A 137,112-nucleotide genomic window follows, 5' to 3' on the forward strand; every position below is an offset into this window, starting at 1 on the left:
TCAAAATGGGATTGTTATTTTTTCAAACTCGGCTGATGATGACACAACATTAAAAAAAAAAACCACCAAGAGGTACAGTGAACTGCGGTTTAGATCTTGATTGATTGAGATCTTGGGGACTTATAAAGAGGAGGTAATAACAGGGACAGCAGCACCTTGGAGTAACGTAAACCAAGGAGTATTAATCACGATGACACAACAGATTCAGAGACGCAAGATAGTCCCCATCCTTGTTCAAAAAACACATAAAAGTAAAATGTATTTTCGTTTTTATTAGCTCGTTCAGCATTTTTTTTGTTTTTCATTTTTACTTTGTTAGCAAAGGGGAACAACTGAGCCAATGCTATCTAGCCTTTTTTTTCCTCTTTTCTGTTAGAGCACTATGCAAGTTAATAAGAGTATCGACACAAAATGGGTGTTGTCCATAATTGATAGTAAAATTTAATTTTTACTTATGTTAAGTACATTTCAAAGTCTGGACTTAATTCAATTTTACACTTCTACTTATAAGTAGAGCGTGTGAGTACCTGTCTAAATGTAGGGAGATACATTTTCTACAAAATATCACTGACTTTGTCTTAAAATAACTTTTGAAGGGATGTATTATTATTCAATAAGAACTGTCAGTGGGTGTGTTTGTCTGGAAAAGCAGCGTTGTCGTTAGGGCTGACAAATCTTATTGCTCTTATCTTACGTGGAACGAACAGCAATGTCGTTTGACCTCACTGTTGACTTTGTTCCTATATAATGCCTTGTATTGTTGCACAGTGACTTATCGCCCAGTCACGCGTTCCACCCACATGCTGCAGTCCAAACACACTTTGTATATAAATGAGCCACGGCGCGGGAGTGTGAATTTAATTCACAAGCCCACCTCTGGACAGATTGGATCCGTTTGGGGGATTTCGGTGGAGCTTTGTCTGCTTTTACCTTGCACTTACTATTTTCCACACGCGTAGTGACTGCAGCGGCAGTGGTTGGACACAGGGGGACGACCAGGTAACGTGACGATCCAAACTAAAAAGGCAATAGTACAATACAGAAGTTGACAGTGTTGTGTGTTCAACATACACACCATCGTTAACTGTTGTAGTGTGCCTCATTTCCATGTTAATTATACTACATGCGATAGCCTACTAGTACTTGAAACACATAGGAGAAATTATTTTGGTCAGTCAACAACCACAATCTTTGTAATGGTTACTTGCTTGTCCTTCTGCCTCCCCATCCATTTCATGTTTCCAGATCTCATCTGCCACTCATTGCAGCAACTTTGTATTGTTTTACTGGAAACGATCACCCTTTTGATTAAACCCACGGGAGGGAAGGGGGGTTATGGTTGTGGGGACTACAAATACTACTAATAAATAGATTTTATATACCGGTAGGATAGTTCATTATGCAAAACATAAATGGTTTCTTCTACTTTCTGCTCCGTGTCGAGGTCTGATTTTTGAGCATATTACATTAATGATCCTCAAGTAACTGCTTTAAAAATGGATAGTTTACCAAAGATTGTTCTTGCTTTGGTTTTAAATGGGGACATGGGATTCGGCTGCTGTTCAGTGCAGGGGCGATTCTAATCTACATGGATACAGGGCTGGTGACTACTCCAAAATCTTGAAAAATCCTAAACTATTTGTTTTATCGCCTTCAACAGAAAGCTGTGATGTAACAATTTTTGAAAATAGCTGCAATATTTAAACAACTTATTCGCTTGACTGATTAATTTTAGCGTGTTTAATAAATTAAAGTTGAAGAATTTCAAAGTGGCCCTTGCATCTTTCGATTTTTACTGTGTGTGGCCCTTGGAGAAACAATTTTGGACATCCCTCTATTGGCTAAAGTAAAATATGAAATGTATGTATAATCCTGTACTTTACTTGAAAACCCATTCTCTTTTCATCTTGTCTCTCTGCCATTATGAAATTAATGTGGTATTTATGTACAAAATTGAGTTTTTTCAAATTTTTACAAACCTATAAAACAAATTTACAAAGAGTGAATCTGAGTGAAAGTGTCGATACAGGAAGTGGTTGTATGACGCTGTGTAAATCTAATGTCCTAATTTGTTGTAAAACAGATATAACAAGAAAACTAGATACACCAGTGAGCTGCAGCAGCCTTGATAACCTATATGCCTACATAGTGGCCATGTTGGTGGGGGCCACATTCCCATCAAAGGCAATGCACGAACATTGAAAATAAGTCATAATTTGCTAATTTCTCAATTCATTTTCATTAGGTTACTTTTTTTGTCAATGCCAAAGTGTGTAATATCAAAACAGAACATTTGAAAGAATAACTCCAAAAATATTTTTGTCTGTGAAAGGTTATTCCCAGTTCCCTTGTTGTGATTGTCCCACATTTTGTGCAACTGTATGTAGCACAATTCCGGCCTTGTTATTTGGGTTTTTGTGCTGCTCACAAACCTGGAATCCGCCAACGCTTTGCTCCCAATAGCTTTACATTGCTGTAGGCACGCAGCTCAAATGGGAGTGTTGTAGCTACCTATTGTTCATATATTTAAGGTTGTAAATCGATCCATATTGCCTTCTATCAGAGTGTACAATATTGTTTCATGGAGAACAGCTTTGTCAGTCAACCAACAAAATGGTGTACTGTGGCTAATATTTGGATAGATTGATACCGAGGTAAAGCATGTTTCCACAAAGCGCAAAGCAATACACATTCTGATTCTGATTCATTTAAATCAAATTACAATATATTTTAATGGCTAATTAAGCGATTCAACTTTGGCCTGCATACATCAATCAGATTCAGCTCAGAGAACATATACCTTATAATTAGCTGACCAAAACATGAACGTTAAATAATAAATACTGTATGTTTGTCTCCATTTGACATTTGTTGGCAGATAATTTTCCACATAGATATGAAGAATAGGTGGATACGAAACTCCCATTTGTGCTTCGTGCCTACGGCGATGCTAAGCTGGTGGGGGCAAGGTGTCAGTGCATTCCATGTTTGTGGACAGTGCAAGAAACAAGATACTGACATTGTGCAATCACAACCATGGAACTGGGAATAACCGTTCATACTGTAGATAATAGTAGTTTTTGGCTCTTTTTTCATTATTAAATCTTGTTGAGAGCTTCACTCTATGAGAGCATCACTAAGTACAGTACTTGACTATGAGCAAAACACTAATGTCAACTTGCAGCTGGACAAGCAAATACCAGAAGATGAATAGTAACTGAAACATAGTTGAACAGTATAAGCAGTAATAGTAGTAGTAGTAGTAGTAGTAGTAGTGTTATAAATAGCCATTACAGTCAGAGAACTAGTATCAGAATTTGTAATCCAATTGTATCCAATTTGTTTACAAGTACTACCACTTACTCAGGGACACGTACAACAATTTCAATGTACCTGTTTTTAATTTGTACAAATGGAAATAAACTGTATTCTGTACTACAACCCAATTCCTATAAAGTTGGGACGTTGTGTTAAACATAAATAAAAACAGAATAAGATTTGCTAATCATGTTCAACCTATATTTAATTAAATACAATACAAAGATGGCGGCACGGTGGGTGACTGGTTAGAGCGTCTGCCTCACAGTTCTGAGGTCCGGGGTTCAATCCCTGGCCCCGCCTGTGTGGAGTTTGCATGTTCTCCCCGTGCCTGTGTGGGTTTTCTCCGGGCACTCCGGTTTCCTCCCACATCCAAAAAACATGCATGCTAGGTTAATTGACAACTCTAAATTGCCCATAGGTGTGAATGTGAGTGCAAATGGTTGTTTGTTTTTTTATATGTGCCCTGCGATTGGCTGGCAACCAGTTCAGGGTGTACCCTGCCTCCTGCCCGATGATAGCTGGGATAGGCTCCAGCACGCCTGCGACCCTAGTGAGGAGAAGCGGTTCAGAAAATGGATGGATGAATGGACAATACAAAGACAAGATATTTAATGTTCAAACTGATCAACTTTATTGTTTTTAGCAAATAATCATCAACTTAGAATTTTATGGCTGCAACACGTTCTAAAAAAGCTGGGACAGGGTCATGTTTACCACTGTTACCTTTTTCTTTTAACAACATTCAATAAACGTTTGGGAACTGAGGACACTAATTGTTGAAGCTTTGTAGGTGGAATTCTTTCCCATTCTTGCTTGATGTACAGCTGCAGCTGTTCAACAGTCCGGGGTTTCCGTTGTCGTATTTTACGCTTCATAATGTGCCGCAGATTTTCAGTGGGAGACAAGTCTGGACTGCAGGCAGGCCAGTCTTGTACCCGTACACTTTTACGAGGAAGCCACGCTGTTGTAACACGTGCAAAATGTGGTTTGGCATTGTCTTGCTGAAAGAAGCAGGGGCATCCATGAAAAAGACGTTGCTTGGATGGCAGCATATGTTTCTCCAAAACCTGTATGTATCTTTCAGCATTAATGGTGCCTTCACAGATGTGTAAATTACCCATGCCATTGGCACTAACACAGCCCCATACCATTACAAATGCTGGCTTTTGAACTTTGCGTCCATAACAGTCCGGGTGGTTCTCTTCCTCTTTGGCCCATTTCAAAAAAAAACTTGAAATGTGGTCTCGTCGGACCACAGAACACTTTTCCACTTTGCATTAATCCATCTAAGATGGGCCCGGGCACAGAGAAGCTGGCGGTGTTTCGGTGTGTTGTTGATAAATGGCTTTTGCTTTGCATAGTAGAGTTTCAAGTTGCACTTACGGATGTAGCGCCGAAATGTATTTGCTGACATTGGTTTTCTGAAGTGTTCCTGAGCCCATGTGGTGATATCCTTTACACATTGATGTCAGTTTTTGATGCAGTGCCGCCTGAGGGATCGAACGTCACGGGCATTCAATGTTGGTTTTCGGCCTTGCCGCTTACATGCAGTGATTTCTCCAGATTCTCTGTACCTTTTGATGATATTATGGACCGTAGATGATGAAATCCCTTAATTCCTTGCAATTCTACGTTGAGGAACATTGTCCTTAAACTGTTCGACTATTTTCTCACGGACTTGTTCACAAAGAGGTCAACCTCGCCCCATCTCAATGACTGAGCAATTCAGGGAGGCTTCTTTTATACCCAATCATGGCACCCACCTGTTCCCAATTAGCCTGCCCACCTCTGGGATGTTCCAAAAAGCTGTTTGATGAGCATTCCTCAATTTTCTCAGTCTTTTTTGCCACCTGTCCCAGCTTTTTTGGAACGTGTTATAGCCATAAAATTCTAAGTTAATGATTATTTGCTAAAAACAATAAAGTTGATCAGTTTGAACATTAAATATCTTGTCTTTGTAATGTATTCAATTAAATATAGGTTGAACATGATTTGCAAATCATTGTATTCTGTTTTTATTTGTTTAACACAACGTCCCAACTTCATTGGAATCGGGGTTGTATCTCCACAGTGTTTGTTTCTACATACAGTACATGCATATAAACAGATAGTGAGAGAGAGAGAGAGAGCGTGAGAGAGAGAGAGAGAGAGAGAGAGAGAGAGAGAGGGAGAGAGAATAAGGGTGGGAGAGAGTCAGTGGAGAGAGACAAATGAATTAATATACAGTAAATGATTATTTGATTGATTTTACAATAAAATATTTCAATCTAAAAATACTTTATAATACACTTACATACATACACATGTAGACTTATAAACACACACTCACAAACATAATAATACACTTTATAATTTATCATAATTATGTTCATATTTTCTCGATATATTTATCTTTATGTTTTTATACATGAAACTAAATGTATCTATGAAGATACATACTTTTATATGTATATATAATTTATTATCGCTACCTACCCTTCCTATTACATTAGCTCTTTGTAATTTTGTATCTCTGTTTGAGTGGTTACACTCCTTGGCCACCTTAATTGTAGTTAGTATTGACTGACTGTCATTGATTTGTGTAAGTACTATATATAATTCAGTGAAGTACTGGTTTATGAACGCTGAAAAATATTAATACTGTATTCAGATGACAGGTTACTTACTTTAACCCCCTAAATTGTTAAGCGAAGTTTTGCACTTTTTGGGTTTAAAGAAATTATGAATCAATAACAACTTGATAGCTTCCCTTCACTATTAGCCTTAGAGGTGTGTGACAACATGGACATATAAATTAAGTAAAATGAATGTTGAATGAAACAATGTCAACAACAGACAATCTAATTTTGTGCAAAATCAAAGTCATTTATTCAGAAGTGTTTTCAGCTCTTGTTCATTGTAGAAAAATACTTCACCATCAACAATGGCCACCCTCAGCATCTCAAATACAACCTTTGCTCTGGAGCTCCTCCGCACCCTTAGCCAAAGAAACCCTACCGGAAACATCTTTGTCTCTCCGCTGAGCATCAGCTCAGCCTTAGCAATGGTCTACCTGGGAGCCAAAGGAGAGACTGCTGCACAGATGGCACAGGTAAACATCAGTTCTTCCATTCAATTAAGTACTTTCTTATTGTTTCTGATTCAAGACAAAAGTCTGTGCTGTAAAACTCTCCCCTAGGCCCTGTCATTTAAAATGACAGGGCCTAGGGGAGGTGAATGTGTCCATGCAGAGTTCCAAGCTCTTAATGCAGACGTCAATTCACCCTCTGCTTCTTACATCCTGAAACTGGCCAATCGTCTTTATGGAGAAACGACTTCCCATTTCCAATCCGTGAGTTTTTGAGGGGTTCTGGCAGTTATTTAAGCAGAAAAGTTATGCACTAAATTTATGAGCCATTATTTCCTTGCAGCAATTCCTTGATACCACACAGAAGTACTATAATGCAGATCTGCAAACTGTTGATTTCATCGGGGCTCCAGAGGCTTCCAGAGCAGAGATTAACAGCTGGGTGAAGCAGCAGACAGAGAGTAAGACCTCTGAAACAATGAATACTGTACATATACAGTACTAAGTCATGAATGTAAAATTTATGTGTTGCTTTGTTTTGCGTTTTTCCACTCAGATAAGATTAAAGATCTTCTCAAACCAGGAACTGTCAGCAATATGACAAGATTGGCTTTGGTCAATGCCATCTACTTCAAAGGCAACTGGAAACACCGCTTCGATCCAGCAAACACCAAAGAGATGCCATTTAAAGTCAACCAGGTGCAAACTCATTTCTGTTGTCTGGATCACTTATCATCACTAATGTCTCCGGTGAACTGGTGCCAATCCCACCTGACTTTGAGCGAGAGGCAGGGTACACCCTGAACTGGTCACCAGCCAATTGCAGTGCACATATCGAAAAGCAACGATTCACACTCATATTCACACCTAGGGATAACTTAGAGCCTTCAATTAAGAAACTTGTTGGGAATGTGGTGGGAAGACACTCAAAAATGTGTCCATCATAACGGGTGATTTCATGTAAAGTTCTCTTATCTCTTGATGTTTGTCAGAATGTGACGGAAACGGTGAATATGATGCATCTGATGAAGAAACTGCCTTACAACTACATCTCTGAGCTGGGTCTGCAAATCCTGGAGCTGCCATACATAGACGATGAGCTCAGCATGATCATCCTACTTCCAGAGGAGCCAATTGACGGCACTGAGCCACTGCTGAAGGTACACAACCTAACAGTAACTTCCTCCATAATTCCATCCAATTTGTAGCTCTCACAAAGAGTGGCAGTTCTGAGGGGTGGGCACTGGGACCCCACCCACTAGGTACAATTAAGGCCTCTTTGTACTCCCGTGCTCGCGCGGCCGACAGCGCCCGCATTGGTCACATGACCGACGCATTGGGCTGCGCTGCCCCGGTGCGGCACTTGACGCGCACACAGCACACAGCACAGAATGCCGCGGAGATCATCTCTCGTGATTGGTCTGTTTTAGTCACATGCTGTGATGACGTACTCAGCTTTCCCTTGGTTCCACATATCACCTACGCCACCGCCTTCTTGATCGATTTTGTAGTATAATTAAACTTATCATCTGGTCATCTAGGTCCATTTGTTCTAGGAGACACTTTTCCACGGTCGCCATTGCTGTTGCTTTGTTCCTTGTTCCGGAAAGGAAAGGAAAGGAAAGGAAAGGAAAGGAAAGGAAAGGAAAGGAAAGGAAAGGAAAGGAAAGGAAAGGAAAGGAAAGGAAAGGAAAGGAAAGGAAAGGAAAGGAAAGGAAAGGAAAGGAAAGGAAAGGAAAGGAAAGGAAAGGAAAGGAAAGGAAAGGAAAGGAAAGGAAAGGAAAGGAAAAACGGCTCCCGGAAATGGCCATAAAATGCAGAGGAAACTCCACCCTGTGGTGCCCTAGCCAATACCAGCCGTAGCGACACCCTTGACTTGGAGGAGAACTGAAGCACATTTTCAAAACAACTCGCGTGGGTTGCGCTTGAGTATAAAGGAAATCTGCGTGTGGGATAGCCGCAGTGATGTCAGTGCGGTCGCCGCCCATGCAAGTATAAAGAAGCCTTTAGTCTTAGTCCCTGGTCAGGCTTTAGAATGCAATGAAAGAATCTACTGAATACAATAAAAATACAATAAATTAATGCAATAAATAAATACCATGAATAAATACAGGGAAGTAATTCAGACATTACGTGTGTGTGTGTGTGCATGCGTGTGTGTGTACGTGCGTGTGCGCATTTAAAACTTTGGCCCTCTGAAGTCAAATCGACAATGGTGAGTGCTAACTACTCAAAGCGTAACAGTGCAGTGTGAACAGTATTGTTTCCTCCAAGCAGTAACATTTGTGATGCTTATTTATGGATAATGTCAGCACCCACCACTGTACTGCAGCCCAGCTATCATCCATCCATCCATCCATTTTCTGAGCCGCTTCTCCTCACTAGGGTCGCGGGCGTGCTAGAGCCTATCCCAGCTTTCATCGGGCAGGAGGCGGGGTACACCCTGAACTGGTTGCCAGCCAATCGCAGGGCACATACAAACAAACAACCATTCACACAGTCACACCTATGGGAAATTTAGAGTCTCCAATTAATGCGTGTTTTTGGGATGTGGGAGGAAACCGAAGTGCCCGGAGAAAACCCACGCAGGCACGGGGAGAACATGCGAACTCCACACAGGCGGGGCCGGGGATTGAACCCGGGTCCTCAAAACTGTGAGGCTGACGCTCTAACCAGTCGTTCACCGTGCCGCCAACCTTTTAAAGTGGGGTTGGTAAGAAGAAAATGCCTGCAATATCTCAATATTTTTAAGTGAAGCCAATTTGGAATTTTGGTATTTTAGCAAGAAACACAAAGTCGCTGCACACTCTCACAGGCCACCAGTTTGACAGCTGTGCTCTATAACCTCTGAAGTTTGTTGTTGTGCTGACACCCCTTTAACCTGTTTGAATGTGATTGGTTAATTCAGAAACAGGTACATCTCAGTCATATGAGGGTTTGCACACTTGTAACCACATTATTTCAGTTGTTTATTTTTACTTCTCCTCTAGATAAGACTTGGAAAAATTTAATTCCATTGTACAGGTTATAGGTCACAAAATGGTGGAAACATTTTTTAAATGGTTTATCGTAGTCTCATTTTTGAATATCACAAAAAAAATGGCCATTTGAAGGGCTCCTTATATCCACTGAAACATAATATATCATATAAATATTATATATATTGGGACGGTGTGCTGCAGAGGGGAAGTGTACGCCTTGCAACTGGAAGGTCTTCAGCTCGTATCCCCGCCGAGCACATGTCGTCGTCGTGTCCCTGGGAAAGACACTTAACCCACATTGGCTATAGTAATGAATTTGGTTGTTAGCTGATTTTACTACTGACTGCTTGTTGGTCAGAATGTCACTAAATTTACTGGCAATACTTTTTTGACACAACACATTTTAACTAGTTATGCTGATGTATGTTGGTTTCACCTTTTCTGTGTTACAGTATTTCAGAATCTGAACTCAAGGTAAAGTATGTATTATTTTCTTATTTTATAGCTGGAGAAGGAGCTTACACATGTGAAGCTAGATGAGTGGACCAACAGAGAAACCATGGACATCCACTCTGAAGTTCTTGTTCATCTGCCAAAGTTCAAACTGGAGGAAGAGTACGAGCTGAATGAACCTTTGGCTGAACTGGGTATGACAGATGTGTTTTGTGCTGCGAAGGCCAACCTTTCTGGAATGAACGGCGAGGGAGGACTTTCCCTATCCACAGTGGCCCACAAGGCCTTTGTAGAGGTCAATGAGGAAGGCACTGAGGCTGCTGCAGCCACTGCTGGCATGGCAGCTTTCTGTATGCTGAGGGAGGAACACTTCACAGCAGACCATCCCTTCCTCTTCTTTATCAGGCACAATAAGTCCAATTCTATCCTCTTCTTCGGGAGGTTCTCCTCTCCTCAGTAGAGACAACTCAAATAAAATAAAATTTAAAAATGCAATGGTGTGTTTTTCTGACTACATTTTCTAACACAATTGGTGACTGGTTAGTACATCTGCCTCACAGTTCAGAGGTTCCTGGATTCGAATCCAGGCACCGGCCTTCCTGGCGTTTGCATGTTCTCCCTGTGCTTGTGTGGATTTTCTCAGGGTACTCCGGTTTCCTCTCACATTCCAAAAATGTGCATTGTAGGTTAATTGAAAACACAATTGTCTTGAGTATAACAGTATAACCTACCTTTTCAACCGAAGTCAGCAGGGATAGGTTCTAGCACCTCCGTGACCCTAAAGAGGATAAGCAATATAGAAAATGGATGGATGGAGTATGTTGTTTTTAAAGTGAGTTACTCATTTAATATACTCACTCTTGCATCTCTAATGATGTTTAATACTAAAGCTGTATCAAAAACATCTTTACAATGTTGGCAAGCAGTTTTAAAAGACTGTCAGAGAGATTTGAAACATCCTTCCCATATCTGTACAGCTTGTCATATAGCAATATATTTTAAGTGATAAAAAGAAAATAAGGAAGCACGGTGAAGGACTGGTTAGCACGTCTGCCACACAGTTCTGGCCTTTCCTGTGTGGAGTTTGCATGTTCTCCCCGTGCCTGTGTGGGTTTTCTCTGGGTACTCCGGCTTCCTCCCACATCTTACATGCATGGTAAGTTAATTGAAGACTCTAAATTGCCCGTAGGTGTGAATGTGAGTGCGAATGTTTTTTTTGTTTATGTCCCCTGCGATTGGCTGGTGACCAGTTCAGGCTGTACCCTGCCTCTCGCCCACATGGGCTAGGCTCCAGCACGCTCGCAACCCTAGTGAGGATAAGCAGTACGGAAGATGAATGAATGAAAAAGAAAATCATACAACAGTATTCGCAATAGAGTTGTAGCTGAAAAGTAATCTTAATACATCTGTTTAGATGTTTTAATATACACATTTTGAATACTTACTGTATGTGATTCAAATATTTAGTTTTCGTATATTTGAGAAATATGACATGGTCCTAATTATTATTATTATTATTTGTATATTTTTACTATTTTACCTTTGGAATCTTTCTGGAGAGTGTTTCCCCCCCCCCCCCCCCCCCCCATCCACCCACTCTTGTCCACAGTAGTTTTTGCAGTGTGTGCTCCAATTTGTTTAAAACGTTACCTTTCTGGTAACATATATATATATATATATATATATATATATATATATATATATATATATATAAGCTAACTATAGCTTGTTTCATTTATGAATTGAAAAATGCTTCTTAAATGGTTCCCCACGCCACACTGTACATACTTTATTGTTCGCTCTTTAACTTGTTTTTTTCAATGAAAAATGCAGTACCGTAACCTTTTTGTAAAGTTTAAAGAATCAAAATCCAAACTATCAAAGTATTGTAATCTTATCGCCATTACTCCAATGTTATTATTTTGAAAGCGGAACCGGAAGTGTTGATTTGGATGATGTCAACGCTTTATGGTTGTCGTGTTGTTAAACCACCGAGCTCGACTGACGGTTGTGTTTTGGTTTTTATCCATAATTTCGAAGATTTAGTCTTTGAGTACGTTCTTGTAGAAGAGGGGTGAAGTGATACGAGATTCTACACGGAGGTACACATTCTATGCTATCAGCTGCTGCCTAAAATGTCCAAATGCTAGTTAACATCTACTTTACGTGAAGTTAGACTTCAGTAAAGCCGATTTGCCTAAATACTGTATCGCTCAAGTTTTAATTCATTCATTCGAAGAAACTCGGTTGCTTTTTTTTTTGAAATATGCTAGAATTATTTACATTTCGTTCGTCGTCCTTAAAATCCCCCCTGCATTTCAAAATCATGACATGGTATTGACTAACATCAACTGGTTAATCAATGCCCGGCCTACTAAATTCTTCCGATATCACGCGATTTTAAAAAGTATTTCATCTCCTTATAGCTAATTGTGCTGTTTTGTGTTTGTCCAGTAGAGCTGTCAGTGGTCAGATGAGGGTTTTGGTGACTGGAGGCTCTGGCTTGGTGGGGATGGCCATACAACATGTGGTCAAAGAGGAAAGGGGGGGCTACGAAGGGGAAGAGTGGATCTTCCTCTCCTCCAAAGATGCCAACCTCATGTGGGCACAGACTAACTCAAATAATATTTGCATTGTTACGACTGAAAAACACAACCCCAAAGTTGCTCTGAATTGTCCTTATTCTTGATCTTCCGGTCTTTTAGGAGCATGAAAGAGACACGGGACGTGTTTAGGAAGCACCAGCCAACCCATGTTATCCACCTGGCTGCCATGGTGGGCGGCCTTTTCAAGAACTTGAAGTGTAACCTGGACTTTTGGGTATAAATCCATGAAACTGCACTTTTACAGTATGGACAGTAGTTTCTGCACATTTATGATCAAATTTGTCACTTCTGGCTACTGTTGTGTCTCTTCTTTTCAGAGGAATAACATCCATATCAATGACAATGTGCTGCAGGCCGCACATGAAGTTGGTGTAGTTAAGGTCGTTTCCTGTCTGTCCACCTGCATATTTCCGGACAAGACCACCTATCCCATTAACGAGACTATGGTAAGAGGCATTTGTGTATATGTGGTATACTACTTCCACTTTTGTAGTTTTTACCGCAACATAGTCTTATGATGGTTGTTTTGATTACATTACAAACCAACTTTTCAATCGGAATTTAAGCAATTATTAATGGGCTTTTTGGAAGGTCAGTCAGGTAGAATTAGCCTCACACATAATTACTACAAAGAGCTACTTATTGTTTTGCTATAAAACTGATTTCATTATCATTGAGGCACCACACTGAAACAGGGAAATGGAAAATTGACTGCAAAGTCACATTAATGCCAGAAAACGGCATAATTGCTTTTTATGATCAGACTTGAAAATAGAAAAAAACAATGTACCTCATCCCAGTTCCCCATTCCGATGTATTGCGTATATCCCAATGGCTATTGACAAGGTGTGTCAGAAAAGCTGCAGGACTGGTGTCACAACAAAAAGATCCTGCGGCATTAACATCGTTCAGTGCATGAGAAGAGGTGAGACTTTGTGGCAGGATCACTTCACCATGACACCTGCTCACACTGCCTTAAGCATCTGACAGTTCCTGGCCAAGAGGAACATCACCTTGCTGGAGTAACCTCCCTACTCACCCAACAGTGAGTACTCACCCCCCCTCAAATTTACCGTATCACACCTTATCATCAGAAAGCTTACTGCTTTCAAACTTAGTCCAACATTTCCTCCTCCACAGCAATAGCCTATGCAAGCGTTCATTCTCCACTTTGAGAAGCACGTTTTCAGACCACAGGTGCACATTACTCCATAAAATAAAAGGCCCATGTTGGTTCAGCAGGTGTTTCAGAGACGTGACCCAAAAGTGAGTGGAAGGACACCGTTGCCAGCCCATCACATATAGAAAAATGCCCAGTATGCCGACTCAGTTCTTCTAAAGCAAAGCGATGTGTTTAATTTATACCTTATGCCTCACGTCGAATACTTGTTTTATAACTCTTAATGTTGTGTGTGTGCGTGTGGCTGCTGTGGCATATACCGTAATTTCTCGTTTGTAATGCGCACCCATGTGAAATACGCACCCCTAAAGTTGACCTAAAAATTCTGGAAAACCCTTCCACCTAGGTATAATGCATTTTTACAATGCATGATTTTGCTTCTACCCATATGATCAAAACATGAAGTATTGTCTGTATTTTGTTAGTTTTTTTCAAAGAATTATTCTGAAGTGAAGCACTTTATTTGAACACATAATACTTTATTTTTATTTACTTGCTCTTTATTTACTACTTTTATTTAGTAAATGAGAAAACACACAGTTGTGCTCATATGTTTTATTACCCAAGCAGAATTTGTAAGATGTGTACAATTCTTTAAAAAGAATATGAAGGGCCAGGCGAAATACATTTTATTTAATAGTATTCAAGTTAAACGGTCAAGCATTTCAGAAAAGCATTATAATTAAACAAAACATAACCATAAAGGAATGAATGATGGTTGTCGTTCAGTCATATTTAAAAATATATCTATATTTTAGAAATTCTGCCAGGGTATGTAAACTTATGAGCACAACTGTACATATATGCAGTCATACGTACCTGTCATATTGGAATGAAAGTGTAGGCTACAGCTTTTTCATAACCTCTAGATGGCGGCATACATTTATAAAATGGGAAAGTTTTTTTTCCATTTTCCACTATACTCATCTATAATGCACATTATACACAATAAATTATGGTACCTGTTTTAATGTTGTGTGTGACTGCACAAGACACTGTGTCATACAATATGTATTTTAGAAAGCTTTAATGAATATGTGTGTGCGTGCGCGGGTGTGCATTTTTGGGGCTATAAAATCTTCCCCCTGCTCCAACTGAATGCCCACCCATCTCAAACACTGTCGCCCGACCTGGCTCTGGTGATTTTGTCCAAGCTCAAGAGGGTCATCAAGGTTTTGAAGACATGGACGACATCAAGATAGCCGTGATGACAGAGTTGCAGAGGATCCTTCCAGGAGTGCGTGAAGGTGTGGCAGAGAAGGCTGGAGAAGTGCATTCGACCCCAAGGGGGTATTCCAGGAAGTTGGTTATGTGAAAACTCTGATGAAGTTAACCTTGTTATGAGGGGAAATTCTGAATTATCCAGTGTACAGAGCCGCGCAAGTAAAATTTTAAGTCAGTCACCACAGTAACAGTGGTGTACCTAACCTGCTCGCTAGTGAGTTTTGTTTGTAGAGTAGGAGTGGCTAGCACATCCGCCTCACAGTTCAAAATCAGCTGGTATGTGCTCCATCTTACAGATGACCCTTTTGAGTGTAAGCGGTACAGAAAATGGATGGAAGAGGTTTTGTGTGGCGATGCAGAGCATTATGCATAAAAGCAAGTGTTTCTGCCGGTGAGTGACCCTCACAGTTACTGTAATTGTGGTCTTCCGTGGGCACAAACTTACAAGAAAAATCAAAAACTCCACAGGATTGCAAGTGATTAATGTACAGTGCTGTGAAAAAGGTATTGGCCCCCTTTTCAAATTCTTATATTTTTGCATAGTTTCACCTGCTTTAATGTTTATGATCATCAAACAAATGTAAATATCAGACAAATATAATCCAAGTGAACTTAAAATTATGTTTTTAAATGGTGATTTCAATTATGAAGGAAAAAAAATTACTCAGTTACCTGGCCCTGTGTGAAAAAGTAATTACCCCCCTTGTTCATTCATTAATTGTAACTCATCACAATAATACAATATAATTTTCACTGATCCCAAGCCTGATTACCTCCAGATCCAAATAAATTTCAGAAAAAGTGGGGAAATAAAATAATTGACATCTATCAGTCTGGAAAGAGTTACAAAAGTTGTTGTATACTGAAGACATTTGTGTTTCAGATCAAAAGATGAATATGAGACCAAACTTCAAAATTCCAGCTTTCATTTTATGATATTTACATCTAGATGTGTTAAACAACTCAGGACAGAGCACCTTTTGTTTGAAGTCACCCACTTTACAAGTGAGCAAAGGTATTAGAACAAACATTATTAAATTAAAGTGAATAACATGTAATATTTGGTGGCATAACCCTTACTTGCAAAAACTGCATCAAGCCTGTGACCCACTGACTTCACCAGACTGTTGCATTCTTCATTTGAAATGATTTTTCAGGCCTTTACTGCAGCCTCTTTCAGTTCTTGTTTATTTCTGGGGGTTTCTCCCTTCAGTCTCATCTTCAGGAGGTAAAATACATACTCTCTTGGGTTAAGGTAAAGCTATGTACGGCTTCCTTAATCTGGTCCACTGAACATTTACAATCGTCCTGTAATATTTGTTGCATTAATTTAGTGTTTTTTTCCTAAAATGTGTTAAATATACTTTTTTTGTTGTATTCATTTCTATTATTAAATAAATGATTGGTTTGATATTTTAAAAGTCATGTCACGTTTATTTATATGAACCTTAATCACAAAAGAGTCTCAAAGGGCTTCACAGGCCCACAGTTGACAAAGATCGGTGACACCCCGTGATGTAAACCCCCCAACCGGGCAAGGAAAACATATATATTTAATGATGTATTATTTTCGAAATAAAAAAATGGTTAATTATTTCTCATGTAATTAGAATCACAAATTTAAAATAAAATTATATTTCATTGATTATGATAAACTTACGTTTATTTTCTATTCATTTATCTAGTGAAATAATTGGTTCATTGATGTAAATAAAATGTTTTTATTATTAATATAAACCTTTTTTGATACGCAACTATTTTTTCCACCTCATCTACGAATGACCTGGCCCATCTGTCCATTTTTAAAATGTAATGTAGGCCTTGAGTACAAAAGTTTGCTCACCTCTGGCCTAATTACAGTAGATGTCATTTTGGCTTCCATCACTGCTCCTGCTGAAAATGTCTCTTGTTATATTGCAGCCATTTGCTAAAATAATTTAAGTTCATTTTCCTCTAATTATTATACACACAACACCTCATATAGACAGAAAAAAATGGAATTGTTTAAATCTTTGCAGATTTATTAAAAATGAAAAACTGAAATATCACACAGCCATAAGTATTCAAACCCTTTGCTGTGACACTCATATATTTAACTCGAGTGCTGTCCATTTCTTCTGATCATCCTTGAGATGGTTCTACACCTTCATTGGAGTCCAGCTGTATTTGATTATACTGATTTGACTTGATTAGGAAAGACAAACACCTGTCTACATAAGACCTTACAGCTCACAGTGCATGTCAGAGCAAATGAGAATCATGAGGTCAAAGGAACTGCCTAAAGAGCTCAGAGACAGAATTGTGGCAAGGCACAGATGTGGCCAAGGTTATAAACATTTCTGCTGCACTTAAGGTTCCTAAGAGCACAGTGGCCTCCATAATCCTTAAATGGAAGACATTTGGGATGACCAGAACCCTTCCTGGAGCTGGCCGTCTGGCCAAACTGAGCAATCGGGGGACAAGAGCCTTGGTGAGAGAGGTAAAGAAGAACCCAAAGATCACTGTGGCTGAGCTCTAGAGATGCAGTCGGGAGATGGGGGAAAAGTTCTAGAAAGTCAACCATCACGGCACCCCTCCACCAGTTGGGTCTTTATGGCAGAGTGCCCCGACGGAAGCCTCTCCTCAGTGCAAGACACATGAAAGCCGCCCGCATGGAGTTTCCTTAAAAACACCTGAAGGACTCCCAGATTGTGAGAAATGATTCACTGGTCTGATGAAACCAATATATAACTTTTTGGCTTTAATTCTAAGCGGTATGTGTTGCGAAAAACAGGCACTGCTCATCACCTCTCCAATACAGTCCCAACAGTGAAGCATGGTGGTGGCAGCATCATGCTGTGGGGTGTTTTTTAGCTGCAGAGACAGGACGACTGGTTGCAATCAAAGGAAATATGAATGCGGCCAAGTACCGGGATATCCTGGACGAAAACCTTCTCCAGAGTGCTCAGGACCTCAGACTGGGCCGAAGGTTCACCTTCCAACAAGACTATGACCCTAAGCACACAGCTAAAATAACAAAGGAGTGGCTTCAGAACAAATCTGTGACTGTTCTCGAATGGCCCAACCAGAGCCCTGACTTAAACCCAATTGAGCATCTCTGGAGAGACCTGAAAATGGCTGTCCACCAACCTTCACCATCCAACCTGACAGAACTGGAGAGGATCCCCAAATCCAGGTGTGAAAAACTTGTTGCGTCATTCCCAAAAAGACACATGGCTGGCTGTATTAGCTCAAAAGGGTGCTTCTACTAAATACTCTGCAAAGGGTCTGAATACTTATGGCTGTGTGATATTCCAGTTTTCCTTTTTGAATAAATCTGCAAAATTTCAACAATTAAATTTTTTTCTCTCAATATGGGGTGTTGTGTGTACATTAATGAGGAAGAAAATGAACTTAAAGCATTAGCATTAGCACATCCAACTCCAAGTGTGAAGTAACTTTCTTTTCTTATGTTTTCGGGATATTGGGGCTTAGCCGCAGGTGAGCGCTACTCAGACTCGATTGAACTAATTCAGATCGGGGGTATTCCAGCAAGCAGGTTCAAAAGCAGGTTTAATCGAAACCCAACTTCTGACTTGACTTACCCCGAACTCAAAAATTGTGATCATTCAGGTCCAGAAAAGTTGCTCTGAAAAGTCTAAGTACGCTCACTTTGAGCTAATCTCTTGGGATTTGAGGTGCTAATGTGATATGAAAATATATTCCTGAAAAAAAAAAGGAACACTGCTGTAGCAGTGATGGAAAAAGAACCAAATGATGCACAAGTGAATGCAGAAGTTTCAGTGCTTTGAATGCACTGACGTAACATTTAAACACATTTAAAGTTGCAGCATACAGGAATATATTTTGAATCACATCTGATTTTCATTTACCGTGTGTGCAATCCAGCGTCTAAACGTGTACTTGGAAGCATTTTATTGAAATATAAAAATATCAGTCAAAGCATACAGTATTTTGCTCAGCCATGATGACATTTTAAATAAAGTAAATACTCGAATAATATTCAACAGGTTTTTAGTCAACACAATTTTATTTACGTATTTGTCTTATTGATCTTTCGACCCAAATGTAGCGTATATACAGGAAATAAAACCTTTGATTTGTACTCTGCCAAGACAAAAAGATTGTGTGCGGGAGCAGTGATGGGATATGCATCACTTGTCCCATCCACCTCACCTTTGGAAGCCAAAATAACTTCCAATTAGACTGCATTTTTGTGTGCTCAAGGATTTTTAAAATGGACACATGACCCAGGTCATTTGTAGAAGAGGTCAAAAGAAATAGTGTATCAAAAATTATTTAATAAATAATAATAATAAAAAATTTTATTTTACGTAAAATAAATCAATCAACCGGCGGTATGGTGGCCGACTGGTTAGAACGTCCATCCATCCATCCATTCTCTACCGCTTATCCGGGTCGGGTCGCGGGGGCAGTAGCTTCAGCAGGGACGCCCAGACTACCCTCTCCCCAGCCACTTCATCCAGCTCTTCCGGGGGGATCCCGAGGCGTTCCCAGGCCAGCCGAGAGACGTAGTCTCTCCAGCGTGTCCTGGGTTGTGCCCGGGGTGCCCAGAACATCTCACCAAGGAGGCGTCCAGGAGGCATCCTAATCGGAGGCCCGAGCCACCCCATCTGGGTCCTCTCAATGCGGAGGAGCAGTGGCTCTACTCTGAGCCCCTCCCGGATGACCGAGCTTCTTGCAGCTTGCAGCCGTGGCCCAATGGTTAAGATCATCGTCTGCCACCGTGGGGGACCGAGGTTCAAGACCCCAACTGGACCATCCGCCAACATCCCCCGGCCTCACGGCTGTGGTGTCCTTGAGCAAGACACTGATACCCCGAAATGCTCCCCGGGTGCTTCAGCTGCCCCCTGCTCCAGTGTGTTCCACTAACATTTGTATGTGTTCACCGTGATGGGTTAAATGCAGAGAACAAATTTCGTGTGCAAGCATGCATGCATGTTCATGACAATCAAAGGTGGTGATTCTTCTTCTTCTTCTCGTGACCATAGGTGAGGGTAGGAACTTAATTTACAACCTGTTCCACGGCCAGGACGAAAACCACACTGCTCCTCCTGAATCTGAGATTCGACTTCCTGACGGACCCTCCTCTCCAGCACCCCTGAATAGACCTTACCAGGGAGGCTGAGCAGTGTGATCCCCCTGTAGTTGGAACACACCCTCCGGTCCCCCTTCTTAAAAAGGGGGACCACCACCCCAGTCTGCCAATCCAGAGGCACTGTCCCCGATGTCCACGCGATGTTGCAGAGGCGTGTCAACCAGGACAGCCCCACAACATCCAGAGCCTTTAGGAACTCCGGGCGAATCTCATCCACCCCCGGGGCCCTGCCACCGAGGAGCTTTTTAACTACCTCGGTGACCTCAAACCCAGAGATAGGAGAGCCCGCCTCAGAGAACCCACACTCTGCTTCCCCATGGGAAGGCGTGTCGGTGGAATTGAGGAGGTCTTCGAAGTATTCTCCCCACCGACTCACAACGTCCCGAGTCGAGGTCAGCAGCGCCCCATCCCCACTATACACAGTGTTGGTGGTGCACTGCTTTCCTCTCCTGAGACGTCGGATGGTGGACCAGAATTTCCTCGAAGCCGTCCGGAAGTCTTTCTCCATGGCCTCACCGAACTCCTCCCATGCCCGGGTTTTTGCTTCAGCGACCACCAGAGCTGCATTCCGCTTGGCCAGCCGGTACCCATCAGCTCCCTCAGGAGTCCCACAGGCCAAAAAGGCCCGATAGGACTCCTTCTTCAGCTTGACGGCATCCCTCACCGTTGGTGTCCACCAACGTGTTCGGGGATTGCCGCCACGACAGGCACCGACCACCTTACGGCCACAGCTCCGGTCGGCCGCCTCAGCAATGGAGGCGCGGAACATGGTCCACTCGGACTCGATGTCCCCCGCCTCCCCCGGAACATGAGCAAAGTTCTGTCGGAGGTGGGAGTTGAAACTCCTTCTGACAGGGGATTCTGCCAGACGTTCCCAGCAGACCCTCACAATACGTTTGGGCCTGCCACGTCGGACCGGCATCTTCCCCCACCATCGGAGCCAACTCACCACCAGGTGGTGATCAGTTGACAGCTCCGCCCCTCTCTTCACCCGAGTGTCCAAGACATGCGGCCGCAAGTCCGATGACACGACCACAAAGTCGATCATCGAACTGCGACCTAGGGTGTCCTGGTGCCAAGTGCACGTGTGGACACCCTTATGCTTGAACATGGTGTTCGTTATGGACAATCCGTGACGAGCACAGAAGTCCAATAACAGAACACCGCTTGGGTTCTGATCGGGGGGGCCGTTCCTCCCAATCGCGCCCTTCCAGGTCTCACTGTCATTGCCCACGTGAGCATTGAAGTCCCCCAACAGAACAATGGAGTCCCCAGCGGGAGCGCTCTCCAGCACCCCCTCCAAGGACTCCAAAAAGGGTGGGTACTCTGAACTGCTGTTTGGTGCATAGGCACAAACAACAGTCAGGACCCGTCCCCCCACCCGAAGGCGGAGGGAGGCTACCCTCTCGTCCACCGGGGTGAACCCCAACGTACCGGCGCCGAGCCGGGGGGCAATAAGTATACCCACACCTGCTCGGCGCCTCTCACCATGGGCAACTCCAGAGTGGAAGAGAGTCCAACCCCTCTCGAGAGGACTGGTACCAGAGCCCCAGGTGTGTGTGGAGGCGAGTCCGACTATATCGAGTCGGAACTTCTCGACCTCACACACCAGCTCGGGCTCCTTCCCTGCCAGAGAGGTGACATTCCACGTCCCTAGAGCCAGCTTCTGTAGCCGGGGATCGGATCGCCAAGGTCCCCGCCTTCGGCCACCGCCCAGCTCACACTGCACCCGACCCCTATGGCCCCTCCCACAGGTGGTGAGCCCATGGGAAGGGGGACCCACGTTACCCTTTCGGGCTGTGCCCGGCCGGGCCCCATGAGTGCAGGCCCGGCCACCAGGCGCTCGCCTTCGAGCCCCACCACCAGGCCTGGCTCCAGTGGGGGGGCCCGGTGGCCCGCGTCCGGGCAAGGGAAAACGAAGTCCATTGTTTGTCGTCATCATTAGGGGTCTTTGAGCCGTGCTTTGTCTGATCCCTCACCTCGGACCTGTTTGTCATGGGTGACCCTGCCAGGGGCATAAAGCCCCAGACAATTTAGCTCCTAGGATCACTGGGACACACAAACCCCTCCACCACGACAAGGTGACGGCTCAAGGAGGGGTGGTTAGAACGTCAGCCGCACAATTCTGAGGACCCGGGTTCAATCCCCGGCCCCGCCTGTGTGGAGTTTGCATGTTCTCCCCGTGCCTGTGTGGGTTTTCTCCGGGCACTCCGGTTTCCTCCCACATCCAAAAAACATAATTGGAGACTCTAAATTGCCCGTAGGTGTGACTGTGAGTGTGAATGGTTGTTTGTTTGTATGTGCCCTGCGATTGGCTGGCAACCAGTTCAGGGTGTACCCCGCCTCCTGCCCGATGACAGCTGGGATAGGCTCCAGCACGCCCGCGACCCAAGTGAGGAGAAGTGGCCCAGAAAATGGATTGGATGGATGGAAATCAATCAACCAACGATGATCAATTTTATGTATATATATATATATATATATATATATATATATATATATATAAAATGCACAAGTCAGTACAAACTGTAGGCCGGTCCCAAGCCCGGATAAATGAAGAGGGTTGCGTCAGGAAGGGCATCCAGCTTAAAACCTTGCCAAACAAATATGAGCGTTCATCCAAAGAATTCCATACTGGATCGGTCGTGGCCCGGGTTAACAACGTCCGTCAACCTGCGCGGCGCCGTTGGAAATTCAGCTACTGTGGGTCGAAGTCAAAGAAGAAGAAGAGGTGGAAAGCGGGTTCTTCGGCAGAAAGAGAAGAGGAAAACACAGAGCCTAGAACTGAATGTGGGGACTTTGAATGTTGGGACTATGACAGGAGTTGGTTGACATGATGATAAGGAGAAAGGTTGATATATTGTGTGTCCAGGAGACCAGGTGGAAAGGCAGTAAGGCTAGAAGCTTAGGGGCAGGGTTTAAACCATCTCCCATGGTGTAGATGGGAGGAGAAAGGGAGTCGGGGTTATTTTAAAAGAAGAGTTGGCTAAGAATGTCTTGGGGGTGAAAAGAGTATCAGATCGAGTGATGAGGCTGAAATTTGAAATTGAGGGTGTTATGTGTAATGTGATTAGTGGCTATGCCCCACAGGTAGGATGTGACCTAGAGGTGAAAGAGAAATTCTGGAAGGAGCTAGACGAAGTACTTCTGAGCATCCCAGACAGAGAGAGAGTCGTAATTGGTGCAGATTGTAATGGACATGTTGGTGAAGGTAATAGGGGTGATGAAGAAGTGATGGGTAAGTACGGCATCCAGGAAAGGAACTTGGAGGGACAGATGGTGGTAGACTTTGCAACAAGGATGCAATTGGCTGTAGTGAACACTTTTTTTCCAGAAGAGGCACGAACATAGGGTGACCTACAAGAGCGGAGGTAGAAGCACGTAGGTGGATTACATCTTGTGCAGACGATGTAATCTGAAGGAGGTTACCAACTATAAGGTAGTGGTAGGGGAGACTGTGGCTAGACAGCATAGGATGGTGGTGTGTTAGATGACTCTGGTGGTTGGGAGGAAAATTAGGAAGACAAAGGCAGAGAAGAGAACCATGTGGTGGAAGCTGAGACAGGACGAGTGTTGTGCAGCTTTTCAGGAAGAGGTGAGACAGGCTCTCGGTGGACGGGAGGAGCTTCCGGAAGACTGGACTACTGCAGCCAAGGTGATCAGAGAGGCAGGCAGGAGAGTACTTTGTGTATCTTCTGGCAGGAAAGGAGAGAAGGAGACTTGGTGGTGGAACCTCACAGTACAGGAAATCATACAAGGAAAAAGGTTAGCTAAGAAGAAGTGGGACACTGAGAGGACCGAGGAGAGACGAAAGGAATACATTGAGATGCGACACAGGGCAAAGGTAGCGGTGGCAAAGGCCAAACAAGAGGCATATGATGACATGTATGGCAGGTTGGATACTAAAAAAGGAGAAAAAGATCTATACAGGCTGGCCAGACAGAGGGATAGAGATGGGAAGGATGTGCAGCAGGTTAGGGTGATTAAGGATAGTGATGGAAATATGTTGACTGGTGCCAGCAGTGTGCTAGCTAGATGGAAAGAATACTTCGAGGAGTTGATGAATGAGGAAAATGAGAGAGAAGGGAGAGTAGAAGAGGCAAGTGTGGTGGACCAGGAAGTGGCAATGATTAGTAAGGGGGAAGTTAGAAAGGCATTAAAGAGGATGAAAAATGGAAAGGCAGTTGGTCCTGATGACATTCCTGTGGAGGTATGGAAGCATCTAGGAGAGGGGGCTGTGGAGTTTTTGACCAGCTTGTTCAATAGAATTCTAGTGCATGAGAAGATGCCTGAGGAATGGAGGAAAAGTGTACTGGTGCCCATTTTTAAGAACAAAGGTGATGTGCAGAGCTGTGGCAACGATAGAGGAATAAATTTGATGAGCCACACAATTAAGTTATGGGAAAGAGTAGTGGAGGGTCAACTCAGGACAGAAGTGAGTATTTGCGAGCAACAGTATGGTTTCATGCCTAAAAAGAATACCACAGATGCATTATTTGCCTTGAGGATGTTGATGGAAAAGTACAGAGAAGGTCAGAAGGAGCTACATTGTGTCTTTGTAGATCTAGAGAAAGCCTATGACAGAGTACCCAGAGAGGAACTGTGGTACTGCATGCGGAAGTCTTGAGTGGCAGAGAAGTATGTTAGAATAATACAGGACATGAATGAGGGCAGCAGAACAGCGGTGAGATGTGCTGTAGGTGTGACAGACAAATTTAAGGTGGACGTGGGACTGCATCAGGGATCAGCCCTGAGCACCTTCCTTTTTGCAGTGGTGATGGATAGGCTAACAGATGAGGTTAGACTGGAATCCCCGTGGACCATGATGTTTGCAGAATACATTGTGATCTGCAGTGAAAGCAGGGAGCAGCTGGAGGAACAGTTAGAAAGATGGAGGTATGCACTGGAAAGAAGAGGAATGAAGATTAGCCGAAGTAAAACAGAATATATGTGCATGAATGAGAGGGGTGGTGGGGGAAGAATGAGGCTACAGGGAGAAGAGATAGCAAGGGTGGATGACTTGAAATACTTGGGGTCAACCATCCAGAGATATGGTGAGTGTGGTCAGGAAGTGAAGTAACGGGTCCAAGCAGGTTGGAATGGGTGGAGGAAGGTGTCAGGTGTGTTATGTGACAGAAGAGTCTCTGCTCGGATGAAGGGCAAAGTTTATTAAACAGTGGTGAGGCCAGCCATGATATACGGATTAGAGACAGTGGTACTGAAGAGAAAATAGGAAGCAGAGCTGGAGGTGGCGGAAATGAAGATGTTGAGGTTCGCTCTTGGAGTGACCAGGTTGGATAAAATTCGAAATTAGCTCATCAGAGGGACAGCCAAGGATCGATGTTTTGGAGGCAAAGTTAGAGAGAGCAGACTTCAATGGTTTGGACACGTCCAGAGGAGAAATAGTGAGTATATTGGTAGAAGGATGATGAGGATGGAGCTGCCAGGCAAGGGAGCTAGAGGAAGACAAAAGAGAAGGTTGATGGATGTCGTGAGGGAAGACATGATGGCAGTTGGTGTTCGAGAGGAAGATGCAGGAAAAGGACGTGCTGTTGCCACCCTTAACGGGACAAACCGAAAGGAAAAGAAGAAGATAATATATATATATATATATATATATATATATTATATAAATTAATAAACATGAACACATTTTAACCAATAAAATAATTCTCAATTCAAATTTTTTTTTTTATTATTTCAATGATAATTATTAAAGCAATTGTTGAAATTTTCAAATGTATATGTAAATTTATTTTGGGAATTTCTTTTTTATTGGCAATAAAGAAAAAACTTTTATTTAGAATTAAGCTAGATTAACTTAATTATAAAAACCTTGTTAAAAGTATATATATTTAATTGTATTAATATTTAATCAACCAATTATAAGATAATTGATTACAAAATAGATAAAATCAAAAAGTATATTTTATCCCATTTTAAGGAAAATCAGCTTCATTCAAAACAACTGAGCGGGGCTCCTGAATTAGACTGGTCCCAGTCTGAGCCGCAGCATGTCTATCATGATTTAATTAATCATCAAATATGTTTTGATAAATGATTTCTACATCAATCACTTGCAATCCTGTGAAATAGTTTTTCTTAAATTGTTACAGTTCGCTGCGACGGTGACTTTTCTCATTGGCGGACACATGAATGTACAAAATTCGTACCGATGTCGGCACAATTCTGCCATGTTGACTGAATATAAAAATAAATAGTTTTCGATCAGAAATTGGTCTGGGAATATCATCATATAATTTTAAATTTAGTTTTGCCTAAATATCGATAGGATTGCAGCGAAACAGATAAGCAGTGTTTGCTTCAGGTGGGAGGAGACGTCGAACGTCAGGATAGAGCATACTGTTCACGCAGTCTGTTACCGCGGTGAATGAGTCGGAATTCCTCTTACCCAACTATTTGAAACGGATTGATCAGGCTTTTCCTCATCTCAGGGTCAACTTCCTCCAAGTTTTCACGTAACCTGCTTGCTGAAATATCTCGAGCTGTTCTGGACCCGAATGATTACGGTTTTCAAATTCAGAGGAAGTCAACTCAGAACTCAGGTTTAGATTATGAGTGTGTTCAACCTGCTTTCTGTAAAACCCCCAGGGGGATTACTTTGAACAGGAAAACTCTTCAGGTACTTTTCTGACACACTTCGTTCATGTAATTTTCAAGTGACACATACTGTATCTCAGGGGTGTTCGCGGGCCACATTCACCCCAATTTGATCTGAAGTGGGCCGAACCAGTATATCCGTGGCCTTATAAGCTATAAATCATGACAATTACATCTTTAAAAATTTTTTTGGGTGCACATAATTACATCATTTGGGAAAATAGTCACATTTATTGATTATATTGTTGCAAATCTTGTTTCAAATCACATGAGCAATCTCAAATGTCAAATGTGTTTCCTGAATACATGGAATAGCCTGCATGCTCATTTGCCCAAATTGCACATAAATAACGCCACAAGCATCAACACTCTGCAATGACAACAAATAAATAATCAAAAAAGCATAAATAATAATTAATTGCATCACTTTTCATTAGCCTCGGCTGACCATGAGGATAACCTTGCTATTACCTCTAATTTACCATATTTAGACCATACTAGTGGTCTATCTATGCTTTAGCTGTAGTTTGGATTCACAGCCGTTGTCTATCCAATCAGTAATTTATACTGCACAGGTATTGGTAGATATACAATATGTATCAGATTATAATCCACATTTATTTGAAAGAGGTCAGATTCCGATATCTGATATGTGATCCCATCGTTTTTTCGATCTATGCTGCCATGATGCATATCTAAATTGTCACTGGAACAATGCAGTGTAATTCCGCCTGAATTTGTGTTGTTTTCCCCAACAAATCTTTTCCACAGATCCATAACGGCCCACCGCATGAATCCAACTTCGGCTACGCCTATGCAAAAAGAATGTTAGATGTTCATAACAGGTAGGATAATCAGGTTTACACGACTGTTGACTTCATAACTGTGACTGGACTAGAGGACAATGACTTTGCACCATTGCAGATTTCTTGGCAGAGCTCATAAGGTTGCAGTTCAATATCAGAAGTATATTTCACATTGTCTGAGCCAAGCCCTACTGATATCCTATCAAAGACAATTTGTGCCTGCAGGTTTTGAGGGTTAGATAAGTTTTTTTCAGCCAGCTTTCTGCAATTTGCAATTGCCAACTAATTTTCTTCATTACTAATCAATGATTGCTCAGTGGGGACTATACACTGTTACATTGTCTAATAAACTGCACTGGTGTTGCACAGGGCCTATTTCGAGCAGCATGGACACTGCTACACTGCGGTGATCCCCACAAATGTGTTTGGTCCCCATGACAACTACAGTATTGAAGATGGTCATGTGGTGCCAGGCCTAATTCACAAAACGTACATTGCCAAAAGTAAGTTACATCTTTTTTTTTGTAGGTAAAAAAGGATGCACGGGTTTAGCACTTCTCTTGCACTGAAATTCATGTTGTTGTTGTTTTTACAGCAACATTTCCACAAAGCAGTACCGTCCACTTTTAGCTTGCCATGATTTGGGATAATAGTTTTGATCTGTTAACTCTGGGCGAGAGGCGGGGTACGCCCTGAACTGGTCACCAGCCAATCGCAGGGCACATACAGCAAGTACAGAAATTAAATTGTGTTATAAAAAAATGAAATGACACAGGTAAAAATATTGAACACATGAAGAAAGGGAGGCGCAAAAAGGCATGGAAATGCCTAAAATCTCTCAATAATCAAACACTAATCCGACGGCCCCTTGTCAGTGCAAATGAATATCAGCTGGTTCAGTCCCAATTGATGGCCTACACAAAGGTGTCATTGCCAAGGTGTGAGTCAAGACACATCTCATGATGGTTAAGAACAGAAAGCTGTCTCAAGACCATCGCAAACTAATTGTTGCAAAACATAACGATGGCATTGGTTACAGCAGTGATTTCCAACCTTCATGGAGCGAAGGTACATATTTTACAATTGAAAAATCTAGCATAAATAGATGAACAAAGATACATTATTTATTGTAAATATAATTTTTTTGAGCAATTAAGTAAAATTTTAATATTTCTCACAGCACACCTGAAGAGTGCTCATGCCATACTAATGTTCCATGGCACACTGGTTGGGAATCACTGGGTTACAGGCGCATATCTAAGCTTCTGAACGTTCCAGTGAGCACGGTTGGGGCCATAATACGAAAGTGGAAAGCCAATCATACCACCATAAATTTGCCTCGATCAGGTCCTCCTCTAAGATTTCCGACAGAGGAGTGCAAAGAATAATCAAAAGAGTTGTCCAAGAGCCAAGGACCACCTGTGGGGAGCTTCAAAGACCTGGAAGTAGCAGGTACTGTTGTCACAAGGAAAACAGTGAGTAATGTACTCCGCCCCTATGGCCTGTATGCACGCTCACCACGCAAGACCCCATAGCTGAGAAAAAAGCTCATTTAAAGTTTGCTGAACAACATTTTGACAAGCCAGTTAAATACTAGGAGAATATAGTTTGCTCAGATGAGAGCAAAATTGTAGTTTGGATGCCGTAATGCACACCACATTTGGAGGAGAAATGGCACTACTGTCATGGGTGTGTGTTATGGTTGTTGTCTTCCCCCTGCCTTGTACACACCTGCTCCTGAGAGCATCTTCCCCACCTGTGCCTCGTTTACCCTAATTACCCTATGCATTTAATCTTGTGTCTCATTCTTTCAGGTTGCCAGTTCGTTATACCTTGTTGTCACGTTCCAGCAATCCTTTTTTCCACGTCACTGACTCATAGTAAGCCTAGTGTACTGACTCCTCCCCGTTTATTAAACTACTCTTTTTTAAACTGTCCATTGAATTTGAGTCGTGCATTTTGGGTCCTGTCCTTTGTTCCGACCATGACAACTCCACATCACCCTAAAAATACCATACCAACAGTGAAGTTTGGAGGAGGGAACATGATGGTGTGGGGCTGCTTTTCAGCAAATGGTACTGGTAAACTTCACATTATTGAAGGAAGGATGAATGGGTAAATGTACCGAGATATTCTTGACAAAAATCTGCTGCCATCTACGAGGAAGATTAAAATAAAACGAGGGTTGACATTTCAGCAAAATAATGATCCAAAACATACTGCCAAGGAAACTCTCAATTGCTTTCAAAGAAAACAAATAAATCTGCTAGAATGGCCCAGCCAATCACCTGACTCCTGATTGAATCCAATCGAAAATCTATGGAAAGAACTGAAACTTTAGGTCCATATAAGAAGCCCACGGAACCTTCAAGATTTGAAGACTTCTTGTGTGGAGGAATGGGTCAAATTCACAACAGAGCAATGCAGCTAGTTTCTCCATACAGGAGACTTCTTGAAGCTGTCATTGCAAACAAAGGCTTTTGTACAAAGTATTAAATTCCAGTTGGCGTGTTCAATACTTTTTCCCTGTGTCATTTCACATTATTACACACAATGTAGTTTCTGATTTTATTTGTTTTACTTTCTTTGTATGTATGGATAACTTGGGTTGTTCCCAACATCTGGTGAAATTTTCACGTCAATAGCATCTTTGGAAATATATTCGAGAAAAATGGTGTTAAATATTTCAGCCGCTGTATAGACAAACAACCATTCACACTCATATTCACAGCTACGGGCAATTAAGAGTCTTCAATTAACCTACGATACATGTTTTTGGGATGTGGGAGGAAACCGGATTACCCGGAGAAAACCCACACAGGCACAGGGCGAGCACACAAACTCTACACAGGCGGGGCCGAGATTTGAGGCAATTTGAACCCAGGTCCTCAGAACTGTGAAGCGGATGTGCTAACCAGTTGACCACCATGCCGCCACTTTCGCAAATATACTTCTGAGAAAATCTAAATGCACATTGTTGTTTAACTACTGCCATACAGTCACTACTAGTTTTTCAGCAAATTTTGTCATAATGTGACTGAGTAAAAACTTTCAGACTTATTAGTAGACTGCCAGTAACGTCCTATAAGAATTTTGCAATCCTTATGCCCTGTTAAATCAAATTTGTGTGTCATTGTAAGGTTCATTCATAAGATCATTTTAGTTGTGATTTTTCTGTAGCCCTACGATTGGTCAGCGACCAATCCAGGGTCTACACGACTTCTCGCCCTAAGTCTCTTGGGATAGTTGGGATCACCTGCAGGCCAAATGAGGACAGGCGGTATAGAAAATGGATACATGGATGTTCTCTGGCCATGAAAATTCATCAGCTTTTGGACATTTTAAGTTTCATCTTCAGTACAGTGAACTCCAGTTTATCACAGGAGGTACTTAATAACACTTTTTTTGTAATTTTACCCCTCCTACACCCTTTAAACACACAAACTCATTAAAACACACATCCTTTGCTCCTGTTATCACAGACTCGTAAAACATCACTTTGAGGGAATGAAATGAAGACTTGCTCGCAGGTCTCCAAATTAGAGGAACCGTGTGCTTGCTTCAAGCTATTTGTCAAATCCTAGTTGTTTACAGTAAAAGTGACACAAAACAAAAAATAATTAAGCATTGTATATTTAAAACAAATGTTCATCCCAACCATATAAAGTCCACCACCAGAATCCTAATATATCATGCGAAACGCCATAAAAAGGCTAACGCAATTTAGCATCCGTTACTGCAACTACACTGAAGGCGGGCAACTCTTAAATTCAGTTGGTCTTTTGTGTGAGGAGTGTGTTTCTAGACCTGGTCCATCCGAAAGTGCCTTGAGATAACTTCAGTTGTGATTTGATGCTATATAAACAAAATTCAGAGCCACCTGTATACTGTAGACCTATAAAAAATTATCACTTCAAAATCCGCGAAATAGCGGGGGTGCAAAAGATGAACTGCAATATAATGGGAGTTCACTGCGCAGAGTATCCATACCTACATACCCACTGGACTCTTACAAACTAGATTTGTCCCATACATTCTTTTAAATTAAAAAGGGTTTATGAAAAGGAAATGAAAGGATTTTCCCTCTAATTTACCATTTCTAACCTTTGTAAAGAATAATAGTTTATTAAGTAAAAATTTTGTATATATATACATTCCAAGGTTCTGTCTGTTTGTAATCAACTCATAGACACTGAACTCTTTGTTAAACATGCAATTTTGTAGTCACGGAAAACCATAAAACCATTATTTTTATTATTGCTTGGCCACGGCAGGATACATCCAGAGTATGTTCTACATTCCTTTTGATGGTAAGGCCCCAAATATTGATTTCACTTATATTTAGTTGATTTATGAGTTTCATATACAACCCCAATTCCAATGAAGTTGGGACGTTGTTAAGCAGAATACAATGATTTGCAAATCATGTTCGACCAAAATTTAATTGAATACACTACAAAGACAAGATATTTAATGTTCAAACTGATAAACTTTGTTTTTAGCAAATAATCATTAAATTGGAATTTTATGGGTGCAACACGTTCCAAAAAAGCTGGGACAGGGTCATGTTTACCACTGTGTTACATCACCTTTTCTTTTAACAACATTCAATAAACGTTTGGGAACTGAGGACACTAATTATTGAAGCTTTGTAGGTGGAATTCCCTCCCATTCTTGCTAGATGTATAGCTTCTCTGTTGTCGCATTTTACGCTTCATAATGCGCCACACATTTTCAATGGGAGAGAAGTCTGGACTGCAGGCAGGCCAGTCAAGTACACACATTCTTTTACTACGAAGCCACGCTGTTGTAACACGTGCAGAATGCGGTTCGGCATTGTCTTGCTGAAATAAGCAGGGGCGTCCATGAAAAAGACGTTGCTTGGATAGCAGCATATGTTTCTCCAAAACCTGTATGTACCTTTCAGCATTAACGGTGCCTTCACAGATTTGTAAGTTACCCGTGCCATTGGCACTAACACAGCCCCATACCATCACAGATGCTAGCTTTTGAACTTTGTGTCCATAACAGTCCAGATGGTTCTTTTCCTCTTTGGCCTGGAGGACACAACGTCCACAATTTCCAAAAACAATGTGAAATGTGGACTCGTCGGACCACAGAACACTTTTCCACTTTGCATCAGTCCATATTCGATGAGCTTGGGCCCAGAGAAGCCGGCGCAGTTTCTGGGTGTTGTTGATAAATGGCTTTTGCTTTGCATAGTAGACTTCCAAGTTGCACTTATGGATGTAGCGCCAAACTGTATTTACTGACATTGGTTTTCTTAAGTGTTCCTAAGCCCATATACTTTATACATTGATGTCGGTTTTTGATGCAGTGCCGCCTGAGGGATCGAAGGTCACGGGCATTCAATGTTGGTTTTCAGCCTTGCTGCTTACATGCAGTAATTTCTCCAGACTCTCTGAACCTTTTGATGATGATATGGACCGTAGATGATGAAATCCCTAAATTCCTTGCAATTGTACATTGAGGAACATTGTCCTTAAACTGTTCGACTATTTTCTCACGCACTTGTTCACAAAGAGGTGAACCTCGCCCCATCTTTGCTTGTGAATGACTGAGCAATTCAGGGAAGCTCCTTTTATGCCCAACCATGGCACCCACCTGTTCCCAATTAGCCTGTTCAACTGTGGGATGTTCTAAACAGGTGTTTGATGAGCATTCCTCAACTTTTTTGCCACCTGTCCCAGCTTTTTTGGAGTGTGAAGGCAGCCATAAAATTCAAAGTTAATAATTTGCTAAAAACAATAGTTTATCAGTTTGAACATTAAATATTACATTGTAAATGTATTCAATTAAATATCGGTTGAACATGATTTGCAAGTAATTGTATTCTGTTTTTATTTATGTTTAACACAACGTCCCAACTTCATTGGAATTGGGGTTGTAGGAGAGTGTAAGTTGAATTCTTTTTACATGGTTTCCTCTTGAGGAACAGCCATGCCTCATGACACAAAAAAAGAAATGCATTGGGAATTCACAAAAACTTTAAAAGGCAAAAACCTGTTGACTGGATGTTCCTGATGTTGCAATTGTTTACAAACCAACCGATGATTCGGATGAGAAAAGCGAACTTCAGGTGTGAAAGCACCCTCAGTTTTACTTATGATTATGATCTCGTTTTCACAAGTCCCAGTAAGCTGTAGGCTCTTTTGATTTATGTGATATACTGTATACATTCGAAATAGACTTATTTAGGCCATTTTACCACAAATTAAAACCATTCTTAAGGGTTTCAAAGGTTTCTGACATGCAATGTTCAAAATACCTAAATGATCAAGAATTACATCACTCTTTTTAACACCCCTACAATTTAGTTTAGTACATCTGTTGCCAGGGACTGATCCATGCAAACAGGTGTTTGTGTACTTAACAATATGTATCTACACTGTTGTTATGATGGTTAGAGGAGGGGAAGCCCTTGGTGGTCTGGGGCTCTGGCACTCCCAAAAGGCAGTTCATTTACTCTTTGGATTTGGCTCGTCTCTTCCTCTGGGTTTTGAGGGAATATCCAGAGGTTGACCCCATCATCCTTTCTGGTAAGTCCTAATGCATGTACTATGCAGTTAAACAGGAGAACTCAGAACATCTGAAATTGAATTGTTTTGTCTGTTGACTTAAGTTGGTGAGGAAGATGAAGTATCAATCAAAGAAGCAGCAGACACAGTTGTGCAAGCATTGGATTTTAAAGGTGAAGTGGTTGTATCCTAAAATACATGCAAAGGTACTGTAACTGATGTCATAGCACATTTTTAAGTCTGCAACAGGTATCTGTACATCAGGGATGTCAGACTCCGTAGGTCGGGGGCCCTATTAAGCCTAATTTAATGTCAAAGGGGCAGGACCACAAAAATCTTACCATAAGTTTTTCCATTTGTTTGAATGCAAAAAAAAAAATCAAATACATTACAAATCTTGTTTTAATCATTTTACAAACCATCCTCAGATTTCTTTGGAATATTTTGTTTGAGTTTGTCATTTACAATGTGTGCATAATAACTGATGACAGTGATTGTATTTTAAGTCACAGGTATTTGGAACTGTAAAATACTGCATTATAACCATTCCTTTTTTTACAGGAGCATAATTCTCAGTTATCTTTAGTTGGAACACGAAAACAACGTTGCACACATCTTTGACGAGTAAAATCACAAAATTGCAATGCTAGATCCGTACAGCTAACATTTAACCTTTTAGTATTTTTAGTTTAATCTATGAAAAAACAAAAGAATCCTGAACTATTGGTATTAAAGTTTCCTTATATATTTTTCAGGGTTTTTTTTCCAGTGCTGTCACATTTTGCTTCTGTGTGTTAGTAATGTCATCGTTAACCCTACTGCTAACTGCAAGCTCGCTCTGTCGTAAGCATAATGATTTTTTTTTTTTTTTTTTTTTTTTTTTGGGGGGTGGGAAGACCATTTCACTGTTGTGAAAGCACGTTAAAAGAAATTTCGCATTTCATACACAATATTTTAGTGTTAAAGTTGATGTGTGTAAATTGAGTAATTATGTTTGCAATACCCCTTTTGTTTTAGTGCTACTGAAAAAATAATTACCCTGATGCTTCTACAATAAGGCCATTACGTGAAATCTATAAATGTACTAGTCTGTCATGAACGGCTGGAGACTGGACCCAAGAGCAGGTGGAGGCTGAGAGGTTGTGATTAACAGTTTCTTGAAAAAGGGAAATGTAGATGGTCCTTGAGGTGCGCTATTTGGTTGTGCAGGCGGTGACGAGGGCAGGCGGCTGGCTTGGCGGCGTGGCGGTAGGAATTCACTTGGCGAGGAAAACGGAGGGAACACCAAGGACAAGGAGACACACGGAGGTCAGAAAGGAGACGAGGAATTGTGTAGCTTACGTGGAGACTGGGGAGCTGTTGTACCGCTGGAGAAGCTGCAATACTGTGGCAAGGATTTCCGGGATCAGGCAGGCATAAATGCAGGTGGTAACGAGGGCTGATTGGTGACAAGTGCGCGGCCCAGGAAGGTGCTGGAAAGAGAGTGGAGGGGAGAGAGCGAGAGGGCACAAAGCGCCACCCAGGCTCCAACAGTAGAACTGCAGGGCAGCTCATGACAGTAGCCCCCTCTCAACAGAAACCTCCCGGCATCCTGCCTGGCTTCCCCGGGTGAGCCGCATAAATGTCAGAAAGAAAGGAGTCGTTGAGGATCAGTTTCCAGAAAATCCAGGAACGCTCCTCCGTACCATACCCCTCCCAGTCTACCATGTACTGATAACCCTTCCCCCTGGGCCTCACATCGAGAATGCGCAAACCCGTGAAGGCCAGATGGTTGTCGATAACACCGGGGGGGGGGGGGGGGGGGGGGGGGGGGGGTGTACGGACAGAGTGGGTACGGCTGGAGGGCTCAGAGCGCAGGTGGAGACAGGCTTGAGCAATGACACGTGGTAGGTTGGATGCATTTTTAGAGACTGGGGGAGTTGAAGTTGAACAGACGTGGGATTGATTATTTTAATGATGGGAAACGGACCGATAAAGCACGAGTGAGTTTGCGGGATTCTGTTTGGAGCGGGAGGTTACGGGCAGAAAGCCAAACGGACTGACCCACCTTGTACTGAGGTGCAGGGGAATAACAAAGGTCCACGAGCTGTTTATTCCTCTCTGCAGATCGGAACAAGGCCGCCCTGACGTCCTTCCACACTGACTGGACCCTTTTCAGATGATCCCTCACCGCGGGAACCGCTACCCCATGCTCCTGTTCCTTAAATAATGGAGATTGGAAACCGTAGCAGGCCATGAACGGAAACATACCGGTGGCAAAGCCGGTGAGGGAGTTGTGGGTGTATTCAGTCCATGGCAGAAATGAGCTCCAGGAGGTGGGGTTGCGTGCGACAACGCAGCGAAGGGCTGATTCTAGAGATTGATTTGCCCGCTCCGTCTGGCCGTTGGTCTGTGGATGGTACCCAGAGGACAAGCCTGCTGCTGTGCTCACCTCTTTGCAGAATTATTTCCAAACCAGGGAGGAGAACTGGGGACCTCGGTCCGAGACAATGTCGATGGGGTTACCGTGGAGTTTGAAGACATGATGAACAAGGAGGTTAGTAGTTTCAAAAGCAGTGGGTAGTTTGGAAAGGGGTATGTAATGGACATATTTCGAAAATCGATCGACAACACTAAGAATGATAGTGTTCCATTCAGAAGGAGGCAGGCCGGTGATGAAATCTAAAGCGATGTTGGACCATGGGTGGCTCGGGATGGGTTAAATTTGGGAGGCTGCACCGACGAAGCGAGGATAGTCTCGGGTTCTGCAGGGCTGGAGGGGGGTGAGTATATGCGGGAGAGGGCGTCAGGTTTGCTCTTGCGGGATCCAGGTCGGAAGGAGATGCTGAAATTGAATCGGCTTAGGAACAGGGCGCAGGGAGCTTGTCAGGGGTTAAGGCGTTTAGCGGAACGCAGGTAGGAAAGGTTGTTGTGATCAGTCCAGATGATAAATGTTACTTCCGTCCCCTCCAACCAGTGCCTCCACTCTTCCAATGCCCATACGATGGCTAACAGCTCTCTTTTGCCAATGTCCTAATTCCTCTCGGCAGGGGACAGGCGACGGGGAAAAAATGCACAGGGATAGTGATGAAGTTTCTGGGACGTGGGGTCCCGCTGCAAGAGGACGGCCCCTGCCCCAGTGTCCGAGGCGTCAACCTCCACCACGAATTGGAGAGAGGCGTCAGGGTGACGAAAGATGGGAGCACTGGTGAACAGGGTTTTGAGTTGGCTGAAAGCTTGGGATGCTGCCGGGGTCCACTGAAAGGGAGAACTGGTGGATGTGAGGGGAATTGCGACCTTGCTGTAACTGCGGATGAAGCAGTGGTAGAAGTTGGCGAATCCGAGCAAACTGAGTTCTTTCCAGGTGGTGGGAATGGGCCAGTCAATGATTGCTTGGATCTTTGCAAGGTCTGGTTGCAACTGTCCTTTGGCAATGATGTAGCCTAAAAAATGTACGGCAGAGAGGTGGAATTCGCATTTTTTGGGTTTGACATACACGAGGTTTTCAAGGAGGCACTGGAGGACTTCGTGTACATGACTGCGGTGTTCTTCAGGGGCGAAAGAGAAAATGAGAATGTCGTCCAAGTACACAAAAAGAAACCGTTTTTTTATGTCACGAAGACTGTCATTGATGAAGGATTGGAAGGCTGTGGGGGCGTTGGTTAATCCAAACGGCATGACCACGTATTCAAAGTGTCCGAGAGGGGTATTGAAAGCAGTTTTCCATTCATCCTCCTCCCAGATACGGATGAGGTGGTAGGCATTTCGTAGGTCCAATTTGGTGAATATCTGAGTGTCACAGAGGGGTCAATGAGGGGTGGTGATGATTTATTTTTAACGGTGATGTCATTGAGTCCACAGCAGTCTATGTAGGGGCGGACAGTGGTATCTTTTTTCCTCAACAAAGAAGAAGCCAGCCCCAACTGGAGATGAGGAAGGTTGAATGAGTCCAGAAGCCAGAGAGTCACGAATATAGTCCTCCACTGCTTTTTTTCTAAGGGCGGGAAAGGTTGAAGAGGCGGCTGTAGGGAAAAGGGGCCCACGGTAGAAGAATAATTGCACAGTCGTAAGCACAGTGGGGGGTAGAGAAACGGCCAGGTCTTAATTGAACACCGGAGAGAGATCATGATATTCTTTGGGGACACAGGAGAGGTCAACTGGTGTGGCAGATGGTGGTGGTTTACAAAAGGGCGGTATAGCAGAGAGCAGGTAGTTTTGAGTGGCAGTGAGTTATCTATCCGGTGATAGATAAGTGCGTCCAGTCTATGGTGGGGTTATGTTTTCTGAGACAGGGAATTCCGAGGTCTAATGGGGTCTCAGGGAATGTGATAACAAAAAGATGTTCTCACGGTGATTTCTGGAAATAAGCAAGGTGAATGGCACTGTTTGGTGGGTGACAGGGGAGATAACTCGCCCATCCAGGGCTGTGACTTTCTTGGGAGATGTGAGTGGTTGGAGAGGGAGTTGGAGATGATGTGCTAATCCTTCATGAATAAAGTTATCATCTGCACCGGAATCAATAAGAGCCATTATGGGTGTGTTGTGAGCGGAACCTAGAATGCAAGTAGAGACGGTCATACGGGAGGGATATCTAGAGGAAATGGTGGTTTGGCTCACCGCGGCGCTCTCGGTACGTGGCGAGCCTGGTCTTTTGGGTCGCAAGGGGGAAGTTACAATGAAATGACCTGATTGACCGCAATAAATGCACAGCCGCTAAATGACACGACGCTGACGTTCCAGGGGATCTATTCGGGTGTTACCAGTGTGTATGGGTGCATCAGGTGCAGTGGGGGGTGACGATGGGGCAGTCGGAGGTGCAGAATGCGGATGAGATGCTGATGGCGGCGGTGCTCACGGTGGGAGTGATCTTACACACTCGGACCCTCTCTCTCGTAGTCTGTTATCTCGGCGGATGGTGAGTGTGATAAGATCCTCGAGAAATGAGGGCTCGTCCCAAGCAGCAAGTTCATCTTTAAGTTGCTCCGAAAGGCCATTAAGAAAAATTCCCCTCAGCACAGCGTCATCTCATGAGCAAGTATCCTAAATTCGATGGGAGTATGCAGCTACGGAACAAGCGCCCTGAGTGAGCGTAAGGAGACGACGGGTGGCTTCTCTGCCCTGAATGGGTTGATCGAATAGTTCAGCAGAAAACAAATCGCATGACTGGAGTACCGGGGAGGACTTGTGCCATAATGCGGTGGACCATTTGGCTGCTTTGCCGCGGAGGAGGTTAGTGACAAATGCAACCTTGGATTGTTCGGTGGGATAACTGTACGGGTGAAGATTGAAAACTCGTGAGCAATTAATAAGGAACTGCCTACATGCACCAAGGTCCCTGGAGTAGGGGTCGGACGGGGGGGACATGAGGTTCTTTGTACGAGATGCGGGGTGGCTCTGAGGCTGCGGGCTCGTTAGGAGTACTTACAGGAAGAAGGTAGAATTGTATTTTCGAAGACAGGAGGGAGACTTGAGTGAGGGAGTGTATGGATTCCATAATTTCTTGAAGCGTTTTGTCGTGGTGTCCTATGTGGGCGCCTCGAAGGGTGAGTGCATCTTTTTTAGCGCCTCCGGGGCTGCTGGGTCCATGGCTGGCCAGAGTAGTCTGTCATGAACGGATGAAGACTGGACCCAAGAGAAGGCGGAGGCTGAGAGGTTGTGATGAACAGTTTATTGAAAAAGGGAAATGTAGATGGTCCTTGAAGTGCGCTGGCGGGTTGTGGAGGCAGGGAATGCGTGGCAGGAATTCACTTGGCGAGAAACACGGAGGAAACACTGAGGACAAGGAGAGACACGGAGGTCAGAAAGGAGACAAGGAATTGTGTAGCTTACGTGGATACTGGGGAGCCGTTGTACCGCTGGAGAAGCTGCAATACTGTGGCAAGGATTTCCGGGATCAGGCCGGGCTTAAATACAGGTGGTAACGAGGGCCGATTGGTGACAGGTGCTGGAAAGAGGGAGGAGAGAGAGCGAGAGAGCGCTACCCAGGCTCCAACAGGAGAACTGCAGGGCAGCTTATGACACTAGCCTTGCTTTTGAAATATCTTTTTAAGTACTCTTCAACAAATAAATACTGAGTTACACTGTATGGACAAATGTTTTGTAACACCTGACCATTAAACCTCCATCCATCATTCCATTTTTTGAGCCGCTTCTCCTCACTAGGGTCGCGGGCGTGCTGGAGCCTATCCCAGCTATCATCGGGCAGGAGGTGAAGGGGAAGGTGAACCCATGAACTGGTTGCCAGCCAATCGCGGGGCACATATAAACAAACAACCATTTGCACTCACATTCACACCTACGGGCAATTTAGAGTTGTCAATTACCTACCATCCATGTTTTTTGGGATGTGGGAGGAAACCGGCGTGCCCGGAGAAAACCCACGCAGGCACAGGGAGAACATGCAAACTCCACACAGGCGGGGCCGGGGATTGAACCCCTGGTCCTCAGAACTGTGAGATAGATGCTCTAACCAGTCGGCCACTGTGCCGCCACCATTAAACCTACACAAACTAAAAATATAAAACAGAGTTGGTCACACTTTTGCAACTTAAGAGTAACAACTGTCCTGTAAAAGTCTCGGTGGAAATTCCATACTGAATAGCTTTAGAGATCAAAGGTCATTAGTGTTAATGTCAAGGTTATTTGCAGCCTAGTGAAGTTTTTACAGACCAAGCTCCTCTGTTTCTTCCACCAAGATACTATTTCATAAAACGTGTTTATTTCTTTTATACCAGAATAATCGCAAACGTACAGATTTTCTGTGATTTCCTTGACCATCACTCTGCAGTATGATAACAGTAAATCAGACGGGCAGTTTAAAAAGACAGCCAGTAATGCAAAGCTGTGCAGTTATCTACCAGAATTCCGCTTCACACCCTTCAAACAAGGTGGGACTATTAGATACTCTTGTCTATATATATATATATATTTATTTATTTTTTCAAAGGCTGCCTGTTGACGTTTATACTCTTACAGCTCTCAAGGAAACCTGTGAATGGTTTGTTGCAAACTATGACACAGCTCGCAAGTGAAAACAGTCAAGTGTGGACAAAAACATCCAGGTCTACAATCTGTTACTTTGGTGGGATGGAGACCAGAGGTGATGGTGCTTGCCCAGCTGCAGATAAGGTGCCCAGAAGAATTTTACAAAGTCCATGAATTTCTTTCCCAAGTGTGCAACATCATGCTGTGAAGATCAGATCACCTATTCTGAGGAGTTCACTACCACATTTACATAATAAAAGGACCTGGTCAACTAAAATCTATTAATTGGCTATGTGCATAAATGTTTTATACTTGGAAAGTGTGACATCTGACTCAAACACAATGAAAGTTTTGGTTTTATTTATTTCAAGGCTCCATGGGGAAATGTAATTAAAAACGCAATAAGTAAAAACTAAATCCTAATTTAAAAAGGTAACGTCTTGCAAGGCAGTGCATTTCAAGTGTGAAAGTAGGGGGTGGGGTTGCCTTCATGGATTCCGCAGTATTCTTGACCAAACCGCGCTCTCTTCTTACATGTCTTACCGGTTTTGGTAATTGCGTTGCAGAGTTGACGTCCTGACAAAGAGCTGAAAAGACCAGGAATTGTCTTTTAAAAATAAATTCATGGAATAATTTTAGGTCGTCTGTGTGCAGAATACAAAACCACTGACCTGTTGCTAATTGATGGAGTAGGACTTGCACTTCTCGAGTCATTCACTAAATCATGAGAGTCATTCAAAGTGTCAAAAACACCCCTAAGATTTCTTGAAGGAATATCTACCAAAGCCTTCAAAAAAAAAAAACAATTAATAATGTATTACAATGCTGTGATTTAAACATTCCCTCAATGTGCTCACTGCTGAAAGAACAGGCTGGGGAGGAAGTCGAGAAGTGCAGTGATTAGGTGTACCACTTGGTGCAGGTTTCCTGAGAGGAGACACTACAGGCATTCCAAAGTCACCTGTACATTTAAGAACAAACAAAAACATGACTTGACACATTGTGATAACCTTACTTGACTATTTTGAATCTACAAACCAATTCCAATGAAGTTGGGATGTTTTGTAAAACAATACAGGAAGTCCTCGAGTTACGACGCACTAGGCCTACGACGTTTCGACTTTACAACGCCCGTGCCTCGTCCGCCATTTTGTCCCAGCACCATAGTGTTTCTGCTTAGCTAGTGCATAGTGCTTGTCTGTGTTTGTGCGACGGGAGTATCTTTGCCTTTTTCGCCCTCCTTTTTTCACACTCTCAGCAGTAATGGTAAGTACAGCATCTTATTTTTTTATTTTAATGTATTTTAGTTTCTTTATACAAAGTGTTTCCTACTACGGTCACCTGACCGTGGTTGGAAGACGCAGGGATTAACTCCCTTCTCTCGTTGCACAGCTGAGCTGGGTGGCGGCAACAATAAAGGCACGAAGCACCGATTTGCTGCTTTAATGGGTTTATTAGCTCCTCTGCACATTCGAGGGGTCCTCCGCTAATCGCTACTCTTCTCCGGTCGCCGTCACTACACTTGCTACTGTACTCACTCGCACCGGCGCGCACTCCTTCCTCCTTTGCAGTCCCGTCTCACTCACACTTCGACGCACACACACTGAGCTTGCTGTCACAATCACGTGGGACAATACCCGTAACAGAAGTATTTCGCCGACTTTAACGCTGAAACGTTAACAAGAACTTAGGCGGAAAATCGTGTTACGTCGCCAGCGTAGGAACGGAACTCGTTCGTAAATCGAGGGCCTCCTGTACAATGATTTGCAAATCATTTAACATATCCAATTGAATACAGACTACAAAGAAGATATTTAATGTTCAAACTGAGTAATGTTTTTTGCAAATATTCTCATTTTGAATTTGATGCCTGAAACATCTTCCAAAAAGGTTGGGACAGGGGCTACAAAAGACGAGGAATAAAAAAAAATTTCATAACATTCCACAGGTAAGTTAACTGGAAACAGGAGTCATTTTGTATAAAAGGAGCATCCCCGAAAGGCTCAGTTGTTCACAAGCAAGGATGGGGTGAGGTAACCACATTGTGAAATGCGTGAACAAATAGTCCCACAGTTTAAGAGTGACATTTCTCAACATAAAAGTGTCACGTCCGCTTTTCCTCTGTATATGCAGCGTGTCTGCAGGAAATGGTCCCAGTCCGTCAAGCGGTCAAAAAAAAGTCACAAAAAAAAAAAAAAAAGTCAAGCTGAGCGCTCATCACACAACATTTATAGATGTTGGAACTCGGTGCACACGAGGCGCGCCGCATTATAAGGCGCCCCGTCCATTTTGGAGAAAATTTTAAAGTGCGCCTTATGGTCGTGAAAATACGATATTCAGTTACCTGGGCCCTGTGTGAAAAATTACCACCTTGTTAAATCATGAATTAATTGTAGCTAATCACAATTTTTGGTTAATTTTCACTGATCACACCCAAGCCTGATTGCCTCCAGACCTGTTCAATCAAGAAATCACTGAAACAGAATCTGTCCCAACAATATCAAGTCAAGACAAAAGATATAAAAAGCTGCAACAAAATGACACGATCCAAAGAAATTCCAGAACAGTTGAGAAATAAAGTAATTGACATCTATCAGTCTGGACAGGGTTACAAAAGCCATTTCTAAAGGTTTAGGATTCCAGCGAACCATAGGGAGAGCCATTATCCTCACATGGAGAAAGCATGGAACAGTGGTGAAACTTCCTAAGAGTAGCTGGCCTATAAAGATTACCCCAAAAGAACAGCAATAACTCATCCAGGAGGCCACAAAGGAACTCAGGACAACATCTAAAGAACTGGAGTTCTCATTTGCCCCAGTTAAGGTTCATGACTCAACTATAGGGAAGAGACTGGACAAAAATGGCATCCATGGCAAAGGTTCAAAGCAAAAACCACTGTTGACCAAAAACAACAAAGGCTCGTCTTACTTTTGCCCAAAAAAAAAAAAAAAAAAAAAAGATTCCAAAGACTTTAGTGAGAATATTATATGGACTGCTGAGATGAAAGTTGACTTTAGAAGGTGCATGTCTTGTTACATCTGGAGTAAATGTAGCACAGCATTTCAGAAAAAGAACATCGTACCAACAGTCAACAGGGTGGTGGGCTGCTTTTTCATTCAGGACCTGGACAACTTGCTGTGATTGATGGAACCATGAACTTTGCTCTTTATTGAAAAATCCTGAAGGAGAATGTTCAGCCATCAGTTCAAGCTGCAGCGCACTTTGGTTCTGCATCAGGATAATGATCCAAAAACAAACAAGCAAGTCAACTTCTGAATGGCTTTAAAAAAATAAATGATTTGAGTGGCCTAGTCAAAGTCCAGACTTGACTGATCGAAATGCAGTGGCATGACCTTAAAAAGGTCGTTCATGCTCGAAAACCCTCAATTTTTACTGAATTCAAACAATTCTGCAAGGAAGAGTGGGCCAAAATATCTCCACAGAGATATTAAAGACTCAGTGCCAGTCATAGAAAACGCTTTATTTCAGAGGATGGCCCAACCAGTTATTAGATTTAGGGAGCCATTACTTTTTCCACACAAGGCCAGGTAACTTTGAATAGTTTTTTTTTTTCCTTATTAAATGAAATCTTTTAAAAACAGCATTTTCAGTTCACTTGGGTTATATTTGATGATTTACATTTGTTTGATCATCTTAAACTTTAAAGTGTCAAAATTATGCAAAAATATTAGAATGTATGTGGGGGGGGGGGGCAATACTTTTTCCCAGCATTTTATTTGCAAACAAAAAAACAGGTTGAACATTTAAGATCTTGCTGTGTATTCAATTGAATATAGGTTGAAACGGATTTGCAAATTATTATATATTTTGGTTTTTCATACAATGCCCCAAATTCATTGGAATTGGGGTTTGTGATATAATTTGTAAAATATTCAAACTTGATATAACGTCATCTCGATTCTGCAGGTTGTTCTGCTCTTCCCTGAGGACAAAAACAAGATTCCATGGATACAAAAAATACAGTATTTTTTTCTGCAAGAGATCATAATTCTATTACGTGACTTTAGCAAAAACTGGAATAAAGAAGCTTTCAGACTAACTTATGAGGTGTTGAGGATTGTGGATATGGGTTACATGACTTCTGTGGCTCCACTAATTCAAAAGAGACAAATGGCAACGCAGCAGTCGGCTTTTCTCTTCTCTGAAATTGAACCCACAACTGACTCGCAAACCAATAACCTGGGGATTTCATGGGGGGGGGGGGGGGGGGGTGGATGTGGGTGACAACTGAAAAATCTCACTTTATATTGTATTTGTACACAGCTTTGAGCTTGTACCTAGAGAAAGCATGACTAGCAGCAGGCTAAGACTTGCGAGATCCAGCGCCGGCTGTTGGTTCACCTCTGCCACTGCATTCAGTGGCACAGTAAGCAGCAGCATTGCACGAGAGAATACTGGACAACGCAGGAATGACTGAAGTACAGCAAACAGTACAAAATAGCTGGTATGCGCAATACATGTCCACATAGCAGTGATGCTTAAACCTGGAATCACAAGAAAAGGACACGTGTCAGGAAAAATCAGGGGGGTGTCTTGGAAAAGGCAAAGTGTAACTGAATAACAGAATGCATTTCACCTGCCCAACCAAGGTAACCCTGAATTACGTGAAGCCTTTCATCTAGTCGGCCTTGCATTTCATCGAGGTAGTGCAGCATAAATCCCAGACTGCTATTCATGTGCTCCAGTTTGCTCATGAGATCTGTGTAGTAGTGCAATGTCTGGTCCTGGTACTGAAGAAACTCTGACATGCTGTCATCTGAAGTCACAGGTTAGTAAAAACAAATCATGTAACTGATATTTTCAACTGTGGTGTAATCTTGTTGAATTCTACTTTTATACCAATTTTTTGCTGGATTCCCTGTGCTTGATATCCGACAGCAGCAAGGTCTTGAACAATTGCTCTGTGGCTGTCCTGTACTTCTGAGCCTTGGATCTGAACATTCTCACTAACAATTGCTTAAACAGAAAGGGAAACGTTACAAAAACATACATTTTGGGGGGGGTGAAGAATGATAGTTCAGAATAGTAGTGTGCTTAAACATGGAGTATGTAGTTTTCAACCTGCTCGTAAGATTTGAACGCAAGCACTTTTTCCTATTACCTTCCCTTTCCCTAAAGCCTGCCGCACACTGGAGTTATGTGCTGAGCAAAAAGTCATTAGAGACCTTTTGTTTAGCAGATAGCTGACTGCGCACGCAGAATTTTCTGTGAGTTGTCTGCCTCACGATAATAACATCTAATGAGTTTGATATTTTTCACCTCACAACGCAGAAAATTCCCCATGTCCATGCGCTCTATGAGCTACATGCTGAAAGCAGAAATTCAGGTGGCCAATCAAAACGTATCCTCCGGTCAGATGATTTCATGATGGCACCCCCCCCTCGCCCCAGCAGTTGTTAGCGGCTAGATATTGAAGGATAATTTGTTCGGTATTTGGCAAGACATTACCTCGTCCGATTTCATGAATTTAACTGAAGAAACTGAAATGGTGTTATTCTGTATTTTATTGATGCCGCTTGGGAATGGCTGCTGGCACGTATCCCTGTTTTTGAAATCGGAAAATGTCAAAGCATAATCTGGCCTCATATCGAACAATTTATCCTCTGATATGCAGCAGATTGTCCCTACTTACTGTATATGACATAACATCTTGAGGTAGGAATTTCAAGTGGTGACAGCAATACCTCATCAATAAAATGTGTAACATTTCAGTTTTCAGTTTAATTCATGAAATTGGCCGAAGCAGCGTATGGTCACATAAACCAGTTTATTCTCCAATATGTAGCTACTGACAACTTCGCCGGGCACCGCAATCTCAATATCGTGTAACCAGAGGATGCGTTTTGCTAGGACAACTGAATTTTTGCCATCCGCACATGGCTCATGGAGGACACACACATTTTTTTACATCACTAGGCAAAAAAATAAAGCATGTTTGATATTTGCCCCAAGGTGGAAAACGTGCCAAAAATTACACATGCACAGTGAGTCTTCTGCTGAGCAAAAAAACTGTGCTCAGCAAATAGCTCCAGTGTGAAACAGGCTTAATAAGGAATATGGTTTTCTTGATGTTTTGATTTTGAATGGAATGTGCAGTGTTCACAATGCATTTGCATGTATAATAAACTATAAAGAATTTAGCTTTGCTCACGCTTTTAAACCCACTGCTATTTTAAACAGAACTCTTCACAATAAGTCAATGAATCTTACATTTTTATCTGTACAGAATGTTTGAATAATACTTGTGTAGCCATTAAAAAGAAAATAAATATGCCAACACTGACCCCTGTCCAGTCACCTCTGGCCTTTATGGAGCTAGTGTATATGAAATGGAGCAAAAGATGAATAAAAGCTCTCACCCATTCTATCTGCAATTCCCTGGATGAGCTGGGCTATGAGTTCTTGTCCAGAGGCAATGAGGGCTTTCTCCTGACCCAGACGCTCAAGGTTGTCTCTCAGGGAACTTTCCATTTGACCCTGGCCTTCGTGCAGCTTGACCTGCTGAGTATGCAGATCAGTGTGGCCCTGCAGGAGCTTGTCTAGCGATGCTGCAGTCATCGCTCTAAGCTCCAATTGGCCATCCTGTCACAAAACATTAAATTAGGATTGGCGCTTGGGTAAACTAGACACGCATGGTCTCAGATGACTTAATTGTTTTGTTTTGAACATATACGTCTGAAAGTGAATTGTGGAAAGTGGCTCTAAAATACTTATGTCAACCAGCATCATCAGTTCCATGTGAACGCATATTTTCCAAAGACGGATATATGGTGAGCATCAACAGGAGCCGCCTGAAACCAATTCTGGAGAAATTATTTTTTTTGTTTTTTAATAAAAAAAGACATCTCTGTGCCCTTTTGTTTCTGTTCACAAGTCATCCCTTTATAATAAAGTTGCACGCGTGACCAACATATTTACTTTGTGGAATCCAGCTTTTTAATGCCAACTTCGTCTATTTAAATAAACACAAACAGGCTTACGTACATACATCGACGAACATTGTATTTTATCTTTAATTGCTGAAAGATAACGAGAGTCTCGTTTCACACAGTTTAGTGACGTAGGTTGCTGTGACTTCATTCATCCATCAGATGTCACTACTGTTCTCACTGAAGCACGAAAGCTCCGAATTTGTTCCAGCACAAATTGAAGGAAAGCCTCAAAGCTTCATGATGCAGTTTGAACATTAACACAATGCTTAAGTATTGGTCCAATACTTAAGGCATTTGGCATTTAACAATTTAGAAATGGTTCACCTCTGCCACTGCATTCAGTGGCACAGTAAGCAGCAGCATTTAGGTACAATTTTGATTTAACTTTTATGTGCAATACATCTCGATTGAATTACCAAGTACAGTTTAGCACAGTGTTAATGTTCCAACTGTGCATAATATTTGTGATTTACAATATTTAAATATACTTTCTAGGAATAAAACATGTTCCTCATTTTTACACTACTGTATTTTAACAGTCATTATGGTGGTAGTTGGAGAGACAAGTATTTTTTTTCATGTGGTATTGGGGTACAAGGTTCTTGCCTATAGAGGCTTTTAAATAGAGGTCATAGCCATAGATTTTACTTACATGACTGCCTGTTCATTAACTCACCGCTTCGAACTATAACTTAGAATTTATTGAGCTTCCCCTTGCAGACTCTCCCTTACCCTCACTCCCTGCCTGTCCTCCTTGGCTCTTTCTTCCACCCGTTTCCCAGTCACAGCAGACTCAGGACTGCGGGCAACGTTACGAGGTGGTGGCGGGTGTCTCATGAACATGTCAGACATTTTTCTACAAGGATCTGGAAACATGTCTGTCTTAGGAGGACGCGGCATTGCGCTCATACACGCATTAGTGTTCTGTTTCCTCAAGACTCGTTGCACAGTGCAATGCTCTTGGCTGGCAGGGAAAATTGATAATCTCACATCAGTGGTTAAAACATTTTCATCACCTTTTCACACTACACTTGCACAATCTGAAAAGACGACGACGCCAACGGGGGTGCGGCCATCCCATATTTGGAAGTGATGACGCAATAGCCTTGAAGGAAGTCGGGAGGCTCGCTCTGCTGAGTGTACCGCAACTCAGCAATATGTATTTGTCATTGTTGGAAAAGAAAGCCCTAATTTATTTTGAGGAGGAGGTGACGCAGCAGAGAAAAAAAAAAAAAAAGGGACTGGGAATATCCCATACTAATTTCACAGTAGCAACTCAGTTCAAACTTGTGCATAACCTTTCTACTTCCAGGAAGAGTACTTCGATGTGTATCTAAGGCTGATTAGGGTGCTTTGAAAGAGTTTCAAAGCTCCCGCAGAGACGTCTCAGTATATAATTTTTCTTTTGGCCCAAAGTCCGGGACAGTGGGATACCGCAATTATTATACCTTGCCAAGTGCAATATGAAAAGGCCTTAAGGACTCTATGAGTAAGGAAGGTTAGTGGGACCTTGAAGATATGGCCATGGTATTCATAAGATTTAAGCCCCCTCTATACTCCATTGGCCCGCGCGGCCCCTATGCGACGCTTGACGCGCACACGGCAAAAATTGTTGCTGCGTGGAGAATGCCACGGAGATCATCTCTCGTGATTGGTCCGTTTTAGCACATGCTATGATGACGTACTCAGCGTTCCTCTCGGTTCCACATACCACCTACGCCGCCGCCTTCTTGATCGATTTTGCAGCATAATTAAATGTATCATCTGGTCATCTCGGTCCATTTGTTCTAGCAGAAACTGTTCCACGGTCGCCATTGTTGTTGCTTTGTTCCTTGTTACGAAAAGGAAAGTAAAAACTGCTACCGGAAATGGCCAAAAATTGCAGAGGAAACGCCATCCTGTGGCATCCTAGACTTGGAGGAGAACTGCACCACATTTTCAAAACTGCGCGCGTGGGTTGCGCTAGAGTATGAAGGCAAACTGCACGCAGGATAGGCACCATGACATCAGCGCGGTCGCCACACGCGCGACTATAAAGAAGACTTTACACACCTCTGCCACCCGTTGCAAGCTTTCCAACCTTCCCCGCTGCATTATCAGACAATTTGCGGGCATTTGTTTCTATGCTGGGCATCTAGGGCCAGATACAGTGCTTTGAAAAAGTATTGCCCCCCCCCTCCCCTGTCAAATTCTTATATTTTTGCATAATTTCCCCACCTTAAGCTCATCAAACAAATGTAAATATCAAACAAATCTAACCCAAGTGAACTTAAAATTCTGTTTTTAAATGCTAAATTAATTTATTAAAGAATACAAATATTCAAAGTTACCTGGCCCTGTGTGAAAAATTTATTACCCCTTAAACCCAATAACTGGTTGGGCCATTCTCAGCAGCAACAACTGAAATCAAGCATTTTCTAGAACTGGCAATGAGTCTTTTCTCTGTGGAGATATTTTGGCCCCCTCTTCCTTGCAGAATTGTTTGACTTCAGCAAAAATTGAGGGTTTCCGAGCATGAACGGCCTTTTTTTAGGCCACCCCTCTGCATTTCAATCGGATTCAAGCCTGCCTGGACTTTGACTAGGGTACTCCTAGGAAGGTTCACCACTGTTCCATGCGTTCTCCATGTGAGGAAAACGGCTCTCCTCATGGTTCACTTTCCAGACTGAATTATTTTTTGACTGGTCTGGAATTTTTTAGCTCTTTTGTCAGACTTCTTTTTGTTGGGACAGATTCTGTTTAAGTGATTTCTTGATTGAACAGATCTGGAGGTAATCAGACTCGGGTGTGATCAGTGAAAATAAAAAAAACTGTGATTACAATTACAGCACTTCATGATTTAATGAAGGGGTACTTAGTTTTTCACACTGGGCCAGGTTACTGAATAGGTTTTTTCCTTAATAAATGAAATCATTTAAAAACAGCATTTTAAGTTCACTTGGGTTATATTTGTTTATTTACATTTGTTTGATTATCTTAAAGTGGGAAAACTATGCAAAAATATAAGAATTTGAGAAGGGGGCCTATGCTTTTTCACAGCACCATACATTAATCACTTGCAATCCTGTGGAGTCTTATTTTTCTTGCAAGTTTGTGCCCAGGGAAGACCACCTTTACAGTAACTGTGAAGGTGACTCACTGTTGCTTTTATGCATAATGCTCTGCATCGCCACACAAAAACTTCTTACATCAATTTTCAGTACCGCTTACCCTCACAAGGGTCATGTTTAACATGGAGCCTGTAGCATCTGATTTTTGGCGAGAGCCGGTGTACATATACGAATTTGAGAAGGGAGCCAATACCACAGCACTGCAGGTACAGTATTTGACATCAAACAGAGGAAATGCATGTAAAGTTTAGAACTGTCTGGGGGACTGTCATCAATTTGATGTTGAAATCGGCAATGGTACAACCACGCAACTGTAAAATATAATTAAACTACTAACGTGGCTACTGCCCAACACTGGTTACAACTTCTGCTTCTTCAAGAACACCTCTGCCTTCTTCTTTTCCTTTCGGCTTGTCCCGTTAGGTGTCGCCACAGCGTGTCATCCTTTTCCATGTAAGCCTATCTCCTGCATCCTCCTCTCTAACACCAACTGCCCTCGTGTCTTCCCTTACTACATCTATCAACCTTCTCTTTGGTCTTCCTCGAGCTCTCGCCTGGCAGCTCCATCCTCATCATCCTTTTACCAATATACTCACTTCGTCTCCTCTGGATGTGTGCAAACCATTTAAGTCTGCTCTCTCTGTCTCCAAAACATCTAATCTTGGCTGTCCCTCTGATGAGCTCATTTCTAATTCGACTGTAGTATATTTCAATAGTACTGAAACCAGACTTCCTTTGGGAGGGTCAAATGGTTGGAGACTTGTATTCACACCAACTATCTTTTCTTTGTAATTCTACATCAAAGAACGTCCTTTAACCAGTTATATGTTTATTGGGGTGTCCCGCATCCCCCTGACAGAAACCTGTCTGGGGTTTACTCCAGGGGTCCTGGTCTTCAAAGAGGACTGTTTTGCATTATCCCAGCAAAGGACCCCGGGGGGGGGGGGGGGGTTGACCAGACTGAGAGACGACAGCAGACGAGTAGGGGTATTTCACACACCCAAAGAGGCACCAGCAGGAGAGTGTGATTCCAAATATGGTCATGAGGAGCACCCTCCGTCCGGATGCACCCAGGGAGGGGCAAATTCCACGCCCAGAGAATTAGAACCTTGATAAACTGAGATCCCGGGGTTTTCGGGGGCTTTTTCGTCGTTCTGGCAATGTAAGCAGCTGTTATGACACTAAGGCTTGTTCAATAAATCAAATTAGCCCAAACGCCAAGTGTCTCGAAGTCTTCATTCATCCCACGCCCGACGGACGTCGGAGTTCTCGGAAACACAGGCGAAAAAAATCCACCACAAAGTGGCGTCACGAACAGGATTCTTTGCAGCACAGCCAAGCAGGAGGCGACGTGGGGCCGCTTCAGATTTCATGCCGGCTAAAGAAGGTGAGCATTTTCTCACTGTTTGGATATGGCGGCCGCGCGCCGCGAGTGGCTTTTGTGCTGTATTGAAATCGACAAGTGGGCATTTTCTTGTGCATCCGTGTCAGGCGGGGATGTTTTGAGGCTTCGTCTAAAATTTGTGTCGTTTGTGCTGGTTTAGTTAGTACTGTTTAAAAGGTAGATAGAACTGGTTATGTACCCGTAGAGGGGGTGGCCCTCTAGAATGAATGATTCAGACACGCAGAGATGTCAAAAGAAGTTTTAAAGTGTTAACAGTAGAATGCTCGATTTGGGACGTGCGCTTAGTGGATGCGTTCATGCGGATGTCTGAGATCGCATGCTGGCATGATGTCAGTCAGGCCGTAAATTAGCAAGGCACGTCACCAGATGAGTACCATAGCCCATAGTCGTTAAGTACCTATTGAACACAACCTGGCCAGGTTACTATTTAGCAGAATGAGTGTGCAAGCGTAGTCTGAGAGAAGTGACGTCGGCGGGCCATGAGAGGCTGCCACAAGCTAGCAGACGCGGGAATTGGAGTTAAGTCATCACACGACGCTCTCGGTGTGAAGATGAGGTGAAAAAGACCCGTGGACTAAGTGTGTGTGATTCGAATACTCTGTGTGATACGACGTATTAATTGTGTACACAATATGAAGAAAACCCTAGAACTATAATAAATATAATTATATTAATATCTATGTAAACAGCTATAAAGCGCTCTAAAGGGTACCCATTATCTTTGTAAAAAATACAAGTAAGTTCTAAGTATTGGGGGTATACATAGGTGGGCACACAATATTTCGGATGATAAATTAATATAGATATATATACAACGCGAGCGCTGGGCGGGCGTGAACACGTCCGGATTGCACCGTGCTGTTCTATTTCCGGGTCAAATGAGCTGGCCAGTGTCCCCAGCGAAGCAGGCGAGACGCGACCCCGGATGTTTTTGTTGGCATGAACGCTTCACGCTAGGAATACAGGCGGTTGAATTGGTGTGGCCGCTCATGGGGTTACGGAGCTGTGGCTCATTTCGGGCTGCACGCGGAGTTTGAATGAATGGCGGACAAAGTGCTGGTTCGGATGATATGGTAGGAACATGAGGTGAAATGTATCGTCGGACCCTAGCGTGATACCAGGAGCTGAAGAGGGCAGCGAGTAAGTGAAATGGTGGCTAATGCTTGGGTTGTCACGTGAAAACGGCTTATGTGAGGAATGAAAAATGCGCAGGAAAGATTGACGTGTTCCGTTTATGTGCTCCCGTAGTGCCCGGTGATGCCGCGGCATTACGTACCGGGGAAGCTGGCTGTAAGCTGTGTCAGGCGGGGGGAGGCTGAGTCCAGTGTGACCGTTGCCCGCCCCAGCGGCATGCGCCCTGTTCGCGGGCGGGTAGTTGACCCCGTGAGGTGGCCGTAACTGTTACCCGATAGGGAGAAACGGGCAGGAGACAGTTGTGCATGTAAGGGGGGCCAACTTGCTATACATTATTGTGTCCGCCCCGCCCTGGGGAAAACAGTGGCTCGAGGGGGTCATTGCTCAGCGTTAGCGTGCGTGCCAAGCGGGGGTGTGGGGGCGGGGGCGCTGACTCACCTCGCCGTGGAGTATAAACTTCAGGCCGAGAATAAGGACGAAGTGGGTTGATAATGGTCATGGAGGCGGGTTATTTGTTGCAGGAAGTGAGAATGGCCTCTGAGGTGTTGGTACTTGTGTGTTGAGTAATGTTGTTGATTTTCACGACCGCTGGCGGACGTGAAGGAGAGGATGGGGGTCAGAGACGACGCCGCCGAAGGGTAAGTACGGTAAGATTGTTGACAGTGCTATGACTCCCCCCAGTGGATGAATTGAGAAACTGAAACAGTAACTCAATCGTAGTCGTGCAGTACATAAATACGGTGCAAATACGGGGCTAGTTTGTGGTCTCAATTACCCATAGGAAAGGAGGTGAACTAAATATAGTCCTACTACTTTATTCTTCAGTTTGATGTATAAATACTATACTTGTTTCATGTTGGTCTGAATTGTCCCGTGGTGTAACCAATCTTTCTCCTTTTTTTGCCGTAGAGTCCTTGAGGGAAGAACGAGAGTGGCCAGTGGCACCCCGGATGAGACATCCGGACACGACTGCTCCCGCCTGAGGCGTACGTTACAGAGGGCGCAGCCAAACTTTAAGGCCAGTGTGAATTTATCCACAAACTCTTTGATTTAATGTACAGGTCTACGGGAAGAATTGAATGCCCATAACAATCTTGACAACAGACTGACCTTTGTGAGCGTCCCTATGTGGCACTTCTAGCTCGCAAGCTCTAGATGCTGCTTAAAAGTCACTAAGTGGAGTTTCAGTATCTGTGCAGGGTGTCTTGGCTTAAGGGGGATGGTTTAAAGGGCATTCCAAATTGTACTGCTGCGCTACTGAAGTTGGCAAACGGATTAATTGCGGTGTGTCTAGGAGGTTATGGTCATACTGCCTAATTAAAAAAAAAAATTTTGGGAGTGGCCAGTAGAGGCTAGGAAAGGGGTGAGGAATAACAGACGAACAAAGAGTCCTTGCATCATGCCAGCAAAAGGCCCCGCTACCTCTACTATGATGCCCCCCGTGGATGTTTTAAGGGAACATCCCCTTATTATGGGGATTCGCGAGACATCCCAAAAGTGGCGTAAACGCTGGCCAAAAATCGATAGACCTTGACCAGTCGAGGGGACCTTTAACTCGGATGTAATTGAAACCATCCGTGTGCTTGTATCTACATATAAGGTGACAGAGAAAACGGGAAGGGCAGGAAGAAAACGTAAGGAAAAGCGGCTAAGGGAACTGGGGATGTTGAAACTGTTTGCAGATGAAGGAATTAAAGTACAGAGGGAAACAAATGAGAATAAGGAGATAGCAAAGACTTGGGAAGAAGTGGGAAGAGATATGACAAAAGTCCAACACACACCTTTCTTGCATGATTCCCCAGTTAAGGGTCCCCCGCCATATGAAAGAAAACCTGTGCACGCTAACATTTATCCACAACTCCCAATAATTCGTCAACAAGGAAATTACCAAATTGAAGATGAGAGGGACAGTACAATCGAGACAGGTAAAGCAAAGGCCACAATTGTGTTACAACCGAGTCCCTGCTGTAAGAAAAGAAAAAAAATCAATAAAAAAGTTGAAAGGGAGTGGAAAAAGGCCAACAAAGGGGGACATTAAGTGTGATATCCAGAGTGACACTGAAGGGGCCGCTGGAGGATACGACCCGAAAATCAAAAGTATATTGTTAAGGACGGAGAAAAAAGGACGCAGGACATTGCAAGGGGGGGGAGTCAAGCGAGAGTAACAGTGAAAGTGACAGAGATGACCTTACCCAGGAGCATGAGGCCATGGGCCCCACACCGTCCATCCGAGACACCCCCACCGAGGTTGACGAGCGGACAGCCCAGTCACTGAGAGACATAAGACTACGCAAGCAACGTTGTCACGTGGACTTGGAGGTGGCAACCACCCCAGAGATGCGAGATGAGGTAGAAGAGCACCTGCACAGCCTGGAGATTGCAGAGATCGCCTTGACGAGGAGGCACCCCGCCAAAATCCTTGAGTCGCCAAGTAAGATCCTCCCGATAGTGGTTCGTGGACAGCACCTTGAATACAAGCCTTGGCAGAGTTCCGACATGACGGCGGTGCTTGAGAAGTTACCCACCCTTCAAGACGGAGCGCATCCGTGGATATCAAAACTTGAAGAGGCCCTAGTGGGAACGCAGCCCGCTGTGGGGGACATAAAGAGACTTCTAGCCACCCTGTTGGGGGTCCATGCGCTTAAAGACATCCTAAAGAAGGCGGGTCTATACCGGTATGTTACTACGGCAGTGAATGATTCAGAACTGTTCGCTGCAGTACGCGGCCAGGTATGGGGAGTCTTGAGGGAAACATTTCCGACGAACGCGCACCCCAACAATATTTTTATTGAACCATTGGGACCAGCGGAAAATCCCCGTGCGTATGTGGCTCGTGCTCATCAGACCTGGCGACACATCACTGGTAATGATCCCGACGTGGCACAGATGGAGAAGGCTATCCTACGTGACAAGATACAGAAGGGCCTCCCCCTGCAAGTGAGGAGTAAGCTGGCCGAGGTAGTGGGCCTTGGTAGCATGTCAAGAGCCATATATACTGATCATATAGCGCATCAAGTCGAGTTACAACGGCAAAAAGAGTTGATTCAGAAGGAGCAGAATTTGGAAATGATGAGAAAAAAATCAAATACAGTTAGCTGGGACAAAAAAGGAAAAGAAACAAGCCGTAGTACTACAGACGCAGGTCCAGCCCACCCCGAGCCACTTCAATCAAACACAATTCCAGCCACATGGCGCACAATCTATTCAACCTCTGCTGCAGCCAAGGGTTCCTGTGCCGAACCAAGTTTTCTGGAGGGGGAGGGGCAGTGGCCTCAGAGGAAGAGGAGGCACTCGGGATCGGATGGGAGATTATCAACGGACACCCGGCCCGTGTTATATCTGTGGCCGAATGGGACACTTGGCTCGCTCTTGTTGGCTGCAAGGGGGGAACCCGCCGCCTGGTGGAGCCACCACACATACAAACAGTCAACCTCAGCCGCCTCAAGGTCCTCTTAATCCTGGCGGAGGGCCAGAACCTGGATTCTAGGGGGGCCCGGAAGACCCGAAGGGGGGATGCCAGCTGGTGGTGTCGGGGCCGGAAGAAGAACCTACAGTCATGGTGAGAGTAAATGATCACCCTCTGCTAGCGATGGTGGATAGCGGAGCGGCTTTCACCTGTATCCGGCCTGAGGACGCCATGCATCTCCCTATGTCTGGCAGATTTGTACGGACAATCGGGTTCGAGGGTGTGAAACAGCTGATTCCCTCCACCAAACCGATACAGCTCCAGTGTCAGACGCAACAAATTGATTTGCCTATGTTGGTATCAGAACATACGCCAACTGCTCTCCTGGGAAGAGATGCTTTATGTAAATTGAACTGTACTATCAGGTGCACCCCAGATGGCTGCCTAGTTGATGTGCCTTACAAAATGGCTCCGCAAAGGCTCGTGATGACAGATAATATTGATGCATCTGTGTTCTGGCTTGGAAACATCAGCCAAGAACTTTTGGAACCCGCCAATGTGTGGGAAAAGTTTATGGTGGCCAACATGCCCGGGGCAAGATTCCCTGAGTACCCGTATCATTGTACCCTCCAATACCACAAGGAGGCTACACATGCAGGGGCGGAAGAATGGCTGAGCCGTCAACCTAAGCAAGTTCCACTGACTGCAAGCTGCATCATCTTGGAACCCCAAGGAGCAGCCCTGAAAATACGCATGGATGAGTACCTTGTAAGAGAATATACGATTGAGGATGGGGTCCCCCATGTGACCCTAATGATAACCGAAGAATATGAACAGAAACACGTGGGCAAAATGATGAAGGAAGCAGAAACGGCAACTTTCACTCAACTTGCAGAAAACAGAACTATTGGGACTAGTGAAGATAAAATATTTATGAAGATCATGATCTCATCGCGGGGCTATGGATGCCCCCAGACCGTACAGCTGACACATGACTCAATTCTCAGTGTGTCACATGACCTATTGAAACAAGAGATGTTGCAACAGGTTCCCGAAGAGCTGTGGTCAAAACATAGTACTGACATAGGACTTGTGAAATCGGCACAGCCGGTTATAGTTCAGCTTCAACCTGGCACTAGACCACCCTGGAAAAGACAGTACCCATTAAAGGATGAAGCAAGTCAGGGAATTGGACCACAGATAAAAGGACTGCTTAAGGCAAATGTTTTGAAAATTACACAGACTCCACAAAGTAATACGCCGCTATTGTCCCTTAAAAAGCCAGATGCTTCTTATCGCTTGGTACACGACTTGCGGGCTGTGAACAAAGTGGTAAAAGACTTTCCCGCAGACGTACCTGACCCCCACACTTTGTTGACCCAAATCCCTCCCGAGGCGACTCACTACACGGTACTAGATCTATGTGGGGCGTTCTTTAGTATCCCCCTCAGCATTGAATCACAAGGCTTGTTTGGGTTCACATATCAGGGACAATTTTATAAATATCAGAGACTCCCCATGGGATACAAACATAGTCCACGTTTTCAATAAAGTGTTGAAAGAGGATTTGGAGGGTATCAGGCAACTATTGACAAGCACGGTAATCCAGTATGTAGATGACATTATTGTCTGCTCTCCAGACCGGCGTACGCGTCATGTGGATTCAATCAAATTGTTGCAAATTTTAGCCGACCATGGACACAAGGTCTCACAAAAGAAGCTACAATATTGCCAAGAACGAGTGACGTATTTGGGCCAAAAAATTGCGCAGGGCCAGAGGAGTATCGCAGATAGTCACCAAGAAGCCATTCAAAAGGGTCCCAAACCAAGAACGGTGCGCGAAATGCTGACTTTTTTGGGCATTGTTGGCTATTCGGCAGCCTGGATAGAAAATTATGCCAAACTGACGGGGCCCCTGAGGGCGATGGTTAAAGAAACGGGGCATGACCAGTTGCATGCAAATTTAACTAACTCAAGAAGGCGCTGTGGCTTTTGAATCAGTCAAACAGAGGTTGCAGGAGGCGCCTTCATTGGCTTTACCAGATTACTCTAAATATTTCCTGTTATTTGTGTCATCCTCCACTGGGGGAAAGTATGCATGTGCCGTCCTTTGCCAGCCCACTGGCATAGGAACAGGACCACAGCCTATTGCATACTACTCTACGGCCTACTCCAAAGTGGAGCAGGGAATGCCCCATTGTTATAGGGCGATGGTGGGTGTCTACTTGATGTATGAAAAAGCATCGGCTATAACAATGGGATATCCCGTGACGATTCTGACACATCACAGCCTTCGAAATCTCTTGAATCACAGCAAGTTCACCTTGACGGAGTCCAGGCTCAGAGATTACTATCGACTTTTGGAGCAGGAAGATGTGACTCTAGCAAGGTGTAACACTGTGAACCCTGCTGAACTTTTGCCAACTTCAGAAGATGGGGAACCTCATGATTGCAGACACGAGGCGGAAAAATATTCCAGATTAAGAGCAGATTTGCAAGCCCTCCCATTGTGTGAGGCCGATTTAGAATTGTGGACGGATGGTTCTTATCGTATTGGGGACTCGTTGAGTGCTGGTTATGCGATTGTGCGCGCAAGAAAGTCGGAATTTGTTATCGTAAAAGCTCGAACAATACCCCAACCAGCCTCAGCACAATTGGCGGAATTAGTGGGTTTAACCGAGGCATGTTTGTTGGCAGAAGGAAAACAGGTGACCATTTATACTGATTCAGCATATGCACATAATGTTTGTCACCTGTTTGGCTCGGTGTGGAGGAACCGAGGGTTCAAGAAAACCGACGGTTCCCCCATCCAACATCATGCACAAATACTGAAACTATTGGGAGCGATAATGAAACAGTGAACTAGCTATCGCCAAGTGCGCAGCACATAAATGACGCATCAAGGGTCTCACGGGGCAATCTGGCAGCTGATGAAGCAGCTAAAGCGATCACGGGAGCTAATACGACTGGGGAAAGTTCTTTTGGTCACGCATGACATTGATTTAGAGGACAAGATAACTCTTCAGGATGTTATTTTGATGCAAGAAGCAGCACAACCCATGGACAAGCAGCTGTGAGTTGACAGGGGAGCGTGTCAAGACTCCACGGGTTTGTGGAGAAATCATGAGGGTCTCATAGTGGCGCCCCCAGATCTGTTGGGTCTGATAATTCATGAGGCGCATGGGCATGCCCATGTCGCAAGGGGGGAAGTGAAGCGGAAGATTACAAAAGAATATTGGTTTTGGGCACCATATTTACTGCAACAAATTGACTATATCATAGGCAGATGCATCATATGTCTAAAAAACAATGTCAGGAGAGGGGTGAAGACACCTCCAGGTTATATTCCAACCCCTAACGGGCCAATGCGGGAACTAGTGGTGAACTTTGTTGATATGATAAAACCAATTGAGGGGAAAAGATATTTGCTGGTGGTCGTGGATAGATTTTCACGATGGCCTGAAGCGTGCCCAACTAAACGGAAGGATGCTCAGTCTGTTACCAAGTTCTTATGTCGGGAAGTCATAAGCCGGTGGGGACTTCCAGATCAGATTTCCTCGGATAATGGAAAAGAGTTTGTGGATAAAACGGTCAGAATAATTTTCCAAAAATTAGGAATTACGCAGCGATTGGGAGCTGTATATCATCCGCAAAGTCAGGGCATGTGTGAAAGGATGAACGGCGTGCTGAAAAATCGCATTGGTAAAATTGGTCAACATACGGGACTCAACTGGACTCAACTGCGCTTCCTCTTGCTTTAATGGCATGTCGGTCAAGTGAACTTTGCGACTTACACATAACGCCACATGAATTGGTTACAGGTAGACTAATGCCTTCACCGTGTTTGCGGATTAGCGGGAAAGGTCCGAGTCTGTCCCTTTTGGAAACTGAGATGAAGGCGTACGTCAAGTATCTGTCGACTTTACATAGGTGTATATCAACATATGTTGTTGACAGGCAGAAGCAAGACGAAGCGCAAGAGAGACTCAGGGAACATAGAAAGGACACAGTGCAACCGGGGGACAAGATATTTGTGAACGTTTTCAGGAGGAAGTGGTTCAACGAACGCAGACAAGGTCCATTTGAAGTACCAGCACCGCGATCCAGGTTCAAGGGTCTCCAACCTGGTACCATGTGTCACACTGTGTCAAAGTACCAGAAAAAGACACCACACCAAGGGATAGACAGGAGAAGGATGGTCCCGGACCACTTCATGTCCCTGCAGGAGAAGAGGGAGAAGTACAAGCGGATCTGCAACAACCGAGTAAAAAACAATCCACGGGGGAGCTGGCATCTACTGATCCTGAGCTACACGCTCTGGATACTCCCAGCAATGACACACTCGTTGAGGGAAGAGAAGGAAGGTTCAGCTACGTCAATCTACAACACGCCCCCGAGGAACTCAAGTTCACACCTTCAGAACCTAAACCGACTCAGGGCATCGAGAGCAATAAAGACCCTATCCGTGGAGCAGCCGACACCACCGGAGTTAGGAGTAGACCTGGTAGAAGAAAAAGGACACGTTAGAGCCCCCTCTAAGGGGATAACTATTAAGGAAAGTATTAGTTCCTCTAAAGGCAGGAAAGGGACTAAAGATCCCGTAAAGTCTGATGGCAAAAGGAAAACTGCGGATCTAACTTCTCACGGTGAACCCACTGCCGGCAGAGCACCTGAGACCAGATTTGGTGCACGCGAAAGAGAAGAGAACTATTTTTTCAAGCCGGTGGGGGATTTAAAAACCCGTCAAGACAAATGGAAGGCCTTTGGCTTTGACTCCTCGGCAATACATGGCAACGACCTCTGGGCAGGTAGGAATGTGTGGTATCGACAATTGACACATTCTGTTAGAGATTCGGGGTTAATTAACGGACCATGCTTGGTCAGGGTTCCGCCTCCCAGTACGTCGGTGTCAATTTTTGAAACAATACCGGTGCCTTTACGTCGCTATTGCCAACATGCTTTGTTAAGGTGGTTAGACTTCATACAAACCGACCCACCGGATCATCATCTTCAGTGGTATCACAATAATATCAGGGTGCGTGGTACAGAGTGTGACTGGGTGGAAGATCTGAAATATTTGGATTTGCTAGGACAGCATGAAGATTTGCAATCAGCGGTCCCGGACTCGATAAATGTGAGACCGCTTAAATCGACAATTTGTTTTTGTTCCAATGAGACTCATGGAAGTCCAGGAAGGTTTATGGGAATTTCGGAATGTGTATATTACTTGATGAAGTTTAAAGTTCAGCCGTTCGGAGATAGGCTTAAGACCTATTCAGTGACATTTCAGTCATTAGTCGTTAAGTCATTAGAGACGTGTTTGGCCCTTCAGCTGAAGCTGGTTGGTCAGCCAATACCTGGTTACAGGATAGGTTTGGGCCTATGGGTGCTGTGATAGTCCAAATGTTAGCAGCACTCGTGTTGGTTTTGTGTGTCATGTTTTGCTTCTGCACCTTGCTGCTCACCTTTGCCAAGGCCATGATCCTCCGGTGGGTTGGCGTTGTAATGCCGGGAGACAAAGTACAATTGCCAGTATTAAAGGGGCACGAAACTAATGGAGACGTGGTCACCATGGAGTCGACGGTACTCGATGTGTATCCAATGTGAACATTTGTGTATTGTTTTTACTCCAACGTTAAGTCATTGTCTGTGCCAGGATTCTTGTGTGCTATTTTGTTTTATAAAAGTGCTGTTCAGTGGTGTACGTACAGCAGTCATGTCCACGTGGATTGGAGACCTAAGGCGATGCAAGGGGGGGGTAGTGGGCAGTCAAGTCTTAAGAGACTCCCCTTGCTGGTCTGGCTCTAGCCCGGTGGACATGACTGCTCTCCATATGATGTATTGTTAAGCCATTTGACTGTTTGTGGTATTGTGTTTGTTTTTGTTACAAAATACTGGCAGATGTTTTTGTTCTTCCAGGGGTGGTCTGGAGCTGTTCGGGGTCCCGCGTGTATAAACCTGGACTCTGGGACAATTTCATGGATTGTGATTATGGACAGCGGGCCCCAGGCTGCAGGGATTACAGTTTCTTCATCAATGACACGAGCTGTAGACCATATGTAGGGAGACCACCTTTAAGATTTTTATTTTTATTTTGTGTGTATTTTGATAGGTTTGCTTCCACAGTTCTTTTTTGTGTTTTACACTGTTTTTTGTTCATTTATTTCAATGTTTGTATTATTCTGTTGTGTATGTTTTGCCATCCGAGTCAGGGTCCCTTTGGGTGTTTTGATGTACGGGGTCTGAAGGACGCTTGATATGGCTCTTGCTCTTTTCTTCATCTCGTTTGAGAAAGGTTTTTCGACCGAGAGCCGGGAAACCTTGGCGCTTCCACGAGGCTGCGCGTACAAATTGATAAATTTGGGATTGGCTCCTTTTTGATAGCGGGGAGGAGATTTGGGTTGTTTGGCTGTTTGGTACGCACGTGGGGCCTCAGGGGGCGACGAGGAGACTCAGGGAGTGATTCGGCCTTATTAGAATAATTGTTTTTCCTCATAAATGGTTAACCTTAAGTAGATGCCTTGGAGCATGATAGATTTTATTGACCAAGTAGATTCTTCCAAATTGTAGATAATAGGTTAACTTTTTGGGCTAACGCTGGTTTGTTGTTTCTTGCCAGGTGTCATTTGCTAACTCTAGGTTTTGTAATGAGTTCGGGGATCTCATTAAAGGGGGGAATATGTAGTATATTTCAATAGTACTGAAACCAGACTTCCTTTGGGAGGGTCAAATGGTTGGAGACTTGTATTCACACCAACTATCTTTTCTTTGTAATTCTACATCAAAGAACATCCTTTAACCAGTTATGTTTATTGGGGTGTCCCGCATCCCCCTGACAGAAACCTGTCTGGGGTTTACTCCAGGGGTCCTGGTCTTCAAAGAGGACTGTTTTGCATTATCGCAGCAAAGATTGACCAGACTGAGAGACGACAGCAGACGAGTAGGGGTATTTCACACATCCAAAGAGGCACCAGCAGGCGAGTGCATTTCCAAATATGGTCATGAGGAGCACCCTCCTTCCGGATGCACCCAGGAGGGGCAAATTCCATGCCCAGTGAATTAGAACCTTGATAAACTGAGATCCCGGGGGTTTTCCAGGGGCTTTTTAGTCGTTCTGGCAATGTAACCAGCTGTTATGACACTAAGGCTTGTTCAATAAATCGAATTAGCCCAAACGCCAAGTGTCTCGAAGTCTTCATTCATCCCATGCCCGACGGACGTCGGAGTTCTCCAGGGTGAGAGAACACAGGCGAAAAAAATCCACCACACTACCCAACATGGCCACTCAACCTCAACATCTTCATTTCTGCCACCTCCAGCTCTGCTTCCTGTTGTTTCGTCAGTGCCACGGTCTCTAATCCGTACATCATGGCAGGCCTCACCACTGTCTAATAAACTTTGCCCTTCATGGTAGCAGAGACTCTTCTCTCACATAACACACCTGACACCTTCCTCCACCCATTCCAACCTGCTTGGCCCCGTTTCTTCACTTTACCACACTCACCATTGCTCTGGACTGTTCACCCCAAATATTTAAAGTCCTCCACCCTCACAATCTCTTCTTCCTGTAGCCTCACTCTTCCCCCTGCACCCCTCTCATTCATGCACATATATTCTGTCTTACTTCAACTAATCTTCATTCTTCTCCTTTCCAGTGCATGATTCCACCTTTCTAACAGTTACTTCACCTTCTCCCTGCTTTCACAATCTCATCTGCGAACAAAACTGTCCACTGGGATTCCAGTCTAACCTCATCTGTCAGCCTCTCCATCACCATTGCAATCAGTGGGGCTCAGGGCTGATCCCTGATGCAGTCCCACCTCCACCCTAAAATCCTCTGTCACACATACAGCACACCTCACCACTATTCTGCTGCTCTCGTTCATGTCCTGTACTATTCAAACATGCTTCTCTGGCACTCCAGACTTTCGCATGCATTACCACAGTTTCTGTCTTGGTACTCTGTCATAGGTTTTCTCTAGCTCTACAAAGACAATATAGCCCCTTTTGACCTTCTCTGTACTGCAAATAATGCATCTGTGGTACGCTTTTTAGGCATGAAATCATACTGTTGCTCGCAAATACTTCTGTCCTGAGTCTAGCCTCCACTACTCTTTCCCATAACTTCATTGTGTGAGTCGTCATCTTTATTCCTCTATAGTTCCCACAGCACTGCACATCACACTTGTTCTTAAAAATGGGCACCAGCACACTTTTCCTTCATTCCTCAGGCATCTTCTCACCTGCTAGAAGTCTGTTGAACAAGATGGTCAAAAACTCCACAGCCACCTCTTCCATACCTCTACAGCATAGGTGTCAAACGCAAGGCCCGGGGGCCAGATGCGGCCCGCCACATCATTTTATGAGGCCCGCGAAAGCAAATCATGCTCGTCGACTTCCGTGGTTTTTGCTCAAATCTGTACCCAAATTGTCATAATAATAAACAATAATTTGAGATATTGCATTGTTCTGTTACCAAACCCTTCTTCTACAGTAACAAACAATACTTGAACAAACCATTATTCTTGTCTTCTGATTTAAAAACTAGTTATCCCTCAATTTGTTGTGTAATGGTAATATGATTTGGTGATTAATCATTTATATGGTTTCACTGTTTTAACCGCCCTCTGAGGGAAATCATAACTACAATGCGGTCCGGGACAAAATTTAGTTTGACACCCTTGCTCTACAGGTATGTCATCAGGACCAACTGCCTTTCCATTTTTCATCCTCTTTAGTGCCTGTCTAACTTCCCCCACTAAATATTACAATAGTCAAGATGTTCATCTTTCTTATTAATACGTTTATGTTACTAGTAGTTTGTTGAATGCATGTTATTTAACATTCATGCTTATTTTCAACATTTATGGTTGATTTATGGCACTGTGGCACTGTATCCTCAAATCGTGAGTGTAGGTTGTGTGTAATAAAGTGACCTCCCACTCAGTTCAACTGGATAATCATGAAAGCTCTACAGGGCATTCACTTGTTAAGTGATTATTTACTCTGATATGTATGCACTCGCACAGCCAGCTGTCAGTGTTAACATGTGACATGTTATGTATGAAACATGGGTTACTTCGGTAGTTTTATTTCAGTGAAAAACGTGTTTTGGTCTGAAACCGAAAATGCACTTTTGGGCTATTTTCGGCAGAAACATTTCAGCAGCCAAAATGTTGGTGCATCACTACCCATATCCAATGCAAAGTATTAGTGGTTTTCGCCAGTGAAATCCAATTACAGTATATACGGGGTACCTTGAGAAGGGGGTGGGGGGGACTGTCCTACCTTCAGGTCTTCCATGGCAGATAGTTGGCTAGCCGCTGTCGAGATAAGTGTGTTCACCGTGTGCTCTGCCCTGCGCCGAAAGAGCTGCTGGCGGGTTGCATAGCACACAGAGCGAGCCCTGTTGCTCACGATGTGATAGGCATTCCATGTGTCAGAGTCCATGTTTGCTGTACATTCTTTTATACTCTGAAAAATCAAATGAGATAACCCCATGAGGGCCACAAACATAATACTGTATATACATGATTTATTCATTTATAATAGTGCCAAATTCCAAGATTTACCATCTCTTCTGTACATGGGTAAATTCTACGACCCTCAATCTGTGCCTGGCAGTTGAACAATAAAACACCAAGCTTCGCCAGCTCCTCTTCTGAGAGACCATCACAGCTCATCTTTAACTGAGCAACCACCTACAGAGCATAGTGTTATACCCATGTTAAAATACAAACATGCCTGTGAACATACACAACCATTTGTATAATACGACACAAAGAACATCAAGGAAACAAACTTGGGAAGAAAAAAAAATTAGATTTTTCACAAATTTCAACATACACTGAATGCACAAAAGCATTGCGATACACCCAATATCCACCTCGAATCTGTTACCTTATAAAATACGTTTTTGACAATGATTGCAATTTTATGGGAACAGTTTGTGGTAGGTCCAGCATGCCCCCGACCACAACGAAGGTTCGTCAAGACATAGTTGGGTAAGTTTGGTGAGGACTTTCCTGTGCTTAACCCCTTCAAATACCTTTAGGTTGAACAGCAACAATGATTTTTTATTGTCCCGGTTAGGAAATTAGTTTAGGGTCCTCTCATTTTCAAATTGTATCAGAGAGCAAAAATGTGATTCTTGATGAATGTACAACTATTTCTTCATGGAAAGTCTTTCAAGCAGAGTGGAAAATACCACCAATAGCCACACAAAACGAAACTTCAATATTTCCTGTAAGCAGGCATGTACACAGATATTTTGGTGGCAGGTGCTCAAGCTCCCCCCAAAAAACAAGCACAGCCATGACCAAAAGTATTCACACTATTAAGAAAAACATCCATTCATCCATTTTCCGTACCGCTTATCCTCACTTGGGTAGCTGGCGTGCTGGCGCCTATCTCAGTTGACTCGAGAGGTGGGGTACACCCTGAACTGGTCGCCAGCCAATCGCAGGGCACATATAAACAAACAACCATTCGCACTCATATTCACACCTACGGGCAATTTAGAGTTTTCAATTAACCTACCAAGCATGTTTTTGGGATGTGGGAGGAAACTGGAGTACCTGGAGAAAACCCACAAAGGAAGGGGGAGAAAATGCAAACGTCACACAGGCGAAGCAGGATTTAAATCCAGCTCCTCGGAACTGTGAGGCAGATGTGCTAACAAGTCATCCACCGTGCCACCTTAAGAAAAACAGTAGTAGATATATTTAACTTCTACATTAACTTATGTATGTGAACAAGCGACACATTTTATGAACTTACTTACAAAGGAGGTTAAGGGAAGCTTCAGTGGCTATAAAAGCTCTACACACCCCTGATCAAGTGGCAGCGGGTTGTGTGCACTGCGGCTCAGTGAGGGGCACCATTCTCACAAGGACTCAAATACCCATTTGATATCAAAACACTTTTGGGGGAAATTGATGACAATTTTATTTTATTTTTTTAATAAATCATTTTCTAAAATATTGATGAATTAAGAAAATAATGAGCTCCATCCAGCCAAAGGGCACTTTTCTCATCTAGGTCAAAAGAGGCTAGTGCTCAAGCGTCACTAGGACTCTATCTGTGCACATGCCTGCCTGTAATATAATATACTGTAATGGACAAATATCCCAAAACTTGTTCCAGATTATAGTGTATACTCAATGTTCAATGTTTAGAGATCCATTTACCCTGTGGTGGCAGCCATCTAAAGCACTCAGCGTCATCTGCTTGGCCTCTGCCAGGAACTTCTCATCAGCAGTGGATATTTCAAACTGTGCATCCTTGACTAGAATTACTGGAGCTAAATCTGCAGGTGGAGGAGGTAACACCATTTCTCCCGGAGGATGCTCAGTCTGCCTCATCCATTCAAAGAGCCCAGTGACTGGTGGAAACCAGCTTGCGAGGAGGCATAGCAGTAGGAGATAATTGTGGGATAGGGAACCCATGCCTGGAACAGTTAAACATTTATTCAGTAACTTTGACAGTAAATGATAATGACAAATATGAAACAATAATGATTTATATACAAATGGAATGCACTTCATTAAAGGCTTTTTTGAAAGGTTGTGCCAGTATTTAATTTCACTAAATACAGAATAAGTCAAAACATTGTAATTTACTAAACAAGGAAGATGCCGCTTCGAAACCAACGTATCACCACATCGTTTTTAAAAATATATATATTTAAAAAGATGGCTTCATCGCCAACCAGGCTTTGTCCAGACATGCCCGCTCTGTTTGCTGAGGCTGCAAGCACACGCGGCATTAAAAATCGCCCTAAAATGATCAATGATAACTGTGTAGTAAACGACACATATTTTGAACTCGATCAAAACGGCACACGACCTGGAATAGTGGCACTCTGTATATGCATACATCCTTATATACACAAAAAAGGTTAGGGACAATTGGCTTCGGATGCAATTTCGGAATAAAGCTAAAATGCACTATAACATTTGCAAATTAACTGAATTTGACCTCCAAACTTTTGAATCGCTACACATTTAAACCCTATGACAAAAGTCACAGCAATGTCACATTATTATTATTATTAATCAAACTTGGAACTAATTTTTATTTAAATCTGGATAATCTAAAAACGGGGAAGGGGAGAGGGGGGGGGATTACGTACCTGTTATCTAATGTTGCAGGACAAAGTTTAAAAGTGACCCCTAAGGACGATGTCACACGGCAGACTGAAATGACAGTTAATTGTCGCTGGACTCGTTGTGCCGAGTCTTGGAGGCGTGTGTCGAGTAATGAAGGGGGCGTGTCCACGAGGCTCGCTTCATTTGGGGGAGGGGCCGGAAATGATGGCGTCAGAAGCGTCGGTGCATGGCTGTACCACGTGACCGCTTCAGGAAGTGGTTCAGAATTGGGCGCGATGTGTGATACTTTTCCACAGCAATGTACACCCGGTCAAGCAGCTCCATGAAAATGTGCGTTTATTCGGAGAGTTGCGGTATGTTGAGAGGTTGGATAGTGTTAGTTTGGACATCGTTTGGTGAGTTTAGAACGAGAGAGAGGACTAGTTATTACTCGTTAGTCGAATTTAGAGGGATAGGAAGGAAGAGGCTGGAGCCATTGAAGAAGACGAGGACGTCCCCGATGTGGGAACATTTTGATTTGATAACTCTTATTCAGGTCAGGTAAATGTAACAATATTTCAGACACAGTAGGTTTGCTTCTCAATTTTTCAATAACTGTATTTTCACTGTTTCTTGTTTTACTCAAAGGTGTGGTGTTTATTGTGTTTCAAGGCGTTGGGGTACAACAACAACAAGACATCCATGATAAGGCCGTGCTTTACATGGGAATCGCAGGAAACTTGCGCTTCACCCAGCCACGGTAAATGATTAAAATATTACAAATCCACTTTTGAAAATGTTCCATGTTGACTTTTGTTTATTATATGGTACAAATAAAGTGTAACAAACACTGTATTTCTTCTCTTTTAACCAGGCACCAGAAAACAAGAGCTGGATGAGGCCCTGGTCTCCATGATTGTGAAGGATAAACAGCCCTTCACAATTGTGGAAGATGTAGGATTCAGGACATTTGTGTCCAAACTGGATCTGAAGTATGTATGTTCTCCCTACAAGGCAGGTATGTATGGGTGAATGCATTAAATGAAAGTGTATTTTATTGTATGTGTCATTAGTCACCGCTATACATTTACTCCTTTAGGCTCTGAAAGCCGTGGTGGAGGCCAAATATAAGTCTGCTAAGGCTGAGGTGGGAAAGGTGGCTGCCGTAAGCCTTACGTCTGACATGTGGACATCCATTAACATGGATGACTACCTGGCAATAACTTGCCATTTTTTGGGGGAGAAAAGTAGCCTTTGTTCAGTGCTTTTAGGAGCGCAGGCATTCCCCCAATCCCCCACACCTGAAAATCTAGGTAGTGTGAAAGCCTCCTTGATGGACGAATGGGAAATCACTACAAAGGTGACATGCATGGTCACTGATGGCGGACCAAACATACTTGGCTGTGTGAGAGAGCTGGATCTTCGTCATCACATTTGCATTGCTCACACGCTAAATTTAATTCTAAAAAAGGCACTTGCTCTCTGACATCAGGGCCAAAGCAAGGAAGCTGGTTGGCTACTTCAGAAGCAGCACCACTGCTAAGGTTTGCTATTTCCCTTTAATCCAACTTTATAATGGTAATAATTTGTCTGTGGTTCCACTACAGTGATTAATGGTCTACTCATCTGTATCTTTAAAGGAGAAGCTTACACAAGTGCAGTGTAATATGGGGCTGAACAACATGAAGCTTTTGCTTCAGTGGAATAGATGGAACAGCACATACAACCCCAATTCCAATGAAGTTGGGACATTGTGTTAAACATAAATAAAAACAGAATACAATGATTTGTAAATGATGTTCAACCTATATTTAATTGAATACACTACAAAGATATTTAATGTTCAAACTAATAAACTTTGTTTTTAGCAAAAATCATTAACTTAGACTTTTATGGCTGCAACATGTTCCAAAAAAGCTGGGATAGGTGGCAAAAATGACTGAGAAAGTTAAGGAATGCTCATCAAACACCTGTTTGGAACATCCCACAGGTGAACAGGCTAATTGGGAACAGGTGGGTGCCATGATTGGGTATAAAAGGAGCTTCCTGGAATTGCTCAGTCATTCACAACCAAAGATGGGGTGAGGTTCACCTCTTTGTGAACAAGTGCGTGAGAAAATAGTCGAACAGTTTAAGAACAATGTTCCTCAATGTACAATTGCAAGGATTTTAGGGATTTCATCACCTACGGTCCATAATATCATCAAAAGGTTCAGAGAATATGGAGAAATCACTGCACGTAAGCAGCAAAGCCAGAAATCAACATTGAATGCCTGTGACCTTCGATCCCTCAGGTGGCACTGCATCAAAAACTGACATCAATGTGTAAAGGATATCACCACATGGGCTCAGGAACACTTCAGAAAACCAATGTCAGTAAATACAGTTCGGCGCTACATCCGTAAGTGCAACTTGAAACTCTATTATGTAAAGCAAAAGCCATTTATCAACAACACCCAGAAACTGCGCCGGCTTCTCTGGGCCCAAGGTCAACTAAGATGGACTGATGCAAAGTGAAAGTGTTCTGTGGTCCGACAAGTCCACATTTCAAATTGTTTTTGGGAAAATGTGGACGTCGTGTCCTCCGGGCCAAAGAAGAATAGAACCATCCAGACTGTTATGGATGCAAAGTTCAAAAGCCAGCGGTGATGGTATGGGGCTGTGTTAGTGTCAATGTCATGGGTAACTCACACATCTGTGAAGGCACCATTAATGCTGAAAGGTACATACAGGTTTTGGAGAAACATATGCTGCCATCCAAACCAAACCACATTTGGCACGTGTTACAACAGCGTGGCTTCGTAGTAAAAGAGTGCGGGTACTAGACTGGCCTGCCTGCAGTCCAGACCTGTCTCCCCTTCAAAATGTGTGGCGCATCATGAAGCGTAAAATACAACAACGGAGACCCCGGACTGTTGAACAGCTGAAGCTGTATATCAAGCAAGAATGGGAAATAATTACACCTACAAAGCTTCAACAAGTAGTGTCCTCGGTTCCCAAACGTTTATTGAATGTTGTTAAAAGAAAAGGTGATGTAACACAGTGGTCAATATGAGCCTGTCTCGGTTTTTTTGGAATGTGTTGCAGCCATAAAATTCTAAGTTAATGATTATTTGCTAAAAACAATAAAGTTTATCAGTTTGAACATTAAATATCTTGTCTTTGTAGTGTATTCCACTAAATATAGGTCGAACATGATTTGCAAATCATTGTATTCTGTTTTTATGTATGTTTAACACAACGTCCCAACTTCATTGTAATTGGGGTTGTACTTGATGCTGCAACCTTTAATTGAACAAAGGAGGAGCCAGTAGGAGCAGCTTTAGTAGGCCCCGGCTCATCAGGCAACTCCAAGATAAGCTATTCACTTTACAGTCAATGAGCATCATAGCCCTACCTACACTCCTGGGGCCTTATGTACAAAGACTTGCGTGGATTTCCTACTAAAACATGGCATACACTCATATCCAGAAAACGTCGTATGCACAAAAATATCCAGATGTATGAAACTCTGCGTACTCATGAATCCAAGCACATTTCCTTCGTAACTTCCAATCAACGTGGAAATGAGCGTACGTTGGAGTAGCCGACTCCTCCATGTCCACGCCCATATTTGAATATGCAAATCACATTTAAATGAACCCTGCACCTGAGATGGCGATTTCTGCATGATCATAAAAAAATGAAAATGAGCAAGGTAATGAAGAAAAATTATTTTTCTAAATGTGAAGTTGCTCAATGAAGTGGAGGTGCGCAAGAAAATCCTCTTTGGCACGCTGTCCTCCGGCATTAACACACAAAAGAGGATTGAATGGGACAGCGCGTGTGCGGCTGTCAATGCTGTGGAGACAGAATAGCGCGCACACGCTGAACTAAAAAAAGAAGTGGTCAGACATTAAGGTGGATGTGAAGCGGAGGATAGCTGCCCACCACCAAAGTGTGGCCAAAAAAAGGCGGAAGAACCGGCACGGAGGGCCTCACCCCGTTCGAGGAGAGATTCGCTGCGATCATGGGTGACGCTGCTCTCTCAGGGGTGACTGGAGGACGTGGCTGACTATGATCACCCCACAAGTTTAATACCATGTATTTTTAGAACTCATAACCAATGTGTTCATACAGTAACCTACACTCAGCCCTGTGAGATAAAGGTTCATGTGTAAATGTTGTATGTGTTGTATTTGTAATAAATCTTTTTAATTCAAATAGAAGCACATCAGCATATCAAAGAGGATATCAAAAACTTTGACTCCTTTTTGATTACTCAATTTAATATTTTAATACACAGGAGTAGACGCGCATGCTGAAAAAAAAATCGTTTTTTTTTTTAGGAGAAGAGGGGTAAATTATGTCAATTTAAACACATTTTAATCATGTGCAACTGATGTACATGTTCAAATTAAGTAAATTCAAAGGACTCTTTTTTTCAGTGCATGTGCTGGAGTCACGAAGCGATTGTGAGGGCAATAGGCGGCATAAATGATCGCCTTGATCAATTAATACGTGTCCTCACAAATATCAGTGATTCATTAAATACACTGTCAGTCCTTGCCTCAATTGCATTGTTGAAATCAAATGATGCCGGGCATTAATTGTTCATCAGTGGTAATTGTTCATCTCTCTGATGTGCAGATTTATGAGAACAGTTCCCCCGCATCGCCTCGAAGTGTCGCCAAAGCACCAAAAGCTGCAGAAACGTGCGTACGCCAGCCATGCAGTTGGCATGAGGCACCGCACATTTCTACGGTCATGTCACTCTTGATACATCTGAACTTTGCCGTGAAAAAGAACGGACGCCACGTTTTCGTGCGTACGCACCTTTTGTACATGAGTCCCCTGGACCCTGGTTTTAAAGTGATAGGGTTTTAAAGCCACAGAAGCGATAAAGAGACTGACTTCTGAGTGTACCAGTCTATTGAAGTACGAACAAACCAGAGAGGAAATCCCAGAGGCTTCCACCGCTCATGCTGTCATGTAGGTAACGTATTCATATAATACATTTTGAGAGGAAGTAATCCTATCAGAACACTTACTAACATGATCTGTGTTTTCCTCATAGGTAGCACACTGTGGCATCGTTTTGACAGCAGCGGGATGGAAAACCCTTTAGAGTACTGGTCGAGGCGCAAATCACTTTACCCCAATTTGTACACACTTGCTTTGGCACATTTGTGCACCCTGGCATCTTCTGTGCGATGTGAAAGAGTATTTTCAAAGGCTGAGGAGGTTGTATCAAAGAAAAGGAATTGCTTAAAACCGCAAAATGTTGAGAAGCTATTATTTCTGAATAAAATCTCCCCTCTTCTTTCAATCATAGTTACTGTTAGATAAATTGTAGAAGTTATCATTTATTTGCTTAGCTTGCATTAGTATAATGGACAATTTTAGATGTATTGCCTTCAAAAAGAAGACTCAGCATCATCCGATGGAAGGGCGCCTGGACCAAGGACGTTATCGGATGTGGTCGGGTCGTGACAGGTGTTGGTTCAATATTATGTGTTGTGTCTTATTACTTAGAATACTATGTCTGGGAAAAACCCTCTTATTATCAAATATTTTGTGTTGTGTCTTATTGCTTAGAACATTATGATTTGTAAATCCCTCCTATTTCAAATAAAAGCAGGAGCGAGGGGGGGGATTGTTTAGAGCGTGTTGAGAGGCTGTGATCTGAACAATCTCCCATACGCCCTCCTCATGAGAAAAAGAAACCAGTGTCTTCATTCCTTTTGTGTCTATTTTTTATAGTTGGGTAAGATAAATCCAACATTAAATTGGTCCTTTGAGCCGGATGTCAACACACCCGAGGATTCCAGTTGTGGAGCCGACTTCCAGTTAAGAGACCGTGGCCACGGCAAGTAAAACCCTTTACGGGACTGGTCTTCGTCCTCCTCAACTGGGATCTGAAGGTTGACGACAATCCACAGGATTGAAGACGAGTGGTGAGTTACATTTTAAAAAATTAAAGAGTGAGTGAATTGCGTGACGAAGAAGTCTGCGGCAGAACAAACCTTGTGTAATACTAGTCACAGGCAAGTGGTCAGATGGACAACGGAATCCGATAAAATCCGTGGGGACGGCGGGGTCCTGTACGTACTTAAATTCCGTATTTCTGTGTTTCCGTGTTTTCGTATGTTTATAAAAACGTTATTAATATCGTGTGTATGTGTAAAAGTATGAATGTATAAGACGGGATTGTAAGTGACAACTGAGTTTGGAAGCAAAGGCAAGAATTCTCCGCCCCAATTAGGGTAGAAGCTTGAGAATTACCAAAACTCAGACATTTATTGTCACCCTGTCATTTTTGAATAAAGTCAGTATTTAGGTCACTCTAGGTGCAAATGAACTGACTTCCAAATTCACAAAAATGGGAATAAATAACAGTAAACCGGATCAAAAAATAGACCTAACGTGTAAAGATTGGAAATATGTTCAACTACAAAACCATTCCAAAATAGAACATTTAAACACGTGGATAACCAAATACGGTTTCGCTGGCCAGCTAAATTCGCAAAAAATAGTTCAACTTCAAAACGAAATAAAGTGTCGACACAAAAATGATATATCACAAATACAAAAAGATGGATTTGACGACTTACTCTTCTGGTTAAACATGGCGTCAAAAAGAGAAAAAGGAAGGGAGAATAAGAAACACTTATTCATAAGAAAAACACTTATTCATAAGAAAAATATGTTGTTTCAAAGACAGGAAGATGACGAGACAGGACCAATAATAAGAATTAGCGAGAAAAAGATAATTGAAGAAAGTTGTAAAAAAAATAAGGAAACAAAAGCATCAGCACCCTTGTACCTGGTTTTGCCACCTCATGAAAATCCTCCAACTCGAGAGGCACAAACACAACGAATTTTACGATCGGGAGGGGTACAAATGAATTGGTCTAAAACTATGGGAGAAACATTTTCTCCCACTCCCAAAATAACAAATATAACCTCAGACGAGGGAGACCTGGATTTATTTCCGATAATTGAAGTGGCACATCCAAATATACAAGAGGACCAGAAAGAAAAAATTTTGGTCTATAGGACCTGGACTAATGAGGATGTGAAAAAGGCTGTAGCCGGCATCACACCTTATCAACAACAGTTAAAAAATGCTTTACATGCGAATTCGAAAGAACACATTAACAGATGGGTAGATAAACATTGGATAAACCTAGCAACTGGCCCTCTGGAGGAATATGTTAATCATGCCCTCCATGCAGAAAGAGTGTTAGACAAAAAACAAAAAGAGAAGATAGATGTCTTCCTCGACGAAGAAGCAGAAATATACTATCAAGGCAGAGAGAGAGATAATTTTAGAGGACACGGCAGAGACCGTGGGAGAGTAAGATATGGTAGAAATCGAAATTATTATGATAATACCATCTGTTGGTGCTGTGGAAACAAAGGCCACATTGCACGTGACTGCCCTAAAAAAGAAAAAAAGAAAAATAAAAGAGAATACGGACAAACTACTGCATGACTAGGCCAGCCTGCTTCCCAACTCAACAAATCCTCTTGTGTAAACATTATAGAGAATGAGGAGGTGGATTTCAATTTACAGGACATTCTGAGTTTGGACACTGAAAAACCTGAAATAACCTTGTAGAATGCCCATTTTCGAAGTCCCGGAGTGCCCTGTGAATTTGTTGGGAAGAGATGGCTTATTCCAACTAGGACTTGTACTCAAACATGAATTAAACATAAATTAAAAAGAGAGGACCTCGATGTAACACTGGAAAACAGAGAAAGTACCTTCTATTACACAATCGATATCCCAGACAAACCACAGTTAAACATGGAAAAGGCCCTGTTGTCTGCAGCCTTGCAGCTTATCACAAAAATAGAAGATAAAAAAGAATGTGATGAGCTGCAGTAATACAGAGAGCAGCATGCGTACCAATTCCACGCACATTGTTAAATTCATTAAGACCAGACGCTACTGTGTTTACAGTAGTGGACATAAGTAATGCATTCTTTACAGTACCAATAGAAAATAACAGTCAATTTTGGTTTGCATTCACATTTGAGAAAAAAAAAAAATATATATATACATTTACTAGATTACCGCAAGGTTACTGTGAAAGTCTAACTAATTATTCACAAGTTATGACAACACGCATGTCTTCTGGCATCTACAGATGGAGAGACATGCAAGGATTCATTGACTTTACTGCATCATCTAACAGAAGAGGGACATAAAGTTAACAAAAAATAAATTGCAATGATGTAAAAGACAAGTTAAATATCTAGGCCATAATTTAAGTATAGGAGGAAAGACTATATTAGAAGACAGGAGAGCTATAGTCTTAAAAAATCCTAAACCACAGACGAAGAAACATATAATAATCATTTTTAGGTCTGACAAATTATTGTAGAGCATGGATTCCAAACTATGCAGAAATTGTTGCACCATTGTCAAAATTAATGTATAAAAACAACCTTAAAATGACATCACCTGTTTAATGGAGTACAGAGGCAGAAAAGGCCTTCTGTGACATTAAACAACATCTGGTGTCCAGTGCTGCGCTAGGCCTTCCAAATTTAATGATAAAACATTCATTCAAATGGTAGATTGTAAAAGCTATTGCATGACCTCCATACTTACACAACAATACGGTGATAAGCTAAAACCAATAGCTTATTTTTCAACTAGAGAGCAGTTCACCCTTAAGGTCCCACATACAGTGTCTGCTCTCCTATTGCAAACCAATATGGCGTTTTTATCACCTGCAAGACATTTATCTTGCATTGCCATCTTGCTGTCACAACGACATTTGACTGTTGAGCGATGCACAACCTTAAATCCAGCCACACTAATACCCTTACTTGATGAAGGCACGCAGCATGATTGACAGGAATTGGCTGAACAAGCTGCTGAATTAGTAGCATTAACCGAGGCATGCAAACTAATGATAAATAAAGATGGTACAATCTATACTGATAGCCAATATGAGTATTCCACAACAAGACCGTAATTATTGTGAAAAACAAAGTGCAAAACTACAAAATGAAATTTACATTAGCACAGGAAAAAAAAAGAGAGAAAAAAAAAAAAAAACCTATTCAAAATGGGCTGCTATATTGAGACATGCTGTGTCACATGTCTCAACCGGAGGGATGGTGGCACAGATAGATTGACACTTTACAGCCCTAAAAAATAGCAGAAAGAAACACATGGGTTCATTTAACACACTGTAAAAGAGTCATTTCAGCTGAGTACTCAAACAGGGAAGGTGAGCAAAAGTCTGATAACGGAGCGGGAGCAGATGAGTAGATTCTGAAAACGCTTGCTGGTCAGTGAAGAAAAAAGACACCAACCCTTTTAGTGAGAACTCAGCAGAAAGGCACACCCACGTTGGTTATGAGATTTGTTAAGTTGTTACGTAGCAACTTTGGCTACTATGATGTTGGTTTTGTTTTTGTGGTACATGGGACGTCCCACCCTCAATGATAAAACCCATTTTTTAGATAGAAAATCACCTACCAACTGGACCAATATGACAAACCCAATAATAAAAAAAAAATAACATTTTCAAATCATTAACTCGTATCAAAAGGAGTACAGCTGATGATCAAAATTGTGGACATGGCCTCCAAACGCGGCAAAAAGGTTTAATATTTTGTGCCCCCCAAAATCAAGCTGCTTTAATCATAATTCCATATGCGGCTCTCACCAATGATGCTCAAGAGAATGGGCAGAATTGGGGATTTGGATATGACTGCTATGCAACTATAGGCTTTGGATGGGAACACCTCATTGGTGAAACAAGTTATGATTGGTCCAGTTGGTCAAAAAAAAACAAAAAAAAAAACAGCAAAAGAACATAGAAAGAAGTTTAACCTAAGCAAAACGGCTTGTGTTATATTGTGTATTGTATATTGTGTATTGTGTTATAGGAACAGTGTTAAACCAAAAATGCCATTGAAAACTTCAAAGAAAGGTGGACAAATTTTAATTTAATTTTAACAACATAACTACTGATGATTGGTTCCTTGTAAATCATGGGATCCTATATATCCCGTAAAAGAAGCAGATAAACACAAACCGATGTTTTCTACTTTAGTAGCACCAAATAATTTCACTTGTATAAACATGATTAATAAAGGGAAAAAAATTAGGACCACTGAACGACACACAGTGTAAAGTAATCTTAAAAGTCAAACCAAATTTTGTGCCAGTGTCACGGAGCGACATCTGGTGGTGGTGCGGAGATGATAGACTGTTTGATAGATTACCTAAAGATATATCTAGATTATGCGCTATTATCACTTTGATATTGCATGTGTCAGTATACCCTATGCCTGTTCAAGATTTAATGGAAAGGGCACCAATGTTGTTGTCCAATCTAGAACATATACAAAAAAGAGATTTGTCCTGGCAGGGGCAAAATAATCCAACATACATCGACGCCAGGTGTTCCTCGTGGGGGTTCCTAATCAATACAAATTGGGTGACCAGGTTGCAGGAGGATTTGAGTCTTTCATATGCTGGTGGTGTACGATTAATAAAAATGTTGATGGGATAAACTACATCCACTTCAATGTACAGAGATTAGGAAATTGGACTCAGAATGGGTTGGAAGCTGTGCACGAGCAGCTGAAGGACGTTCCAAAGACCGCATAGCTGTCGACATGCTCCTCGCAAGAGAGGGAGGTGTTTGCGGTATGTTTGGAGAACAAACAATACTGCTTCAGATGGCAGCTTCACCAGAGCCATCGATGGTCTACGGACCCTCAATCAACACTCCTTGTGGGACAGCTCGAATGGATGTTTTTGGTAAATATAAAACCCTAATTTCACCAATATTGATATCAATTGCTGTTTTTGCAGCCATTCTGACATTATGTGGATGTTGTTGTATCCCATGCATTCGGGCATTAATCAGTAAATTAATCACCACAGCCATAACCCCCATGGAGAATCGTATGGAGCTTATGTATCCATTACTGTATAATGATGATTATGATGATAATGATGATTATGATGATAATGATGATTTTGCTTTAACTGATTTGTTTCCTGATACAGATGATTACGATATTTAAACTACAACATTCATATATGACAAGTTTACTCTGAGTGTAAATGTATTTGTTTCATAAAAATGATTCTACAGTTAAAAATCGAAATGAAGTGACTGTAAGATGATATGAGAATTTGTGCAAATACATGATAAACAGGAGGGAAATGTTAGATAAATTGTAGAAGTTATAATTTATTTGCTTAGCTTGCATTAGTATAATGGACAATTTTAGATGTCTCCCCTTCAAAAAGAAGACTCAGCATCATCCGATGGAAGGGCGCCTGGACCAAGGACGTGATCGGATGTGGTCGGGTCGTGACAGGTGTTGGTTCAATATTATGTGTTGTGTCTTATTACTTAGAATACTATGTCTGGGAAAAACCCTCTTATTATCAAATATTTTGTGTTGTGTCTTATTGCTTAGAACATTATGATTTGTAAATCCCTCCTTTTTCAAATAAAAGCAGGAGCGAGGGGGGGGGGGGGGGATTGTTTAGAGCGTGTTGAGAGGCTGTGATCTGAACAATCTCCCATACGCCCTCCTCATGAGAAAAAGAAACCAGCGTCTTCATTCCTTTTGTGTCTATTTTTTATAATGTTGGGTAAGATAAATCCAACAGTTACACAAGCATATTTACTGTCCTGTTCGTAGTTCTACAAGCACTTTCACTGTCCTCTGCCTGCATAAGCCCATGCCATTCGCCAAAGTTGACAAAACACTTCACACAAGCTGCCACACTGGTACATCTCAATAAATTATAATAGTGTCAAAAGCTTAATTTAGTTAAGTAGTTCAATTCAAAAAGTGAAACTCATAGAGGTGCACCACACACACTGAAATATTTAATATATTTTTTAATACGTTTAATTTTGATGATTATGGCTTACAGCAAATGACAACTCCGAATTCACCATCTCTAGAAACTAGAATATAACAAACTATTATGAAACAATGGAATTATTTTTTTAATGTAGTGAGCGGTACAGATAATGGATGAATGGATGGATGTAGAATTTAGGCAGGAATTTGCCCTCTGAAAAGTATTTTCCCAAGTGTTTCATGAATCTATATGAATGAGTACTGAAATCAACTTCAGTTTTCTACCAAATTAACGTTTTTCTTTATGTGTACCTGTATATAATTACTACCATTTTGGAAACAGTTACACACACAGAATACGTTCAAACAATATTTTATTATGTCGTTATTATGTCATGTCGACACAATAGTTGATCAAACATTTTTTGTCAGTCAAGGTCATTTCCAAGAGCCACAACACACGCCATATTGCAATGCGTCACACGATGTTAAAATAAATAAATAAATAAATAAATAAAATACAGTTGCCTGTGATTATACACATGGCCAGCAGGTGGTTTCGTGTGTATATGAAGCATCCAGCAATGGATCAAGCAATGGACCATTACTCGAACCAATGGCCGAAGTAATCTCAAGCCATCCATCCAATTTCTGAGCCGCTTCTCCTCACTTGGGTTGCGGGCCTGCTGGAGCCTATCCCAGCTATCATCGGGTAGCAGGCAGGGTACACCCTGAACTGTTTTTGGGATGTGGGACGAAACGCAGGCACGGGGAGAACATGCACACTCCACACAGGGGATTGAACCCCGGTCCTCAGAACTGTGAGGCAGACGCTCTAAACAGTTTTCTACCGTGCCGCTAAGCTTCATCTCAATTAACTTAATTATTTTGGTTTTGTCTCCAAAATCTTGTTTAGAATTAAGAAAGAAAGAAAGCAACCAATGGAATTCCTCGCGTCCAGAGTGGGCGGGGTAAGGCTTCGCTCCACATATCTGAATAGGTAGATACAACACGCCCTTTTATGATGCGTGCTTACGGATATGTGTGTATTTTTAAAATAATGATTAACTGTACGTTAACCAATTTATATAGCGTTTATATAACTTTACATATAAACTCCAGGTAATTAACAAGTTGAGAGCACCAAAGATAAAAGGAGAACGCAGGACCCCCCTCACCCAGTAAAGATACTATTTGGGTCAATACACAACTGTAACAGCATGGCAGAACTATTGGTCTTTTGCGAGTTGGCGTTTGGCTGTTTGCAGCGCGTTTTCCCCTGTCAGCCACCGTACAGAAGCGGGTCGTTGTGATGACGCAGGCAAAAAGCGCAGTCAGTGCGTGACTTGGAACATGTCTGCGGTGTGGACGTATTTCACCATATCTGAGAAAAACCCACGGATGGCGATTTGCAAAGCGTGTAATAAGAACATTTCAAGGGGAGGCTCATCTGCAAAGACTTTCTCCACGTCAGGATTACTTTATCACCTGAAATCCAAACACCCCGATTCTGAATTTGACAAGAAAGCGACACCGAAAAGGAAAATCCATGCGAGGTCTCCCACTCCTGCTGCGGCGGACGTTTTTGATATGGCAAGAATGTTTTCAATTACTTGTGCCAGAGCAAAGGACATTATACAAAAAAACTATGGAATTCATTGTCTTGATTAGCCGGTTTGAGGATGCCGGATTTCGTAAATGTGTTACTAAATGTAGAAAAACGGCCGCCATTTTCTACTGCGGTCAAGCCATCCTCCACTCGTAAAGTAGCAGTCAAGCCAGCCGCCCCTAATTTTGTTCATACTAGGCATTCCGGTAATTGGTCGGCAACTCTCTGCGAAAGCCACCTTCAAAATAAAAGCCTCCCAATAATACGGACGTTAATGCTCTTCTGTTAAGGAATGCAACCAGCAAAGTTAATTTTAATCTTGCGATGCATTAAAACATGTAGTTTATTTGATATCTTATGAAAAATAAAGAGTAAGGGTGATTTAAAAAAAAATATTAAAAAATTATTATTGAGGTATCACAAGACCAGTCTACTTCTAGGGGACACAAGAACACCCAACGTCTCCACCATAAAAGGTCCCATCCAAATCTGGCGTTTAAAAAAAAAATTTGTTGCTTGACAGCAATACAAATGATACTTTCGGTATTGCCAGTTGATTTCAAGAAATTATTAAAAACATTCCTTTTGGTACCGCAAGACCAGTCTACTTCTGGAGGACACGAGACAAGTGGTTCTCAACTGTTGTCACCCTGGGACCCACATTTTCCTATTGTCACTTAGTCACTTTTTATATAAGTCAAGAACAATAAAAATGTTTAAAAAAATTGCCTTTGAAAATACGTATACTGTATCATATTTTAAACATACTATCACAGTAAAGTCATAATTACAGTAAATACAGTATTTGCGTTGTATACTGATACCGCCATAAACCAAGGACCCCCTATATTTTTCTTTTACTTATATTTTGAAATGCAACATCGGATTTGGATGGGACTGCTTTTGGTGGAGACCTCCTGGGTGGTGTAGTGTCCCCCAGAACTGGACTAGTGCTGTGATACCGAAATGATTATTTTTGATTATTATTATTGTTTTTTAATAAGGGGTAATGACATTTAAATATGCAGATTTTAGGGGACTTTTATTTTGAAATGCAACATCAGATTTGGATGGGACCTTTTTGGTGGAGACCAGAGGTGGTGTAGTGTCCCACAGAACTGGACTGCTGTTGTTATACCGAAGAGATTTTTTGTACAGATTTATTTATTTATTTTTAAATCAGTGGTAATAAGAGCGAAATATGCTAATTTCAGGGGACTTTTATTTTGAAATGCAACACCAGATTTGGATGGGACCTCTTTTGGTGAAGACCTGGGTTGATGTTGTGTCTTCCAGGACTGGGCTGGTGTTGCGAAACTGAAGAATTTGTATTTATTATATTTTTTTTCACTTTTTTTAATTCAGGGGTAATGACAGCAAAATATGCAGATTTCAGGGGACTTTTATTTTGACATGCAACATCAGATTTAGATGGGACCTCTTTTTATGGAGACCTGGGGTGGTGTAGTGGCCCCCGGAACTAGACTGGTGTTGCAATACCGAAGAGATTTTTTTTTTCTTCACTGATTTTTTAAAATCAGTTGTAATGACTGTGAAAATATGCAGATTTCAGGGGACTTTAATTTTGAAATGCAACATCAGATTTGGATGGGACCTCTTTCGGTGCAGACCTGGGGTGGTCTAGTGTCCCCCAGATCTGGACTGGTGTTGCGATATCGAAGAGATTATTTATTTATTTTAAATCAGTGATAATGACAGTGAAAATATGCAGATTTCAGGAGACTTTAATTTTGAAATGCAACATCAGATTTGGATGGGACCTCTTTCGGTGCAGACCTGGGGTGGTCTAGTGTCCCCCAGATCTGGACTGGTGTTGCGATACGGAAGCGATTATTTATTTATTTTAAATCAGTGGTAATGACAGTGAAATATGCAGATTTCAGGGGACTTTTATTTTGAAGTGCAACATCAGATTTGGATGGGACCTCTTTTGGTGGAGAGCTGGGGTGGTTTCGTGTCCCCCAGAACTGGACTGTGGTTGCAATACCAAAATGATTTATTATTATTTATTTTTTTTACGGATTATTATTATTAAATAAGTGGTAATGACATTTAAATATGCAGATTTCATGGGACTTTGATTTTGAACTGCAACACCAGATTTGGATGGGACCTGTTTTGGTGGAGACCTGGGGTGGTTTAGTGTCTTCCAAGGACCGGACTGGTGTTGCGATACTGAAAGGATTATTTGTAATCTTTTTTTTTTTTTTTTTTTAAGTCAGGGGTAATAATGGTGAAATGTGCAGATTTCAAAGGACTTATATTTTTAAATACAATATAAAATCTTTATCAAACCTCTTATAGTGGAGCCCTTGGTTGGTCTAATCTCCCACAGATCAAGACTGGTTTTACAATACCAATGGGATTATTTTTGTATATATTTTTTAAACAAGCTATACTTGCAGTAATGTATGCAGATTTCAAATAAACTTTATTTTTTGAATGCATCTCAAGATTCGAATTAACCTTGCTGCTTGCAACCCTGGGACAGTCTACTTGATCTCAGAAGTGAACTGGTTGCGTTATAACAGAGATCTTATTTAATATAATTATTTTAAATACGAAGCATTGACCTCCTTATAGGGCTCTTATTGGTAAACTTTTATTTTGAAAGTAGCTTTCGCTGCCCGTTGGCGGTTTATTACCGTAATGCCCAGTATGAACAAAAGTAGGGGCGGCTGGCTTGGGTTCTTTTCGAGTGGAGGCTGGTTTGACCGCAGTAAAAAAAAAGTACTATTTGAATGAATGTGCAAATAAAGGTGCCGCCCATCTTGTGCACTGCTACAGAAGTGAGTTTAAAATCAATGCAAACTTGCTGACCGCGTCGCACGAGTCTTATTGTTTGGTCCCTAAAAGGGAAACCATATGGTGAGTTGATTTGATCGGGAATTGTAATTTCAATCTAAACGTTGCAGTGCGGTAGTCATCCTCAATTCGAAATTAAAATATCAAGCAGAATACTGAGCTAAGCGTTTGGCGATATCATCCACCGCTTCGCTTCATATCTCGGGTGTATGTCACTCTGTAGTACTTTCTGGTTGGCCATCCAGTTAGCACGAACTGTCAATGCAACAACCACAGATATTTAGTAAAACTTTAGATTTACGTGCACTATATAATGTATGTCTGTAAACAGACTGACATTTTGGCTGTATTTGCATTCCACTCCCTGGCGGCATTTCACCTCATGGCGATTGAATTTGTATGTTCTGTTTTTAAATGAAACGTTTACAACAACTACAAAGCTATGAAAACTCGATACGGTAAGCGTTCTGTAGCAGCCCAGCTAAGAGACGTGCTTACGTGGTAGGCATGTTGAGGAGGTCGACGTGGCCATCAAAAGGAATACATGGACATTGGAATGTCATTACTTTCTCTCTTCTCAACCGATTTAAAGTATATTTTATTTATTTATTGTCAACGCCAAATCGCATGATGTCAATATTTATTAATATAAAAATAATATTACTTGTGAAAGGTGAATCCCAGTTCCCTTAAGTCCCTTAGTTCTTGTATGACGTATTATGCAGCACAGTGTGCCGGCATCTGCGGTCTTTTGGTTTTCTTGCCGTCCACCCACATGGAATGCGCTGACGACTTTGCCGCTCCTCGCTGAAAAGAGATGTGTCGTATCATATCTGTGGACCAACATGTCTGCGGTGGGGACGACGACATTTCTCTTTCAGCAGAATGGACTTGTTCTAAATGCACTATTTATAGTACTGTACCCTTGCAGGGAAGTTTTTTAAAATGCACTTGACTTCAATACACTTTACTAACTTACTTTACTAATTGAATCTTGTATAATGTATAATGTATACATGAGTGGAATCAAGTTAAACATTTTAATTTGTATTTTATTTATTTTTTGTTCCTTGTTGTAATGTCAGTGCTAAATATCTATAATATAAAAATATTTATTCTTTGAAGCATTAATATTAAGAATTACAATGCCTTGCTTTTAGTGAGGTTAGGACATAGTCATAGCCATAAAAATTATTTTATTAAAAATTGGCACGATTTTTTTCTTGCCAATTTTGGTTTTGGGCTGCGGTTTCCTCACTTTACATTTTTTGTTTTGGCCAAAAATGTTCGTTTCGGTGCATCACTAATATTTACTTTTGCGTACTGTATATGCTTCAAGCTATGGACAACTGGCATAAAAACGGAACTGGGATGTGAAGGGGACACTGGTGTTTTTATAAAATTGGCAGGAGGAAGATATAACCACAGATCAGTTGACCAGTTAAAAGTTTTGCTGGAAACAACTTAGCTATTTAAATGCCAGCCGTTTACTGAGCTCAACTCCATATTGCCAGTCGTTTGAGAGGATTTTGACTAATCTTTCAATGCCTACAGAATATTGTGTTCTATGGGTATATGAACATTTAACCTACCGCCTTTTTCCAAGGAGAAACTGAGAAAATTAGCTTTTTGTGACAAGTTGCATTTCAAGCAGAACTTTGACTATGACGCGAAAAGGTTTTGCTTTTTTGAAACCTCAAAAATCTCAAATGTATTTCCCCTTCAATATACACAACATTGAGAGAGCACTTTTGATGGCAAAATAATTTAATTAAAAGCACATATGTAACTAGTTCCAATTGTCACATTAAAAAAAAATATGAACTTTAAACTATATACAGGTGTGTGTGTGTGTGTGTGTGTGTGTGTGTGTGTGTGTGTGTGTGAGAGAGAGAGAGAGTGACTGACTGACGGATTATGTTTGCGTGTTTCCATTTGCCTGTGTGTGTTTTTTAAAATCGCTAAGTATATAAATTCAGGTTTCAAAACTTGAATAATAAGGGCCACCTCTCAGCTCTAAGACGCTGTCGGCATGTTGAATGGATGCACCAAAAGGAATCAAACATACTGAGGGGGTGATAGCTTATACGATGTAAAATCACGTTAGGAGGCTCAACTTCAAAATTGAATGGTTATTGTGGACTATAATCATAAAAATAAGCACACAAATCACAGCCAAATGCTGCAATTCACAACAGCGGGATGGTAGGAGGAAGCCCAGGTAGTTAGACAGTCGGCACTGCCCCATTCACTAGTATGAAGTTACCCACAAAACCATGTTGTCTTTGAAAGTTTACAAAACTGTCGTAAAATACACACTGCAGTGTCGGCTGGTGGTGTTAATGTTCAGCTCGCCATCTGCGCTTGTCTTTAAAAAGTCAATCCATCGCTTTTTTTATTTCCTCATTTTTGGGGAGCGTAAAAAAAAATTCACCGAGCTGCTCTGTAAAGTGATGAATCCAGCAAAGATGCATTTTCGCGGTGTAGCCATTATTAGCTTGCTAACTGCAAAACAATTGAGCAATATATTGTAAGTCTTATGCATATGTTTTCAGCACTTCAAACATTTGCTGTATTTAAAAACAAAACACGGATATCTGCTTAGAGCCTCTTTAAAGCTTTCATTTGCTTACATGTTTTGTGTAAACGGTGAAAAAGTACAATACGCTCTTGCCATGTTTTGGCATATATTGGTTGAGGCGAGAAAGTTATGATTGATCAATTCATGTATGTGGCATAGTGCAGAGGGTAAGTGTACATCCTGAAACTAAGGGTCGATGGTTCGTAACCCAGCCGGGCACATTTCGTTGTTGTTTCCCTGGGCAAGACACTTAAAGGACATCAGCACAACACATCATGAGATATACTTATTTTCTAGTCACCAGTGGTTGTTCACTACTTTTGAAGATGCATTGTGGGATACACTGATTGCACTTTGTAGGGGATAGCTAATGATTTTTTAAACTGCCTACTCTTTCGATAAAGGAGTCCGCACATCCTGTTGTCACAACTGGGATGAATGAGGAAGAAAGCAAACACACAGATGGGTCGATGGTTGGCTGGTCCCCAATCTGCCTGGATGACGACGATCCCAGTGCCACACAGAACCTGGAAGTAAATGTACGGATGCTACGCAATGAGATGAAATCGTTAAAGCCAAAATGTTGAGCATTAGATGGCAAGTATTACACTTGGTGTCTTCAGGATCTCATTGAATTATACTGTATTTTTACCGAGATTCCGCACATTTTAATTTCTAGGTTTGTGATCATTACAATTATGGAAGACTCAGAAACACTTTTATACGTTAATAAATTAACGTTCCTGTTTCTTTCTGTGTTTTGGGTTGTCTTTTGATTTAATATGCCAAGAAAAGGTGCTTGGACATCTGAGTTTACCAATGCTCCTTATCTGATTATTGCAGATTAAAAGTGAACCAAAGATGGACTCACAGTTTCGGATTGGCTTCATTGGTGCAGGGAACATGGCTTTCGGCATTGCGAAGGGCATCTTGTCTGGTCAGTAGTCAAGAGTTGACATAACCAGGGGGGTTAAATGCAAGAGTTAATCATTTTATTTTGTCATTAAAGGTTGTGTTCTTCCTACAAATGTCAAAGTGAGTGCACCATCTCTCAGGAACCTAGGACGCTTTCAGGTAACATTTTCCTCTCAATATAATAGTTTGGCTTGTTTCACAACAGTTCAATCAATTACATACCTGCCAACTAGTCCGGTTTTGCCATAATGAGTGGGGTTTTATATACCCCATTTCGAGTTTTGGCTGCATAAATAAAAAATATGGTGTTTCATAGGAGACACAAGATCAGACATTGCGATCAATTTCCTGTCAAGCTCTGTGATCAGCTGTGTGCGTACAGTATTTCCTCTATGTAACGTGGCGGGAATGTGCGTGACAACAGCCAGTCGTCCTTTTCCTGCTCCACTTCCGTTTGCAAGTTGCCATACATGCAAATCAGTCGCCTTTCGGCGAAATTCGCAGTTTTGACCTCAAAGTAGGACATTTACGTGAATCGCATAGATCAAATGAGTTTTTCCTGGGGGGTCATTAAGCTGTTTCGTCATAGGCTGTTTCGTACTCCGTGAACACTGGCAGCTAGATCCATTCCACACATCCACTGTCCACACGCAGATGTAATTGTGAATATTACTCCGCGGCGGAATAATATGGGAGCGCATTGGCCCGAGGTTCCGCCTGTCACAGGAGTTGACGAGACCAGAAAAAACACTTCCGCTGCTTCAGCTGTTAAGAAGTAACGGTACTTTTACTCCGTTACAATGATCTAAATGTCACTCGCTACTACGACTTCAATTTCCGCATCAGGCGCTGTTTGCGCCAGTCCAGTTTAAGCGCCAGTGACATTTAAGGCTAGTTCATCAATCAAATGACACAAGAAAGTCAAATGATCTCACACAATGTCTTCCATTAGGCTTCCGGGGCATAGGTATTGACATTAGATAACACTAGATAAGCCTGGCTGATTGTCGTGCCTGTGCGGTGGCCATGTTGGGAAGGTTGTTGTTACCATGAATGCAATGGCGTACTACTCTTACATTTAGACGAATAAAAACAACAGCTTTCATGTATTGTAGTATTTGTCTGGCACTGTCTGCCCAAACGTGGATATTTCAGCTCACTTATAACTTTAGAAAACACCAAGCAGTAAATTGCAGATGTTTTGACACACACACACTGCAACATCAGAATTTGCACATTCATATTTTATTTTTGATTTGTCTTGCGTTGCAAATTAGGAATGGTGTTGTTGTGCAATACTAAAATATCTACTGTACGATATTCACCTTCATCGTTTACATCGTTTATGTGTGTGTTATTGGGTCGGCTCTATTGCTATACCAATGTAGCGTCCAAGACTGTCTCTTTTCTATTATGTCATCCTTATACATCAACCCACACTTTAACCCAACTGTGTAACAGTTGGATTAAGCGTCAATCGATTAGTCATGCGTGGAGAGTGTGGCGTGGGGGTGACCTGGAAAGAAGTTGACTGTTACACTTTTCACTTGTGAGCTGAGTTCAGTAAACGGAGTTTGTGATGCCAGCTCACGATGTGCAAAAGTATGTTAGTCCATCATCATTCCATGCAAGCCTTAAATCACAGTAACTGGTGGCACGAGCTGATAAATTAGCAAACTGGGCTCTTAGCCTGCTGATTAGTGCACTCGACTCTTTACCCAGCGTTTCAAGGTAGAATTAGTTCCTGAGTTTTTGTGTGAAAAGAGTGACTTTAGACACCCACACCTCAGATGCTACACAAACATTGTACGTGAAAAATGGGGGTTAATAGAACTGCAGCAATGCTACTATCAGTGTTTCCCCTAGGTTGAGAATTTCCTTGTGGTGGTGGGCAAGTTGATGCAGGGTGGAGCCATGGTGTTTGATAAGTACAATCAAAATAATCTAGTCAAACAAAGGTTTATGAACTATGCTGATTTATTGCATATACATACGCAACATTAGCATTTCCAGTTAGCTATTTACGAAGTAGTTTTCTCTGAACTTTGAAGTCAATCTGACGATTTGCTTGCTCTCGTTTTTGCCCGGAATGAGATGGCTCAAGCCGCCATTAAAAAATCTGAAAATAGCCTGTTTAAACATCACATTTTCAACTAATAAGACTAACATACGGGCATTTTTCTGCCAAAGAGTCAAGGTTTCGGTCACAAATTTCCTAATGATTTACACTGATTTCTGGACAACTAAGTTTGCACCGATTTGCGTCATAAAAAGTGGCATAAAATCCGTAATCCTTATCCCATTCTTAGAAACTAAGGCTCATTTTATTCACGTTTCAAACCTAATGCTATCCTCTATTTTGATATCCGGATAGTTTCGAATTTTTAGTGACATACTGTACCTGGTGTAAAACCTCCTGTGCAGATATCATCTGTTGCATGCTATTTATATTTCGTAGTTCCGCTATTGCTGCTGAAAAGATGCAAATTTCCCCATTGTGGAACAAATAAAGGTTATCTTATGTTATAAATATTCATTAAAAATATACTTTTAACCTTTTATGTCCCCATTCTCAAGTGACCTGTGCAGTGAGGTAATAATTCATTTGCGGTTCAGACGGCATCCTGCGCGGCTGTGTATTATTTTATATTTATATATCCAAACTTGTATTAATTTGCCTGTTATTTTATTGTTAATAGTTAGTCACTCTCTGCGTAAACCCAATTCTAGCCAGACCTACAGTCCTCTCCAAAAGTATTGGAGAGGACTGTATAGGTCAATTCCTTTGTTTTTGTTGTATACTGAAGACATTTGGGTTTGAGCTCAAAAGATGAATGCGAGGCAAAAGTTCAGAATTCCAGCTTTTATTTCATGATATTTACATCTAGATGTGTTAAGCAACTCAGGAGAGAGCACCTTTTGTTTGAAGCTACCCACTTTTCATGTGAGCAAAAGTATTGGAACATGTGGTTGTTGGGTGTTTCTAGTCGCTCAGGTGTTGCCTTTTAAATTTTCTTAAACATTCGATAGTGCTTGTTTTGGATTTCACCTGTGAAAACTGCATTTGTTGTTAAGCAAACATGAAGACCAGAGAGCTGTCTATGGGAGAAAAGCAAACCATTTTAAAGCTGAGAGAAGAGGGAAAATCAAAAAAACATTGGACATAGCCAATACAATATTTTGGAATGTCCTGCAAAAGAAAAACTACTGGTGTACTGAGCATCAGACATCGAACTGGTTGGCCAAGGGTATCAACAGCAGTTGATGACAGAAACATTGTGAGAGCTGTAAAGAAACACCCAAAGACAACAGTCAGTGACATCACTGCCAACCTCCACAGAGCAGGGGCGAAGGTATCACAATCCACTGTTCGAAGAAGACTTCGAAAGAAGAAATATACAGGCCATACCACAAGATGCAAACCACTCATCAACAAAAAGAATCGGAAGGCCAGATTGAAAGTCAAACGCTCCACCATCATTCCAGTCCCTAAGAAACCTACAATCTCGGGTCTAAATGACTACAGGGATCTGTGGTCATGAAGTCTGTCAAGTGGGCTGCCGAGCCACATTAAGCGATGGAACAAAAGGTAGTGATTGGCTTATGTGGCTGGGTTCATGTGATTGAACTCAGCCCCAGTTTCAATTCCTGGGTTAAACACCAGAGGTCGGCAAACCAAATTTAGATCATGCGTGTGAGTCGCCAGTTCAAGCATAAGTCTTCTTAATATCTTTATACTATCAACATCCAAATCATAAGTAAACAAACACATACTGGAGTCAACAACATATAACCATCTATTTGATTTTATATCCTTGAGATAATTTTGATGTTCTCTTTGATGTTATAACTTTGATGTTCTTTTGAGAAGCATAGATAATAAGTACATCAAGCCTAGTTAAGGCTGTTATACATTATTCTTACTTTTGTATTACTAATAGGAAATGCTTTGAAACTGATTTTGTGCAAGAACTGTAACCTGTGTAAGATCGTCTCTCCCAGACAAAGTAACACAAGATGTGCTACAAAGAAAAGAACGAACCTGTTGAATGCATGAGATAATTGTATTCACATGCTTTTGTGCAAGAACTGTAACCTGTGTAAGATTGTCTCTCTCAAACAAAGTAACACAAGATGTGCTACAAAGAAAAGAACGAACCTGTTGAATGCATGAGAGAATTGTATTCACATGAAAGTATATACATTTATTTGACATTTAACATATACACATGTATTGCAGATTGCTTAGAGATTAACATGGTGTGATGAAATGTATAGGTTGAGTTCAAGACATGAAATATGCTTGTAATTGAATGTATTTACTGAGAACCTATTTGAGTGAGCAAATGAGGGTCAAGGCAGGACAACGCTGAAGTGAAAGTGAAAGGTACTTTTCACTCAGGTCAAATCAGGACACGCTGAGAAGTGAAAGGTACTTTCACACTCAGGTCGTATTAGGACACGCCGACAGCGAGGAGCGCATGTCAGGATATGTAAACAAAGGATTATTTTAGGAAAGGGGAGGTCTGAAAACAACCAAGGTTATAAAAGCCTCACACGCTGATAAACGGGGATCTGTTATCCTTCAAAGGATAGGGAGACGCACGCTCTTTTCTCTCGCAATGACAAGGGACATGCTGGCAGGAGGAATTAATCAGGCTACTTGGATAGCTCTTCATTTTTGAATTCTCCTCTTTAATTGGGTAAGACTAAAATATTATTATAATAAGGTAACTAATAGAACCGCCATTGACATTGCGTGGATAGGGAAGAGAGCTAGTCAGCTGTCCAGGGATTCTTATATTCCAAATTATCTTATTAATTGGCATTAGGGCTCCGTAGGACTTGATCACTCCTTAAAGCTCACTCAAAATGGAATATGATTTAATACTTTTAAAACTATTTCTACTTCTTTTCATTTTTATTACTTTATGATTTACTCTATATTACAAACCCTTACTGTCATATTATTTTAACCTTAAATAATCACTGAAATAAAAACCTTGCTTTAATTTTATTCTGTCTTTGTCATTCTTATAATGAGAGTTGTCTCATTCTTATCACTCAACCTCTTATAAGTGATTGAACGTCGACGACACTACTATCACTGGGTCGTAACACCATCCCAAAAGTAACTCATATATATCACTTCGGCTTAATACAAAAACAAATCCGTACGGTCCTAACAAGGATTGTTAAATTTACTAGGTCAATGACAAGTGCAAACGATTCATAAGAGATGGAGCTGCTGTAAAAAGGGAGTACTCACATTATTATCCTTTCACTCGGTGCGGTTACTCATCAAGGGGTGATAAGTGAGAGCAGATCGGATTGGCTCCGTAAAACTAAAGGCAGTTAGCACACCTAGGCAAATTCATCTCGACACCGGCTTAAAAGCTCCCGTCCTCTTGCGCATACGGAGTAGGACACGGCAGGGAAAAAGGGGGAGGCTTGACCCTTTAAACGGAGAGTCGGTCAGGACATTTCTCCCGATTAGTCCTGCGGATAAGCGAAATCTGACAAGTCCTTTGAATGTCTCGTGCTGAACCACCTCAAGAGCGTCACAGGTCCCTTGCTGGACCCCCGCAGTTTGCCTACCGAGCGAACAGGTCTGCGGATGATGCAGTCAACATGGGACTGCACTTCATCCTAGAACACCTCGACAATGCAGGGACCTACGCGAGGATCCTGTTCGTGGACTTCAGCTCAGCGTTCAACAACATCATCCCTGGACTCCTTTCCTCCAAGCTTCTCCAGCCCAGCCTCTCACCTGCCATCTATCTGCAAGTGGATTTACAGCTTCCTGACGGGCAGGACACAGCAGGTGAGGCTGGGGGAGGCCACCTCATCCACACGCATCATCAGCACTGGGGCGCCCCAAGGTTGTGTCCTCTCTCCGCTGCTCTTTACACAAACGACTGCACCTCAGCGCACCCGGCTGTCAAACTCCTAAAGTTTGCAGATGACACCACTGTCATCGGCCTCATCAAGGACGGTGACGACTCTGCATATCGACAGGAAGTGGAGCGGCTGGAGCTGTGGTGCGGCCGACACAACCTGGAGCTGAACACGCTCAAGACTGTAGAGGTGATCGTGGACTTCATGAGGCATCCTTCGCCACAGCTGCCCCTCACGTTGTCCAGCTGCCCTGTGTCAACCGTCCAGACCTTCAAGTTCCTGTGAATTACAGTCTCTCAGGACCTGAAGTGGGCGACCAACATCAACTCCGTCCTCAAAAAGGCCCAGCAGAGGATATACTTCCTGCGGCTTCTGAGAAAGCACGGCCTGCCACAGGAGCTGCTGAGGCAGTTCTACACAGCGGTCATCGAATTGGTCCTGTGTTCTTCCATCACAGTCTGGTTTGGTGCTGCTACAAAATAGGACAAACTCCGACTGCAACGGACAATCAAAACTGCTGAAAGTATTGTCGGTACCCCCCTACTAACCCTTGAGGACTTGCACGCTGCCAGAACTAAGACAAGAGCGTGCAAAATCCTCTCGGACCCTCCGCACCCCGGTCACCAGCTCTTCCAGCTCCTTCCCTCAGGTAGGTGCTACCGATCAATGCAAACTAGAACTAGCAGACATTCCAACAGCTTCTTCCCTCCAATCAACTTCTTAAACAGCTAACCTACAATCCCATTACAACATGCTGGCAATTTTTTGACTTGAGTTTGTTGTCACATTTCTGTGGGGCCAATTATACATTACTCGTGCACTCACTGTAGTAGTCTCGCCACGCTGCACTCCATTTGCACACTGATTGAGGATTGTTCCAGATGATCGGAGACTACCGGAGACAAATTCCTTGTGTGTTTTTTGGACATACTTGGCAAATAAAGATGATTCAGAATCAGAATCATCTTTATTTTCCAAGTATGTCCAAAAAAAAACAACACAAGGAATTTGTCTCTGGTAGTTGGAGCCGCTCTAGTACGACAACAGACAGTCAATTGACAGAGAACAATTTTTAGACATAAAGACATTGACAAAAAAAAAAAAAGTCACTGAGCAATAAAGGGTTAATAGTTATCTGGTAATGCCGGTACATTTTTATTTTTTATTTTTTTGACAATTGTGCAAAAGATGCAGAGTCCTCTAGCACTTAGAGCATTTCAAATGACTAATATTGCAATAGTCCGGTGCAATGACCATTGTGCAAAGGGCGCCGAGACTTCAAGGAGTGTATGCAGTTTAAAGTGACGAGTAGCGCGATAATCTGGGACAATGTTGGTTGTGCAAATGTTGCTTGCAGATACTCCTCAATCAGTGTGCCAATGGAGCAGATGCTACTCTGGCATGAGTAGCCAGTATCGATCAACAACAGATATGCAAATAGTGCAGCGTGGCGATACTACTACAGTGAGTGCACGAGTGCATCGCCTGCCCCCACGGTGGCAGGCGATGATCTTAACCATTGGGCCACGGCTGCAGTAAAGGCCTAGAAAAGCATTTCAAATGAAGAATGCAACGGTCTGGTGAAGTCAATTGGTCGCAGGCTTGATGCCATTATCGCAAGTAAGGGTTATGCCACCAAATATTAAATGTTATTCACTTTAAGTTAATTTAATAATGTCTGTTCCAATACCTTTGCTCAATTGAAAAGTGAGTTTCTTCAAACAAAAGGTGCTCTGTCCTGAGTTGTTTAACACAGTGATTTTAACACACAGACTAGTGTGCCGTGAGAGGTCGTCGGATGTGCCGTGGGAAATGATCTAATATCACCTTATTAACCATTTGTGACAGATGCAATACTCTTCTGTGTCAGTGGAGGGCAGCAGATATAATTTTTTGTAAAGAGAATAGAATTAGTGCTGCGCGACATGTGACAGTGTGCGATCACAGCAAGACGTCGACCGACGCATTGGCCCGCGCTGCACCTCTGCATCACTTGACGTGCACATGGAAACAATTTTTGCTGTGCATAGAATGACGCGGAGATCATCGCTCGTGATTGGTCCGTTTTAGTCACATGCTGTGACGACGTACTCACCCTTCTCCTTGGTTCCACAAACCGGCGCCTTCTTGATTGATTTTGCAGCATAATTAAACGTGTCATCTGGTCATCTAGGTCCATTTGTTCTAGCAGACACTGTTCCACGGTCACCATTGTTGTTGCTTTGTTCCTTGTTACGGAAAGGAAAGGAAAAACGGCGAAGGATGCCTCCTGAAGTCCACAATCATCTCTACAGTCTTGAGCGTGTTCAGCTCCAGGTTGTGTCGGCCGCACCACAGCTCCACTTCCTGTTGATATGCAGACTCGTCACCGTCCTTGATGAGGCCGATGACAGTGGTGTCATCTGCAAACTTCAGGAGTTTGACAGTCGGGTGTGCTGAGGTGCAGTCGTTCGTGTAGAGAGAGAAGAGCAGCGGAGAAAGGGCACAACCTTGGGACGCCACAGTGCTGGTGCTGCGTGTGGATGAGGTGGCCTCCCCCAGCCTGACCTGCTGTGTCCTGCCCATCAGAAAGCTGTAAATCCACTGGCAGATGGCAGATGAGACGCTGAGCTGGAGAAGCTTGGATGAAAGGAGTTCAGCGATGATGGTGTTGAACGCTGAGCTGAAGTCCACGAACAGGATCCTCGCGTAGGTCCCTGCACTGTCGAGGTCTTCTAGGATGAAGTGCAGTCCAATGTTGACTGCATCATCCGCAGACCTGTTCGCTTGGTAGGCAAACTGCAGGGGGTCCAGCAGGGGACCTGTGACACTCTTGAGGTGGTCCAGCACGAGACGTTCAAAGGACTTCATGACCACAGATGTCAAGGCGACAGGCCTGTAGTCATTTAGACCCGAGATTGCAGGTTTCTTGGGGACTGGAATGATGGTGGAGCGTTTGAAACAGGATGGTACTTCGCACAGTTCCAGAGATCTATTGAAGATCTGTGTGAAGACTGGAGCGAACTGGTCTGCGCAGACTTTTAGGCAGGATGGGGACACATGGTCTTTGCCTGCCGCTTTGTTAATCTTTTGTTGTTTGAAGATGCGTCTCACATCCTGTTCATGGATGGTTAACGCAGAGTCAGAGGTGTGATTGTGGTCGGTGATGTGGCTGACTGGGTGGGTGTGAAAGTGTCCTTTTCAAATCTGCAGTAGAAGGTATTAAAGTCGTTGGCTAGTGTGCTATTGTTCTCAGCTTGGGGGGATCGTCACTTGTAATTAGTCAGCGATTGGAATGCATGCCAGTCTGATTTAGAGTCGTTAGCGCTAAACTGTTTTTCCAACTTTGCTGCATAGTTCCTCTTTGCAATGTTAATTTCTTTAGTCAGCTGGTTTCGAGCTCAATTATACAGGGCCCTGTCCCCGCTCTGATATGCGTCCTCCTAAGCTTGGCGAAGCTGCTTAAGTTTAGCAGTGAAACACGGCTTGTTGTTGTTGAATGTGCAAAATGATTTTGTTGGTACACACACATCATCACAGAAACTGATATAGGATGTGACAGTGTCCGTATATTCATCCAGGCTGCCAGCTGAATTTTCAAAGACACTCCAGTCTGTGCAGTCTAAACAGCTTTGAAGTTCCATCTTGGCTTCATTTGTCCACTTTTTCACTGTTTTCACTGTAGGCTTCGCGCATTTAAGTTCTTGCCTGTACGTCGGTATTAAGTGAATTAAGCAGTGATCAGATGAGCCCAGGGCTGCACGAGGTATAGCACGGTATGCGTTTTTTACCGTAGTGTAGCAGTGGTCTAAAATGTTATTTTCCCTGGTAGGACAGTCGATGTGCTGCTTGTATTTAGGGAGTTCGTGGTTGAGTTTAGCTTTGTTAAAGTCCCCGAGAATAATGAGGGGTGAGTCTGGCTGGTTGTTTTTCAATTTCGTTTACTTGTTCGGCGAGCGTTAGCAGTGCGGCGTTCGTGTTAGCTTGAGGCGGAATGTAGACTCCAGCCAGGATGAATGATGCGAACTCATGCGGCGAGTTCCCCTGTTTACATAGTAGTACTACTCTTGAGACAGGCCAAAAACCTCCCCATATATTGATTTCAGGAGGGAAAAAGACACGTCCAGTAACATGCTAAGAGAAAAGACATTGTATATTCTTCATCAATAATTCATCCATCTGGACACGACGTCGTCTTGTGTGAGCAGAACTTCAGGAGTAGGAGCTCCTTCGGAGGTCATCAACATCTGTGATTCCGGCTGGATCATATTAATTCATCCATCTTGACACACAGTGTCCTCGGAGATGGAATAATACAGCATCCGAAAAGCAATAACAAAGTAACAGCAGTAACAATCATGTCAAGGGTCATGCGGTATAATGTCTTTACATAACGCCTTCACTCCTGTTAGTGCGTCGGGATGTTTTGTGGGGAACAGCTCTATCCATTTAGAAAATGCATCAACGATGACCAAACAATATTTTTTCCCATCACTTTGGTTTAATTCAATAAAGTCCATGTGAATTATTTGAAAAGGGTATTGATGTGCAGGAAATTTACCTCTCCTGGGCCTCAAATTGCCTTGAGGATTATGCCTAGCACAAATCATACATGCTCTACAAAAAAAATAATTTAAAATAAGAATTAAAACCATAAGTTGTATAATATTGATTTATCTGTCTTACCATCCCTCCTGTTGAGACGTGTTGAACCATGGCTCAATATTGATGCCCATTTATATAAGTTTTTTTTTTGTAAGACAGGTTTACCTTCAGGACAATTTTTACATTATTTTTTAACCATTGTTCTTTTTCTTTTAGTGGGCTTTGTTCTTGCATTTCTTTCAGAACTTCATTGCCTAGTTCCTTATTATTTTCTAGATTTAGTATTTGCTCTTCCCCTTGTGCTGCAAAGAGATACTGTCTGTTCCGGCTGTATGTGCATTGCATTTGCATATTGCTAGTTTTTGTTTTATTTTTATAAACGCTTTTTCTGCTTCCTCGTTCCACGGTAATGGTGATGTCATCTTTAGGTCTTCACTGTACATGAGTTTGTTTAAAGGTGCAGTTATTTCTGCATAATTGGGCACCCATGTCCTACAGTAATTTGTTAGTCCCAAAAATGACATCTGTTTTTTTTGTTTTGTTTGTTTTTTTAGTGGTTTGGGAGCTTGGAAGATAGCTGTCTTTCTATCTTCTATTATTGGTCTTCCTCCTTTACTCAAATTATGGCCTAAATATTTAACTTGTTCTTTGCAGAATTGGAGCTTATTTTTGGTCACTTTATGTCCCTCGTCTGCCAAGTGTTTTAGGAGAGCCAAAGTATCACTTTCACAGGTACGTTTGTCTGGGGAGGCCAGTAATATGTCATCTACGTAGAGTAGGATTTGACTTTCCCCAGGGGTTTGGAATTTTGTCATACTGGCACTCATAACCTGTGAATAGATAGTTGGGCTTTCACAACACCCTTGTGGTAACCTTGTGTAAGTATATCTTTTTCCTTCAAATGTAAATGCAAACCAGGATTGGCTATTGTTGTGTATTGGTACCGAAAAGAAAGAATTACTAAGGTCTTCTTCTTCTTCTTTTCCTTTCGGCTTGTCCCGTTAGGGGTCGCCACAGCGTGTCATCCTTTTCCATGAGAGCCTATCTCCTGCATCCTCCTCTCGAACACCAACTGCCATCATGTCTTCCCTCACGACATCCATCAACCTTCTCTTTGGTCTTCCTCTAGCTCTCTTGCCTGGCAGCTCCATCCTCATCATCTTTCTACCAATATACTCACTCTCTCTCCTCTGGACGTGTCCAAACCATTGAAGTCTGCTCTCTCTAACTTTGTCTCCAAAACATCGAACCTTGGCTGTCCCTCTGATGAGCTCATTTCTAATTTTATCCAACCTGGTCACTCCGAGAGCGAACCTCAACATCTTCATTTCCGCCACCTCCAGCTCTGCTGCCTGTTTTCTCTTCAGTGCCACTGTCTCTAATCCATACATCATGGCTGGCCTCACCACTGTTTTATAAACTTTGCCCTTCATCCTAGCAGAGACTCTTCTGTCACATAACACACCTGACACCTTCCTCCACCCGTTCCAACCTGCTTGGACCCGTTTCTTCACTTCCTGACCACACTCACCATTGCTCTGGACGGTTGACCCCAAGTATTTAAAGTCCTCTACCATTGCCATCTCTTCTCCCTGTAGACTCATTCTTCCCCCACCACCCCTCTCATTCATGCATATATATTCTGTTTTACTTCGGCTAATCTTCATTCCTCTTCTTTCCAGTGCATGCCTCCATCTTTCTAACTGTTCCTCCAGCTGCTCCCTGCTTTCACTGCAGATCACAATGTCATCTGCAAACATCATGGTCCACGGGGATTCCAGTCTAACCTCATCTGTCAGCCTATCCATCACCACTGCAAAAAGGAAGGGGCTCAGGGCTGATCCCTGATGCAATCCCACGTCCACCTTAAATTCTTCTGTCACACCGACAGCACACCTCACCGCTGTTCTGCTGCCCTCGTACATGTCCTGTATTATTCTAACATACTTCTCTGCCACTCCAGACTTCCGCATGCAGTACCACAGTTCCTCTCTGGGTACTCTGTCATAGGCTTTCTCTAGATCTACAAAGACACAATGTAGCTCCTTCTGACCTTCTCTGTACTTTTCCATCAACATCCTCAAGGCAAATAATGCATCTGTGGTACTCTTTCTAGGCATGAAACCATACTGTTGCTCGCAAATACTCACTTCTGTCCTGAGTCTAGCCTCCACTACTCTTTCCCATAACTTCATTGTGTGGCTCATCAACTTTATTCCTCTATAGTTGCCACAGCTCTGCACATCACCTTTGTTCTTAAAAATGGGCACCAGTACACTTTTCCTCCATTCCACAGGCATCTTCTCACGCACTAGAATTCTATTGAACAAGCTGGTCAAAAACACCACAGCCACCTCTCCTAGATGCTTCCATACCTCCACAGGAATGTCATCAGGACCAACTGCCTTTCCATTTTTCATTCTCCTTAATGCCTTTCTAACTTCCCCCTTAATAATCATTGCCACTTCCTGGTCCACCACACTTGCCTCTTCTACTCTCCCTTCTCTATCATTTTCCTCATTCATCAACTCCTCGAAGTATTCTTTCCATCTACCTAGCACACTGCTGGCACCAGTCAACATATTTCCATCTCTATCCTTAATCACCCTAACCTGCTGCACATCCTTCCCATCGCTATCCCTCTGTCTGGCCAGCCTGTACAGATCCTTTTCTCCTTCTTTAGTGTCCAACCTGCCATACATGTCATCATATGCATCTTGTTTTGCCTTTGCCACCTCTACCTTTGCCCTGTGTCGCATCTCAATGTATTCCTTTCGCCTCTCCTCGGTCCTCTCAGTGTCCCACTTCTTCTTAGCTAACCGTTTTCCTTGTATGATTTCCTGTACTGTGAGGTTCCACCACCAAGTCTCCTTCTCTCCTTTCCTGCCAGAAGATACACCAAGTACTCTCCTGCCTGCTTCTCTGATCACCTTGGCTGCAGTGGTCCAGTCTTCTGGAAGCTCTTCCCGTCCACCGAGAGCCTGTATCACCTCTTCCCGAAAAGCTGCACAACACTCGTCCTGTCTCAGCTTCCACCACATGGTTCTCTTCTCTGCCTTTGTCTTCCTAATTTTCCTCCCCACCACCAGAGTCATCTTACACACCACCATCCTATGCTGTCTAGCCACACTCTCCCCTACCACTACCTTACAGTTGGTAACCTCCTTCAGATTACATCGTCTGCACAAGATGTAATCCACCTGTGTGCTTCTACCTCCGCTCTTGTAGGTCACCCTATGTTCGTGCCTCTTCTGGAAAAAAGTGTTCACTTCAGCCATTTGCATCCTTGTTGCAAAGTCTACTACCATCTGTCCCTCCAAGTTCCTTTCCTGGATGCCGTACCTACCCATCACTTCTTCATCACCCCTATTACCTTCACCAACATGTCCATTACAATCTGCACCAATTACGACTCTCTCTCTGTCTGGGATGCTCAGAACTACATCATCTAGCTCCTTCCAGAATTTCTCTTTCACCACTAGGTCACATCCTACCTGTGGGGCATAGCCGCTAATCACATTACACATAACACCCTCAATTTCAAATTTCAGCCTCATCACTCGATCTGATACTTTTTTCACCTCCAAGACATTCTTAGCCAACTCTTCTTTTAAAATAACCCCGACTCCATTTCTCTTCCCATCTACACCATGGTAAAATAATTTAAACCCTGCCCCTAAACTTCTAGCCTTACTGCCTTTCCACCTGGTCTCCTGGACACACAATATATCAACCTTTCTCCTAATCATCATGTCAACCTATGAAAGAGTTGTAATGGGTATTAGTACCAAATTATTAGTCCACTAAGGAGGGTTGCTGAGTAGCTCTGGTGTTTTTTAATAAGAGGAGATGGAGGAAATATAAAAGATGTTGCGAAGAGAGTCAGTCTTAACTGAGCGAGAGAGGAATTAGAGATTTAGACATATGTTTATGTTGTGATAATGAGAAATGGATGTGTAGGGGGAGGAGGAGGGGGAGGGTAGGGGTTAAAAATATAAGGGGTGAAAGGTTGTTGGAGGTGGGGTTGTTGAGGATATTTTTGGTTTTGATTGGGGGTTAATGAAATGATGTAGATTAAAGAGGGATGGGTGAAAGGAGGTGAAAAAGTATGGGATAGGTAATGGAAAAAATGTATGATGTTTATGGTAGTTGGAGTGGTAGGTTTTTAGGGATGATGTGGAGGTTGTTGGGTATAGGGTTAATGATGGAGATATGGGAAAGGTTTGGAATGAAGGGGGGGAAGATGTGAAGGGTAATGTTGTAAAGAAGGGGGGGGTAAAGTTGGAGGGAGGTTGTATAGAGTGCGGAGATGATTGTGGTAGAATGGAGGGTTGATTTAGGATGAAATGGGTAAGATGAAAGGAGTGTGAAGAGGTGGTAGGGGTGTGTGGAAGGTAAAAAAGGATAGAAGGAGGGGGGGTATGGGAGTTGGTTGGATAAGTTTTGGGAAGGGAAAGAAAAGAAAGATGGGAGGGGTAATATTGGGTGTGATTTAATGGTTGATGAGAGAGAAGAAGATAATTTGGGGATGCAGGCGGGAGGAGGTGTACTCTAATTTTGATTCTTACGCACCAGAAGAGTGCTTTTCTGGTGAGACCTGTGTTTGCACTGGTCCACGTATTTACTGATGTAGCTACCCAATCTGTAGCTCTTTCGCCCTCTTCCACCATTTTTGAAAGATCTTTCCACTCACTTTGGTTGTCTTTGTAAAGTGATACATGTGGTGGTGTCCATTCTTTATGTAATGCCTTTGCTTCCGGACTTAGCGTTACTCAGGCTACGGAGGTGCTTTCCGCGTCCGAATAGACATATGTAATTGTGATTTTTTTGTGGTGTTTTCCTAAGTTTGTCTTCATACTTAGCGTCTGGTCCTGGTCTGGTCTTGTACCACATTGTCACATGTAAGTTGTCGGGTGTCATTCTATCTTGTGCGTCTGTAATGGCTTTTCGCCCCTCTGTTAGGAGGGCTGAGCCTGTCTCACACGGAAGTACATCAGAATCAGAATCATCTTTATTTGCCAAGTATGTCCAAACACACAAGGAATTTGTCTCCGGTAGTTGGAGCCGGTCTAGTACAACAGACAGTCAATTTACAGAACACATCCAGTGAGTAATGGTACAATGGCAAACCTATTCCTTGTATTACAAACGCCTCTTCGTTATTTATTTTGAATTGTCTTTTTACTACTATTCTTCCATCTTGAGTGGGTATCAAAGCTAATTTTAAAACCAATAGGGCGTCTCGTCCCAGCAGATTTACTGGACATTCTGGAAATACTAGAATGCTCATTTTGCATGATATGCCATCAGGGTCTCTTATCCACACTGGTAATGACTGTGGGACTGCTTTTATCTCCCCACTTGCTGTGCAGATCATTATTGATTTTGGTGACATTTGTATGCCAGGAATTTTGTCTTTACAAGTTGTTCTACATGCACCTGTATCACACAGAAAGGTTATAGGTTTGCCATTTACTAATAACGTCACCTCTGGTCTGTCTGTTTGCATAGTCAGTATTTCCTGAAGATTTAGAATTTCTTCAGTACCGTCATATTCTAAAGTCAGTTCCATTTCCCCTTTGTCTCGGTCTAGTCATGCATCTGTAGTTTTTCTGTCTGGACAATCTCTTGATATGTGTCCTTCCTTTCCACAACACCAACACTCCACTCTGTTCTGTCTGAATCCTCCTCTACCCTTTCCTCTAAAACCTCCTCTCTGCATTCCTCTACCTCTTTGTCCTCTTCCTCTCCCTCTGTCGTTTTGATAAAACAATTCCTCATTACTGTCTATGTGGAAAGTATCAATTCTTCCCCCTTTCAACTTTATTTTTTCATTTATAACTGTAGTGTACTGACTAAAACGTGTAGAACTGTATTTGTTTGAATTTCTGTTGTGAAAACTAGTTAAAAGTTTGTTTGGTTCTTTGTGTGGATGGATACTGGGGTGTCCTGCGTTCCGAGGGGTCTGTGAACATTTCAAGTTTTTTTTTTTTTTAATGATTGATTGAATGGGTGGGGCGTCCAATGGGATTCGGGGAAGGAGGTGGGTCGTGTGGGGAGAGCGGGAGATGCGGCGGGAGAGAATATTTTTTTTTGGGGGGGTTCTTGACCTGGTTTTTCCACGCGAACGGATTTACTCTTTCAACGCCACGGGTCCTGCCTGCTCAACGCCACGGGTCCTGCCTGCTCAACTCCACGGGTCCTGCCTGCTCAACGCCACCGGGCTGCCGCTTCGAAGCTACGGGATCCAGTCGCTGTGCCTACTGAAGCGTTTTGAGGGCGCGTTCCTACGCCAATCGGTTTTGGTTTCTTTTCCCCAGTGAACTGAGGGTTCAACGGTTTTGTGAGTACTGCCAGTGAGGGCTACATAACTTTTTCAGCATGGAGAGCATGGTTTACGTACTCTTCCATGGTTCCTGTAGACAAACCAATGTAATGTCTGTCTACCCACATGCAAATTTCTTCTCTGCACATTCTCTGTCTTTCTTTTCACATTCTTCTTCCTTTCTTATTTTGTCTACATTCTCTTTCCGTTCTCTCTCTCCTTCTCAAATTCTCTTTCAGTATTCTGTTTCCTCAAAATCATTTTCCTTCATTTTTTAAGGTTTTTCTTTTTTTTTTTATATATAATTGATTCCTACAACGCGGCTATTTTTTGTGTGTGTATTTAACCAACCATTAAAGCCGTGTTCAGTTATCCATGTGTCTAAATATAAAATTTTATCAGGATCCTCTTTTTTTTCCTTTTTTTTAAATTTAATTTAATGAACTTCCAATCTTTACACTGCAGTGTATACCTGTTTTTTTATTTTACTACTTCCTTTCCCCATTTGAAAGAATTTGGTTCAGTGTAATACTACCTAAGGTGGTCTAGAACACTGTTTCTTTTCAGTAGGACAGCAACTCAAATTTTCTGTTGTGGTAATTCTCACTTCAACCTTTTCAGGTGGAGAATTCTTGCCTGCGCATCCACACCAGTCTGCTGTTTACAATCCCACTGTTTTGGTATGGAATGGAAAACCTAGTGGTTTCCCATTTCCCATTTACACTCTCATTCAAACAGTTTTCATTCACACTGGCTCGTCAGAGGACTCCGCCGTCCTATACGGAATTTAACTACGTCTGTCAACAGCTCGTTAGAGGACTCCGCCGTCCTATACGGAATTTAACTACGACGCCACGAAACTTTCCTAGTTTCTTTATTTTACCCGCCATTGACTAGTATTCACAGGTTAGCTTGAGGCGGAATGTAGACTCCAGCCAGAATGAATGATGCGAACTCATGCGGGAATTCCAGTCCGAGATCCCTATCATACGACAACGCACAGTGAACGAAGTAACCAATTCTTGGTCGCTAAGCAACATGCTAAAAGTACCCACTTCTTGACGCTTGCAGTGTAACCCTAAACCAAAGTAGGCAGACAATAACCACGCTGTTGTCGCTGCTCCTGATGGTTTACGCTCACACATAGATTGCTAACATGTTGATGAAGGACAGGCTACGTGAAATTTCTCCCTCTCTAGACATCTTAGCGATGGATAGAATTCTCCCACATTTGAAACCCCTCGGCTTGAATAACATTACCGTATTTTCCGGACTACAGAGCGCATCGGATTATAAACCGCGCCCACTTCGTGTCGAATTTTTTATTTTTATTTTTTACATACATTAGCCACACCGGACTATACGCCGCCGATATATGCGTTGCGAAATTAGATATTTACACAGAAAGATTTTGTAAATGTTTATTTACATACCTTCTTTCCAAACAGTGCCTGTAACACGGCAGTAAAACGGCTCAAACATAACAGAAAAGTCATTGTTTTTATTCATCCTCCTCCTGTTCACTGAAAACACTGAAGTCGTCTTTGTCAGTGTTGGGGTTGAAGAGCCACAGAACGTCTTCATCACACACCATTTCAGTCTCTCTGTCGCTCTCAATGTCATTTTCATCTCGAGACACAGTTACCGCTGAAGTTGTGCTGTTCTCCTCACGTAGCATTCCAGCCTTTCAAAATCCGTTGGTGATTGTAGATTCTTTCACACTGCTCCACGCATTTAAGATCCACTGGCAGACCTCAGAAAAAGATGATCTTCGCATGCGGACAGTTTTTGTGAAAGATTTCTCACCGCTGGTCATCCAAGCCTCCCACTCACCTCGGAGTGCCGCTTTAAAAGCACGATTCACACTGATGTCCAGTGGCTGCAAAAACTTTGTTGTACCTCCAGGAATCACAGCTGGACTTGAGTTTGAGCTCTTGATGGCTGTGTTTACAAAATCTGTTATATGGTCCCTCATACTGTCCAAAACAAGCAATGCTTTAAAGTGTTACAGTATGTGTCCCAGACCCCTACTGTAACACGCCCGTCAGACATTCAGTTTGTCAGTTTATGTTTGAAAGGGGACAATGCAATTTCATAAAACACATGAAGTACACATGGTTAAAAAAGCCAGAATTAGCCAGAAGGCTAGTTTTCATCTGTAGTCCCCTGGCCATGATGTAAAAAAGCAGTAAAATACATCTACAAGACAATATAATACAGGATACATAATCAAACTATACTATTAAGAAAGAATAAAACCATAATTTTTTTGATCATAACAAAAAAACAACATAACTTTTAGTGTTGGCAGCTATAGGTGTTAACTAGCCACATTTTCAGTTTTTTTGTGAAGGCCTTGTATGTTGTAAGCAGTTTAACCTCCTCAGGTACTGAGTTGCACTCACCAGCGGTCCTCACTGACCAGGCTGACTTACTGAAAGTCATTAAGCTTTCTATCATCCACCCTTTTTGTTAACTTTAACGACTATGCCTTTTGGGAGTTTTTCTTTTGGCATAGTCGCTTAAACACAACCATTGTTGGAAGCTTTTGTCCGGAAGCGGTGCAGCTCAAAACACAGGTGAAGTGCGTTCTCTCGTGGCCAGTTACGTGCAGCAGCTCTATTTCCCTCCTGGATGGACAGATCGACAGCTTTCAACTTAAAAGCTGCATTATACGCTTGTACTTTCCATGATGAGGGTGTGAAAAATGAAAAATATTTTGCGTTCGTCGTGCGTGTCGTGCTGCGTTTTGCTTTGAGCGCGACAAAAACTAGCGTTGTCGTCTACACGCAGGAGGCATCTGCGCATGCCCAAACCCTAGTGTATTATGGGAAGTGGTCATGTTTTAAGCATTACCTTCAAAGAAGTTCTTACTTATTGCACCCCCTGATAGCCGTTCACGGGAAAAAAAAATCTATATTTTAGCCACATCGTTACATAGGCCACAGGGTTCATAGCGCGGGAAAAAAGTACCGGTAGTCCGGAAAATACGGTATTCAGTCTACGGCCCTGACAGGCCCCACCAATCCGGCCCATCTTGGGTTCTTCCTTACAAGCTCCACAGCTCTTCATGTCAATCCTGAGTTCCGAGGGAAAGCCTTCCTTGTAGCTCGCCCAATCAGCGACCAAAAATGCCACCTTGCATATCGAGGATGTCACCCGGCACCACCTGTCGCCTGACAGTTACGACAGCCAAATTGTGATTTCTTAATTTTTCAAACAACACCAATATGAATTTGACCCTGAAATTCTTGCCAAAACTAAATTTGAAGGAACTCAGGCAATTGACATCAACTATGACACCAAAACCCTGCTTGCTCATTCCTGATCTGCTACAGACCTTAACTTAGTGGCCCTAACCATCTTCAGTCACTGCATGATTCTCAGCATAGCCTACCTGCCCTACCAAAAGCTGCGGAACTGCTTAGAACAGCACTCCAAGCTCTTCCGTAGGAATAGAACGGCTGAACCCAAACCTGACCCCATACAGACAGTGGAAGAGGTCCTCCTTGACCTAAATTACACCCCCTTTTGAATCTAGACTAGGACTTAATTCTGTCATCAAGATTAGAAGCTCTATTTAGCACCTTGCTTCTCCTTGACTGATGAGTCAGGTTCTACACATTACTGTTATTCCCCCAGGGTGCTAAGTTGAAGCTAGCTTCCTCATCTTTCTTTTTCTTCTTTAGAACTGTGTTGAAATTTTTGTTTTTTTGTCTTCTTCTTTGATTTTTACTGAGAACTCTACACCTATTTGTGTAGCTGTAGTGTTAGCTTCAAGCCTGCCCCCAATTACTGGTCTCACTGCCAGCCCAACATATACAGTGGGTACGGAAAGTTTTCAGACCCCTTAAATTTTTCACTCTTTATATTGCAGGCATTTGTAAAAATTTTCACCCATTAATTTACACACAACACCCCATATTGAGAGGGAAAAAAACCTAATTGTTGAAATTTTTGCTGATTTATGAAAAACAAAAAACTGAAATATCACACAGCCATAAGCATTCAGATCTTTTGCTGTGACACTCATATATTTAACTCGGGTGCTGTCCATTTCTTCATCATCCTTAAAATGGTTCTACAGCTTCATTGGAATCCAGCTGTGTTTGATTTTACTGATTGGACTTCATTAGGAAAGCCACAGATCTGGCCAAGGTTACAAAAAAAATGTCTGCTGCACTTAAGGTTCCTAAGAGCACAGTGGCCTCCATAATCCTGAAATACTAATCTGTGCATTGCTCACTGTACATCGTCCACCAGCTTTCACCCCGAGTCCAGCCTCCTTTACCAATGTTTGTCTGTCCTTTGTTCTGTAGTTAGACACCTCTGTATTGTTTCCTGTAGATTCCCCTGTTAGACTTCATGAAATTTTCTATAAAACCACTACCTGTATCGTTTGTGTTTGGATACGACAAGACCTCTGTAATGGAGAACTCGTTTTTCCTAAATGTAGCAACCTTCAGATTATAAGACTGATAAAATTTTTCGTCACTTTACCTAAATTCTACACACACAAAAAAGAGACGTGGTGCCCTTTACGAGACAATAATAGTTTGATTGTGACGTTAACGTATACTACTCGTGCACTCACTGTTGTAGTCTCGCCACGCTGGACTATTTGCATATCTGTTGTTGACCAATACTGGTCACTCATGCCAGAGTAGCATCTGCCCCATTTGCACACTGATTGAGGAGTATCTGCAACATTTGCACAATCAACATTGTCCCAGATTATCGCACTACTCGTCACTTTAAATTGCATACACTCCTTGAAGTCTCGGCGCCCTTTGTACAATGGTCATTGCACCGGACTATTGCAAGATTAGTCATTCGAACTGCTCTAAGTGCTAGAGAACTGGTGCACAATTGTCAAAAATAAATACATAAATAAATGTACCGGCATTACCAGATAACTCAACCCTTTATTGCTCAGTGACTTGTTTTTCTCAATGTCTTTATGTCTCAAAAATGTTCTCTGTCAATTGACTGCCTGTTGTCGTACTAGAGCGGCTCCAACTACCAGCGACAAATTCCTTGTGTTTTTTGGACATACTTGGCAAATAAAGATGATTCTGATTAAACCGTAAATTGAACTGACCTGGAAGTGAACGCGGGCGTTCACCTTCAACAAATGTATTCCGTAAATAAATTGTTTTAACCAAACCCAATATATGCTACACTGTACACGATGGCAACGCAGAGTAAATGTATTTTTTGATTGATGGGATCGGCGAATTATGACATTAAAATGCTAATTATCGGCCGATACTGCTGCTTTTGTTTTCCCAGCCGTTTTTGCCTTGCCAGGAAACTCGAGAAACCTCTGGTCCATCCGCAAGTTACACTCTCAACCAAGCGTAAAAGCGTGGCCCGGCAGGAAAAGTTACGAGTGCAACTTCCCGCATCTGCATGACCATCAATTTTCATTTTTGTAGTCCTTTTCAGTTTGACTTCCTTTGTCTTTTTCCCCGACGTTTCATCTGCCTGGTTCCTGTCTGAGACCACTGAGAGAGTCCCTCAGAATCGGTGAATACGTGATCCACGAATAATGAGTAAACATTGTAGCAACTACCAGAATAAGTACAAATTGGTGCATAGTATCTTGGGGTAAGTTTAACAGTCTTATGAGTCCCAACTTTATTCTCTCTCAACACGCATCAGTTCATTTACGCTCATCAGCCATTCACTCTGTTCTGCTGTGCAATGTATTCTTGTCTTTTATTACGTAGTTAACTCCCTCTCCATTTGACCCCAATTTCCTGTAGTTTCACATTATATGTTCTACATATCAAACATCCGATTGTATACTGTGTTTGATTCAACGATATTGACCTCTACAATCGAGAACTAATTTTACATAACTGTGACAAACCTTTCAGAAAAAGATTGATCCACAAAGTTTTTCGTCGTTTTTGCCCTGCTGTTAGCTAATCAACGATGTGGTGCCCAATTTTTATACTAACTAAACATCTTTAGTTACAACATCCTCCCATTTCACTTGAAACATACCACAGGGAACAAAGGAGAACACAAAAGTTATCCTCTGACCCCTTAACACAGTTTTTCTTTAACACCAATATATGCTACAACATTATTAAAACTATGTATAATTTCCATTCAATTTTACAATTAGGTGCTACTTTTTGTTGGTCAATCACATAAGATCTCATTAAAAAAAAAAATACTGAAAGTTTGTGGTTGCGAGGTAGCAAAAAGTTAAAGGGGTATGAATACTTTTTCAAGGCACGGACTGTATGCTGTAATATGCTACTCTTATGACTGATTATTTCTATTAGGCACTTGTCGGACTCTTGCAGAATGATATTGGACTTTTGTGTAACCCACTCAAGATGCTGTGTCCAATAAAGCAGCATTAAAAAGAATTGCAGTTAATCTCAACTGCTGTTTCACAAAAGACGTGAAGCGGTAATTACGTCAAGCAAAATACTCCCCTGGATTCTGTGTGCCCAGCCATTTTTATTTTCATCTGCGTGTGTTTGCGCGCGCATGCGTGTCTGTGCGGCTGAGTGGCGGAAAGGGATTGATTTTAACTATGTAAAGCACTTTGAGTTACATGTTATTGTATAAAAAGTGTTTTTTTAAATAAAGTTTGATTTTATTTAAGTTGAGGCTTGGCTGCGACAGTTTTAATATTGTGGCCCCCAGAGGACGAATTATGAAATCGCATACGCATTCAAGCAAATGAAATCTTTTTTTTGTTTGTTTCAGGAGCTGAACATCACTACTTCTCACTCCAACACAGAGGTTGTGTGCACTTCAGATGTTATCTTTGTAGCAGTCAAACCTCATTTAGTTCCAATTGTTCTCAATGAGATCTCGCAGCACGTCACTGACAAACACACAATTGTGTCCGTTGCAGCAGGAGTCACCCTGGCAACACTAGAGGAGGTGAGTGCCCGAGCTTGTGACCTTTAAATGTATTGTTTCTGACAAGTAATTGCTTTTTTTTTTGCATCACATGTACAAGCTCCTGCCACAGGGTTCATGTGTCATCAGACTGATGCCAAATCTTCCATGTGTGGTTCTGGAAGGTGCACTCTTATTTGCACGAGGGACTAATGCTAAACAAGAGCATGGTGCCCTATTGTGCTCCTTGTTGCAGCACTGTGGTTTGGTAGAAGAGGGACCTGAAGCTTGGATTGACGTCCATACTGGACTCAGTGGGAGCGGAGTTGCGTTTGTGAGTCCTTGATGAAATTGCTCAGAGAACTAAAGTACTACAGTGTGGACATGATTACTGATATATATATTTATGCAGTAATAGGCATTATACATCCAATTGGATGGATTGCTCATCATTTTCACTGGTACACTCTACTATTCAATCTGTTTGAAGTAAACTCTTCTGCTTCTGAGTCACATTATCTTTCTCTGCAGGTATACCTATTTGCAGAAGCACTGGCAGATGGAGCAGTTAAAATGGGCATGCCCAGCGCTCTAGCCCAAAGAATTGCATCTCAGACTGTTCTGGTCAGTTTCATTGATTGTGTCACTGATGCTTGTACTGTCAATATGTACAGTGGGTACAGAAAGTATTCAGACCCCCTTAAATTTTTCACTCTTTGTTATATTGCAGCCATTTGCGAAAATCATTTAAGTTCATTTGTTTCCTCATTAATGTACAGACAGCACCCCGTAATGACAGGAAAAAACAGAATTGCTGCAATTTTTGCAGATTTAAAAAAAAAAAAAAAAAAGACAAACTGAAATATCACACAGCCATAAGTATTCATACCCTTTGCTCAGTATTTAGTAGAAGCACCCTTGTGAGCTAATACAGCTATGAGTCTTTTTGGGAATGAGGCAACAAGTGTTTCACACCTGGATTTGGGGATCCTCTGCCATTCCTCCTTGCAGATCCTCTCCAGTTCTGTCAGGTTGGATGGTGAACGTTGGTGGACAGACATTTTCAAGTCTCTCCAGAGATGCTGAATTGGGTTTTAAGTCAGGGCTCTGGCAGGGCCATTCAAGAAAAGTCACTGAGTTGTTCTGAAGCCATCCCCTTCGTTATTTTAGCTCTGTGCTTAGGGTCATTGTCTTGTTGGAAGGTGAACCTTGAGCCCAGTATGAGGTCCTGAGCACTCTGGCGCGGCCCGAGGGAGAAGTGGGTGGGTAGAGTGGGTAAAACTGCATGGAGGTGCACTTTGCAAGTTCCAGAGAAGAAGTGCACGGGGAGTTTGAGGTCTCTAAGGAGAGACAAAACCCACATGTCCTGTGCTGTTGAAGCCATGCATGTGTGAAAGTCACGGAAGAAGCAAAATGACTCAGCGGCTATCGACTGAGCGGGCGAGCTCTGTAGAGAAGTCACTATGAAGCTCAGCGTGATGGCTGAAAATGCAGTCCATTGTTTAGGGACCGAGTTCACAAATTGCTTTTCGAATGGGCGCATTTGTGTAGGTGAAAAACGTGGCCATATTTGCCTGCTTTCTCCATTGCCTCACCGAACTCTTCCCATGCCCGAGTTTTTGCTTCAGCGACCACCAAAGCTGCATTCCGCTTGGCCAGCCGGTACCCATCAGCTGCCTCAGGAGTCCCACAGGCCAAAAAGGCCCGATAGGACTCCTTCTTCAGCTTGACGGCATCCCTCACCATTGGCGTCCACCAACGGGTTCAGGGATTGCCGCCACGACAGGCACCGACCACCTTACGGCCACAGCTCCGGTCGGCCGCCTCAGCAATGGAGGCATGGAACATGGTCCACTCGGACTCGATGTCCCCCGCCTCCCCCGGAACATGAGCGAAGTTCTGTCGGAGGTGGGAGTTGAAACTCCTTCTGACAGGGGATTCCACTAGACGTTCCCAGCAGACCCTCACAATACGTTTGGGCCTGCCACGTCGGACCGGCATCTTCCCCCACCATCTGAGCCAACTCACCACGAGGTGGTGATCAGTTGACAGCTCCACCCCTCTCTTTACCCGAGTGTCCAAGACATGCGGCCGCAAGTCCGATGACACGACCAGAAAGTCGATCATCGAACTGCGACCTAGGGTGTCCTGGTGCCAAGTGCACGTGTGGACGCCCTTATGCTTGTTCGTTATGGACAATCCGTGACGAGCTCAGAAGTCCAATAACAGAACACCGCTCGGGTTCTGATCGGGGGTCCATTCCTCCCAATCACGCCCTTCCAGGTCTCACTGTCATTGCACACGTGAGCATTGAAGTCCCCCAGTAGAAAGATGGAGTCCCCAGCGGGAGCGCTCTACAGCACCCCCTCCAAGGACTCCAAAAAGGGTGGGTACTCTGAACTGGTGTTTGGTGCATAGGCACAAACAACAGTCAGGACACGTCCCCCCAACCAAAGGTGGAGGAAGGCTACCCTCTCGTCCACCGGGGTGAACCCCAACGTACAGGCGCCGAGCCGGGGAGCAATAAGAATACCCACACCTGCTCGGCGCCTCTCACCGTGGGCAACTCCAGAGTGGAAGAGAGTCCAACCCCTCTCGAGAGGACTGGTACCAGAGCCCAAGCTGTGTGTGGAGGAGAGTCCGATTATATCTAGTCGGAACTTCTCGACCTCACACACGGGCTCCTCACACTCACACTCGGGCTCCTTCCCTGCCAGAGAGGTGACATTCCACATCCCGAGAGCCAGCTTCTGTAGCCGGGGATTGGATCGCCAAGGTCCCCACCTTGGGCCACCGCCCAGCTCGCACTGCACCCGACCCCTATGGCCCTTCCCACAGGTGGTGAGCCCATGGGAAGGGGGACCCACGTTACCCTTTCGGACTGTGCCCGGCCAGGCCCCATGGGTGCAGGCCCGGCCACCAGGCGCTCTCCTTCGAGCCCAAACCCCAGGCCTGGCTCCAGAGGGGGGGGCCCCCGGTAACCCGCGTCCGGGCAAGGGAAACCTGAGTCCATAATTTGTCTTCTTCATAAGAGGTCTTTGAGCCGTGCTTTGTCTGGTCCCTCACCTAGGACCTGTTTGCCATGGGTGACCCTGCCAGGGGCATAAAGCCCCAGACAACTTAGCTCCTAGGATCATTGGGACACACAAACCCCTCCACCACGATAAGGTGACGGCTCAAGGAGGGGCCTGTAAAACATACGCTATCTTAAAAACATACGGTAGCATGCATGCACGCTAAAACAATGTTTTTAAAAAGGCAGTGGAAGCAAAACTGAGTTCGGTTTGACTTTATTGAAGTATTTAACAATGTAAACAGTGAGTTCGGTTGCACTTTATTGAAGTATTTAACAATGTACTCATGTTATTTTTTGATCAATCCTCATCTTCTGTATCCGAAATGAACAGCTGGGCAAGTTCTCCATCAAACATGCCGGGTTCCCTCTCATCATTGTCGGAGTCAGTCTCATTGCCGGGGGGCTGTTCAGCAATGATGCCGGCTTTCGCGAAAGCTTGGACAACAGTCAAAGCAGATACCTTAGGCCAGGCATCCACAATCCATTCACATATGGTGGCGTAACTCGCTAGTCTACCTGTCTTAGTAAAGCTGTGTTCGCCATCTGTCATCCATCGCTCCCACGCTGCTCGCAACTTCACTTCGAACGCCCTGTTTACACCGATGTCCAGCGGTTGGAGTTCCTTCGTCAAGCCTCCCAGAATGATGGCAAGCTCCAAGTTCATTTGCTGCACTTGGTTTTTCGCAGTGGCTGTGAGATGGGCGCGCATGGAGTCACAGATCAACAGGGACGGTGACGTGTGGAAAAAAACATCTGGTCTCTTTACCTACACCTCACTCAGCCACTCTCTCATTTTCTCCTCGTCCATCCAGCCATGCTGTCCTCAGTCACGTCCGCCTTTCATCTATATAAGCAGCGTGTCGGTAGGAAATGCTCCCAGTCAGTCAAGCGGAGCACTCGTCAAAGTCACACAACAACATTTACAGATTTCGGAATTTGGTGCACACATAAGGCGCGCTGCGTTATAAGACGCCCCGTCCATTTTGGAGAAAATTAAAGACTTTTAAGTGCTTTTTGTCGTGAAAATACGGTATTCAGACCCTTTGCACAGTATTTAGGAGAAGCACCCTTTTGAGCTAATAAAGCCATGAGTCTTTTTGGGAATGATGCAACAAGTTTTTCACACTTGGATTTGGGGATCCTCTTCCATTCCTCCTTGCAGATCCTCTCCAGTTCTGTCAGGTTGAATGGTGAACATTTTCAGGTCTCTCCAGAGATGCTCAAGTCAGGGCTCTGGCTGGGCGATTCAACAACAGTCACTGAGTTGTTCTGAAGCCACTCCTTCGTTATTTTAGCTGTGTGCTTAGGGTCAGTGTCTTGTTGGAAGGTGTCGCTTCGGCCCAGTCTGAGGTCCTGAGCACTCTGGAGAAGGTTTTCGTCCAGGAAATCCCTGTACTTGGCCGCATTCATCTTTCCTTCGATTGCAACCAGTCTCCCTGTCTCTGCAGCTGAAAAACACCCCCACAGCATGATGCTGCCACCACCATGCATCACTGTTGGGACTGTATTGGACAGGTGATGAGCAGTGCCTGGTTTTCTCCACACATACCGCATAGAATTACGGCCAAAAAGTTCTATCTTGGTCTCATCAGACCAGAGAATCTTATTTCTCATCATCTTGGAGTCATGTGGGCTTTCATGTGTCTTGCACTGAGGTGAGGCTTCCGTCGGGTGACTCTGCCATAAAGCCTCGACTGTTGGAGAGCTGCAGTGATGGTTTGACTTTTTAGATCTTTCTCCCATCTCCCGACTGCATCTCTGGAGCTCAGCCACAGTGATCTTTGGGTTCTTCATTTGCTCTGACATGCACTGTAAGCTGTAAGATCTGATATAGACAGGTGTGTGGCTTTCCTAATCAAGTCCAATCACTATAATCAAACACAGCTGGACTCCAATGAAGGAGTAGAACCATCTCAAGGATTATCAGACGAAATGGATAGGACCCGAGTTAAATATGAGTGCCACAGCATAGGGTCTGAATACTTATGGCTGTGCTATCCATCCATCCATTTTCTGAGCCGCTTCTCCTCACAAGGGTCACGGGAGTGCTGGAGCCTATCCCAGCTATCAACGGGCAGGAGGCGGGGTACACCCTGAACTGGTTGTCAGCCAATCGCAGGGCACTGGCTGTGTGATATTAGTTTTTCTGTTTTAATAAATATGCAAAAATTACAACAATTAATTTTTTTTCTGTCAATATGGGGTGCTGTGTGTACATTGAGGAAGAAAAATGCACTTAAACTATTTTTGCAAATGGCTGCAATATAACACAGTGACAAATTTAAGGGGGTCTGAATACTTTCCGTACCCACTGTAAATACTAGAGAATATCGTCTGGTCGGATGAGAGCAAAATTTAACTGTTTCGTTGCCATAATGCACACCATGTTTGGAGGAGAAATGGCACTTCACATCACCCTAAAAACATCATACCAACAGTGAAGTTCGGAGGTGGGAACATGATGGTGTGGGGCTGCGATTTAGCAAATGGTACTGGTAAACGTCACATTATTGAAGGAAGGATGAATAGGCAAATGTAGCGAGACATTATTGACAAAAAACTGCTGCCATCTACGAGGATGATGAAAATGGAACAAGGGTGGACACTTCAGCAGGATAATGATCCAAAACATACTGCCAAGGAAACTCTCAAATGGTTTCAAAGAAAAACAATAAAGCTGCTTGAATGACCCAGCCAATCACCGGACTTTAATCCAATCGAAAAACTATGGAAAGAACTAAAACTCAAGGTCCATAAAAAAAGCCAATGCAACCCTCAAGATTTGAAGACTGCTTGTGTGGAAGAATGGGCCAAAATCACACCAGAGCAATGCATGCAACAAGTTTCTCTATACATGAGGTGTCTTGAACCTGTCATCACAAACAAAGGCTTTTGTACAAAGTATTAAATAAATGCCAGTTGGCATGTTCAATACTTTTTCCTTGTCATTTCACATTATTACACAATTTAATTTCTGATCTTATTTGTTCTACTTTCTTTTTATGTATGGATTATTTGGGTTGTTCCCAACATCTGGTGAAATTTTCAGGTCAATAGCACCTTTTGAAGTATATTTAGTGAGAAAAAACGGTGATGTGTTAAATACTTATTTCAGCCGCTGTAATTGCAACTGTTATTTTCCTGTCAAACTCCTGTGACTCAGTCAACATACTTTGGCTGTCTGTATTTTTGGGTGTCTCTTGGCATTGGATAAATTTCACTGCTGTCTGTTGCAGGGTGCTGGTCATTTATTACGTGACTCCAATAAGCATCCAGCTCAGCTTCGTTCAGAGGTCTGCACCCCAGGTGGGACAACCATCTGTGGGCTTCATGCTCTGGAACAAGGAGGTGTGAGGGCATCAACCATTACTGCTGTGGAGTCTGCCACTGAGAGAGCAAGGGAGCTCGGTCGAAAGTCTGCAGCACCTGGAAGCAGAAAATAATAGCTGCTTGTTACCATTTACATCTCTGTAAAGTCTTTTAATATCAAGACACTTTTTCTCTTTTATGAAATGAAATAAAGTATTTCTTTTGACTCCATTTATTATTCAAATATTATCTGGTGAGAATTTGATATGTAAACTCTACGAACCTACGAAATTTAAGTCAATTGTTGTACATGTCTGTAGTCCTGTACTTGACAGGTGATCACTGGTTGTAGTCAGCTTTTTGGCCCTTGGCTGTGATAGGCAGCAGCTGCCTGCTTTAAAGGGGAGGTTTCTTTTTTTTTTAAGAAACCACCCCACCTGAGGAAGAACAATCCACCAGAGACGAAACATGAGACTGACATGGTGTCAGTCATTTGCCGTGCCCATCCTTTGTTTGCTAACAACTGGACAAGTCAAGCAAAGAAAAGCAAACTGAAGGAATCTCAGGCAGCTGAGACTATTCACAACAGATACGAAATTACAACCCCTATTCCAATGAAGTTGGGACGTTGTGTTAAACATAAAATACAATTATTTGCAAATCATCCATCCATCCATTTTCTGAGCCGCTTCTCCTCACTAGGGCCGCGGGTGTGCTGGAGCCTATCCCAGCTGTCATTGGGCAGGAGACTGGGTACACCCTGAACTGGTTGCCAGCCAATCGCAGGGCACATATAAACAAACAACCATTCACACTCACATTCACACCTACGGGTAATTTAGTCTCTCCAGTTAATGCATGTTTTTGGGATGTGGGAGGAAACCGGAGTGCCCGGAGAAAACCCACGCAGGCACGGGGAGAACATGCAAACTCCACACAGGCGGAACCGGGGATTGAACCCGGGTCCTCAGAACTGTGAGGCTGACGCTCTAACCAGTCGTCCACCGTGCCTATATTTGCAAATCATGTTCAACCTATATTTAAATGAATACACAACAAAGACAAGATATTTAATGTTCAAACTGATAAACTTGTTTTCGCAAATAATCATTAACTTCGAATTTTATGGCTGCAACACATTCCAAAAAAGCTGGCAGTGGGTCATGTTTACCACTGTGTTACATGACCTTTTCTTTTAACAACATTCAATAAACGTTTGGGAACTGAGGACATTAATTGTTGAAGCTTTGTAGGTGGAATTCTTTTCCATTCTTGCTTGATGTACAGCTTCAGCTGTTCAACAGTCCGGGGTCTCCGTTGTCGTATTTTACGCTTCATAATAGGTCTGGACTACAGGCAGGCCAGTCTAGTACCCGCACTCTTTTACTATGAAACCACGCTGTTGTAACACGTGCAGAGTGCCGAATATGGTTTGGCATTGTCTTGCTGTAATAAGCAGGGGTGTCCATGAAAAAGACATTGCTTGGATGGCAGCATATGTTTCTCCAAGACCTGTATGGACCTTTCAGCATTAATTGTGCCTTCACAGATGTGTAAGTTACCCATGCTATTGGCACTAACACAGCCCCATACCATCGCAGATGCTGGCTTTTGAACATTGCATCCATAACAGTCCGGATGGTTCTTTTGCCCGGAGGACACGACGTCCACAATTTCCAAAAATTAGAAACGTGGACTCGTCGGACCACAGATCACTTTTCCACTTTGCATCAGTCCATCTTAGATGAGCTCGGGCCCAGAGAAGCCGGCGATGTTTCTGGGTATTGTTGATAAATGGCTTTTGTTTTGCGTAGTAGAGTTTCAAGTTGCACTTACGGATATAGCGACGAACTGTATTTACTGAGATTGGTTTTCTGAAGTGTTCCTGAGCCCAGGTGGTGATATCCTTTACACATTGATGTCGGTTTTTGATGCAGTGCTGCCTGAGGGATTGAAGGTCACGGGCATTCAATGTTGGTTTTCGGCCTTGCCGCTTACATGCAGTGATTTCTCTAGATTCTCTGAACCTTTTGACGATATTATGGACCGTAGATGATGAAATCCCTACATTCCTTGCAATTGTACGTTAAGGAACATTGTCCTTAAACTGTTCGACTATTTTCTCACACACTCTGTCACAAAGAGGTGAACCTTGCCCCATCTTTTCTTGTGAATGGCTGAGCAAATCAAGGAACCTCCTTTTATAACCAATCATGGGACCCACCTGTTCCCAATTAGCCTGTTCACCTGTGGGATGTTCCAAACAGCCTTTTTTGCCACCTGTCCCAGCTTTTTTGAACATGTTGCAGCCATAAAATTCTAAGTTAATAATTATTTGCTAAAAACAATAAAGTTTGTCAGTTTGAACCTTAAATATCTTGTCTTTGTAGTGTATTCAATTAAATATAGGTTGAACATGATTTGCAAAGCGGCATGGTGGGCGACTGGTTAGAGTGTCTGCCTCACAGTTCTGAGGACTGGGGTTCAATCCCCAGCCCCGCCTGTGTGGAGTTTGCATATTTTCCCCGTGCCTGTGTGGGTTTTCTCCGGGCACTCCGGTTCCATCCCACATCCCAAAAACATGCATGGTTGGTTAATTGAAGACTCTAAATTGCCCGTAGGTGTGAATGTGAGTGCAAATGATTGTTTGTTTACGTGTGCCCTGCAATTGTCTGGCAACCAGTTCAGGGTGTACCCCGCCTCCTGCCCGAAGATAGCTGGGATAGGTTTCAGCACTCCGGTGACCCTCGTGAGGATAAGCGGCTCAGAAAATGGATGAATGGATGACTTGCAAATCATTGTATTCTATTTAGTATTGTTGTATGTTTAACCCAATATCATTGTAATTGGGGTTGTAGTAGCGATGGCGAGATGAAGCATCGTAACACTTAGGCCATTGGTTCAAGTAATGGTCCATTTCTTGATGCGTCATGTGCACATGAAACCACCTGCTGGTTTAATCACAGGCATCTGTTATCTTGGGCCACATAATGTGTGATGCATTGCAATATGGTGTTTGTTGCTCTTGGAAATGAATGACAAAAAAATGTTTGACCAAATATTGTGTCAACATGAAATAAAATATTGTTTGAACGTATTCTGGGTGAGTAACTGCTTCCAAAATGGTAGTAATTATGTACATCCATCCGTCCAGCCATCCATTTTCTACTGCTTATCCGATCGGGTCTCGGGGGCAGTAGCTTTAGCAGGGACGCCCAGACTTCCCTCTCCCCAGCCACTTCATCCAGCTCTTCCTAATCCCGAGGCATTCCCAGGCCAGCCGAAAGACGTAGTCTCTCCAGCGTGTCCTGGGTCGTCCCCGGGGTCTCCTCCCGGTGCGACATGCCCGCAACACCTCATCAGGGAGGCGTCCGAATCAGATGCCCCAACCACCTCATCTGGCTCCTCTCTATGTGGAGGAGCAGCGGTTCTACTCGGAGATCCTCCCGAATGACAGAGCTTCTCACCCTATCTCTAAGGGAGAGCCCGGACACCCTGCGGAGGAAACTCACTTCGGCCGCTTGTATCCGGGATCTTGTTCTTTCGGTCACGACCCACAGCTCGTGACCATAGGTGAGGTTAGGAACGTAGATCGACCGGTAAATCGAGAGCTTCGCCTTTCGGCTTAGGTCCTTCTTTATCACAACTAACCGATACAAAGTCCGCATCACTGCAGACGCTGCACCGATCCGCCTGTCGATCTCCCGTTCCATTCTTCCCTCACTCGTGAACAAGACCCCAAGATACTTGAACTCCTCCACTTGGGGCAGGATCTCATTCCCGACCTGGAGAGGGCACGCCACCCTTTTCCGACTGAGGAGCATGGTCTCAGATTTGGAGGTGCTGATTCTCATCCCAGCCACTTCACACTCTGCTGCGAACTGCTCCAGTGACAGTTGGAAATCACGGCTTGATGAAGCCAACAGAACCACATCATTTGCAAAAAGCAGAGATGCAATACTGAGGCCACCAAACCGGACCCCCTTAATGCCTCGGCTACGCCTCGAAATTCTGTCCATAAAAGTTATGAACAGAATCGGTGACAAAGGGCAGCCTTGGCGGAGTCCAACCCTCACCGGAAACGAGTCTGACTTGCTGCCGGACTTGCTCTGTAGTGGAAATTGTTGAAAGAGCTACATGGGTTCACGCGTCACACTGCGGTCCCAGCGCCTCCTATGGTCTCGACTCCTCCGCTTCCCTCACCTTCTACGACGGATGACCGTGAAGGTGGCCTAATGAGGCTAAGTAATCATCTCTAAGAAAGAGGATTCACCGTTGGCATACACTTTTAGCTACAATCAGTGCTAGCAACTTATTGTGCGTTGATAGGTCATAGAGGAGCAGAAGATAGGTCATAATGTGCATTGATAGGTCATAGAGGAGCAGAAGATAGGTCATAAAAGCTGACCAACGACCAATCATCTGTCTGAACTGACGCGTACACACATACATACGCACGCTTGTGTAACTCGGCAGAAGAAAAGAAGACGACGATGCCATCTTCTGGGAGTCTCCTTGATGGTTTGGCATTAATCACCATGGTTATCGTGATTACATTGTGCGTTGATGCTCCCACTTTGACAGTTGACACAATTCTGTAACGCACGAGAAGTGACAATCATGACGATCTTTTTTGGTTACATACAATTGCCACTACTTCTTATAATATCACCTCCTACAGCATGAATGTTTGGTCGCTATATGCCCTTCCTGTGGCACGTTCACAAAATTGTTCCAACTGCTATGTTTGTTCTTTCATGCCGCATGCATATGCAAATCCACATGGTGTGCCTTCTCCATATCCTAATGCATTATCACTCTTTCCTCACGTCTTAGTTTATTTTGTTAGTCCACAATACCTTAATCAAACAGTCTTTTCTGAAACAGGTTACCAAAAATTTTGATGGTTTTAAATCTGCTTTTGAGGCGGCACTGGGCACCATACCCGAATCATTAGTGGATTTATTCATTCATTCATCTTCCGTTCCGCTTATCCTCACTAGGGTCGCAGGCTTGCTGGAGCCTACCCCAGCAATCTTCGGGCGAGAGGCAGGGTACACTCTGAACTGGTCGCCAGCCAGTCGCAGGGCATATACAAACAAACAATGATTCACACTCACATTCACACCTACGGGCAATTTCTTCAATTAACCTACCACACGTTTTTGGGATATGGGAGGAAACCGGGGTGCCTGGAGAAAACCCACGCAGGCACGGGGAGAACATGCAAACTCCACACATGCAGGGCTGGGATTTGAACCCCGGTCCTCAGAACTGTGAGGCAGATGTGCTAACCAGTCGTCCACCGTGCCGCCAACGGGGAGATTATTTTAAAAAAATGTTTTTTTTTTTAAAACTTCAGCTAAATTATCACCTACCTATCTCTCTCTCAGCATCTCTCAGCAAGCTCTCGAACACCCGGCTTCAGTTGTGAGTCATGAACATGCGTGCAGCGAGCTCAGCTACCGACCATCCTTCCGCGTCTCCTGACGTCCACCTAGGCTCTCGCCAGCCGCGTAACTTTTCTGCATTCCACCGCGGTGGACAGCATCGCTGACACCAGCCCCCGCCAGCCGGGCTTTCTGCTCACTGACCTTACTGTTATTGTCATCTGATTAGTGGAAAGTGTCTGACTGTCTTGAGAAGCGCTATATAAGGTTAATGTATTATTATTATTAAATAAAAAGCTTTAATAATCACATTAGAGACACAGAGGGAATGATATGTATGTGTCAGTATATACATTTACATTTATTGCCTGACTGACTAAAACATTTGCCGTTAGCTTGAAGCTGCTAGTGAAAGATTTCCTTGCGCAAATGAATCACTCATCGTACTCATACATCGCTCCTTAGCGGATCACAAACGAAGAGGTTCAACAAACAAATCACTCGTGTCTAACGGATCGCGAACGATAAATTCAACGAAAGAATCACTCTTCAGTTCTTCAGTTCCTCAATACATCAGTTCACTGAACGAATCACTCAGTTCACTTGTCCCTCCCCTGAACGAATCACTCTTCAGTTCTTCAGTTCCTCAGTACACCACTACACCAGTTCACTGAAGGAATCACTCCGTTCATTTCAGTCCCTCCCCTGCCTACACCGCGCTGCCTGACGCTGGCTGCTCATTGGTCATTCGCCGAAGTGAGTGACAACGCTGGCAAATCGCAAATCACATGGCAGTACGTTTAATGAAGTCCCACCCCGACTGCATGACTGGCTGCTCATTGGTCATTCACTGAAGATTGTGAGTGACAGAACGCTTCAACAGTTACGTTTCCGCTCCCAGCCGACTCGCTCGCCACACGGCGGCCAAGCTAAAAGAACGAATCATTTCATAAACTGATTCAGTTCAGTTCATTCACTAAAAAGATTCGTTCTTCTGAACGAAACGTTCGCGAACGTAACAACACTACCGCGTAGCCCCTATGCGTCACTTGACGCGCACACGGCAAAAATTGTTGCTGCGCGTAGAATGCCGCAGAGATCATCTCTCGTGATTGGTTTGTTTTAGTCACATGCTGTGATGACGTACTCAGCGTTCCTCTCGGTTCCACATACCACCTATACCGCCGCCTTCTTGATCGATTTGACAGCATAATTAAACGTATCATATGGTCATCTAGGTCCATTTCTTCTAGCAGACACTGTTCCACATTGTTGTTGCTTTGTTCCTTGTTCCAGAAAGGAAAGTAAAAAACGGCAAACGGAAATGGCCAAAAAATGCAGAGGAAACTCCACCCTGTGGCGTCCTAGCCAATACCAACCGTAGCGACACCCTTGACTTGGAGGAGAACTGAAACACATTTTCAAAACAGCACGTGTGGGTTGCGCTTGAGTATAAAAGCAAACTGTGGGCGGGATAGCTGCAGTGACGTCAGCGCAGTCGCCTTTAAGAATTCAGTGTACAAACTTGCGCCATGGCAAAGCTAAGAGCTAGCAACAAGAAACATGTTATTTCAGCCATTTTTATTTCTTATTATATTTAATTCTCTCATATGAAACCGAAAATGCATTTATGGGCTAATTGGGCTATTTTCAGTCGATTCATTTCGGTGCTTCCCTAAGAAATACCTTATCTAAATATACCCTAGGCATCCATCCATCCATTTTCCAAAGCACTTATTCTCACTAGGGTCACGGGGTGTATTGGAGCTAGGGTTGGGCATCGTTTGAATTTGAGCGATTCCTGTCCCGATTCCATTTGCTCATTTCGATTCTGGTTCCAAATGATTCTTGATTCTGATTCTTTTAGGGGCTGGGTCAAAAAAAGTTTGCATGGTTTAAATAAAGGGTGCCCGAATAAGGCGGCACGGTGGCCGACTGGTTAGAGCGTCAGCCTCACAGTTCTGAGGACCTGGGTTCAATCCCCGGTCCCGCCTGTGTGGAGTTTGCATGTTCTCCCTGTGCCTGCGTGGGTTTTCTCCGGGCACTCCGGTTTCCTCCCACATCCCAAAAACATGCATGAATTGGAGACTCTAAATTGGCCGTAGGCATGACTGTGAGTGCGAATGGTTGTTTGTTCCTATGTGCCCTGCAATTGGCTGGCAACCAGTTCAAGGTGTACCCCGCCTCCTGCCCGATGACAGCTGGGATAGGCTCCAGCACGCCTGCGACCCTAGTAAGGAGAAGCGGCTCAGAAAATGGATGGATGGGTGTCCAAATAATGAACATAAATTTTCTTAGAAGCCCGCAACATAGACTAAAATGAACATTTGACTCTGGGTTCTTTTTAACCAGTATCAATATCAAAACTTTTATCACGTTAAATGGTTTATATTTGCAAGGTATAACTTGACTTCCTGTTTTAAGCTTTTATTTTGAAGGGTACGCACCAGGTGGAAAGGTGAACGACTGGTTAGCACATCTGCCTCACAGTTCTGAGGACCGGGCCTCAAATCCCGGCCCCGTGAGTGCGAATGCTTGTTTGTTTATATGTGCCCTGCGATTGGCTGGCAACCAGTTCAGGATGTACCCCGCCTCCTGCCCGCAGTTAGCTGGGATAGGCTCCAGCATACCCGTGAGGATAAGCGGTGCAGATAATGGATGGATGGGTACACACCAGAATTCAGCATTTGGGCACGAAAAGTAACTTCACACGACACCGGTGAATTTTTAAAACAAAAGATAACTGAGACGGCAAGAAAAAGAGTAATGAATGGAATCGATTCCTTTACCTACCCACCGATGAAGCACAAGGTTAGTGTTTATGTGAATTTTGTGCCAATAAATTGTGATGTAAAGTTGATAGTTTGACCTTCGAAGTTTTAGCTCAATGTTAAGCTTTTTTTTTTCCTGTCATCGGCTCTTACGTTTGTTTGAGACTCAAATAAACCCTAAAAACCACCAGTGCAAAAGTGCAACGGACCGATTAACTTGTTAGCTGACTCAATGTTGGCATAGACGTATTTTATGGTTTCACTCACCTTATTTGACTTCACTGACGTTCCGAGGGAGGCTCGGAGCGGGAGGAGGTTCGTCAGATAGACACATTGTGAAAGCCTCCCTTGCAGAATATAATCTTATTCCTAGCATTGCACTGAGGCGACTGGTCATTTATATTAACAAAATTAAGACACACTTTTGTCCTCCGCCGCCGTTGGGCACAAGCATGTCTTTGTGCGCGTTCTTCTTCGTTGGTTTTCGACACTTTCTTCTTCGGGGTCGGCGGACTGTAGGCATCGAAACTGGGAACTGACATTTTTAAATTTGAACGATTCCGGGAAAACCGGAACGTTAGTCCCAGTTCCAATCGTTTCTCGATGCCCAACCCTAACGAGCCTATCCCTGCTGACTCTGGGTGAGAGGCGGGGTACACCCTGAACTGGTCGCCAGCCAATCGCAGGGCACAAACAACCACTCGCACTCACCTTAAAAACCTACGGGCAATTTAGAGTTTTCAATTAACCTACAATGCATGTTTGTGGGATGTGTGAGGAAACCGGACTTCCCGGAGAAAACCCATGCAGGCACGGGGAGGACATGCAAACTCCACATAGGAGAAGCCTGATTTGAACTTGGGTCCTCAGAACTGTGAGGTACCATAATTTCTCGTGTATAATGCGCACCCATGTACCCCCAAAGTTGACCTCAAAATTCTGGAAAACCCTTCTACCTTTGTATAATGCATTTTTACAATGCATGATTTTGCTTCTACCCATATGATCAAAGCACAAAGTATTATCTGTATTTTGTTCATTATTTTCAAATAATTATTCTGAAGTGAAGCACTTTATTTGAACACGTAATACTTTTTTTGTATTTACTTATTTTGAAAGTTGACAGCCCAACTTTTATTTAGTAAATGAGAAAACACACAGTTGTGCTCATAGGTTTGATTACCCAAGCAGAATTTTTAAGATGTGTACAATTCTTTAAATAAAACATGAAGGGTCAGGCGAAACACATTTAATTTTATTTTAATGGAATTCAAATTAAACGGTCAAGCATTTCAGAAAAGCATTATCATGAAACAAAACATATTTAGTAAATGAGAAAACACACAGTTGTGCTCATAGGTTTGATTACCCAAGCAGAATTTTTAAGATGTGTACAATTCTTTAAATAAAACATGAAGGGTCAGGCGAAACACATTTAATTTTATTTTAATGGAATTCAAATTAAACGGTCAAGCATTTCAGAAAAGCATTATCATGAAACAAAACATAACCATAAAGACATTAATGATGGTTGTTGTTCAGTCATATTTCAAAAATATATATATTTCACATATTCTGCCAGGGTATGCAAACCTGTGAGCACAACTGTACATAAATGCAGTCATACGTACCCCTGTCATATTGCAATGAAAGTGTAGGCTTTTTCTTTTTCATAACCTCTAGGGGGCGGTGGCATTTTGGAATGAAAGTGTTCAGTTTTTTCATAACCTCAAGACGGCGGCATACTTTATAAAATGGGAAGGTTTTTTCCATTTTCCCCTATGACTACGTGTAATGCTATTGACTTTTGACAATTTGTTTTTGGGGAAAAATGCACATTATTCACGAGAAATTACAGTAGATGTGCTAACAGTCGTGCAGCCCACCCTAGTCATGTTTTTGTTAAATTTTTGGAAAGGTCTATTAACACACCTAATAAAACACAAACACATTTAAAACTCAATATATTGAGAGAGAGCAAAGCAACAGCAGAGGCATGCAGAGGCCTTTGGAGGGGCGGGTGTTCAAAGTTAAAAGGGGGGGGGGGGGCACATGGAACAAGAATTTGAAACACCTGAGCATAGCACTGCAGGCTATTGATGAAAACAGAATAAGAAAATTCGGACACAAGGAATTGCAGTTTCAAGCAAAGGTGCACACCATTTGCTTTGTTGTTAATCGGAATGATAAGAAACCCACCAATTAGTATATTGTGCGCAAAGGACACCCATTTTGTGGTCATAGATTAGCATTTTGTATGCATGTCACAATTATATTTTGGCCAAAAATAAAACTCCCATGTCATGTCTGGAGCTCTCTACATGTTAGTGGATTAATTCTCTAGAATTGTTTTTGTTTTCAATGAAACACAATTGAAAATTTGATTTTAGAAGGTGGTCCACCTAACATTCACCATGCACAGCATAGCATTGCTTCTCTGCCCTCAATTACTTTGTAATTACACAGTTAGACATTAATAAAGCACCTTCTGCAGGACAGTATATAAAATATCTCAACAATACATTCATTACACTCCTGATCTTGGTCAGCCAAGATTTACCAAACAATTATCATAAAAGGAAAATACATTAATGGAAATTGCACAACTTCTATTGAGTTAAAATGCAATGAAGTTAAATCACAAATGGCCAGATATTTAACTGTCCAATGATGACAAAAGCGGCACAGTGAGCGACTGGTTAGAGCGTCTGCCTCACAGTTCTGAGGAGCGGGGTTCAATCCTCAGCCCCCCGCCTGTGTGGAGTTTGGATGTTCTCCCCGTGCCTGGGTAGGTTTTCTCCGGGCACCCCGGTTTCCTCCCAAATGCACAAGCCAGTGCAAACTGTAGGCTGGTCCCAAGCCCGGATAAATGCAGAGGGTTGCGTCACGAAGGGCATCCGGCTTTCAAGCTTTGCCAAACAAATATGAGCGGTCATCCAAAGAATTCCATACCGGATCGGTCGTGGCCCGGGATAACAACGTCTGGCACTGTGAACCTGCAGGGCGCCATTGGAAATTCAGCTACTGTGGGTCGAAGTCGAAGAAGAAGAGATGGAAAGCCGGTTCTTCGGCAGAAAGAGAAGAGGAAAGCACAGAGCCTAGAACTGAATGTGGGGACTTTGAATGTTGGGACTGACAGGAAAATCTCGGGAGTTGGTTGACATGATCAGAATCAGAATCAGAATCATCTTTATTTGCCAAGTATGTCCAAAACACACAAGGAATTTGTCTCCGGTAGTTGGAGCCGCTCTAGTACGACAACAGTCAATTTACAGAACACTTTGGAGACATAAAGACATTGACAAAAAAAAAAAACAGTCACTGAGCAGTAAAGGGTTGCTAGTTATCTGGTAATGCCGGTACATTATTTTTTTTTTTGACAATTGTGCAAAAAGATGCAGAGTCCTCTAGCACTTAGAGCAGTTCGAATGACTAATATTGCTATAGTCCGGTGCAATGACCATTGTGCAAAGGGCGCTGAAACTTTAAGGAGTGTATGCGGTTTAAAGTGACGAGTAGTGCGATAATCTGGCACAATGTTGGTTGTGCAAATGTTACAGATACTCCTCAATCAGTGTGCAAATGGAGCAGATGCTACTCTGGCATGAGTGGCCAGTATATGCAAATAGTGCAGCATGGCGAGACAACTACAGTGAGTGCACGAGTAATACATAATTGGCCCCACAGAAATGTGACAACGAACTCAATTGGAATTGTAGGTTAGGTTACCTGAGGGAAGGAGCTGGAAGAGCTGGTGACCGTGGTGCGGAGGGTGCGAGAGGATTTTGCACGCCCTTGTCTTAGTTCTGGCAGTGTGCAAGTCCTCAATGGTGGGTAGGGGGGTACCGACAATCCTTTCAGCAGTTTTGATTGTCCGTTGCAGTCGGAGTTTGTCCTTTTTTGTAGCAGCACCAAACCAGACTGTGATGGAAGAACACAGGACTGATTCGATGACCGCTGTGCAGAACTGTCTCAACAGTTCCGGTGGCAGGCCATGCATTCTCAGAAGCCGCAGGAAGTACATCCTCTGCTGGGCCTTTTTGAGGACGGAGTTGATGTTGGTCGCCCACTTCAGGTCCTGAGAGATTGTAATTCCCAGGAACTTGAAGGTCTCGACGGTTGACACAAGGTAGCTGGACAACGTGAGGGGCAGCTGTGGCGAAGGATGCCTCCTGAAGTCCATGATCATCTCTACAGTCTTGAGCGTGTTCAGCGTGAAACTGTCCTTTTCAAATCTGCAGTAGAAGGTATTCAAGTCGTTGGCTGGTGTGCTATTGTTCTCAGCTTGGGGGGATCGTCGCTTGTAATTAGTCAGCGATTGGAATGCATGCCAGACTGATTTAGAGTCGTTTGCGCTAAATAGTTTTTCCAACTTTGCTGCATAGTTCCTCTTTGCAATATTAATTTCTTTAGTCAGCTGGTTTCTAGCTCGAATATACAGGGCCCTGTCCCCGCTCTGATATGCGTCCTCCTTAGCTTGGCAAAGCTGCTTAAGTTTAGCAGTGAACCACGGCTTGTTGTTGTTGAATGTGTGAAATTAATTTGTTGGTACACACACATCTTCACAGAAACTGATATAGGATGTAACAGTGTCCGTATATTCATCCAGGCTGCCAGCTGAATTTTCAAAGACACTCCAGTCTGTGCAGTCTAAGCAGCTTTGAAGTTCCATCTTTGCTTCATTGGTCCACTTTTTCACTGTTTTCACTGTAGGCTTCGCGCATTTAAGTTCTTGCCTGTACGTCGGTATTAAGTGAATTAAGCAGTGATCAGACGAGCCCAGGGCTGCACGAGGTATAGCACGGTATGCGTTTTTTACCGTAGTGTAGCAGTGGTCTAAAGTATTATTTTCCCTGGTAGGACAGTCGATGTGCTGCTTGTATTTAGGGAGTTCGTGGTTGAGTTTAGCTTTGTTAAAGTCCCCGAGAATAATGAGGGGTGAGTCCGGGTGTTTTTTTTTCAATTTCGTTGACTTGTTCGGCCATGATTAGGAGAAAGGTTTATATATTGTGTGTCCAGGAGACCAGGTGGAAAGGCAGTAAGGCTAGAAGTTTAGGGGCAGGGTTTAAATTATTTTACCACGGTTTAGATGGGAAGAGAAATGGAGTCGGGGTTATTTTAAAAGAAGAGTTGGCTAAGAATGTCTTGGAGGTGAAAAGAGTATCAGATCGAGTGATGAGGCTGAAACTTGAAATTGACGGTGTTATCTATAACGTGGCGGCACGGTGGCCGACTGGTTAGAGCGTCAGCCTCACATTTCTGAGGTGCGGGGTTCAATCCCCGTCCCCACCTGTGTGGAGTTTGCATGTTCTCCCCGTGCCTGCGTGGGTTTTCTCCGGGCACTCCGGTTTCCTCCCACATCCCAAAAACATGCATTAATTGGAGACTCTAAATTGCCCGTAGGCATGACTGTGAGTGCGAATGGTTGTTTGTTTCTATGTGCCCTGCGATTGGCTGGCAACCAGTTCAGGGTGTACCCCGCCTCCTGCCCGATGACAGCTGGGATAGGCTCCAGCACGCCTGCGACCCTAGTGAAGAGAAGCTGCTCAGAAAATGGATGGATGGATGGATCTATAACGTGATTAGTGGCTATGCCCCACAGGTAGGATGTGACATAGAGGTGAATGAGAAATTCTGGAAGGAGCTAGACGAAGTAGTTCTGAGCATCCCAGGCAGAGAGAGAGTAGTGATTGGTGCAGATTGTAATGGACATGTTGGTGAAGGAAATAGGGGTGATGAAGAAGTGATGGGTACGGCATCCAGGAAAGGAATTTGGAGGGACAGATGGTGGCAAAAACGATTAAAATGGCTGTAGTGAACACTACAAGAGCGGAGGTAGAAGCACACAGGTGGATTACATCTTGTGCAGACGATGTAATCTGCAGGAGGTTACCGACTGTAAGGTTGTGGTAGAGGAGAGTGTGGCTAGACAGCATAGGATGACGGTCTGTAAGATGACTCTGGTGGTGGGGAGGAAGATTAGGAAGACAGAGGCAGAGCAGAGAACCATGTGGTGGAAGCTGAGACAGGACGAGTGTTGTGCAGCTTTTCGGGAAGAGATGAGACAGGCTCTCGGTGGACAGGAGGAGCTTCCAGAAGACTGGACCACTGCAGCCAAGGTGATCAGAGAGGCAGGCAGGAGAGTACTTGGTGTATCTTCTGGCAGGAAAGGAGAGAAGGAGACTTGGTGGTGCAACCTCACAGTACAGGAAATCATACAAGGAAAATGGTTAGCTAATAAGAAGTGGGACACTGAGAACCGAGGAGAGGCGAAAGGAATACATTGAGATGCAACACAGGGCAAAGATAGAGGTGGCAAAGGCCAAACAAGAGGCATATGATGACATGTATGGCAAGTTGAACACTAAAGAAGGAGAAAAGGATCTATACAGGCTGGCCAGACAGGGATAGAGATGGGAAGGATGTGCAGCAGGTTAGGGTGATTAAGGATAGAGATGGAAATATGTTGACTGGTGCCAGCAGTGTGCTAGCTAGATAGAAAGAATACTTCGAGGAGTTGATGAATGAGGAAAATGAGAGAGAATGGAGAGTAGAAGAGGCAAGTGTGGTGGACCAGGAAGTGGCAATGATTAGTAAGGGGGAAGTTAAAAAGGCATTAAAGAGGATGAAAAATGGAAAGGCAGTTGGTCCTGATGACATTACTGTGGAGGTATGGAAGCATCGAGGAGAGGTGGCTGTGGAGTTTTTGACCAGCTTGTTCAATAGAATTCTAGCGCGTGAGAAGATGCCTGAGGAATGGAGGAAAGGTGTGCTGGTGCCCATTTTTAAGAACAAGGGTGATGGGCAGAGCTGTGGGAACTATAGAAGAATAAAGTTGATGAATGACACACAATGAAGTTATGGGAAAGAGTAGTGGAGGCTAGACTCAGGACAGAAGTGAGTATTTGCGGGCAACAGTATGGTTTCATGCCTAGAAAGAGTACCACAGATGCATTATTTGCCTTGACGATGTTGATGGAAAAGTACAGAGAAGGTCAGAAGGAGCTACATTGTGTCTTTGTCGATCTTGAGAAAGCCTATGACAGAGTACCCAGAGAGGAACTGTGGTACTGCATCCGGAAGTCTGGAGTGGCAGAGAAGTATGTTATCATAATACAGGACATGTACGAGGGCAGCAGAACAGTGGTGAGGTGTGCTGTAGGTGTGACAGACAAATATAAGATGGAGGTGGGACTGCATCAGGGATCAGCCCTGAGCCCCTTCCTGTTTGCAGTGGTGATGGATAGGCTGACAGATGAGGTTAGACTGGAATCCCCATGGACAATGATGTTTGCAGATGACATTGTGATCTGCAGTGAAAGCAAGGAGCAGGTGGAGGAGCAGTTAAAAAGATGGAGGCATGCACTGGGAAGCAGAGGAATGAAGATTAGCCGAAGTAAGACAGAATAAACATGCATGAATGAGAGGGGTGGTGGGGTAAGAATGAGGCTACAGGGAGAAGAGATAGCAAGGGTGGAGGACTTTAAATACTTGGGATCAACCGTCCAGAGCAATGGTGAGTGTGGTCAGGAAGTGAAGAAACGGGTCCAAGCAGGTTGGAACGGGTGGAGGAAGGTGTCAGGTGTGTTATGTGACAGAAGAGTCTCTGCTAGAAAAGGGCAAAGTTTATAAAACAATGGTGAGGCCAGCCATGATGTACAGATTAGAGACAGTGGCACTGAAGAGACAACAGGAAGCAGAGTTGGAGGTGGCGGAAATTAAGATGTTGAGGTTCGCTCTCGGATTGACCAGGTTGGATAAAATTAGAAATGAGCTCATCAGAGGGACAGCCAAGGTTCGATGCTTTGGAGACAAAGTTAGAGAGAGCAGACTTTGATGGTTTGGTCACGTCCAGAGGAGAAATAGTGAGTATATTGGTAGAAGGATGATGAGGATGGAGCTGCCAGGCAAGAGAGCTAGAGGAAGACCAAAGAGAAGGTTGATGGATGTCGTGAGGGAAGACACGAGGGCAGTTGGTGTTAGAGAGGAGGATGCAGGAGATAGGCTTACATGGAAAAGGATGACGCGCTGTGGCGATCCCCTAAAGGGACAAGCCGAAAGGAAAAGAAGAAGACTCCGGTTTCTTCCCACATCCCAAAAACATGCGTGGTAGGTTAATTGAAGACTCTAAATTGCCCGTAGGTGTGAATGTGAGTGTAAATGGTTGTTTGTTTATATGTGCCCTGCGACTGGCTGGCAACCATTTCAGAGTGTACCCTGCCTCCTGCCCGATGATAGTTGGGGTAGGTACAGCACTCCCGCGACCCTTGTGAGGATATGCAGGCTCTGAAAATTGATGGATGGAGGGATGGATGATGGCACAAGATGGAAAGGAATTTAACCACTTTTTAATATAAGTTAAGATTTCAAACGCTAAGATTTTTCGGCAATTTGGGCGACTTTCAAATTTCCTTCGTCCTCTGTCAAGGCAAACAAGTTACCTTTGTGTTTTAAGCAAACCAAGACATTCATGGAGTTCAGCTTTTGGAAAAGTGATCGACATTATTGCCTATATTCGTACATGTTTGGAATCAAACGCTTACCCAGTCATTCCCGAGTGCCCGGTCTGCCCAATTTGAAATCTTAAGGCCCACCAAAACCTTAAATCAAAACGCTGATCAACATACAGTATGAGGATAGGATCAATACCTTTACAAAAAAGAAATTCTAGAAATACTGTAAGTGCAGAGCATTGAGTAGCTTTGTTTATTACATTGAAATAGCTCGCAATCAAGCTAATATACTGTAGGTAACAATATCAGTGTTTGACTTTATGCCACATAGTGTATAAAAATGCTAACTTTTAATTTGGAAGGACTGGAGCGGAGTGGACCACCAAGTCTCATCACCTCCTTACATTAACATGACCTAATTATTATCATTATCATTCCTCGTGTTTTTTGACATACTTGGGAAAATAAAGATGATTCTGATTATTTGTCATAAATTGTCTACATTAACATGTAAAAGAGTTATTCAACTTACATGGCCTCTTCGTCCAACATTTGATCAGTCTGATTGCTCGTGTGTGAGCCATGGCATGTGGTGCATTCAAGCATAGCTTTCAAATGCGTGCTATAGCATGTTAAAAAATGATTTTTATTGTTTTAATGGTTGTAAAATTGTGTTTGTGTGTATGAGTGAGGGGTAGCAGGGGAAGTATTCAGTGGTGACTTGTTTTCGTGCTCTGTACGAGGCCTCTGATTCTGGTGAAACTTGTGGAAATTTAATGTCTGATAAACCTGAATCTAGCGGCACGGTGGACGACTGGTTAGAGCGTCAGCCTCACAGTTCTGGGGACCCGGGTTCAATCCCCGGCCTCGCCTGTGTGGAGTTTGCATGTTCTCCCCGTGCCTGCGTGGGTTTTCTCCGGGCACTCCGGTTTCCTCCCACATCCCAAAAACATGCATGAATTGGAGACTCTAAATTGCCCGTAGGCATGACTGTGAGTGCGAATGGTTGTTTGTTCCTATGTGCCCTGCGATTGGCTGGCAACCAGTTCAGGGTGTACCCCGCCTCCTGCCCGATGACAGCTGGGATAGGCTCCAGCACGCCCGCGACCCTAGTGAGGAGAAGCGGCTCAGAAAATGGATGGATGGATGGATAAACCTGAATCTCACTCGTGGATGAGCAGTTCACACGGGCACAGCCCCCTCCCCTCTCACAAGGACGCTCTCTCCTTTCAAAAGCGGATAACTTTATTAGTTCCTTTATAAAATATAACAATACGTTTTTGTCAATACGGTTAATTACATTTGATTGATGAAAGGCCCTAGACAGGGTTACACACAATTACGCACACGATGATTTAAAAATAATAATAATAATAATAATAATAATTGACAAAAGGGGCACCTGGGCATCAAGGGCAAAAGGGCAGGTGCCTGGGCACCTAAAGTCTCACCTCTGCACGCCCCCTTAGTAACAGTATAAAATAAATTGAGTAACAACTGTCATCAAAATCTGCGAGAAAAAAAATTCAGGCACAGATTTTTCTCATTTAAGCCTTGTATATGACGTACCTTGCAAATAATAAAGGCAGCAATAAAAATCTAAAGGTGATGCCGAAATTCATCTCCAATCAGAAGTACTTCAGTGTGTTTTTCAACAAGATGAACCAGTACAGTATGTTTCTTGTAT

At 43.1% G+C, this 137,112-nt stretch overlaps 5 protein-coding genes and 1 long non-coding RNA gene across 35 annotated transcripts; 5 read left to right on the forward strand and 1 right to left on the reverse strand.

The window, feature by feature from the left end:
* Nucleotides 1-800: 800 nt before the first annotated feature.
* serpinb1 (serpin peptidase inhibitor, clade B (ovalbumin), member 1) lies at nucleotides 801-10,317 on the forward strand. 2 transcript variants are annotated; one of them, XM_061778508.1, is made up of 7 exons: nucleotides 801-999; nucleotides 6,208-6,412; nucleotides 6,500-6,652; nucleotides 6,732-6,849; nucleotides 6,945-7,087; nucleotides 7,381-7,548; nucleotides 9,875-10,317. In XM_061778508.1, the coding sequence occupies exons 2-7, from the start codon at nucleotides 6,245-6,247 to the stop codon at nucleotides 10,280-10,282; spliced, it is 1,158 nt and encodes a 385-aa protein (XP_061634492.1). In that variant the 5' UTR covers nucleotides 801-999; nucleotides 6,208-6,244; the 3' UTR covers nucleotides 10,283-10,317. The 2 variants fall into 2 exon arrangements, with proteins under 2 accessions (XP_061634492.1, XP_061634493.1); XM_061778509.1 differs by having other exon boundaries at nucleotides 6,224-6,412.
* A 1,453-nt stretch (nucleotides 10,318-11,770) lies between these two features.
* On the forward strand, nucleotides 11,771-41,161 carry LOC133480461 (GDP-L-fucose synthase-like). Of its 5 annotated transcripts, none has more exons than XM_061778515.1 (10): nucleotides 11,771-11,924; nucleotides 12,277-12,423; nucleotides 12,528-12,642; nucleotides 12,746-12,874; nucleotides 27,344-27,417; nucleotides 27,748-27,881; nucleotides 33,807-33,938; nucleotides 34,022-34,101; nucleotides 40,684-40,783; nucleotides 40,872-41,161. In XM_061778515.1, the coding sequence occupies exons 2-10, from the start codon at nucleotides 12,296-12,298 to the stop codon at nucleotides 40,925-40,927; spliced, it is 948 nt and encodes a 315-aa protein (XP_061634499.1). In that variant the 5' UTR covers nucleotides 11,771-11,924; nucleotides 12,277-12,295; the 3' UTR covers nucleotides 40,928-41,161. The 5 variants fall into 5 exon arrangements, with proteins under 5 accessions (XP_061634499.1, XP_061634498.1, XP_061634502.1 ...); XM_061778514.1 differs by having other exon boundaries at nucleotides 12,280-12,423; XM_061778518.1 differs by lacking the exon at nucleotides 40,684-40,783 and having other exon boundaries at nucleotides 12,280-12,423; nucleotides 34,022-34,090.
* A 64-nt stretch (nucleotides 41,162-41,225) lies between these two features.
* Nucleotides 41,226-69,167, reverse strand: bmb (brambleberry). Its single transcript, XM_061778484.1, has 13 exons — nucleotides 69,022-69,167; nucleotides 68,078-68,337; nucleotides 66,461-66,589; nucleotides 66,177-66,362; nucleotides 47,261-47,483; nucleotides 45,741-45,857; nucleotides 45,478-45,657; nucleotides 45,179-45,385; nucleotides 44,942-45,080; nucleotides 44,780-44,823; nucleotides 41,738-41,841; nucleotides 41,552-41,667; nucleotides 41,226-41,467 (listed from the first exon to the last, which is right to left on the reverse strand). Exons 2-13 carry the CDS (start codon nucleotides 68,333-68,335, stop codon nucleotides 41,338-41,340), a joined length of 1,833 nt encoding a protein of 610 aa, XP_061634468.1. The 5' UTR covers nucleotides 68,336-68,337; nucleotides 69,022-69,167; the 3' UTR covers nucleotides 41,226-41,337.
* On the forward strand, nucleotides 47,493-64,409 carry LOC133480455 (uncharacterized). Of its 14 annotated transcripts, none has more exons than XM_061778494.1 (4): nucleotides 53,186-53,488; nucleotides 54,086-54,120; nucleotides 54,392-54,468; nucleotides 60,846-64,394. In XM_061778494.1, exon 4 carries the CDS (start codon nucleotides 61,021-61,023, stop codon nucleotides 62,281-62,283), a length of 1,263 nt encoding a protein of 420 aa, XP_061634478.1. In that variant the 5' UTR covers nucleotides 53,186-53,488; nucleotides 54,086-54,120; nucleotides 54,392-54,468; nucleotides 60,846-61,020; the 3' UTR covers nucleotides 62,284-64,394. The 14 variants fall into 14 exon arrangements, with proteins under 14 accessions (XP_061634484.1, XP_061634473.1, XP_061634474.1 ...); XM_061778499.1 differs by having other exon boundaries at nucleotides 60,936-64,394; XM_061778490.1 differs by lacking the exons at nucleotides 53,186-53,488; nucleotides 54,086-54,120 and adding an exon at nucleotides 50,029-52,330 and having other exon boundaries at nucleotides 54,392-54,504; nucleotides 60,850-64,394.
* A 77-nt stretch (nucleotides 69,168-69,244) lies between the features above and the next one.
* Nucleotides 69,245-74,659, forward strand: LOC133480462 (uncharacterized). 8 transcript variants are annotated; one of them, XR_009789275.1, is made up of 7 exons: nucleotides 69,245-69,538; nucleotides 69,650-69,737; nucleotides 69,852-69,995; nucleotides 70,077-70,382; nucleotides 70,470-70,521; nucleotides 70,618-73,948; nucleotides 74,034-74,659. It is a non-coding gene; the product is annotated as an uncharacterized LOC133480462 (long non-coding RNA). The 8 variants fall into 8 exon arrangements; XR_009789272.1 differs by having other exon boundaries at nucleotides 70,470-73,948; XR_009789271.1 differs by having other exon boundaries at nucleotides 69,246-69,538; nucleotides 70,077-70,521.
* Nucleotides 74,660-82,054: 7,395 nt separating this feature from the next.
* Nucleotides 82,055-119,042, forward strand: pycr3 (pyrroline-5-carboxylate reductase 3). Of its 5 annotated transcripts, none has more exons than XM_061778503.1 (8): nucleotides 82,062-82,411; nucleotides 88,239-88,373; nucleotides 88,678-88,771; nucleotides 88,844-88,908; nucleotides 112,289-112,468; nucleotides 112,548-112,760; nucleotides 112,958-113,050; nucleotides 118,739-119,042. In XM_061778503.1, exons 1-8 carry the CDS (start codon nucleotides 82,172-82,174, stop codon nucleotides 118,943-118,945), a joined length of 1,227 nt encoding a protein of 408 aa, XP_061634487.1. In that variant the 5' UTR covers nucleotides 82,062-82,171; the 3' UTR covers nucleotides 118,946-119,042. The 5 variants fall into 5 exon arrangements, with proteins under 5 accessions (XP_061634488.1, XP_061634487.1, XP_061634489.1 ...); XM_061778505.1 differs by lacking the exon at nucleotides 82,062-82,411 and adding an exon at nucleotides 85,111-85,237; XM_061778507.1 differs by lacking the exon at nucleotides 82,062-82,411 and adding an exon at nucleotides 85,176-85,316 and having other exon boundaries at nucleotides 88,239-88,431.
* The last annotated feature ends 18,070 nt before the right edge of the window (nucleotides 119,043-137,112 follow it).

The sequence above is a fragment of the Phyllopteryx taeniolatus genome, chromosome 7, assembly GCF_024500385.1.
Source record: "Phyllopteryx taeniolatus isolate TA_2022b chromosome 7, UOR_Ptae_1.2, whole genome shotgun sequence".
Classification (NCBI taxonomy): Eukaryota; Metazoa; Chordata; class Actinopteri; order Syngnathiformes; family Syngnathidae; genus Phyllopteryx; species Phyllopteryx taeniolatus.

What these genes read in the sequence shown, in the direction of transcription:
- bmb (XM_061778484.1), bottom strand. Translation starts at nt 68,335, where the DNA reads ATGGGTTCCCTATCCCACAATTATCTCCTACTGCTATGCCTCCTCGCA. An exon ending in TAGATGGCTGCCACCACAGG is followed by an intron (nt 66,590 to 68,077) that starts GTAAATGGATCT and finishes TATGCTCTGTAG; the next exon opens with GTGGTTGCTCAGTTAAAGAT. An exon ending in ACCCATGTACAGAAGAGATG is followed by an intron (nt 66,363 to 66,460) that starts GTAAATCTTGGA and finishes TTGATTTTTCAG; the next exon opens with AGTATAAAAGAATGTACAGC.
- pycr3 (XM_061778503.1), top strand. Translation starts at nt 82,172, where the DNA reads ATGTCTGCGGTGTGGACGTATTTCACCATATCTGAGAAAAACCCACGG. An exon ending in CACAGAACCTGGAAGTAAAT is followed by an intron (nt 88,374 to 88,677) that starts GTACGGATGCTA and finishes TGATTATTGCAG; the next exon opens with ATTAAAAGTGAACCAAAGAT. An exon ending in GTGGGAGCGGAGTTGCGTTT is followed by an intron (nt 112,761 to 112,957) that starts GTGAGTCCTTGA and finishes CTTTCTCTGCAG; the next exon opens with GTATACCTATTTGCAGAAGC.
- LOC133480461 (XM_061778515.1), top strand. Translation starts at nt 12,296, where the DNA reads ATGAGGGTTTTGGTGACTGGAGGCTCTGGCTTGGTGGGGATGGCCATA. An exon ending in ATGTTAGATGTTCATAACAG is followed by an intron (nt 27,418 to 27,747) that starts GTAGGATAATCA and finishes GGTGTTGCACAG; the next exon opens with GGCCTATTTCGAGCAGCATG. An exon ending in CTTCACACCCTTCAAACAAG is followed by an intron (nt 40,784 to 40,871) that starts GTGGGACTATTA and finishes ATACTCTTACAG; the next exon opens with CTCTCAAGGAAACCTGTGAA.
- LOC133480455 (XM_061778485.1), top strand. Translation starts at nt 60,649, where the DNA reads ATGGCATGTCGGTCAAGTGAACTTTGCGACTTACACATAACGCCACAT.
- serpinb1 (XM_061778508.1), top strand. Translation starts at nt 6,245, where the DNA reads ATGGCCACCCTCAGCATCTCAAATACAACCTTTGCTCTGGAGCTCCTC. An exon ending in CTGCTGCACAGATGGCACAG is followed by an intron (nt 6,413 to 6,499) that starts GTAAACATCAGT and finishes ACTCTCCCCTAG; the next exon opens with GCCCTGTCATTTAAAATGAC. An exon ending in TGCCATTTAAAGTCAACCAG is followed by an intron (nt 7,088 to 7,380) that starts GTGCAAACTCAT and finishes GATGTTTGTCAG; the next exon opens with AATGTGACGGAAACGGTGAA.